This window comes from Rutilus rutilus (genome assembly GCF_951802725.1).
Source record: "Rutilus rutilus genome assembly, chromosome: 20".
Classification (NCBI taxonomy): Eukaryota; Metazoa; Chordata; class Actinopteri; order Cypriniformes; family Leuciscidae; genus Rutilus; species Rutilus rutilus.
Genome location: NC_140225.1, coordinates 23,630,886 through 23,775,064, shown reverse-complemented (window position 1 = coordinate 23,775,064; position 144,179 = coordinate 23,630,886). Strand labels below are relative to the sequence as shown.

The following is a 144,179-nucleotide window of genomic DNA, read 5'->3' as shown; positions in this document are numbered from 1 at the left end:
GGCTTTCTTGGATAACTAACAACTAAGTGTTCAGTAAAAAATACTGCCCTGGTATTCAGACCCAAACAATTAGTGTTGAACTGAGGCAGCTGTATTGGTCTGGATGGATCCCAAACAGGACTGCTGGAGAAATGTTTGCTCCTCTTGGAAAGGATAAGAAGTGTGTAAACGTGAATGCGTGACACCTGTAAACAGGCGACGAGTGCAGTGTCATGTTGTTGTTTTTTGTGTGTGTAAATGCTCCATGCATTATTTCCATAATTGACATGCTCAATATTATGAGATATGTAAATGCAATAGCTTTCTTAATCACAATGAGCAACTGGTATTGAATGTCACGTTGCTCTCAGAATCCACTGCAAAGCTCAATAAAGCAGCTTTATTATTCATAAACCCCCAAAAATGAGCTATACGGTTCTCATATATATGGTTTCCATTAAAATGTCCAGGATGCTTGTGGTGCACAAGTAAGAAGCTGAAAACCACTTAGCAGAGCAAAACAAATCAAACATTTTTTTACCCAGACAGAGTTACTGGCAGCTGAGAGACCATCAGTGGCATATTAGTAATTACCCTTCAACAGAACGGAGTGCGTCAGGTGACCACACATCAGAATTCTGTTCGCTCAGCTGTTGGACGATTACAGGAGCAAACCACGACTTTCACACCTCTGAACTCGCAGATTATTCCGTCTATTTCAGTGTATGCGAAAAACTTAACAGTGGCCCAAATAAGTACTGAAGCCACTCTTTATATTAATGTATGTATACACTAACATTCAAAAGTTTGAGGTCAGTAAGATTTTTGTTTTTGAAAGAAATGAATACTTTTATAATACTTAAGTTGATAAAAGGTGACGTTTATAATTTTCTATTTCAAATAAATGCTGTTCTTTTGAACTTTCTATTCATCAAATATCTGTCACTGGTTTCATAAAAATGATTAAGCAGCACAACTGTTTTCAACATTGATATTAATAAGAAATGTTTCTTGAGCAGCAAATCAGCATTATTATGATTTCTGAAGGATCGTGTGACACTGAAGACTGGAGTAATGATGCTGAAAATTCAGCTTTGCATCACATGAATAAATATGTCCGGGGGGGTCCGAAAACCAGTCAGTATCTGGTGTGACCAGTGACCACCATTTGCCTCACACAGTGACATCAATGATGATGATGATGATGATGATGATGTACTGGTGAAGAAAGTGAACTAAGAACAAGATTGAGATCTGATCTAGATATGTATGATGATCCGACTACTTCGTACTTCTGTTGTGTTTCACTCCTTCATCCCATTTTACTACGAGCTTCTTCACAGCGTGTTCTGCTGAAAAGACCTTATGGGAATGCGGGCCTTTTCCCCAAAGTCTTGGACCTTCTTATATATATTTATTAGGGTGACTCTTATATGGGAGTTATTTTTTTTGGGAAATGTTACCTCTCACCCCCTCATTTGTTGTATATGTGTATATACACTCACGTAAAGGATTATTAGGAACACCATACTAATACTGTGTTTGACCCCCTTTCGCCTTCAGAACTGCCTTAATTCTACGTGGCATTGATTCAACAAGGTGCTGAAAGCATTCTTTAGAAATGTTGGCCCATATTGATAGGATAGCATCTTGCAGTTGATGGAGATTTGTGGGATGCACATCCAGGGCACGAAGCTCCCGTTCCACCACATCCCAAAGATGCTCTATTGGGTTGAGATCTGGTGACTGTGGGGGCCATTTTAGTACAGTGAACTCATTGTCATGTTCAAGAAACCAATTTGAAATGATTCGAGCTTTGTGACATGGTGCATTATCCTGCTGGAAGTAGCCATCAGAGGATGGCTACATGGTGGTCATAAAGGGATGGACATGGTCAGAAACAATGCTCAGGTAGGCCGTGGCATTTAAACGATGCCCAATTGGCACTAAGGGGCCTAAAGTGTGCCAAGAAAACATCCCCCACACCATTACACCACCACCACCAGCCTGCACAGTGGTAACAAGGCATGATGGATCCATGTTCTCATTCTGTTTACGCCAAATTCTGACTCTACCATCTGAATGTCTCAACAGAAATCGAGACTCATCAGACCAGGCAACATTTTTCCAGTCTTCAACTGTCTTAAAATTGTAGCCTCTTTTTCCTATTTGTAGTGGAGATGAGTGGTACCCGGTGGTGTCTTCTGCTGTTGTAGCCCATCCGCCTCAAGGTTGTGCGTGTTGTGGCTTCACAAATGCTTTGCTGCATACCTCGGTTGTAACGAGTGGTTATTTCAGTCAAAGTTGCTCTTCTATCAGCTTGAATCAGTCGGCCCATTCTCCTCTGACCTCTAGCATCAACAAGGCATTTTCGCCCACAGGACTGCCGCATACTGGATGTTTTTCCCTTTTTCCCTTTTTACACCATTCTTTGTAAACCCTAGAAATGGTTGTGCGTGAAAATCCCAGTAACTGAGCAGATTGTGAAATACTCAGACCGGATCGTCTGGCACCAACAACCATGCCACGCTCAAAATTGCTTAAATCACCTTTCTTTCCCATTCTGACATTCAGTTTGGAGTTCAGGAGATTGTCTTGACCAGGCCCACACCCCTAAATGCATTGAAGCAACTGCCATGTGATTGGTTGATTAGATAATTGCATTAATGGGAAATTGAACAGGTGTTCCTAATAATCCTTTAGGCGAGTGTACAACCCTGGCCATTGAGCTCCAGCCTTGCTCAAGCTCACCTGCCTGTAACTTTTAATAATCCTTTGATTATGTTTCGAACTGAACTCTGCAGAACAAAAGTGGGCCTTGAGGGCCTGAGTTGAGAGCCCCTATTATGTTTAACTAATTGGTCACAAGGTGATTTTTAATCTACTGTATGTGAAGTCAGTTTCCCTAAATTATATATAGTTTTTCAGATTTATTTTAACTAACATACACCTGAATAAACACATTAAAGTCCTAAATTAAATCTGTTCATTATATAAAGTGATCAAGTCTCTTCAGAAAATTTGAAGACACCTTTACGATCTCTTTATCAACTTTTTGAAGCGTCAAAGTGGTAGTAGCATAGCTGTCAATGGAGGGACAGAAAGCTCTCAGATTTCATCAAAAAGTCCTAATTTGTGTTCCAAAGATGAACGAAAGTCTTAAGGGTTTGTAACGACATGAGGGTGAGTAATTAATCAAGCAGGTTCAGTTGAGCTTCTGTTCATGTTCGCTGAGTGTTTCCAGGATTTTTGATTAATAGAAAGTTCAAAAGAACCACATTTTTTTGAAGTATAAATCTTTTATGACCGTATAAATGTCTTAAATGCCACATTTGATCAATTTAATAAATACTTGTTTTGCTTTCTTTTTTTTTCTTTTTTATACTGACCCCAAATGTTTCAACAGGACTGTATAATTTTTTATTTTATTAAACACAAATTTTAGGTAACAATTTACATTGTTCAAGGGAATGTGTATAAATATATATATTTAATTGCCCTTGTTCCTTCACTAGTTCATTTTAAATGGTCCTGCGGTGTGACAAGTTATGAAAGTATAAAACTTCCATGCAATCTATTTATGTTAGGTCATTAAAACTGCACATGCTAACAATTATATAATAACTTTTAAAATGTAGGCTAGTTTTAATCATTTATAGCATGTCACTGTAGGATACTGCTACCTTAAACAGCTTGAAATATCATGTTCATAATTAAGATGAAAAATTATTTAAATATCGCCCTGGCTTGAAAGCACTGCTGGGATTTTATGTAAACATTAAACATTAATCTGGCCTTTTATCTTAATTCAAGTCCTGTTCAGCATTGGAAGGGCAGGAAGCTCTCAGATTTCATCAAAAAGTCCTAATTTGTGTTCCAAAGATGAACGAAAGTCTTAAGGGTTTGTAACGACATGAGGGTGAGTAATTAATGACAGAATTTTCATGATTGGGTGAACTATCCCTTAAAACTAGTAGCTTGTTTTGGTGAAAAATCGTATTTTGTATCTGTCAGTGTGCCACTGCCATGCAAAAAAATAAAATAAATTTTATCTATTTTTTTTCTGTTTTCTGGAGGTACTTGGTTTAAACAGTTTTCCAAGGGTAACCAAGTAGCCAGTGTTTAACTTTAGATTTTGTAAGATGTTTTTGGGTGTCTTGAAAGGCATGAATTTTTTTACTAATCCCCTCTAAAACCATCCAACATACCATCCTGAACGGGCTGGAACACCAGCTAAGACAATCAAACCTGTGTAGTTTGGTTTAAGGTGTATCGTCATTTTGTGTTATTTTAACGATTTTTTTCAAAAAGTGTGTTCTATTTGCTTATCGCTCTCTTTCCCCCTCCAAATTTCACTCTATTTTGGACATGTACAACATGATCAGTCGTGTCTGATGCTCTAGGGAAGAGCAAAAAACAGAACCAATCTGTCTGGCAAGTGTTTCCATATGGACACTGAGAGGGGCACATTCCTGTGGAAATGAAGGCAGTTCCTTTCATCACAAAGACATGATCATTTCATGATAAGGATGCCAGGAGCACTACAAAGTGAGGGAAGAGAGCGAGAGATAAAGAAATAGAGGAAGGGAGGGATGAGGAAAGATTAAAAAAGGGGGCTTGAAGTATGTAGACAGAGGGACAGTGAAAGCGAATAAGTGGAGGATTGAGGAGATACTTGAGGGAAGGATGCAGAGAGCGAGAGAACAGGAAAACAGAAATTGGCAGTGTAAAGAGAGGGCACACAGATGTGAATTAAAACATTATGCAGCAAGTTTCCCTCTAATCAGGAGATGCCATCAGGCCCTGAGGTCACTTCCTTTGAGGCCAGATTCTCTCTGTCGAGTGATCATCACTTTATCAGGAAGGAATGCAAATTGCAGTAAAGATCTACAATGGCACTGCTGTGGTATGGTAATCACGGACAGCAGCGTGTCATGAGCGTTCCTCGGGATCAAGAGAGCTTTTCACGACCACTCCAAACACCACAGCCTCACTGATGGAAATGAGTAAATTCATGGCTGAATAAGCTTAGAGTTCACCCAAAAATGAAAATTCTGTCATTGCTCGCGCTCATGTCGTTCCAAACCCGTAAGACTTACGTTCATCTTCGGAACACAAATGAAGATCTTTTTAAAGAACTGAGAGCTTTCTGTCCCTCCATTGACAGCTACGCAACTGAAACTTTGACGCTTCAAAAAGTTCATAAAGAGATCGTAAAACTAATCCATATGAATTGAGCGGTTTAGTCCATTGCTTTATATGATGAACAGATTGAATTTAGGCTTTTATTCACATACAAACATTAATCAACTCTCACAACAGTTGTGGTAAACGGAAGTTCAAGCATGTACACTTGACGTGCGAGACCCAGTGAGGTTAATTCTTGTTACGCAGTATGTTTGAGCTTCCTCTAGAACCAATGCTGTTCATTCTCGAGTTACAGAGCAGGTTTGAGCTTCCACAAGAGGTTTGTTCTCGCACATCAAGCAGGTTCAGTTGAGCTTCTGTTCATGTTTGCTGAGTGTTTCCAGGATTTTTGATTAATAGAAAGTTCAAAAGAACCACATTTTTTGAAGTATAAATCTTTTATAACCCTATAAATGTCTTAAATGTTACGTTTGATCAGTTTAATAAATGCTTGTTTTGCTTTCTTTTTTATACTGACCCCAAATGTTTCAACAGGACTGTATAATGTCTCCATTTAATTTTTATTTTATTTTATTAAACAAACTTTTTAGGAAACAATTTACATTATGTTCAAGGGAATGTGTATAAAAATATATATTTTAATTGCCCTTTTTCCTTCACTAGTTCATTTTAAATGGTCCTGCGGTGTGACAAGTTATGAAAGTATAAAACTTCCATGTAATCTATTTATGTTAGGTCATTAAAACTGCACATTGCTAACAATTATATAATAACTTTTCAAATGTAGGCTAGTTTTAATCATTTATAGCATGTCACTGTAGGATACTGCTACCTTAAACAGCTTGAAATATCATGTTCATAATTAAGATGAAATATTATTTAAATATCGCCCTGGCTTGAAAGCACTGCTGGGATTTTATGTAAACATTAAACATTAATCTGGCCTTTTATCTTAATTCTAGTCCTGTTCACAGCTGAATTACAGTCAGAAGGTACATGTCAGCAGAAAAGTCTTTTCATTTTCATTTATATCGAACATGATGAGATATTAGCATGCTAACGTGCATAGCCAGAAAATATTCCTCAATATTTCATGATCCTATTGTCAGCCTAGAACTTTCCTAAAGAGTGAGATTTAGTCTATATGACATTTTGAAGCGAGAAAGATTTGGGATCGATACAGCACCTTAATTGGGGCCAAACGGCTGCTCTGATTTGTGTGTTTGTCGTTCTGAAATTGTATGGGCCACACTTAACACGTTACGGGAGATATATAATTCAGCCACCCAGGATGACAGAACACACACAGGCAACAAAACCTCAACACGGAGGGACACACACAGACCTCCGCCTCAACCCCCACATAGCATTAGACATTTACTCATCACATCCAGTTATAAGACACAGCCAGACAACAGCTGGTGCTCCTGGATCTCTGGGAATTTTCTCAAAGCATGTTCAGCCACATTTCTGCATTATTTACTGGGTCTCATCTTGAGGCCAGTTCTGGGAATAAACATCCAATTGTACTTTCTGGGAAGTCATATTTCTGTGTTTTCTTGGTTGAATACCTCAAGTGTTTGTCTTCAGGACAGGAAGCACGTCTTTTCGGCTGGCATTTCTCGCTATCTGACCCATATTTAATGAAGTGAAATGCCCTCTTGCTGTTGAAAGTGTCTCCAGACTCATATGAACTTGTGGTGCCTTCTAATAGTCTCTGATCATGTATGACAGGGGCTGTTAGCCAGGTATTTCTGAAGCAGGTGTGAATGAGCAAATGTTTTTACAGCATGATGAGATGGCGATAGCCTCTCAGCAGATAAATGCTTTTGATTTAACCTTTGGCTTCACCCCGTGGATGAGTGAAAGAAATCCAATCGGCTCCTTGTGGAGATCAAAGCCGGCTTGTGCCTGTCTTCTTGCTGCTCAGACTTGCCAAACAAGTGAGAAAACTGATGCTCGCCAAATAAGAAGGCTCAAAGCTTTATGCAATTTATTAGATAAGTATTAGATTATATAATATCGCCGCCCGCAGCCTACTGTCGCACACACGCTCAGTTTATCTAGCAACAGCTTTGGAATGAACGATGTCCACAAACAAGGTAGAGTATGTTGCATGATTTCATGAAAGTATGATGTATTGCGACATCAGAAACGAAGAAAAACTAAATAATGACTATTGTAACGCTTGACGTAAAGCAAGTCAAATTTTCTTATGTCTCATTCGAGCTACAGAAACGCGACCCGGTGTGGTTATAGCAGATATAGGGCTGCAAAGCAAATCCAGAAGTGCCATTCACCCTGTTACGACTTGATGAACTACTGATACGATTTTGGAAACATTATTTTAAGGTAAAAACTGTTCCTTAGTGTTGCTTATTATTTCCTATATCAAACTTAAAACCGAATCCATTTGAAAAGATGCAGCAAACTGTTGCTTTTACATTATGAATGCATTTTGCCCCCCTTTTACCTAGTGAAAAACCTTTTTGTGCTTGAAGATCTCAATCCCTATCACTGATGACGCATGGAATTTGAAGACAGATGAATTCCATAATCAACCGCTTGCGCTCCTCGCTCAGTTAAATGTCTGGATGAAGTTTTGGATCAAATGTAAATTTTTGACATTTTTGCAATTGCTGAAATGAATACACATTTCAGCACATAAACCAACAGCACCATGAGTCACATTGTAGATTTATGTCCGATTTTATGTCAAAATCAGAGTAGACGGAGCTTTGGAGGGAATTCACTGTAATTGAAATGGATTTAGTTTTTTTTTATATATATATATGTAAGCAACATGATGCATATATACACGCGCACACACACACAGATTTATTCATAGACATAGCAGTTTAATCATGTCCATGCGTCCAATGCAAAGAATATTCCAAAAGGACAACAGCAATATTATACTGGCTTATTGTTTTTGCCAAATTCTAAGGCAACATGGTATTTATCATTTGCAGGTAAAGTAATCCCGAATGCATTACAACAAGTAGAAAAAAATCAGATAAGTCAAAAGAAATGTTGATTATAACCCTGCAGGAACATGTCAGCTGATCTCCAGCTTATATTGAGCTGCATGAGCAGCAAGCTTTATGTCATAAATGACGTAAAGTTCGGACAAAAATTTGACTGAGAGCTGACACATCTCCATTGAGACACTTTGGAAGTTTTCTGTATTGCTGCTATCCCATTGGCCACAAACATCTGGAATCTGCTTTTCTCATTGGCGAGGTACTAAAGCACTGCTGTGCTGTCAATCCAAAACCTTGATTCTTTTAATGGCAACTGCAGCTCCCTTTTTAACATCTGATCCATACGCACAGCTAAAGTTGCTTCTGTCAATTCCAAGCGTGGAATTGTTGTTGGTTTGAGTGGTGCAACTCTAAGCGTTTCCGAAGGCCAAAGCACAATGAGTTTAATTGTTGGAATTCTGCTGCACTATGTAAGTGACTCTGCCATACTTGCATCAGAAAAATTGTGCATCTGACAATTTCGAATTCATTGAGCTGAGGCAGATCTGCTAGCCATTTAGACCATTGCTCAGCAATATACTCTGATACTGTCTCATTCCAACTAGGGATGTCACAATACCAAAACTGTAGTAGTCGGTACCGAGACCACCAAAAGCACACAATACTCGATACCCAAGTCGATACCACAGAAAAAAAAAGAACAATAATACTTAAACATTAACTCCTTTATTTAAACCTTTTAACATTTCAAGAACACAACTTAGTGGCACTTGGCCTTCAAATAATAAATAAGATGAAACTGTTTAGCATTTAAAACAATAATGCTTAGAATTGGGAAAAGTAAATTAAAAAAGTAAACGTATTGCTTAGTATGAAATCCACTGACTGGGCTCCAACTATTAAGTCAAGAACTGGTACAGTATATAGCCTTAACATAAGAAAAGCACCCGAGAAGTCAAGAAACTGTATTGGTGTCCACTAGGGATGCAACGATTATAGATTTTGTTGGTACGATTATAGTCTGAGGAATAATCAGTTTCACGATTATCAGGATTATTATGCATTCATTAATTTCACAGCAATGTATAAAATCACATGAACACTCTTTAGATTTTAAAGTGTTATTTCTGTATCAAAAGGCAGCAATAAATAACAAAGTAACCAAATAGTACAGCACAAAATAATAATAAAGACAAAAGTCCATCTCTCACTTTGGAATTATATAAAGTTGACCTCTGCTCTGTAAACAAAACATCCATGTCAATATTAGGGGAATAAACTAAAATGTTATTGTCATCAACTATCATTATTACATATTCATTTTAATAATAGTTTTATTATAATATTTTATTAATAATATAATTAATACAATTTTATGTGGGATGTGGCCTGAGAAAATCATGTCTATTATTTTGGTTTGTTTGTTTGGTTTTAGTAAAAATGATAGAAAGAAATTGAGAACAGCTCTTGTGCAGTGTTATTAACAGGGCTGGCGCCATGACGGCATTGCCCCTTCAGATCCGAGCGGCAACCCTCTCTGTCGTGAAGCCAACACGGAAGTGACTTAAACTGCAATTCATCGACTGGCCTCTAGAGACAGGCTTCAAAAGGGAGTCATTTCCATATATCCCCCATGTTAAAATGCTCAACCTTACAGCAGAAAATAATTTTTACAACCTGGTACAAAAATTGGTTTTGGTCTATATAGCTAATTTTGCCCTCCATGACAACTGTGAGGGGGGTGATTTTTATTTTATTTTTTTGATATTTTTTTATTTGTATAACTCATCCGTTTAAATTATATTAAGCCTTAAAGTTCTGCATAATTAAGTGGCCACCTGAGTGACAGGTGGCAGTTTGTCTGATGTCTGTTAGCCATCACATCACCTCTGCTAATTCCAGCTGCTGAATTTGCCATCTCTGCCGTGTTTGTGCTTTTTTCGGGATTATTTCATATAATTTAATACAGGCATTATACCTTAGCCCATGCCTTTTGGATTCCGTCGTTGTTGAGTATTGAGAGAACCAGTGCTGTTTTTCTCAGTTGTTTTCCTCTGTGAACATGCACTCATGGATGTCTGACAATTTCGTTGCTTTTTGGAGTTTTCAGATATAGAGGCGGTACTGTTGCTCTCCCGGAACAGTCAGATGAAATCCTGCAAGTGTCAGTGCTTTCTCCGTCCATGCAATAAATTCACATCCTTGAATAGCGCGTTTACTTGAACTTCTTAGGCAAAATCCATGGTTTAATAATAGCTGCAATAATAATCCTTTCAATTATAATTTGACGATGTGTTTTATTCCTATCAGATGCGCATTGTGTATGAAACAAAGTTTAGTCTTCTCCCATGTTCACTGGCCACTTACTTAAACTTACGCTGGGGGCTCAGTTAGAATATAGACTGCCGACTTCAGGCGTTTCTTTGGTGAAAATAAAGCTTCTCTGTTTGGTCCTTCTGCCATAGTTAATCTAGTGTGTACAGTAGAAGCCTCCGTGTCTCTGATAAGCATGACACTTTAAGCTGGTGTAACTTTGTTTTCGTTTTGTTCATGTTCCAACAGTTCCGTGCTGTGCGACAGAAACACACAGTAGTAGAGCCTTTACAATTAATTAACCGTGACGTTTTAAATCGCGGTTAATAGTGAAATCGGTTAATCACTGCATCCCTAGTGTCCACTAAACCAGAAACAGGACAGAGTACTAGTATGGCTGGTGTGCAACCATTTGTGTAGATGCCAGATTCAAACAAGAATGTCATCACTTTTCATGGCTTCTTAAACTTCTTGACCAGTTCAAGATTTCTGGAAAGGAACACCAACATATGTTGTCTTGGGTCATTCTTGAACGCTTTGGACTGACAATCATCCCTGAAGTACTGAATACTCTCTCAGAAGCACAGCTTGACGCAGCAATGCCAAGATGCTTCTGGCAAACTCTGATAGCTTTGGTAATGTGCTCACATTAGTTTCAACCAGGAAAGTGGATCCTTCTCAGCACTGAGTTCTGGCATTTTGCTGTATACCAGAAACTCTTCATTTTAAACGGTCACTTGTGAAAATCTCTTAAGTAACTGTGGCATCATGGACTTTCTTTTCTCATTGGATACTTGAAAGGAGATGTTTAAAATCAGACTTCTTAGATGGCCTGTCTTGGCTTGAAGCCTCTGCTCCTCTTGGCACATGGGCTCCACCTCCATCATCATCATCCCTTACTTGATCCAGAAGCCTTTGTTTCACCTCAAGTGTCACAAAGATATCTTTAAACCTAGGGTCCAGGTAGGTAGGTAACTTTAATTCCTCATCATCATAACGCTGCCTGAGATTTTCTTTGATTGAACGTTTCATTTCCCTAGCAAGTACAGAATCACTGTCTTCAGCATTGAAACAAGACCGTATCTTCTGCATCAGTGGTAAGACAGATGAGAGGGTTGTGTGTTTCTCACCACTGAGTGCATCTGTAAATGGACTCAGTCAGGGCCGGCTCTAGCCCTTTGGTTGCCCTAGGCAAGATTGAGTTTTTGCCAGGATATTTACCAAATTGGATTAATTTAAGCAAATTATGACCATTAAACTGGTTTAACTATACCTTCTACAAACAAATGTGCTATTATGGATAATGTAGCCTATGTACTATGTACCACTACAAAATTAAAATATTTAAGTTCTTTTAGTTCTATCTCAAATAATAAAATTTTTAACAGTTGTTTCTGCCATTTCTATTCACCTTCAAAGTAACTATAGCTAGCAAACTATAGCTTAGTGACAGCAATGAAACGTCCAATATTAGGTGATGTAGGCTACAATACTAAGTACATTTATTTCATTGGACACCTTAATAGCTAAGATGAGAAGACTTACTCTATACTGAGCTAAGTGAGCTTTATTTTTTATCTTCTTCCTTTCTCCGTTTTCGTCCCTGTGCACCAGAGGTTTAGACCGCTTCATTTTCGATCAACGCGCCAGCAGCTGAGCACTTCCCTAACGTAACGTAACGCAACCCTCCCGCCCCCCGCCAATCCAGAAATGGTCGACAAAAATCATAAATTCAATCTAATAATCAGGTTGACAAGTAATTAAACGTGTGGTTGAGGGGGCGCCCTTTGCCCTTTGATCATGTTTAATAAACATGTTTTATTTCACGTTTCGTTCTAATTTTATGATTAATATGGGAAGTAGATAGGGCGACACTAGAGTGCGTCCGCGCCCCCAACACATTTGTCGCCCTAGGCAACCGCCTAGTTCGCCTATAGCAATCGCCGGCCCTGGACTCAGTGGTCCAAGGACTTCTTTTAAAATCTCTAAACTTGTAATGTCTGTATCTTTAGGCATCAGGTGCCATTTCTTTCTGTCCTCTGCCAGCACTGCACACACAGTTTGCTGCTGCTCCAAAAACCTTTCGACCATATCATACAATGAATTCCAGCGGGTGGGTTCATCATGAGTTTGTGTGATCTAGTGAATGCATACTGTTTTGCGAAGCCTTGACAGTGCTGCAGATACCCTGTCTATGGTAACTGCTTTATTTACTGCGAGATGTAAATCGTGACCGAAACATGGGATCCATTTGTATTGATATTTGAAGGCCTTTTGTTTATTGGACGCATTGTCTATTGTGCTGCCTGTCATTTTAGAAGTGTCCAATTTCCATTCTTCCTGTATTTTCTCTTCAAAGGCATCCCCCCTGTGTGTTTGGTGTTCAGGCCACTACAGCCCAAGCACCAGGAGTGCATCTCCCAGGACTTGGTTATGTACTGCATAGGAATGGACATGAATGTGTCTGATGCAGCTCTGCTTGTCCACAGATCCGTTGTCCTGGCATAAACTGTTAAGACTAGTCTTACAAGTTAGTCATCCAATTTGATTCTTTAAGACTGTTAATAACTTTTTAAAGTCAGTAACATAAAAACGTAGATTGGTCTAATTTGACACCGAACAGTAAGACTGATTACCCCTAACTAACTTCTAGTTGATCATACTTGTTCTTAAGACACAGTCTTAACATAATGGCTATGTTTATGCAACTGGCCCCTGGTCTTTCTTTGAGATGCTGTGAAATGAGGTCTTTGGTTTCATTGTGTATTTTGGGGATCTCTGTACAGTATTTATTTATTAAAACTAATTAACTAAAACTATTAACATAAAGAACAATTAGGCTATTTTAAGCCAGTAACATTAGCCTACATTTTGTTGACCGGATGCGTGGATCGTAGTTATATCAGATAACCGAGTGCAAGTAATAAAAAATAGCGTTCCAAAAATTGCAGGTGGATGAGAGAGAAATCATTAATCTGTTGATTTTAATAAAGACACGGAACTGTCATTTCATGGTAAAACGCAATGAACGTGAACAAGCTGTTAGCTGTCAGTCTGTAACTTTTGTGTGTGCTTGATGCGCAGCGCTCATGCTTTCAGAGCTGTACGCTTTCATTGTCTTGCGTAATTTCAATCTCACACAGATCATATTTATAGCTCCTAATTTAATAAAAACAAGCTGTGTTACTATGATTAATGATTACCTCAAAATGTAGATCTGTATGTGCATGCAATGTACTTTTTTTAATTAAATAGCCTACACACTCATCTCTCGCTTTTGTGCAGTTACACTCCGTGCCATACATAGGGCTGGGTATCATTTCAAAAATGTTCAATACCGATACCATGACTTCGATACCGGTTCCTGAATGATACTTTTTTCGATACCAATTCTATAACAAGAAAGCTAAACTGTTAATGCAGCTGACCTTGAGTATAAGCACACTTTAAAAGATGCTTTTAAAATGATGGTTAAATTAAATTGGATTAATCAAAAAGCATGTGTAATTAATTTAAATCGATTAATGTTAAATCAATTTAACAGCAATTTATGGTAACAGTTAAACAAAAATTACATTCTTAATGTTTTTTTTTGTTTGTTTTTTTTACCCAGTTCTGTGCTTTCCATTTAATTTTGTCAATATTCCTTTTTAATGGTTTAATCAAAAACATATTCAATTAATTGAATTCATAAAAACAACTTAATTTATTAATTTCAGGGCCCTATGAAATGTTGTTGTTGTTTTTTTGGTTTTTTGGTAATCAAATGAAGGCATAAAACATTCATTTATATTTTATTAAAATTAAACAAGCTCTTAAATTTTTTGGCAAACAAGTGCTACACAACAGAGGTTTACTGTTAAAATTATAACATGGAAGAAAATTTGTTTTAATAATATTTGTATTATTATTAGTAGTAGAAGTAATAGTAGTAGTACATTAAGATGAACATTATACAGTAGATTAATATATTTCTATCGCAGTTTATTTAAGTTAAACCAAACCATTTAAGTTAAGTTTTATTTTGACGGGTTGCCGTCTAGACCTTCTTCTGTGATGTGATGATAGTTTCTCTCAAATGAAATGTTGTTAAAATGAGAATATTAAACCGCAAAGGGACTATTTAAATATGAATCCTCGATGTTCTGCGCAATGAATGGCCCAGACACGCGGATCCCTTTACTACACTGTACGTGCGACGCACGCGGTGCTTGTCTGCGCCATTCATTGAATCATGGTGATCTTTTTGATTTGAATAAATGTTCAGCAGCCTTTAAAAGCATTTTTAAAAGCAAATTTAAAAACAGCCTTCTTTGTATCTGATGTTAATATGACTTGAAATTAACCTTAAATGCTTTGAAAAGATCGGCGGTGCCTGTCTTTTAGGTGCTTCGCCAAATTTGTTGTGTTACCTCCCATAGTTTGAAAAGTATGATGGCATCGTTTGGCTTAAGATCATCAATAATAGCTGTGGTCATCGGCCTCGAATGCAAAATACTGCCATATACGACTCTTAGCACCTTTCTCGCCAATGAGTCGGGGCGGAGCTTAACTAGTGTTTCAGTGAACTAGTGAACTCTGCCGAGTGTTTGTAGGCGTGTGCTTGTTCCGGAAGAATTTCAGCCACTCTACCTTCTGTACCATTGGTAGCATCGATTCTTAAGCTACTGTAGAAAAATTAGTACCCTCAGGATTTAAAAATGTTGATACTGAATTGGTACCGAAGTATCGGTTCTCATGACATCCCTAATCCCAACTGAGTCTCAGTCTGCAGAGTTCCTGGAATTTGTTTTTCACAGGCAGACTCACTGTAGATATGATCCCCAATGGGTCGTACACTGAGCTGATCATAGACATAATTCCTCTTCTTATTGGGGATGACAACTCTAAATTTGAAGCAGTTGGACTTGATGCACCATTGTACCCCTAATGCTCTTTCAGTGGGAAGTGAATCTTGATCCAGATCAAGGTCTTGCACTTTTTTGGCCCTTTCTTCTTTAGGAAATTGTGCCAATGTAGCAGTACTGTTGCTGATCCGTTTTGTTAATTTGAAGCCCCCTGCTTGGCTTATGGCTGTTAGATCATGGTACAGAGAAATGGCTTAATCATCAGAACTGACAGATTTCAGGCAGTCGTCAACATAAAAGTTGTGTATTATGGTACGTACTTGTTGTTAACCATTGTCATCTGTAAATCGTCTCAGGGCATAGTTTGCACAGCTTGGTGATGTTGCGCCAAACAGATAAACTCTAAAACTTGGCTAAGGTCACCATCGGCCCACCACAAGAATTTGAGCAAGAACATCGCTTACTCATCTGTCATAATTGTCACAGGCTCTTTGCGAAATCTCATGATAACTCCAGTTAGAGTCCTGGTCATGCCTGGTCCTTGAAGAGGTTGCTCTTTTAGGGTAGTTCCCTGGAACAAAGCCTCACAGTCAAATACCACATTAATTTTATGCTTGGTGGGATGGTACACTCAATAGTGTGGAAGGTACCATACTTTCCATCATTACGACAGGTTTGTAACCTTCACTGCATTGCCCTTGGTGATTACATCATTCATTAAATCAACATAGTCATGACGAAACAATGGATTCTTGAGGAATTATTTTCTCAGGTTTAACGCATGCTGCTTCAAGTCTACAGGTGGATTATATTGGATATTAACATTTACCATATTCAATAACATGCTAAAACTATTTCAAGAGGTGTCGCGATTGAACCGTAGTTAAGTAACACAATCCTTCTTTGATTCAGTCATCACGAACAGAACAATTCTGATCAAGATATTTCAGAATACAAAGTCATTTTGACTACGTCATAAAACTTAGTTTCCTGTCGTACAATTGTATATATTCTCATGAATACATATCGCAATTTCTCTTCATTACTTCTGCTTCGCATCACAACTCAGACAGCATCTATGGCAGCAGACAGCAAGCCAGCTCACTAGGTTTTGGAACAGAGCTGCTGTGTGAAATTAAGCTGAATTTTGTGGGTTTTCTAAAGCTGGGATGGGCTCTTAAAGCACTAAATGTTGCCCTGGTCTTGGCCAAGCCAAAACAAATGTGAAAGCGTGCTAATTCACAACAGGCCTGGTAGCAGCGGACCCCGGGAGTTCTTCATTTGTTCTGTTTAGTCTGGCAGCCACTCCAGACGCAGAATATTGTTTTATTATTTCGGTAAACAATGGGCAGATTGTTGCAGGGAATAAAGATGCCAACACAACCGTAGGCCGTGCACCAGACTCACCTGAGGACAGCAGGTGGGTCAGCGGCTATGTTGGAGCCCTGGGAATAAATCCTGGATGGATGCAGCGGCTCCAGAAAGTAATTGGACACTTAAGACGCACTATAATTTTTGAGTATACGTAATATTGATACATTTTGAAGTCTGGCTGGGGTGTCTAAACGCTTTTTGTGGCCATGTAAATCTTACAATCTCCTGCTTGTGGAAAATGTCTCCTAGTTTTAATATTCATGATTACACATAAAAAGAAGAAAGTGTTGTTTTGTTTTATGGTACATGACAGGGAAAATGAATAAATGTGTTTGTGTGTGTGGATGCATCAGATAGGGACACCGGCATGGATCAAACCAGCAGTCGGCTGTCATCCCACCAAGAGCTCTGCTGTCTGTCTGTCTGCCTCCTGGATGCCATATGAGGGTCTCGTATCTCAGACGCCCTCCAGACTGACATTCCACCATGATGTCTGCTCAGTGTGGAGGGAGAGTTGCAAGGGATGATCTGTAATAATGACTTACAGTACAATAACCAGTGTGCTCACATTCTAAGGATAGAAAAAGATAACATCGCAATTGTTTGCAGTGAGATCCAACGAGGGCAATTGGTAAATCGCCCACTTTTTAGATGTTTTTCCAGAAAGATATATTCATTATAATATAATGTATTCTCTGACATCTTTAAGATCTGCCAAAGTCTGCGATCAAAAGACAGAGATCTCAATTTCAACTCAAACATTTCAAATTCTTCCAAGACCGAATAATCTGAGCTTTTCCATATATATATATATATATATATATATACATACATACATACATACAAACATACATACATATATACATACATACATACATATATCTCACCAAGGGGGCAAATAATTCTGACCAGCACCATAGTATAGTATAGTATTTTAGTAGTCAATATTTGAAGTGGATAAAAAAAGTTGTCATAAGACAAGAACGGGTATTCATGTATAACATTGCAAGGTTTTGATCCATTTCAAATGTTGACTACTGAATATATATATATACACACATATTATATAAACAAAAATATTTTACCACTATTTCTTACACTTTAAAGTAAATTGAACTGGATATTTTTTACATAACTGGATTTTTTTTTTTTCTTACAGAAATTCACTGTACTTTGACAATGTTTTGGGTAGTACTGTATGGCATTTTGGCACCTGTGTATTATACAACTTACAATCACATTTCATTAATTGGTATAATGTTAAAATAATAATGTACTTGAACTGCTAAAATCTGCTTTTTATCTTAAAACGTACTGAAAACCACCATGATAATACAGGTGGTAAACAAGAAAGCCACATGATGAATCAGAGATTATAGTAAGTCGCCTGTCATTAAAACATGACCAATACTGCAGACATGTATATGGTAAGGTAACTTATTAAAGGTGCCCTAGAATTTGAAACTGAGTTTATCTTGGCATAGTTAAATAACAAGAGTTCAGTACATGGACATGACATACAGTGAGTCTCAAACACCATTGGTTTCTCCTTCTTATTTAAATCTGGTTTTTGAAAAACACTCCTGAAAAATAGGCGAATCTCCACATAACACCGACTGTGACGCAACAGTCGGGATCATTAATATGTACGCCTCCAAAAATTTGCATATGCCAGCCCATGTTCAAGGCCAGGCTGAACTGCGCAGCCGAATCATCGTCCGAATCATTTTTCTTCGGGAGACATCATGGCTTGCAAATGAGCGAAGCATGGCAGTTGCTCAGTGTTTGGATGTACAAATGAACACAAAGGTATTTTTTTAGTTCCTTCATCCGAGCCTCTGAAGAACCAGTGGGTTATGTGAATGTCTGATGTGTAATTGTTCAAGTTCAGACAGATAATCTTTCTCTCAAAGTCATTCAATACTGTTTATGCATCAGTAAATCAAGCCAGTGACTAAACGATCAACTTCACGTCATTTCTCTTAATAGGATGAAAATAATCTTACTTAAACTGTGATTAATATACAGATAGCGATCAAAGAACAATCCCTTTCCAGTCGCCCAAGCTGTCAATCACACAGCGCGAGTTTATCTGGACACTTGCCAAAACTCGTTATGAAATCAATGACGCTGTTACACTGCACAACAAAGCTCTTACATCATGTACATCATGTTTGCATTGGTGAAATCATTAGTGAGAGTGCAGAAACTGCCTTGCAATGATAAGATCTTCATTCACGTGATCAACAGGCTTACACTGAAGTCTCACAGCAGCCAATCACAGCAGTGGGCGTTTACACTGAAGTCTCACAGCAGCCAATCACAGCAGTGGGCGTTTACACTGAAGTCTCACAGCAGCCAATCACAGCAGAGCCAATCAAACAGAGTGTTCAAATCAGAGGCTAAAACAAATTTTGATCTAAAAAACATACTAACATTATAAGGGCACCCCAGGAAACATTCTAAAATAATAAAATAACCCATGCAATGGCACCTTTAACATTTAATCAATTAACAGGTTTTTTTTTTTTTTACGTCGACACGTTTTTTTGTAGGTCTTTACTCCGATGTTGTGTCAGATTTATTGTCCAACCTAAAGAGCTGTCTGAGGTCATCAGAGGACCAATCTTACTGTACATGCACCTCTTACACATGTAGTGTTGATTTATTTAAATCTAGAAATTAAATTTAAAAAAGTGCATATATAAGACCTAAATGAATGTTAGATAAATAACATGAAAACATAGCAATAGTGTATATATATATATATATATATATATATATATATATACAGTATATAACAACACATGAATTATACTATTATTTTTGTTTCTAATATTTTCTTTGCTGTTTATGTAAAATTAATTATATATAGTATTTTTATTTTTATTATGTAATTTATATTTAACTAAAGCAACGCTACATAGCCTATATGAATGGATGGATGGATACTAGACATTCTACATTACTCTGTGTTCCATTAAAAAAGGCAGTGAGTTTGGAAAACCATGATGGTGAATAAATAATAAATTAAGAAGCAGTTTTAGTTAAACAAATAAATAAATAAGTCCATAGACTCAGTAGTATTATGATCTTTGTCTTCCTAAAGTCTCAAACTGTGCTAAGATACTAAAGTCAAAGTTCTTGTTGTGGTCTCAAACATTTCTCATCAAATTCCTCTAAGACCAGAATCTGAGCTATTCAATGCACATGGACTTTATATCTCTTTATTCTTACTGAATGCCAGCAGTAGTTTAATTCTGTTTTAATATATTCTAATGAATTTTAGGAGAAACAGCTGAGACAATGTTGATGCTTAAATTTGGTATGCAATTGAAGTTGTGATAGTCTTTTCTTCCCAATTGTGACGTTTATCCGAGTAAAACGGCTTCTCGAACAAGAAAAGATGTAGGGTAGGAATTGACTGGAACATTGGATGGTCGTGGTTGCTATTGGTCGATCTGACGAGTGATAGGTTGTCCCGCTCCCACGGCAGTAAACACGTCATCAGAGAAGAAATGTCACCCTAAGATGGAGGGGAAGCTATTTTGATTAAAGACTATAATACTGCAATATTCCATAAAATGTTTTGATTTAATGTTAACTTTAACCGAAACAACTCTATTATAAGTGATATAATTTTGCTCTGGGAACGCATCTTTCCCAGGTTACTCAAGAGTACACCTGAGGCTCTGATGTTTTTACTTGTTTGTTTTGATAGTTTAGCTCAGCTAGATGCAGAATGAAAGGGTTTCATTAGTGATGCCAGTTCTCACTTTGCGCAACTGCTTTCCTTGTCCTCCTCTGACCGTCACCGAGTGCGCTGCACAAAGATGAATGGAGCATATTGTTTACGAGCAGATATACTGGGTGTAAGGATTGACACCCATTCTGAGACTGTTTAGATAAGCCGCTTTGAAGTCTCTAATGAACACCGACATTCCCACTGAGAACAAGGCCCGCTTCTTCTGTCGTGCATTGTTTGTGTGCTGCAACCAATCACAGTGAATTGCCATGCACCTGTGCCAAAGAAATCAACCGTGAAATCAGTTATTCAGAGATATGCGAGACGTTTGTTGCAACATTATCTCTAAAATCAACCATTATCTTCGTAATTTCAGCAGCACTGTATGTAGGTGACACAAACAACCCCGCCGTGTTTCGCGGTCAGAGAGGTGACGACCTGTTTTGCTCTCCGACGTTTGTGTAAAACATGTGCTGCGTACATGAATGAGATAATTGTCGGCACGCAGACGTTGAGTATGATTTCGTTGTCAGTCAGATCTCCGCTTCAGCTCTGTTGTGTTCTGGCATATTTGGAAGCAGATCCATCCCCCCCCTACGCCATCACCACAAACACACACTCACACACATGCCTGTGGCCACCAGAGGTTTGTGGTCAGCCCAATAACGAGCGGTTCAGCGTAAACACGGTTTCTAGACTGCCCCAAACCCCAGAACCCTCTGCTGCTGAAATATTACTCACAAAGCTGTCACTGCCAGTGTGTGTGCGTGTGTTTGTGTTTGTACAAAACACTAGACTTACTAATGGACACATGAAAATATTTAAAACACACAACGTTGAGCAAAACCAGATTTCTTCAAACGGCAGTTTTGTTTGTCGTCTTTTTCTTAAACAGTCTTGACTCAGATGTTGTGCGTCTGATTTATTTGTAGTCAAAACTAAAGAGAGAACTGTAATTTTATACAAGATGCTTACTGTACTTGCATCTCTTAGATGTAGTGTTAATTTATTTAAAGGTAAAATAAAAAGTAGTGTGTGTGTGTATCACATGCACACATACATACATACACCTTGGCAAAAATAAAGAGCCAAAGAGGTTTTTTAATGGTCTTTTTAATCATAAATCACTGGTTAGGAAATTTGCATGAATTGACAGGAAGAAGAGTCAGTGTTGATCCACTCAATGTTCTTGGCTTCAAACAGTTCATGAGTGGTCGAAAAATATGAGACCAAATATTCACGATAGGGTTGAAATCTGGACCCTGACCAGGCCAAAACATGAGCCTGATGGACTTGTCCTCAAGCCACTTCTTGGTTGTCTTTGCACTTTTGGCAGGAGCATTGTCTTGTTGAAACATAACATCTCATCATTCCTCTGTAGATGATAACTTTTCTTTTGTGGGAAGCAAGCCATCCTGCGATATTGCAATATTCTCCTGTACTCCAAAGTATTAAATGTCTTTTCACAGTGAAGTAGCTCACCAACACCAGCAGCTAAAAGACACACAATGGCACTCTTGCTTCACTGTGGTAGAGATGCATTTATTATATTTCTCACCAGATTTTGAGACACCAATCTAGAGCATCACCCACATAACTCGCATTTCATTGTGATTCATCACTCCACACAACTCTGCTGAACCACTCTGAATCAGACTTCCCATATTCTGCCCAAAACCTCATTCTGTCTTTAATGGTTTTCTGAGACGGCAATGGCTTTTTAAATAATAGTGCATTTGCTTACAATTTAGCTAATTCCCTGACCAATAATTTGTGGTTAAAACAATTAAAAGCTTTGTGTTTAGCCATTTTGGGCTTTTTTGGGTGAACTGTCCCTTTAAAAGGAGCGTATCCAAACAGTAAAAAATCTATCTTACATGAAACGGCACACAAAAATGTTCACACATGCACACACAATTGGCAAGCTGAACTGCAGTGTAAAAAATGCCTTTCTGCGGTATTGTTTGGACTTGTTTCTGAGTAATTTGCTCATTTGGCTGAGATAGGAGGTGAGCAACTTTGACAGTTCCTCAGAAGAACAGCTCAGAAAACCAAAACTACACATTGAGAGAGTGGACACGATTTGTGTGTGTGTGAGAAGGCCGTCGTCTCTAGTCTCCACGCGCACAGTTAAAATAGTCCGTTTTTGTGAGCCCTCGAATCTGTGACGCCTGACATCATTAAACAGATCTGCCTGTCTGTAATTTTCAGCCACAGTGTCTGTCACCAGAGAGAGACAGACTGAAGGAGAGCGAGACAGGAGGGTCAAGGGACGGAGAGAAAGGTTACGTTTTGCCGTAAGAGCGTGAAGGAGTGGAAAATTCACTCTTTTATGACCCTACTAATGAAGAGTCTTGTTCTGACATTTGCCAGCTGCTGCAGAGATGTGAACAGCCCTGATCTTGTGATTTGATTTGTTAAAAGCGGTCCCAAAATAACACTTACAGTATGAGGCACCTAAAAAAATGAATGTTGTTGCATTATATAACAACATATAAATGACTTGAAATTGGCAAACAAATTATTTTTCATTTCCTGGATGTTAGTTCACTCAAAAAATTTTTAGATTCATATTTTGTAATTAAAGTGGTCAAATAATTTTTTTGCGCAAAGAAAGCACTTCATAAAATTTCGATTTAACCACTGGAGTCACATGGATTACTTTAATGATGTCTTCACTAACTTTCTTGGGCTTAAAAATGGTAGTTGCGTAGACTGTCAATGGAGGGATAGAAAGCTCTCAGATTCCATTAAAAAGATCTTCATTTGTGTTCCGAAGATGAGCGAAAGTCTTATGGGTTTGGAACGAGTAATTACTGCCAGAATTTTCGTTTTTGGGAAGTGTTTCAGACAAACATTTCATCATTGCTGCGTCCCAATTCGCATACCATCCGTCCTAAATAGTATTCAAAATTAGAATTAGTGTACCCCAAATCCAACCCCAGACCCAGATGGTCTCCTTTTTCTGGTCAGAATCTGAAGTGCAGATCCATGCACACTCTAAGGTGTTGGACGAGGATTCGATTAGAACTACAAACACAAATAAAGTGTTAAACTACAAACATGGCAGATGTGAGTCCGATGGTTAGGCCTATGTAGAAACGTTTGGATAAAGGGGTTTGAATGATTAAAGGTGAACTAAGTAACTTTTTTTACCTTAACTGAACAGCTTCGGAGTCATTGGAATGGTTATATTACTTATTTCGGGTTGAATGGTGGTCGTTTCGCACCCCCCTGGTGCCCGTGAGCGGAAAATACGCACTTGCAACTTTGGGGTATCGCGTGATATCAGGTCTCGCAATGTAAACAATTGCTTTACGGCCAAAAGAAATCTGCTAAAAAGCTGTCATTATTGCGCTCCCTCACGCTGTTCGAACCCGAATGAAGAAGACGTTTTAAAGAATGTCCCATCTGCTTTGATGTCGTTGATCTACTAGCCTCTGGTGTCTGAGAATCACCAAAGAGTTTTTACAACAGTGTTGTCAAATATCTATTCCGAAGCTGTGGGGGGAGCTCTAGAGAGAAACCTGCGAGCAAAAAGCGAGAATACAGCGAAGAAATCCCGAAGTTACTGAATTCAGCTTTAACCATCAGTATCCAACCTGACAAAAATGTTTATTCAATGTTATCCACATTATTTTTAATCTGCAACAGCATTGTGAACTTTTGTAATAGGTTTGGTCATTAACTTTTAAATGCATCATTATGCAAACACATAATCTCTGCATGAAACATCCACAACTGGCAGATCAACGTGCTTCACATTCAATTGAATTTCATTTCCTAACTTTTCGGAGAGAAATGTTGGAGGATTTTAACTGTGACAAGATTGACAGGGCAGTTTAAACGGTGACCGGATGCACGTAACCAAAGTTTCACTCGGCGGCCATCTTTGAAACGCCTCACGGGCAAGCGAGTGCAGCTCCTATCTCTTTGAATGGGGAAACATCAAAATCTCCAAAACAAGCTTACGATTAAATTTCATATTTGAAATCACCAATGAAATCTGACAACAACTGTCAGACAATAAATGGTGTTTCTAAACGCTCGAATCATGACAGAAAAATACCTTTTTCAGGATGGATCAAGCAGTGGAAGCGTGCGTCTGACTGTTACTATGGGAACCTGAGCTTCTAACAGCAGCTTTACCAATCGCCAATTGGCTCTTATTTAGAAGGCGGGACTTATTCCTCTATATTGAGCGTTGCACTTTTCCCCATTCAAAATAATACGAGTGACACATCTTGTTATTCTATAATCTTTGACGTAACTATGCGACAGACCTGTCCGTTAGAGACACAATTATGACAAAGTATGTCCCAAAGCTGTGCACTTTTTCTTCACAAAAACAGTACATGCTTATGCTATGCCCTAAAAGTAGGCGAAAGTCTTGGCATGACTATACCTTCCTAAATAGCTTCAGATCAAGCAAATATATTGATCATATGCAAACCATTAATGAAATCAACTACAGACTGCACAATTAAAGTTTCTTATCTATGTGAACACAGAACTCTCTCTAAACTGCACTATATGCTGTGTGCGTGCCAAATAGGCTGCATAATAAAGTAATTAAAGGGTCAGATATCTCTATGATTAACCTGCAATTCAGGCCTGACTGCAGGACTAATTAGAAGTTAGCCAGACACACCAAAGGTTTGTTGCTGCTGATCCTCTTGTACTTCCTCGGGATTCTTCACGTTTGATATCCTCCTGTCGGCTTTGTACTTCCCTGCTGTTTGGGCCCATTCAGGCTTTCATGTGGTCAGGTGTTTTTCTACAGACAGGGATACGGCTACAAAAAGGATTACGGCTCTTCAGCAGAGATCCGAGCTTGTTTATTCGCCATGATAACTTCAGCTATGAGGTCACAAAGCAGGCAAGTGCATCAGGAACATGTGGTAGAGTATATTTTATGTTAAAGGCCACTGAAATCAAAAAGTAAGGTGTTTTTTTTATTTTAATTTTTTTTAGCTTTTAGTATGAATATGTTAGTCTTGCCCTTAAGGTTATGAATAAGCTGGTGTGTTCCAAAGAAATGACAAAATTCACATTTGGGAGATATAAGCATTCAAAACTTAGTCTCTCACTTCCGCTAAAATGGATCACGGATTTTTATGACATCACCGCGGACTTCAGCTTCTCATCACATCTTCTGTCCAATCAAATGCTCTCTAGAATCTAAAGCTCCGCCCCCTATGCTATAAATACCACATGACCAAAGCGACCGTTGACACGTCACAGAGCAATATGGGTTGGAGATGTGTGTTCGGTTGCTCAAACGCTCAAGATTTATTCCGTTTTCTGTACGTTGGTTAAGAATGAAATGGCTAGAATTTATTCACACCTCTACTATTGAATCCAACGTATTGGCTATTTGAAAAGGGGGAGGAGCCATTCAATATGTCCCGCCTTAACTTCCTGTTTCAGTGGAAATTACGTCAACGCATCATACAAAGCTGCGCGCTTCAAGGCACTTCAGTGGGCCTTTAAGAGTAATGTTTGTTTTTCTCTTCATATTCTGTCCACCTGACCTTACAATTGTTAAAAAAAATTACAATATGCAGAAGTGCACTTGTTTTTTTGTAATACAAGTTGAAATGATATTCTGCGGTGATCAATGATCAAGCAGACATGGACAGCTTTTGCTTTTACCTAAGCTATATGCATGAAATTAGGACACTCTTTCACATTTACGTTTACATTTATTAATTTAGAAAACGTGTTTTATCCCAAGCAACTTTGCTACACACAATATAAAGCATTTTTTGCTAAATCAAAGTTTTTGGATGCTGCTGGAAGCGTAACCTGCTGAATAAAGCAAGCAGTGTATGCCATTATGAAAACATCCCTAAGTGGTTTCTTTAGGTCTCAGTATGAATTGTAAAAAGTCCATTATTGTTCCATTTATAGATTTTAATCAGACAAATATCTATACACTTTGCTTAAAATAGTACTGTTAACCATCTAAATCATATGACTGGCACATTTACAATATCGTGTGAATCATAAAATGCTACTTTTACAGGATCCATATGCTCAGTGTTAAGTGCAATTTCTGACTACGTATTTACAATACAGTAATTTACTGCAAGAAGAATAAGAAGTTCCTTATAAAGGGAAACAAAAGCAATCTGCCTTTTGTGATGACCCAGGGGAAAAAGTCTTAAATAGCAGAGTGTACAACAGAAACATCTGTACGGTGCAGTTTCTTTGCATCCGTCCAGGAAATACGATCAGTCCTTTTAAATGGCGCATCCTTCCGTGCAATCAGTTTTCCTTTGCCGCCGCTGCATGTGTGTCTGCATGCGTGCGTGTGCTGTGTGTGTGTGTGTGGAGCCGAGAGCGGTTCTGCGGGGTCAGCGCGGTTGGCAGGTGTGGAGGTTTCGGCTTTCTGCTCCGGGTTTCTCTCTCTGGCCTCGGCAGGACAGGCCGGAGCCGCAGTCGCAGCGCTGGAAGATCTCCAGACCGTGAGCCCCTTTCCTCCGGTGGCGCGTGCACACCTGTCCCTCCGTCAGCACGGGCTTACAGATCCGGGACCAGAAGTGTCGGGCGCAGCACAGCCCTTCCAAACAGTCCGAAGACCTCAGACACGTCTCGCCCTCGCCACCTGACAAGATTATACATCACATCAGCGTTCACTCCTCCAGAGTCATGTGATAGCAGCATGTAGAAGAGGTGGAGGTTTTAAAATCAGATCTAGTTGCAGAGACGAGACGAAATGAAAAGCGAGTTTTGATATGAAGAGACTAGATGAGATTAAAAAAAGAGACGAGATGAGAAGAGACCAGTTTTCTGGTCTCATCCATTCTTTTCTGGTCTCTTTTCTGAAATAAAATCCCTAATTCATCTGCCTTGCCTTTTTTATCTCGTCTTGTCTCTTGTCTCCAGGTTTCTCATCTCACCTGTTCTTTTCTGGAGACAAGAGACAAGAAAAAAGGCCTTTTTAAGGCACATCAGTGAATGGGAATTTATTTCAGAGGCAAGGATAAAAGATGAGGAGAGGCAAGGTGAAAAGAGAAAACAGAGTCTGAGAAGAGAAGAGATGAGCTAAGATGAGAAAAGAAAAGACGAGACAAATATCCAACAAGATTAAAAAGTCAGACCAATAAAGGAGAATTTCATGAGAAGAGGGAAGAGGAAAAGAAACTAAAAGAGAAGATGAGAACAGGAGGAGAGAAGAGATGAGAAGAGAGGAGACAGATGTGATACCTTTCAGTGGCTGCTGTTGTTTTGGTAGGACGTTGGTTCTTTTGGGATGTGTGGAGTTCTGCCCACGTGTTACAGTTACACTTTGCACCTCCGTTTTGCCAACCGGTTGATCGGCGTCTACCGTGACGACAGCTTCTGCATCCGCAGGTTGACACACACCTGAGAGAGAAACACGATATGGGAAAATGAGTCTTCATACAAACCATGATGAAACCATAAGACGCTGTCTGGTTTGTTTGTACCGTTGATGCATCGGTTTCCAGCGCAGCACATCCCGTCACGAGCGCACCGCTTTCTCCGCCTGCGGCACGAGAGACAAACTCCCCGAGAGCCGTTACAAAACTCACCGGGCCCGCACTCGGCATCAGCGGCGCAGTTCGGCGACTGTGGAAGAGCAAATCATAATGATACACTTTATTTAAAGCGCTCCTTTAAAAGCACACATATGCCACACAACTCCAAAAGAATTTTAAAAAAGAATCTCAAAGTCTAAATGTAAACTGAGTCCTGTTAAATCCTCTGTGGGTTTCAGCATCCTGTGAACACGTACCGCCGGAGCGTGGCTGTCTGCGGCGCCGGTCACGCGCGGGCTCGCGCTCACCGCGTCACTCGGACTGGATGCTGCGGGAAGATGCCTGATGGAGTTCCGTAACACAGGTCCGACTTGAGCATCTGCAGTGATTCCTCCCCAAACCGCGAGATAAACAGTCACAACGGTGAGTAGTGAGAGCATGTTCCTCGTGTTCTTCTCTGCCAGTATGTCACGCATAATGTCCAAACTCCACAGCCCTTCATGTGTCTCCAAGAGTTTTATACATGCGGGACTGTTTGTATATTCCCGCCCCTTTTAAATTACTGTACTATAAGTGCATCAAACACGCTCTCCACCTCCCCTCTCATCGTCTGCGCAGACGCGCTGTGTGAACTCATGTCTGCGCAGGCGATCGGAGTACTTCTGCCGAGAGGCGCGCAGCATCCCCGGCTCATGAATATTAATGACCCTTGCAGACGCTGCTTAGCACCGACCGATTGCGTAACCTAATGAATATTCAAAAGCCACGCCCTTGTCGTAATAGGGATTGGTGAAATTTCGCTACGTCTTTCGCAATAGTTGTGCGTAATTACCGTCGCGCCCCCTCAGAAACAGACTGACAACTTGAAGTGCTTAAAGTGGAATTTGAGGGATATCATTATACAGACAGTACCTGTCAGCAGACCTCTGTTAACTAGGGCTAGAGCCTTAACCTTATCATTTTTCTGTCAGCACATAAAAATATGCACGTTAATGTTTCGCACGTTTATCTAACTTACGGCAATAAAAACAGATCTTCCTCTTCATTGAAACTAAGTGCATCTTCTGTGGGTACAAAATACAGGGTTTAACTGAGTTCAGGATTCACTTAACTTACATGCAGTGCTTATATTGTCTACATTAGTTCAGGACATATCACAGTTCAACTATTATCATAACAATTATGTTAAATAATGTACATTTAAAATAGACCTATACCAGTTTGAATTGAAAGTGGAGAAGAAATCAAGAGGATAACTTTTCATTGAAATAAATTAGTGGAATAATTTAATATAGCATTAATAAAGACTCTATATTTGCCAAGCAATCAGATTTTGGTGTCAAATACATTGTAGAAAACACATACAAATACTTTTCTGATCTATTTATTAATATTAAAGATACAAATCTTCATTCTATTTTTTTTTTTTTTCAGCAGTTTGTTGATCTTAACGCTTCTTTTTTTCTGTCATTTAGTAATTAGATATTACAGAGAACATTAAGTGTCACTCTGTTCAGTTACATATTTTTCATAGTTTCATAGAAATTGACTGTGAGTCGGTGTAAGATTATAACAGACTGATAGTGGTCTTCAAATGAATGTTTAGTATTGCTGGCGTTTTTTTCCTGAAATCAAATGGTGAACTGGTGCCCCCTACAGATTAGAAGACTTCATTGAGGAAATCATTAAAAATCTTGTAGGGGATTTAAAAAATATATATTTATTAATATAGAAATGAGGTTCAGAGTTTTTAAAGAGGTTTCTCTGTATTTCAGCAGCATATGTTTAGTAGAGGAACTCTGCATGTGACCTTACACATGGAATATAGGAATATACATGGCACATGAATGAACAAGGCAAGTGTATCACCATAGGGGAAAAAATATATAAATAAATAAAACGGCAAAAAAAGTATTTTTGCAAAGCATAATACCAGACTTTTTACCTCCACTTCATTTCAGGAAAAATGCTCCTCATTATTTTAAAGTGAAGAAATCAAGTTTTTCTCAGACACAATAGTGATGTCCGTTTTGTGAGCAAATCTTTTGAGCCGATAAACATTTGATGTGTCTTGTCCCGCTCAAATGAGCCAAGATCCGAGAGTAATATGATATTCTCAGATCACGTGTGCTCCTAAAGTCTACGGTCTATTTTATTTGTTGCATTAGAAACCTCTCTTTTACTGGAGTAATACTGTATTAGTGTTTCTCTACTTTAACTTAAGTACAGGGTTTGTGTACACTGTCCACCATGGATAAATATTTCATAATTAATTTATCTTGTCAGTGTGGGATGTACTGTAGGCTAATGTTGTATTGTCTGTGCATTAAGTGAAGACAACTAACACATTTCCTGCCATGTATGCCAAGGAAAGGTGACCGAGCCAATCAAAATAAGTATGAGGCGGAGCGACACGTGTAACCCAGGTGCAGCCAGGTGTACTTGAGCCAAATAGAGTACGTATGATTGAGTATGAGCTTGAGCTTGCTGTGCTGGTACAGTATTTGCTCTGCTGGTCTTTTAGCGTGTCCCATCTCTGGCTTGTGTTAAAGTGATAGTTCACCTAAAAATGTAAATTCTGTTATCATTTATTTTATCACTCAAGTTGTTCCAAACCTGTATGAATTTCTTTCTTCTGCTGAGCATAAAATAATTTGAATAATATGGGTAACCAAACAGTTATTAGGCCCAATTGACATAATATGGGGAAAAAAATATTATGGAAGTCAATGGGATCCATCAACCATCCACATTCTTCAAAATTTTGTGTTCAGCAGAAAAAAGAAATTCATAACATATAGGTTTAGAACAACATTTTTTTGTGTGTGAACTATCCCTGTTATGTCCTGTTTGTAGACTTTGAAATAATTTCCCAAAATTTCATTTGTGTGGAAATATTACTATGCATTTTGTGTGCAAGTCCAGAATAGAGATCAGCAAAAATAAAACTAACCGGTTACGATTTATGGCCGGTCGACCTGTGCATCTCTAATGGCCTTTTCTGTGAGAAAACAGCAGATCACCACATCCACCACACCACACCGTCATTTAATCAAGGTAAATGTATCAGCTTTGAGGTCCTTCATGTATTATTTCAACACGGATGTGTTTAGAGAGGACAAGCAAAGGGAAATAAGTGAATCTCATGAAACATGACAACATGTTTTGATCATATTTCATTCCAAAAGAAAATAAATAATATTATAAAGCATTTAATACATTTAAAATAGTTTTTTCCTCCCAAATTCTCATTAAAGGTACAATATGTAAGAAATTTGCATTAAAATATCCCATAATCTCAAGGCCAGTGTTATATATTTTGTTAAGTTGATTACTTACAATATCCCAAATGTTTCCAACTATTTTTAAATCGCGAGAAAATTGCGATTTTAACCAAGGAAACGGGGCGTTAGACCAGGGGGGAGCTGGGAGTCGCCAGTCAGTTGCGTCATATCCGCGTTACCCTCGGTTTCCGCAATTATTCTTTACCGATTGCAGCTGGTTCTGTCGACAAAGCATGCTTAATTTTATATTTTCCAAATGTAGCATTCGGTAATAGTTATGTTTATGCAAGGGAAGTATTATTGCTTTAGGTTTGTGTTTAGTTTATTGACATTGTTTATCACGTCTGGTTTTTATGACCATGTAAATAAATATAGCATGTCTTATACATAAAGATTAATCAGTATTTTGGCAAATGATGTGGGTATGTTCGAATGTACTTTTACAACAATTGTTTAGAACACGTAAAACTGCGCCGCGTTATCACAACAATGAATTCGACATACAGTAACATCTATGATAACCAATGTAGTATTAAACCTTACTTTTCTTGCTGTTAATTCATTTTAATGAAATAAAAGTGTGATGAGGTTCCAGAGTCAGGAAGGAAGAAGACAGGGGTCGGCGTGACTGGGACTCGTACTTTATTAAAATAAAGCAAAACAAACAAAAGTCGTGCACAACGCGCATTCACCGTGGCAACCGCGATGGCACAAAACAGTTCAAAAATGAGAGCTCGGATCCACCGGTTTTCTTTCTCCGCGTCCAATTCTCTCCAGTCTCTCTCTCGTTCCAGCCCGCGGCTTATAAGCGGTCTCTCCACGCCGATCACTGCAATAAGACACAGGTGTTCGTCATTTGCACTTGACCTACTTGCGGGACGCTCGTCTCTTCTCTCTGCCATTACAGACCGCGCTGAACCACGCCCCCCTCGCCACAAAAAGCATGTCATTATAAAAATAAAACTTAACCTCATCCATGAACATGATTTTTCGATTCCCGTCTGACTGATTTACATCCACGGTGGAGTTTAAAACGACAGTTCCCATCATTCCACGCTCCTTCACATCGTCATCAAGCTACGCCGTTGTTGTTGTTTGGAATGTAGCGCCCTCTAGCGGCAAAAAATTGTTGCATATTGTACCTTTAATATAATGTAAAAAAAATATATATATATTTCAATCATTTGTAGATCATAGAATGTGTTGTTCTTCCTTTATCATGCAGATTCCTTTATCAATCTGTAATACAACATAATCTAAGTTAATGGAGAATAATTAGAATTATAATGCATATGCATGCTTGGTTATGAACAAAAAAAATAGTAAAAAATCTTAATGGTCCTAAAAGGAGGCTAAAATGTTGAGTAGAAACCGTCCTACATTTGAGCCAGGGAAAAGTGTGTACACCTGCTTAGAACCTGACGTGGTGCTAAGCACTTTTCCACGTCAAAGACTGATTTATCTTATAAATCTGAACGTTGGAGTACGCACACTCAAAAGATTAAATCTGTGTACGTACGTTTTATAGATGAGGTCGCTGAACTTTAGTCACTACAATCATGCACCTCTAAAAGTGCAGACAGAATGAAGCACACTGCATGTTTTTTAGAACAAATGAACGGCTTGAAGTAGTGTGGTGGTGTTGTTGAGAATGAATTTGACCGAGCTGAATTGTTCTGCCACCGAGGGCATCATAACACACCGCTTTACAGAACACTTCACCCAAAAGTTAAAATATCATTTACTCACCCTCACGTCACTTCAACTCATCTATGAAAAGGTGATTTGGGCGAACGAGGTTGAGTAAATAGGACAGAATTTCTAACAGAAATTGAACAGAACAAACATTTCAGATGTATAAAAGACAGCTGAAGATCATGTGAGGATACAGGGAGTGTCTAAAACAGTCGCTTTATTGTGTAAAAAAAAGAACTAGACAGATGGACAGCAGCGGGCTGAAGGGATCGTATTCTGACATGCAGCATGAGGAGCGTAGCAGAATGCCATTGATTTAAGGCACTAATACTGTTCATGATCTGACACGGCTGAATCTCTGGACAAATCAGGATTATGTTGTACCTGCAGTCGAATTAGTCAGGGTTAAGAAGAAATGGCCATAAAAGGAAAACCAATCCCAGGTCCGTTCCTGTTTAAAATCTGGCCGTTCACAGTGGTCAGTACTTACCTCATCATTATTATAAATCTGAGACAATAAATACAGTACACCATCAATGGAGCTATGAATTTGAGGCACATCATTTCATGGGATACAGTTTGAGAAAACCAGCGCTGGGCTCTGAATATCATAACCTGTAATGGCCGACTGGCACAACAATAAATTAACAGCAAAGAGAGGCGAGAAGATGCGTCTATAATGTCTGTGTGTTTGAAGAGGGTGAAACTGAGTCTTATGATTGACGTATTATGATACACATTAGCGATAAACCGATAAATGTGAGGACCGCCAGCGTACGCGTGAGTTTTTCGGGGTAGTGATACTATGCTGTTATGTACATGTGCTAAAAGGAATGAGTATTACTTTAAGAGCAACATTCAGGTCTGACGGGACTCCTGCGACATACAGTGTGGTCTTCTTTAGAGTAGTCTGCACACGGATTGATGAGTTTACAGCCAATCAGGGAGAAGAACAAATCACTGAGGTCACAGCCTTTTCCCTAAATGGACTGTGTCCTCAGTTATCTCACAGTAAAGGTGGTTATTAAGGGTCAAAGGTGAACACGCACACAGACACGCTCACGTTTTTGTCTCCGGGTCTTGACAGTCACTTCATTTCATGATGGAATAAAATCCATCTTCCTCTTCTCCCTCAGTCCATTTGGTAGGTCAGCATGTGTATCCCAGGCTGACGTTGTGTGTCTGTGTATGTGTGCACGTGTTTGGGCCTGTTTAGAAGTCTGTATCCCAGCCTGAATTATCATCAGGTGGTGGGTCTTCATTGTCCTCTGGGAAGCTGTCAAAGTTACTGGTGTCCGTGGATGATGTTAGCTGCATGTGCACAAAAAATGGGAGAACAGGTTAGCTTGTGAGTTATACAGAACATCATAGTCCACATGGACCAAAACAATAGAGTACAATTGCCTTTAGATTGTTTTTGAAAAGTCTCATGCTCACCAAGGCTGGATTTATTTGATCAAAACTACATTAAAACAGCAATATTGTGAAACATTAATAACAAACGTTTTTATGATGTTAAAATATATTAAATGTTAAAGGGCTTATGACTTATGAAAATTTACCAGCGATACATATTTTTTTTACCAGCCATGAAAGTTATGACACCAAAATGTTAGATACAAGTGAAAATTCACAATTCTCTATTCCAATTTCGATACCACAGCTAAAACTACCATCCTAATATAAATGTAAAACATTAAGACAAGTAAACGGAACTAATAATCAAATTACAAGTAATAGCACAAATAAATACAGTAGAACAAAGACACAAATGAAATAAACAGTGCTTTTAGGTTTTAGGTAGATCTAACAGTAGTTTTCAGGTACAGAAATTAACATTTTATCTAAATGTAAAATAATACTGCATATAATCTTCACTGTATACATTTACAAAAGTTGTATAAACGTTATTAATACAAGAGCAGTGAGTTTTCATTAAAAACACAGACAGCAGGAATATTGGTCATTAAGTGCTTTAAACCAACCTTTATTGGACATTAATTGCATTCATATCAAGTGTTCCTTTTAATGTTTACAAATACATTAAGTGCACACTCACTTTTTGTATGTTTCTACCTCACAAATGTTTACTTATATTTGCATAGATTAAAAAAAATACAGTATTGACAAATTGACAGCATTTTTTACTTAATATTTTTAACAGTGGTTATGTTTAGCTTTATGGGTAAGGTTATGGGATCATATATATTGTGTATGTTAATGACTATGTTAATATGTTTGGTCTTGGCGGAATAGATCTGCTACGCTGCTGTTGGTTATTGCTGCTTCTGCTGCAGAGCAAGTACAGAACTTGCTACTGCCAATACATACACAACAACACGCTGCTGTGAGCAAGCAAGACTATATAGTATACATGAATTACCCCCCAACAGAGCAGGTGACAATGATATTTGAACAATACAAGCCAAGTGTATGTCAGAAAATCCCCCATCATGGACATACCTGTCAACACTCCCGTTTTTCCCGGGTTTCTCCTGTTTTTTAGCCCTATCTCCCGGACCCCTCCAGGTTTGTTATTTCTCCCGGGAAACTCCCGTAATTTGCATGGCCCAAACTCCTTTATGAATAATCGGACCAATATGTTTGTCTAATGTTGACCAGTTGCCAGATCTTATATTAAATGCATTATATTCACACAATCCACACACCATATGCAATTTCAACCCGTTTGTCACCTCAACCTGGCAACCTATAACCCAGTTGCGCAGTCGGGGAAAGTTTAACCCGAAAGCGAGCCGATAGACATGGCAGGTGAAGGCGGTGTCCCCGCAAAGAAACCGAAGTACAGTTGTAAATTTCAACAATGTTGGACGCAACAATTTACGTGCATCTTACCATTTATGGGTATTGCAATGTAAATAATACACTTAACACGTGCAGTACACTTAACAGCATGAGCCTACCTCTTGCTATTCTCCAACAACCCCCCCGAATCGATCAGAATCGATCCAGAATCGTTGGAGAGAGAATCTTTTACTATTGTATAGTATGACCGAAACAAATATTGCATAAAGTAAACATAAACTGTTCTTTCCTGTATGCTAGGCCTATATGCGTAGCGTGCCAAATTGCAGACTGCTTTACTCACGTGTCACGTGACCAGTGTAATCGCAGCCTTTGCGGTTAAAAAATCGCATTTTGTCATATGCGTGATAAAAATAAATGATGGGCACCAGAAAAAGTGGAAGGAAGTGCTTTTGCGTACCGACATTTTTGGCATTTTGTGTGAAACAGGGACAGGTTTACTTATAGGAGTAAGATTATCCTCCATCTCTGGTATAATTGCAATCATGATGATAAGCATGTTCATTCATTATTAGGGGTGCAACGGATCGCAGTTGATCCGTACGGACCAGGCCGTCTAGTTCGGCACGCATGTGATTCGCGGATTAGCTGCTAAGTTTAACCATCATAGAGTGAAAGTTTATTTGGACGTGTTCTGTCTTGGAAGTGTCCTGTGTCGCTCTTCTCTCCTCGTCTCGTCATCACTAACATGCCAGTGGGCGGTGGCCAAAGATGCAATGATGAAGTAGGTAGGCATTGATCTTCTTCTGCAGAGGCGGTCTTTTGCCTATTTGTCATATATAGGCACATTCCATGAGTCGTAATCTGGGCTTGGTTACAATAAAAGCTGTTTTTGGACTAACGAGGAAGTTTTAAGTTCTGAAACTTACGGGATATTCTTATGTCAAAAGCTCAAGGAAAATTTGATTTCTCAATTGTTTTAGAGAGTTCGATTACTTTTAATGCTATAAAAACACTCTATTCTGCTGATTAGTAAATGGCATTATCAGTAATGAATGAATGGGGGCATAACTCTGATAGCCACCACATTCAACTTCAAGGATCAACAAACATGTCTGTGATTTGGCCACTCTGCCCACCGCTGCAAAAACACAGCACAAATAGAAACATTTGACGTTCTCCAGAGCGCAAACAAAAATATGCACTGGAGCATTTGCCAAATCTGTTTCGCCAATAGGATATTACAGTATCAACTGAGACTGCTCTTGCTTTCGTTTGAGGATGCCTGGAAAACTGCCTTGACATGCTCTAGGTAAGTGGAATGTCAAGTCAAGTCACCATCATTTATATAGGCTAGCGCTTTATACAATACAGATTGTTTCAAAGCAGCTTTACAGTGATAACAGGAAAATTCTGCATTTCAGCTGTTGTACAGTCAGCAGCGTCAGTACAGATAGATCAATAAAATTGTCCCCAACAAAGCAGGCCAGAGGCAACAGTGGCACGAAACGCAAACTCCATTAGGTGACAGAATGGCGGAAAATACCACGGGAGAAACCAGGCTCAAATTCATTATCATTCTATCCGTGACACCGTGGATGATCTACTTATCTTTAGTCTACTAATATGCTGATGATGAAAGCATCCGACATTAGCATAAATCGTTATTCGTCCTGTAGTTGTGAGATCTAAAACTGCCAGAAATGCAGCTGCTTGCATTCTATTGTAATTAAAGTGAATACATTTGTTTGCATATTAAATGATAATGTTCACATTGCATGATCAACGTTAGCCAGCTGATGATGACTCTCACTCAATTCAAGCTTTTTTTTTACTTGTTTTATACTTCACTGCAACATCTGCTAGCGCCCTGTTGCTGATGATAATATATTTACTAACAATGTTCAGCATGTACAGCAAATTCAAGTCCAAAATACTAAGAGCTGCTGTAAGCTCCATTGATGCGATACGAAACAGAATGCCTATTTCACTTCAACGAATTCACGTGCCAGCAAAGCTCTGTCACTGTATCCTCGAAGCAACTACACTGCCTGCTTGCTGCTGCTGTATAAACGCAATATTACATATACACTAGCTGCTAATGTGTGTATTAATTCACTCTAAGCATTAAAACAGGACTGTTAACATGACACATGATTTTAAGCCTTGTGTTTGGTTACTTCATAGGGAATTAATAAGGCAGACCACGCAATAATGCATAGTGATATAGCATAAGAAAGACCGTTCACTTATCTTAGATGTTGAATTTCAGAGGAATTCTGAAAGTGCACTGCAACTGCTACAGCAAATACTGACCAAGTATTTGAGGGTTGAGCAGCAAACTCATTGGCTACTGATACAGCAAGAACCAATCAGCTGTGCCCTATAGAGAATGATGTGATTGCAAGCAGATTGAATTGAGGACCTATCAGCCTGCACCATCTAGTGGTTCATGACAGAACTTTGTATATAATGTCAGGAGTATGTTTAGTTTCATTGTGTTTTTATTTGATTTGATTTTTATTTATTTTTCCCTGTTCCCATTTTGCCTGTGTCCTGGTCGTTATTAGTTTCTAATCTATCACGCACCTGTTTCTTTTCCAGTTAATAACCTCACTCTATTTAAGATCTGTATTCAAGCCCTTAGATCCTCTCAGTTCTTTGTTCAGTCTTGTTTTGTCTACACATGACATATATGCTTAATGTATTTTGTAAACATTTTAATGAACACTTAATACTAATGCAATTAATGTCCAATAAAGGTTGATGTAAAGCGCATTTTCCGAGACCTGATCTAAAGTGAGAACTATTTACGGTTAAGTTGGTAAAGCATTAAAAAACTTTTTCAATATTTTGTTAATTACAGTGACAATTAATGAAGAACTCACTGTTTGTATATAGCCTATTAATATATTAACAATGTAGAAACTACAATATATAAACTATAAATTAACTATAGTTTGCAAATGATTTGTAAAGTATTATATTACTGTATACTTAAGTTAGTATAAAGTGTTACCATGCTAGCTATGTAATTTATTCCTATAATGTCAAAGCTGAATTTTCAGCATCATTAATTCAGTCTTCTGTCACATGATCCTTCAGAAATCAGTCTAATATGCTGCTCAAGACACATTTCTTATTATTTTCAATGTTTAAATTGCTTAATATTTCAGTAAAAACCGTGATATATTTTTTAAAGGATTCCTTTATATTCCTTTGTTTATATTCCTTTGCCAGTTTAATGCATCCATGCTGAATAAAAGTATGTATTCTATTAATGGTAAAAAAAAATCTATTTTAAACAGTAATGTACGATAGCATAGTTTTTCAACCATGTGTCTATGTGTAGCATGTTTATCAGTGCAAATTTTCTGAGCAGTATGCGTAACCAAACGCTAGCTTGTTTTCACACACTGAAGCTTTTCAAAATGAGTCCGAACAATTCAAATGTCATTTTTCAATGCTATTGTGGGCTGCCTATTTTCTCTTTCAGAACAACTATTGTCATGACAAAGCAATGTTCGAAGAGAGCAAAGCAAGTTTGCTAAAGTTAGACATGTTTATAGTTAGCTATCTGAATAACATTTTCAGTTAAATGTCAGAGATATTTTAAGATTTGTAAGCAGCACAATAAGAATGCACTTAAGCATACAGTACACTCTTAAAAAAATATATAGAACCCTTTGGCTCTTGACTCCATATAAGGAGAAATTGTTTAAATGATTGCTTAATACTTTCATGTGTTTTATAGTGATAAAGTATGTTTACAAGCTGCTTAATTCATAAAATTTTATTACAATTAAAAATGTATTAAAATAAATTATATATATGAAGCACCTGACAGAACCCTTTAAGGTTCTATATACAACCTTTTTTCTAAGAGTGTACTTGCATAGAATATGTTTCTGGCCTTACATTTGTGTAAAATATATCTTGCATGAGCGTAAGCACTTACATTAGGAATGATAGGGGGCGTCAGTGTCCCCTTCCTCAATCCGTCCCAGTTAAACCCTTCAAACCATCTGTGGACACATTCATTACATGAAATTATTCATAAAAGTGTATCAGCTCATTCTTCAAGTTCATGTTTTAAAGCGAATGTCAAACTTACTTGTGCTTCTGGATGTCTTTAACACCGTTTTTCAAGTTTCCTAGTCTTTCAGAAGGTGTGTCTCTGAGAAGGAAAAAAAAATCTGCATTGGAAAACATAGCTGATCGACAGCGAATGTGTTTTTATAGTCTGATGGATACACACCTGCATAGCTTTTTGATTAGATTGGCAGCATTTTTGGTTATTTTTTTGGGGAATTCTATCATGTCAATGCCTCTTAGAATGATGTTGTATGTTTTCATTGGATCTGGTCCTGAAAAAGGAGGACTGAAAAATAGAGGAAATGAAAAGATTTAAAGAAAACATTACTTTTGAATGTGTAGTATGAATTAAAAATCGTAATATTAAAAAAATAATAATAATAATTGTTTAAATGAACCAGTGTTTTCAAACACGTGGAGATGTGTCTCACCTGCCGGTCAGTAGCTCGTACATGAGGATGCCGAGGGACCAGTAATCTGCGGAGATGTCATGTCCTTTATTCAAGATGATCTCTGGTGCCACATACTCTGGAGTACCACAGAACGTCCATGTCTTCTTCCCAAAGCCGATCTTCTTAGCAAAGCCAAAATCCACCTTTAAAAGATTTACACAAGATTTTAGGTTTCATGCTTGAGTCTTCTTTAACAGAAGCAACGTCTGAACTCTTTAAAGGGATACTTCATCCAAAAATGAAAGTCCTCTCGTAACTTACCCTCAAAACTGTATGACTTCCTTTCTTTTGCAGAAGACAAAAGCAAATATTTTGAAGAGTGCTGACATTTCTCAAAATATTTTTTTTATATTCCGCAGAAGAAAGCAGTTTGGGACGACATGAGGGAGAGTAAATGATGACATCATTTCAATTTTTGGTTGAACTATACCTTAAGTGGACCAAAAAGTGAACGGAGAAAAAGTATCCAGTAGACTTTGTATTCACCCTGGCCTTGCTTGTCCACTTTGAGTGTGTGCAGTTGACATTTTTTTTTACTATGCCTCTGATTCTGTCATATCTTTTATTCAAAGATTACAAAGTGAATGTGGAGCATTTTGTGTTCAAAATGCAAATTGATAAACTTCCAAATTACTTTTTGTCTTAATTTTAAACGGTGTATCTGTTCTCCTAAAACTTCTGATTTTTTTTTTTAAATGCAAGTGGTGCTCACTGCAGAGCCAAATGACGTCCAGACCTAATTGGTGGAGTTATGTTAAGTGATCGGGTTATAGGTGGACCATTGGCTCTGCAGTAAGCAGCCTCTTGGAAAATGTGTTTTATCTTTCTTTTTTTTCTTTTTTTAAATACCAATTGGTTTGATATTGTGATTTCTAATGCAATGACATTAAAACACTGTTTACAGTTTACAAAAATATTTTTTTAATTACTGTACTTTAAAGAAGCGCAATGTTCTAGATGGTTATTATTGTCCTTTCATCCTCAAAAAACTACTAGAAGGTGAATACTGGGTGTCTTTATGGCATCCTATATTCACCAGTTTGGCGTAGCCTCTGTGGTCTAGTATCAGGTTCTCTGGTTTGAGGTCTCTGTATATGATGCCTTTGGAATGCAGGTAAGCGAACGCCTCCACCACACATGCCGTGTAAAACCGTGTGGTTGAATCATCAAAGTTTCCTCTGTGATTAGGAAAGAAACAGGATTGTTTTGTTGTTGAAATCCAGACAGCAACCATACAAGAAAACAAAAAGTGAATAGATAAGTGTCACCTGTCTCGGAGGATAGTCCACAGTTCTCCACCTAAACACGCCTCCATTAACATATAGAGGTATTTACTGTCCTTAAATGTCCTATAGAGTCTGCGAAAACAAGAGGAACAGTGTCAAAATGTGATTTTACAAATGCAAGTGTTGAAATACATCTACATTGTTGTCACATGTCTGATGTCAAAGCAAAAACTACCAACATTATATTTGATTATATTATTGTTAATTATAACTAAAACCATAAAAAAATATTTTCATTACTTGAAATAAACAAGCCAATGCAACATTTCAAATTTTTGCTTAAAGTTGAGGTACTAAAATAAACTAAAACTTAATTAAAACTATATATTGACATTCACAAAAAAATTTAAACTAATAAAATCACAAGAACGCACAACAAAAATGACTAAAATTAAAACTAAATGATACTAAAATATAGCACTGCATATAAACCACTTTAGTCATTAAAAACTGCAGTTTAATGTAGTATGTGCCTGGCCACCGGAGGTACCTGACTATAAAATCTGAATGCGCCTCTTGCATAATTAGCTTCTCTGATCGGATGTGCTCCTGCTGTCTCGTGTCCACGATGTGGCGCTTCTTTAGGATCTTCATTGCAAATGTCTTCACCTCATCACTCTTGAGCTGCACCTAAGATTAAAACAAGCGGAGATAGTGTTTTGTCACACACACACACACATGACTATGATGAACTATTATAATGAAATACTCTATATGATCAAAAAACATTTGGAGAAAAAAGTGCACATTTTGACATAATAAACATAAATATTGCATTGAAAACATAATGTTCTGTTACCAGTTCAACACGCCCAAATCCTCCAACTCCAAGAGTGTCGATGATGTTGAAGTCAGACAGGTTGAGGTTGGAGAAGAAAGCGTTCTCTACCTCATATCTGCATTTCAAAATCAGAAAAAGGAGGATGAATGGAAGAAAATGTGTACAGTTATTCCCTCTGTCAGTCTAGCAGGACAACCTGCAAATCAAAATTTGAATCATTTTCATCTTCAAAGTCGTCATCCTCTGTCTGGAAACAGCTAAGATCATGATCAATGTTTCAATAACATGTATAAGGGAGGGTGAAAATTAATTGTGACTTTCCAGTGCAAATGCAACCAACAGGGTTTTAACTGGTAAGAGATCAAGGATGAGTTTGCATCAGTTCACTTTCATAAAAATGTTTTTGTGCACCACTGATATTTGCATTTTAATTCCTTAGATGTCCAAATGGCATACGGATACTGTAACATTGCAAATAAAACTGTGATACGGTAATATTTTCCTCCTTACGATCAGTGCTTATGATACAGAACTGGCCAATCAAATCCCTTTGCTTGAGTCTTGGCCATTGACACGACTGTGCTGCAATTTGGCTTGGCAAAAACTGCTTTGTAATGTCACAGAGAGGTTAAGACTTTCCATGCAGACTGCCAGGGGTCCTAAAAACCAGCCTGTGCAAACGAAGTGTGCTTCAGTTATTATTCAATCCCTTTCACATGATCAGTTATTAGGCTGGCAGGGTCAGAGATGTGCATACAGGCTGCAGAACACTGGCATGGATCAATGCACAAACAAGAGTAACGCATTGAGAGTGCAGTTTGGGAAAGAGGCATGGATACAAGCCAAAAATCCTTGCTAAAACTGTAAACAGAAGAAATTCATTCCTAAGCTGAAAGCTAGAGATGTTAAATGTCTCACACCACTTTCATAGAGAGAACAGCAGGATAATCAAAGACATGGCCTGTAAAATATAAAATAAAGAAATAAAATATGCCAATTTTTTTTTTTTTTCATAATATTAAATATTATTAGATAACATTTAGATAACAACAAATATTTTAATAAATCTAACCTGCATAATGTCTAATTCAGCCCTCAGTCTAAAATAAATGTGTAGGGAATGGAAAGAAGTTTCTAAAGTTAATTGATGAAACAGGTTTTGCTCTAAAGATAGAGAATCAGATTCATTTAAATCATATCTACTGATCTGAAGTCTACTATGGCCAAATCATCTCGTCATACACAAAAGCTTGCCCTCTGAAAGTGACGTTTGTGACATTGGTGCTAGTTTCCAGTCATCTTTTTGCTCATACACACTGATAAAAGCAACATTGTCATGGATTTCACATTTTCTGCTGGACAATTTACTGATATTTTATGCCCCAGGAATCAACAAAATCAATTTTAAAATGTCTTCGATTAAAATATAAACCTTGGAGGCATTGCTGATTAAGCACTTGTGATGCTGCTCCTGGCTCCTGGTTTCTGGAATTCATTACAGGTCAACTACAGAGTGGATTGTGGATTGACAACAAGGTGGCAATATGGAGCTTTATGGGTTCTCTATGGTCAGCATCTATTTTGCAATGCCTTGATTTCCAGTGAACATGCATTACTGAAACATTTAAATGAAAATGTATTTTTTTTTTGCTGAGGGATAAGTACAAATTATTTGTATTATGGTTAATAATAATAATAATAATGTTCCTGTGTGTGTTTGTGTATTTATGTATATTATTTATGTATACAAAAGTTCATTCGAGTTTTTATTCTGATTGGCTAAGAGCCTTTTCCAGCCATACGATATTCTACCAGTATCACTACAAGAACCGTTTCACCGTTTTTATCAATCCGATTGCAGCATTTCTCTCACAGCGAGTGTCATGGCGGATGAGCAAACACTTGTACCTATGGCCGAATCATAGCCGTGCTGATATGAGATATCGCATGGTTACAGTTGTAATCAAAATTATTCAACCCCATTGCAAATCAGGTTTACTAGCTAAATTTACAGACTTTCAGCTCTTTGCAATGAACAAATCAAACAAAAGTCATTGAAATATCTCAACACAACAAATGTGGTTTCCGCAAATTCAACTGAAAATGCAACTTTTAATAACTTATGCATTCTCAAAATTATTCAACCCCTTTTTGTATCCTGCTCCTCGTTTGTGAAGGGCGTTGATATCTGCTCTTAACTTTTTGGACCATTCTTTTGACTAATGAAGCCCTTGATTAGTTGCATCAGGTGTGCTTGAGACAAAACCTGTTTTGCAGATTTGTGCGGGTGTGAGGGATTCTATTCAGGGGGTTGAATAATTTTGAGACTCCAGAAGTCGATACAAGTGCCATTTTCAGTTGAATTTGCAGAAACCACTTGAAACATTTGTTGTGTTGAGTTATTTCAATTACCTTTGTTTGATTTGTTCATTGCAAACAGCTGAAAGTCTGTAAATGTTGCCAACAAACCTGATTTGCAATGGGGTTTTAATCATTTTGATTAAAACTGTATATACAGGGGTTGGACAATGAAACTGAAACACTGGCCAGTATAGTTTTAAGGTTTCACACCTATATATGCACAGCCTGGTGGCCAATCCTCACTGATTTTACATTCCATCAGAAAGAGTGAGGGTTGAATTAGCTGAGCAATAACACAGTTGTGCATACAATATTGCAATCCACACAACATATTGGGAGACATATCAGAGTTCAAAAGGTGACAATTTGTTGGTGTGTGTCTCACTGGCTCATCTGTGACCAGGACAGCAAACCTCTGTGGTGTATCGAGAGCTATGGGATCGGACAGTGGTCAGGAGTAACTGTTGATGCAAGAGGAAGCTATCTGAAAAGGATGTCCAGGTACTAACCCGGATTGTATCCAAAAAAACTAAAACCACAGCTGCCCAACTCACTGCAGAACTAAATGTGCACCTCGACTCTGGTTTCCACAAAACCTGCTCGTCGGGAGCACCACAGAATCAATATTTATGGTCGGGCTGCTACAGCCAAACCTTTGGTCACTCATGCCAATGCCAAATGTCGGCTTTATTGGTACCAACGATGCACATCTGTGGGAGATAGAGTGTGATAAAGCCCCAAAGAGGCTTAACACCTGGATTGTGCCCAGAGTAAAGCACTGGGGTTTATCAGTGATGGTTTGGGCTGCAATATCATGGCATTCCCTACTGTGCTTGATGTGTATGTCACTGCCAAGGACTACCGAGCCATTCTGGAGGACCATGTGCACTTAATAGTTCAAACATTGTACCCTGAAGGGGGTGCCGTGTATCGGCATGATAATGCACCAATACACAGAACAAGACTTTTGACAGAATGGTTTGATGAACATGCAAGTGAAGTTGAACATCTCCCGGTGACAGCGTGTGTTACGAGTTTCAAATGGTGTAAGTGACCGCGGCGCGCCGGCGCCTCCATGTCATGATTATATTGTCTGCTATATTGCTTTTTATGTATTAAATCCAGGCAATTGGTTGATGAAAAATTTATTAAAATTAAGATACAATTTATACTAAACGAAATTCACTTTCTTCAAAACAAAACTTAACAAACTTGAAACTAAATGTGCTTATTTAATGGCTAAAACACGAAGGCTACTACAGACTCTCTTTTTGTACAAATTGCAGCACATTCATTTAATTCTGAATTTTGCACATGTAAGTTGAAAGGCATTTGTTTGTGCATAGTAAAACATATCTGTAACATTTATCAAGTTCATAATTGTGCGTGCATTTATTAATTATTATCTTAATGAATAATGCGACAAGGAAGAAGCATGTAAACTGCGTTGTTTGTTTATTCAGAAATAATTGAATGGATCGGAAAAGTAACAAAAGAGGACATCGAGGGCTGAGGCTGACTACTATCATAATTTCTGTCATGGCAAGACTGCTTCATGTGTCTGTTCATCGTCGAAGTCCCCGTTTTGCTGTCATAGGCGAGCAGCGTGCCGCATTTAATGCACGAGACAAAGCCAACACATATGTTGTCACTCCCCACGACTAGTTTAAAATGTTTCCATACCTCCGATTTTCCTCCAAACTTGCTCAAAGTTAATTCTCCTGTTTTAATTTATTTCTTTGCTTCTTCAAGCTCCATGTTGCACTTAAGCTACAGAATAGTACAGCACGCACAGCAGGTGTGATGCGTCACGTGTGTGAGACTGCGACTGCGAGTGGACGAGACGCTGCGCATGACACGTGACGTGCTTTATCAAGGGCCCGACCCGACCCGGCCCGAGGACAGTGGCGGGAAATATCGGCCTGACCCGGCCAGCGGGTCGGGTCGAGTCCGGGCTCGGGCTCGGGCAGAGAATCTAAGCTCTACTCCACATACAGCTGAGTTGTTAATACAATAAAAATCTAAAAATAAATAAAATGTAAAACTACATAGCCTAAAATGTAACTGAAATTAGGCCAACATAAAAGCATGTAAAATACTGAAACAGCTGCTGTACCTAAATATGCCTCAAACATTGCAGAAGACCATTAAAAAGTATTAATCAATGCAAGTATAATGGTTTCTATGCCACCAAATGGCATTCTTCAAACAAGCATCCCCTTTATGGAACATGAACATATATATCCTCAAGTTAGATATTTCCCTTTTTTTTTTTTTTTTTGTATGATTAAAGTGAGTGAATGTGTGTGCATATGTATGAGTGAATAGTGTATTGTTTGCATGTGCATGGTTGAGTTTGAATTATTTTATTTCTTTTCGTATGTGTGTGTGTGTGTGTGTGTGTGTGAGAGAGAGAGAGAGAGAGAGAGAGAGAGAGAGAGAGAGAGAGAGAGAGAGAGAGAGAGAGAGAGAGAGAGAGAGAGTGTGTGTGTGTGTGTGTCTGTGGAGAGAGAGAGAGAAAGAGAGAGGTGACTTGAGTGTGATTAATATTTGTGAGTGAATGTGTGTGCATCTGTATGAGTGAAGAGTGTATTGTTTGTTTGCATGTGCATGGTTGTGCTTGCAAGTTCGAGGTTTTTATTATTTTTTTGTTTGTTTTGTTTTGCTTATTTGTGGATGCATGGTTGGGTTCGCAAGTCTGTATGATTTTTTTATTTGTGTGTGTGAAGGTGTATACAATCTTTTATGTGCATCCCCAAAAACTATCCATAGGCTTTTCACTCAAAGTCTAACACTGACGACCAATTATTAGACAGTGTACGATTGCAAAAAAATGTTTACAGTTTGACAAAAGCACAAGGTTGTGTTTTATTGCGAGTGTACACAAATATAAGTAAACACTTTGCAGTTTGAATGATGTCCTGTACTATGTTTCCACTGTTCGATCGTGCCCACGCCTCTCTCTCACACACACCCACACACACACGCAACATATTTCAGCATTGCAATCTTGACATCGCACTCGCAGCCTGTTCATTATAGCCACAGAGCTAAGGCGGGACAGATTAGGTGACCGTTAAGAACCCGCGTATCTAACAGTAGTTCCGCATTGCATTCATTAATTTGCACGTGAGTGTTATTTATTTTTATACCGTGTAAATTCATGCACCAACCGTGACGCCCGTACCGTTTCGGTTCAATACAAATACATGTACCGTTTCACCCCTAGTCTGTACAGCGCCAGTTCCAAGTCGAACAAGCCTGTTAGCACTCTCTGCTTGCCGGCTGCGTCACGTGGTTAGGTTGCGGTGCGTTCAAAAACAGATATTTATTAAACAGAATACAAGTTATTTCGAGTCATTTAACTCAAGTCAAGTCTCAAGTCATGAATATAAAGTCAAGTCTTTTATAAATATATGTCAAGCAAGTCTCAAGTCCTAAAATTTGCGACTTAAAGGGATAGTTCACTTTGAAATTAATTTTTGATATGTTTTAGCTTACCTCAAGGGCATCCAAGATGTAGGTGTCTTTGTTTCCGTAGTAGTTTCAATTTTGATATTTTTAGGTCAAACCGTTCTTGTCTGTCAGTCATATAATGCAGGTCTATGGTCACTGGCTCAAAACACAAGCACAGAGTCCAATTTAAAACAATTCCCCATCGTCCAAATGAAACAATTCCCCATCATAAGTACACATTGATGGCCTAAAACACGAAACGAGCGGTTTGTGTGAGAAAACGAACAGTATTTATATCGTTGTTATCTCTTGAAAACAGCACACGTCCAAATGATCTGACGGCGCGGGCGGGTATAGATATATACATAGATGTCGCCTTGGCTACTGCAGTTCATTGGAACGAAACCGTAGCCAAGCGACATCTAGTGTATATATCTATACCCGCCAGCGGGTATACATGTATACACTAGATGTCGCCTTCGCTACTGCAGTTCATTGGAACGAAACCGTAGCCAAGGCGACATCTATGTATATATCTATACCCGCCCGCGCCGTCAGATCATTTGGACGTGTGCTGTTTTCAAGAGATAACAACGATATAAATACTGTTCGTTTTCTCACACAAACCGCTCGTTTCGTGTCTTAGGCCATCAATGTGTACTTATGATGGGGAATTGTTTCATTTGGACGATGGGGAATTGTTTTAATTTGGACTCTGTGCTTGTGTTTTGAGCCAGTGACCATAGACCTGCATTATATGACTGACAGACAAGAACGGTTTGACCTAAAAATATCAAAATTGAAACTACTGCGGAAACAAAGACACCTACATCTTGGATGCCCTTGAGGTAAGCTAAAACATACCAAAAATTAATTTCAAAGTGAACTATCCCTTTAAGTCCGACTCGAGTCATGTGACTCGAGTCCCCCACCTCTGGTTAACAGTCATCATTTTCGCAATTCTGTTTGGTGCCACTAGTGCTGCAGAAATGACACATGTATAAGAGAGTTGAATGCACTCGTCTCATTAGAGTGTTCTCTATCTGTCAGTGTGGCAGCTGGAGATTTATTTACAGGTTTGTAGTTTAGATCATTGGGGACGCAGTGCAGGAGGTGACAGTTGTAGATGTGTCTTAATAAACTTGAATCTATGAGTCACACAGACTACAGGCACCTCTTCATTATTCATCAGCAATCATTTACATTGCAGATGAGCAGATAAGAGGAAGAAAAGTTTCTATTTCGGCTCAGATGACACTGAATGAATTTTTCAAGTGGGAAATTAGTTTCTGAGCTATCCCAGAATCCCTCTTTCTCTCTCTGTATGATATTCTCTCTGAAATGTGATGAGGTTTCACATTTTTCTGAGCAGATTATTTTCTCATCGCCACACAATGATTGCATCACTTTCTCACCATGTTTCTTCTGTTTATGAACAGTTGCTGGTTCTTATACAACATGTCTTCTAGCACAGTGTAGTCAACAGCACATTCCAGGGCCCAGTTTACAGCTGAGACCCTCTCTGTCCGTAACAGTGGACACAGGTTTGCTACATTTTGAATGTTTCTTGGTGGACTAACACAAACAAACTGTCCAACGCCATCAGATAAAGATCCTAGGACAACAGCCAGACAAGTAAATCACTACAACAGACTTCTTATTTACAGGTCTAGAGTTACAGTAAATATCCTTGAGCTGCCCTTTGACAATTGCATTGTAATGGTTGCCATACTTCACTCACTTAGAGAAGGGTGACTCACATGTGATGTGAAGTGACCTACCACTTTTCACTGTTCAATGTTGTTTGAAATGAATGCTGCTTTTTTAAATTTCCTATTCATCAAATATTAGGAAGTTAGATATTTTACTTTGTGTACATTCCTTTTTCCAGAATTATTTTGTAAAATGCAATACAATCAACAATATGCGATTTGTTCATTCTCTTGAACCTTTAAGTAAATGTAGAAACATTATTATTTTGATGGCTGCAACACACTCCAAAAGAAACTTGATACAGAGGCATGTTTACCACTGTGTCACATCACCTTTCCTTTTAATTAAACCTTTTAATCAGTTGGGAGTTTTGCCCAATCTCGCCTGACACAAGACTTCAGATGCTCAGCAGTCTGTGGTCATTATTGTCTGATTCTCCTTTTCATGAAGGGCCACACATTCTGAATAAGAGACAGATTTGGACTGCAGGTGTAGAGTGTCTTCGAAACCACTCTGTTGTAGCACATGCAGAATGAGGCTTGGCATTGTCTTGCTTCCCAGGCAAGATGTAATCTTATAATAAGTCTGTACAATCCCAATATTTGCCTCCACTTCAATGGTACATTCACACGTATCCAAGTCACCCATGCCGTTTGCACGGATGCACTCTCATACCATTACAGATGTTTGCTTTTGTACCTGTCACTGATGAAAGTCTGGATCGTCCCTTTCGTCTTTGGCACTGAGAACTCTATGTTGAAATGTGAGCTCATTTGACCATACACACATTTACACTGTTTTTTGGATCATCTGAGATGAGCTCGGGCCCAGAGAACTCTGTGGCATCTGTGCATAGAACTGATGTATAGATTTCTCCTTGCATAGCAGAGATTTGCGTTTCATTTTTATTGATGCAGCGTCAGACTGTGTTAAGTGATAACAATTTTCCAAAGTTCTCCTGAGCCCATGTAGCAATATTTTTACACAGTAGCATTATGGTTACTCATGCAGTGCCATCTGAGAGCTCAAAGGTCAAGCACATTCATCAGAGGTTTCCAGCCTTGCCCTCTGGAATCCCTGAATCTTTCCACAATATTATGTACGTTAGATGATGAAAAACCTAATTTCTTTGCAATCTTGCATTGAGAACTGTGATTTTTGAATTGTTTGACACTTCTTTCATGATATTTGGCACAAAATGGTAAGCCATGGCCCATCTTTGCTACCAAAGACTGAGTTGCTCCTTCTATACCCAATCATGATACCTTCGCCTATTACCAATTCACCTACTTATTGTGGACTGTTTCAAAACAGTTTAATTTAGATATTCTGTAATCTTTTCACTTTTATTTAACATCTCTCGCAACGTTTCTGGAGAGTTTTGCAGCCATCAAAAATTGGTTCATAATTACAAAAAAACATTAAGTTGGTCAGTGAAAACACTTTGTAGACATCATTTTCTAAACCATAGTGTTGATCAAAAACAGGATTGCTAATGTTTTACATGCAAGAAACCTTAATTAATATTATAAACTGACCTCAGAAAAGAAGATATATAAAAAGGTCTACACTTCAGAGTTGATTTCACCTACTTTGCTTTTGCCTCTGCATCTTCACAGCCTTTGTTGGATACGTCTTCCAGACCTCCAATCAGGTGTTTGTATGAGCTGGAAAGATTGGTAACAACAACATACTTTGAAAAATTTCATCTTTATGACAAATGTAATAACGTTCAATTGTTTGAGGTTGGTATGATTTTTTTTATGTTTCTGAAAGAAGTCTCATGCTCACCAAGGCTGTGTTTATTGGATTAAAAATACAGAATATACAGTAATATTGAGAAATATTATTACAATTTAAAATTAAAATGTAATTAATTCCTGTGATGTAAAGCTGAATTTTCAGCATCATTACTCCAGTCTTCAGTGTCACGATACGTCAGAAATAATTTTAATATGCTAATTTGGTGCTCAAGAAACATTTCTAAATATGATCAATGTTGAAAACAGTTGTGCTGCTTAATCACTTTTGTGGAAACCGTGATTTTCAGGATTCTTTGATCAAAGTTCAAAAGAACAGCATTTATTTAAAATAGAAATCTTTCCTAACATTATAAATGTCTTTACTGCCAATTTAATGTGTCCTTGCTGAATAAAAGTATTAAATTCTTTTTAAAAGAAGAAATGGCCCCAAATTTATGAGCGGTAAAGTAGATTTATCAAAGGCTGTTCCCTGTGAGGTTTACAGCAGTCTGTATGAGAATAAGTTAATCTAAATACTTTTCTCCAGTCAAAAAGCAGTGCGACAGTTGCATGATGTCCTTATTGGGCTGTCTTACAACTGACAGCACTTTTATTAAATGTCTACATATCACCCCAATAAATCTTTCAAAAATTAACACATTTTAAGTTGAAGAGTGACTCTAATGACTCTGAATAATTTCATGTCTCTTTCATTATTTAGAAAGTCAATCCTAAATTATAGTGAAAAATGTATATTTAAATAAAATACTGCTCATTAAAATGTAACAATCACCTGTCACACAGATGGCTGATGATTTGAGTCTCAATCAGACAGGAATGAGAGTTTTCCCAGCCGGAGGGCACATACTGTATGTACTATATTTTCTCTCTCTCTCTCTCTCTCTCTGACTGTCTGTCTCACTCTTTCCAGCTTATTGACACATGTGACACTTCAGCTATTTAGGCTGAGCTTAATTTATTGACTTTAAGGCAGTAGATAAGCACTTCAAACCCATAGACTCTGTGTCCCTCACACACACAAATAGAACAATCAGTGTAAAATCCACAGATGTTCAACGAACTCGAAAACTTGGAGTGAATTTCTGCTGACTGCTGGAATGGCACGTGTGAAGGTTTAAGCAGCGTATATAAAGAAACACTTTTTCCACAGGATAAACGTTGCATATACTCACTCTCTGTCAATCACAAGGCAGGTGACTGTCTCTGCTGCGATGACATTAGCTGTTCTGATGTCCTCCCTGTTCAAAAGACACAGACGCAATACAGAGAAACGTCATTTTATAATGCTCCGATACGTTTAAAATCAGTATAAGTATTATAAATGTAAACTAGATGAGTAAAGGAAACAAACTTTGATGTTGGCTTGACAAAGCCTTGTTTGAAAGTTTGAAATAACTGTGAACATTTTTACTTGAAGTCAATAAAAAGTTATTAACGTTTTAAAATGAATTAGCATGTTGTTAGCAGAATTAGCACATTGCTAGCATGATCATGATCTAACACATTGATAGTAGGTTAAGCGGCATGTGATATCACCGGCGGGGGCTTTTAAATCGCTAATTTGAAAACGAAAGTAAAATGCGCACATCCGCACTGGCATTCAGAACGGTGTGGAGCAGAGCGAGCATTTTCAATTAATTCATATGGAAGTTGAGCTTCCATAGGAATGAACTGAAAACGGAATCATAATCCCATTTTAAACATTGCTAGCATGAATTAGCATTCTGCTAACATATTTTAGGATGTTGCTAGCATGAATTAACACATTGCTAACGTGCAGGTAATTAGCAGGTTGCCATGTTTTAACACATTGTTAGCATGATTTAACATGTTGTTAACATGAAATAGCATGTTGCTAGCATCTCCTAAGCTAGTTGCTAGGCTTGGCTAGTAGAGATGCGCGGATGGGCTATTATTTCATCCGCAACCGCATCACAAAAATCATCATCCGTCCGCCATCCAGCCGCACCAACGTTTTTTACCAATTTTCAAAACCGCACCCGCCCGCCATCCGTTGATTTGTGTATACATATATTTTTCATTTGATTGGTTCAACCGCCCGCCACCCGCCCGAATTTAATTAAAATATTATTTTTCGTCACGTCATCTGCCCAATCCGCGGTTTATCCGCGGAGTCCGCGGCTGTAACCGCCAACCGCGCATCTCTATTGGCTAGTGATAGATACTTGGTGGACAAAGCTTAAATACTCTATTGAAGTTATTGTATTAAATGTTTTGACCCCCTCAATCAAAGTCTATGGAACTTTTTGTAGTTTTGATTGTCCGTTTAACGAAAATCGCGAGTCTGATCAGTTAGAAAAGAGATAGCAACCTGAGACAGAACAGCCTGTAGGTCTGACACGAGTTTGGTGGTTGTGGAGGAGGAGATACTGTTTAAAATTATTCTCAGAAGAAGAAGAGGAAGAAAAAGCTTAAATAGTAGATCAGTATGTGCCAACGAAATAATGAAAAATATATTATTAAATAAAAATAATATATAAATATTAAAATAAACTATTTATTGTAATAAAACTGCACAAATAATAACCCAAATGAAAGTATTTATGTGGTGAATTATGCAGTGACCAAATTAACGACGAGTAAGGCGAAATTCACATGTATGCTGGACAATCTGGTAAAAATAATACATTTATAAATAATTATAATAATAATAATAACAATTAATAATAATAATAATCGTGTGTATATCTCAAAAGCATAAACCAGTAGATTACTAGAATTACTTGCTATTTCAACTCTGTTAAAGAATTAAGCCAGCGTGCCTCAGAGTTTGCTGATTGTCCTCTTCCTCACTGTCGCTCCAGTCGCAGTCATCAGAGTCTGAATCCCACTCTGACCTCATGATGCTTTGCATTATTCACTTACTGTCTGATCTGAGCACAGCTATACGTGCACATATACCACTACAGTACAGCACACTTCTATTGAGACAAAAACAATCACTGTGTGACATCTGTCCCATCATTGGCAGTTCTGAGCCGAAGAAGAGCTCTCACACACGACTCTGAAAGCAAGAAGGGCTGGACACTAAACGCTAAACACACATACGTCTGCTTCTGGATCCAACTGCAAAAATTGCCGGACACCGCACACACACGCTGCTGGATCCATTTCCAGTGAAGCACGCTTGCGGAAGGTGAGAATTCTTTACAACATATCGGCTCTAAAGCTGTCACAGCACAAATACACAATAACGCTACTGCAAAGGTCACAGCTGCTGCACGATATTACTGAACACAGAGGGAAATCTGTCATCGTTTACTCACCCTAAATGACGTTCTGAACCCTTATGAATTTTGTTCTTCCGTGGAACACACACATAAAAAAAAAAAAGCAGAATGCTGAAATTGCATTTTTTCTTAACTGCTACACAACGGGACAGAAAGTACCATTCAGAAGAACAATGAGACTTATGGAAGGATTTTATATTGTTTTTTGTCAAGGAATCAGACTGTCCAGATCCCTATTCATGTTTGCTGTATGGAAAAGAGAAGTTTGGAAACTGCTAAATCATGAAAAATCATACTGGTTTGGAATGACTTGAGAGTTTAAATAATGACAGAATTTCCATTCCTATAATTGTAAGGCATTTTGCCTTAAGTGGGACGCATCCGCCTGCTTAAGGAAACACAGCATGAAAAACAGACAAATCATAGCTGCCAAATGTGTTTGTGAACCAATCAGGTGTCAAATGCTTCAGAATGCACATACACACACGCATGAATTTAATCCCGGCTCCAAGAGATTCCTTTATCAAATTCTGGACGCTGTCAAGTAACCCCGTAAAGTTACCCACCCACATGCTGTATACAAGGGCGCTGTGAGCTCTAACAGAAGAGCATTTAATTGATCTCTAAGGGATCATATCATAGTGACCGCGTGCAATGTTCTGATTTCCAAAACCGTGGCCTAAATTTCACCTCCGTTCACACACTTGCAGCAGGACACCTGATACACAGCGGAGCAATATCAACACACTCTCAGGATCACTGTTTCCTAGTAACACAACCAAACGCAGGATTATAAGCAGGAGTAAACATTCCCCTTAAAATAGACACCAGAATAGAATAGAATAGAATAGAGCACAATAGAATAGAACAGGATTTTGTATGATTAGCATAAATAGAATAAACAACACAGCATGAATAGAATGGAAAATATTATAGATAATACGCATGTTAAACCAGAAAAGAACAGAATTGAATAAACTGGAGCATAATAGAATAAAACTGATCTCAGAATGATTAGTAGGAACAGAGTAGAACAAAAAACAGCATGAATAGAATAGAATGGAAAATAATAGAGATAATAAGCATGTTAAACCAGAAGAGAATAAAATAAAATTGAAACTCCAAGAATGCATAAGAACAACTGATGATATCTCACTGGTCTATAGTCGCATACCTCCTATATTCTTTCCTTGTGTACTTTTGACCCTTATTCCCTGTTCTAACCCGTGTTCCACTATTGTTGGCAGCTAGTAGGATTTCCTGCTGTGGGATGCTCTAATGCATAATTGGTCATAACCTTTAAAAAACTGATAAGTAAGATCAAAAAGATTTATATAATGTTTAGATTCATATACATTGACGGTTGCTCATATTGCCAAGCCCACCATAACAGGAAATCGAAATCTGGAGAAGGTCATTTTTTTTCACATTAAGCAGTTCAATTAGGAACATGGTAAAGGAACTAGAAAAATCCCTGGCAGAAAACACTAGATTCTGTGTAATATAATTCCTGAATTAGCCTGTTCTTACTCAGTCGTAAGAGTGTGAGAAAACAGTGCTTTTAAATAATCTGTAAATGTAATGTCATGTTTGCTAGTGCAGCAACTCAAAACAGTATATGAATCAAAGATTTTTTCAATTCCATTAATGCTTCTTGTCAGCCGCCACAAGATGTCACCACATCCTTTCAAAACTAATGGGGTGAATGAATCTCACAAGAACCTGTCCAAGTCACATTTCACTGAATGATCAAAATAAATAAATAAAACCATTAAGATTTTTGTAATTACCCTTATTCTTAATAGTGATTTTTATCCAGTTCTCAACACTGTAATTATTTATTATCTATAAATAGAATAGAAACTCATATCTTGTTTTATTAAAGAGAATGAGATTTTCTGCATTACAGTGATGAGAATTTGAAGGGTATAAATGTTCATTTAAGCAATATATATTTCTCATGATTTTGGGTGAACACTGAACATGTTGTTTGCAGGTTTTGAGAGATTCAAGTAATGACCTTCCTCTGTTTTGAGTTTAAGCTTTGTATTAAATCCGACAATAGTGTACAGTACAATCTCACCCTTGTAGGGCTTTTTCCCCAAATGAGTCTCCTTTCCCCATTGAGCGCAAGTAGACGGGCTCCTGACCCGGACATTCCTCTCGAGTCATCGTCACCTGGACAGGAGTGAAAAGAAGAGGAAGAGATTAACATGGGTTCATCTTCACAGCATGACTGCTTGCACGGAAATAGACTTGCCTTTCCTTTACTGATAATGAAGAATGTGTCTCCTCTTGCCCCCTGGCGAATGATGTAGTCGCCATCCCCATAGTGCGTCTATAAGACAAAGAAAATTGGTTTGAGGATGTGGAAAAAGATGATGGAAAAAAGCACAGCTATTTTCTATGAAGAGGGTAAGAATAAAGGATGTGCAGACATTAGACCCAAAAGATTTCTAAACAGAAAAGAGGCAACAGAACATCTCTCTGACCCTCTGTGTGCTCTCTAAGACCTTGACCTCCAGACACATCAGTCTGAAATCAGATATGACCAGCAGAAAGCAAACCGAAGCCCAGAATGACTGACACAAGCAAACACTTTGTTCCAGTATTACCTAGAGTCTGACCTCCAACAAAACACCCACATATACACTGGCAGTGATAAGAGACAGGTTTGTGACTTATTACCCAGATTAAAATCCAAAAGTAAACAAATACTAATATATATATATATATATATGTATATGTATGTATGTGTGTGTGTGTGTGTGTGTATATATATATGTGTATATATGTATATGTGTGTGTGTGTATATATATATATATATGTGTGTGTATATATATATATGTGTGTGTATATATATATATGTGTGTGTATATATATATATATATATATATATATATATATATATATATATATATACACACATATATATATATATATATATATATATATATATATATATATATATATATACTATCATGATTTATACTTAAGACTGCAAATATACTACAATAATGTAATGTGATTATGTGTATATATAGATTTTTTTTTTAAATTCTTTCCAGCAGATTCCTTTTCATGAATTATGTTGAAACTAGCAGATTTTGCTGCATTAATGCAGTTCTGGCTCTTTTTCTCCATGTTTTAAATTACAGTGGTCCTAAAAGTATTGCATAACATAACATTCCACTAGCATTAGAGAACCAGAAAGATTTTTTTTTTTTTTGTCTTCAAATATATAATTTTATCATTTAATAACTTTTTGCTTGAGTGTGCCTTTATTTGATGCAACTAGGTTTGATGTTCATACATTTTGAGTGTAGCTTAAGTGCCACTGTAGCTATACCGTTTGAGATGAGTGCTTTCCATTGAGAAGTATTCACTCAAGTCAGTGTGAATATTCAGTAAGATGCAGATATGGCTGGACTCTAAATTGAGGCAGCTACACTATATGTGCAATTAAAGTAGGAATTGCATCAAATATAAATGACACAAATACCAAGGAATGAGGACAGATTCCATCCATGTGGCCAGACTTTCATTCCCCAGAGCATTTAAGTTAAAAAACCTTCAACAAATTTCAGTTTCTCATTTAAGGTCAATCATTAGATAAAGAGACTCCCTCCACTCTTGCTGACATTTATTTAACAAATCACGCCACAAAAGGACTGGAATGAGAGCTTAACCTGCTGATACAAACTGAGATACCATGATTGACAGGTGAGTCATTTTAATGACACAGAGCTCACAGTGCAATAGATACTTTCATTGTTTGATGCTACTTCCACACATTTGCTCTTCTGTTGTTGTTTTGTTAATGAACATAACAGATTAACATTATGAACATTAGTCTAAACAAATGGGCCCTGCTGGTAGATGCTGTAAATACACATTTCCTTTGCCAAAAATACATCTTTTGCCAATGAAGGCCATTTAAAAGTTATGTAAGCTTGTTTGCGCCACTGAATGCAAAATTGAAAAATGTAATTGCAAATTTTTATCTCAGAATTCTGATTTTTTTTTCTCGCAATTGCAAGTTTACATTTCACAATTCAGAATTGCAAGATATAAACTTGCAACTGCGAGTCACAATGCAAGTCAGAATTGCGCAAAATAACAATTGCAAGTTATAAAGTTAGAATCGTAAGATATATAACCTCGCAATTGTAAGAAAAAGTCGCAATTATCTTAAAAAACAAAACAAATTATGCCGTGGTGGAAATAAGCTTCCATAAGTAGCTGTGTTTTGATAGAAATAAAAACATTAGCAAGGAGTGTTGTTATCGGTAACTGAAATAAAGCTGAAATAAATAAAATCAAATATAAATATCAGTTGAAAAACTTAAACTTCAATGAAAAAGTGTTGCCTTGACAAACTAACTGAAATAAATGTTTAATTTGAAGTAACATTACTAAAACTGGAATAAAAATATAAAACTATAATAAAAATTACAAAATCAAAGAATTACTAACACGTAAACAAAAAGTAAAATGATGACTAGAAATATAAAAATAAAATCTAATTAAACATACTAATATTAATAGGCCTACTATAATAGTAAAGTAATACTAAAATTGGCAAGTAACAATGAATATTCCATAATAGTACAAAAATAGTATAATATTGTATAGTATAATTAATAATATAATGGTATACTAAAATAATACATATGGCAAGCAACATAAAAACAGTGAATATTCCCTTTTATTAGATGTTTCACCAGTGACATTATAATGTGTAAGTCTGAAAATAAGTTTTGTCCACTCCTTTGTTTATCCTGCTGCAGATGTATCATGGTTGCTGTCTAAATATTAGACCTATTACACATATATGTAATTAATTATATGAGCCAAACCAATTTATATGTGTTGTTGTGTTATTGTTGTGCTTTGTGTAACCATGTATTATCACAAAGGCAGACCACAGCGACTGCAAGATTATCAACAAATCCACACAGAATGGAAAACGACAACCTTTCACCCCTAAACAAAGGGAACTCTGGGTCTCCATCACTCACTCTCCAGTGATAAATGTTGTATGCTGAAAAGGTGATGTGGACCTTTATGTCTGTGAATGACAAGACTGACTGATGACTAAGACATTCACAATGTTTACGGCTCATCTTTTCATACTATTATTGGATAAAAACAGTGATTTTTCTCTTTTGATGCTTAGTGCAAAGTCATTGAGTATGACCTCAGAGAATAAGTTATTCTCCATCTTATACACACTGAAAAAAGTGCATTTTTTATACTCACTTTTCTGCATTGTCATTGGTTGTAAAAGTAAGTGAAGTAAACCTAAGTTTTTTGGGTGTAATTTAAACTAATTGCTTTAAATCAAATTACAATTTTAAGTCCACGTTCAAACCACGCGACTACTGACGTCATCGAGTTTGGGTCGAGAATTTTCTGTTCGGCCGCCATCTTGTTTTGCTGTATGAATACCACATTGCGGATACAAATTTCCACAGTATTGGTGAGTAATCCTACAAATACGTTTTCATTAAGTTTTATCTCTGTTGATATAGACGTGTATGATATTAAAGTAGAATTAAATGAATTAATGCATGTGTTTAGTTTAATAATATTTAAGGGCTGGTCAGAGTCATCGGATATTTCAAGTGTAGTTATAGGCCTAAGTAAACGATGGAGAGCCATTAATAAATACTTTAGTAATAGATAATTTGTGGAATTTTAATTGCATGATTTATTTGGGTTTTCCTGCATCGAGAATTACGAGGCTCAATGGTCGTGCCCCATCCGGCTGTCCACAAAACTCAGACAGGCAGTCACGACTCACATGCACATGATAATTAAATAATCAGAAATATATATATATTACTATATATATATATATTATATATTTACTACCTCCACCTCATTTTGAGCCAGGAAAAACCCTAAAATAGTATATAACTGTTACTATTGGTAGAGATTGTATATAATACATTGCGTGTATATCTGCATTGCGTTCATTGAGTGGATTGCATAAAGTTTCTGACATTTGATTGATGAAGAAACATTGGTGAATGAGAAAAATAAAGTAGGAAGAGTGGTTTATACTTTAAAATTAGTCAAGTAACAGTTTAGTTGGTGTGATGTAACCAAAGTTATTATGCTTCAAATCAAATGACAAGTTTGTTCCGTTTAAGCCACGTGACCACTGACGACATCGGTTTGGCTTGTGAAAATTCTTATCGACCACCATCTTCTTTTGCCGCAGGATAACCTCGTGGTGGACACAAAATTACATATGGTGAGTAATCTTACAAATCATGTTGAGTTTGTTACTACCGTACATTTATAATCACGCAAGGATCAGTTAACAGATTAATGCAAGTGTTTTATCAAATAATTGTGGACATCGGAGAAGTTACACTTTATCAATAAATGATGGATAAAGTAATTAATTGACACATTATACATTTGTAGTATTTAAAAGTTCAAAGTTTAATTAAATCTTTGTGACTATATACTGTTTTGATATAGATCATGTTATATTGCTTATATCGCGGCATAAAAATATATCCGAACAGCTTTCAGTGTGCGGGATATTTAAAGTTACTGATAAGTTACAGTAAAAAACAAACATGAATCAATGTGAAAATAAGAGCGCTATGTGATAAGACTCTAAAGAAAACACATAGGTACTTGCTCAATGCCTTGTAGATGCACAGCACTGAATTGAGCTCTTTTTAGTGTCATATGGCGTTCGAATGGTCATAGACTTTTTATTTTAATCGAAAATGTCTACCTTGCCAAGTGTTCACTTGAACGCATTTGGTTGTGTCTTAAACATTTGGCAAAAAATCGAGTTTGTTGATATGTGTGTTAATTCTTAAAGTGACAGTAGCCTCATATTGACTGTATAACCTTAAAAGAATAAATATATGGTAAATACTTGATTAATCAAATACGTTGTTGACGTTTTAACTCAATGCAGTAGGTTCCAATTGCGTCATAAAAGTTGAAACACACATGCATGCAATGACCTATTACATAATGCATAACAAATTAGATTATTTTATGAAATCTGTATGACATGACATCTTTGCAACTTTGAAAATAATTATTGATAAATGTTCAAACTACACCAATTTATTTAATCAATGTATTATTTATAAATAACTAAACTTATGCATATCCATGCATTTTAATTTTCTTTATGAAAGTTGGTGATTACTGTGTTTGTCTTTTTTTAAGATACAGATGTTAAATGACAACAGTTTGGAGACATTGTAGTCCAGTCAGAAGATAACAGTAAGTAATTGGTCTCTTTTTGGTTAGAGCAGTTGAATTAATGAATTAGCTCTCTGTGTAAGAATTGTTTTGTTTTTTTTGCTTTGTGTGTCTTTCAGATTGGCCAGAAAGATGAAGCACAGAGAGAACTTGGACAGGCCACCATGGCCATTTTTGTGCTCTGTGAAAGTGATGGTCTAAGCTCTCCCCTGGACATCAGCATTGTCATTGAATGGTATTGAGGTTTTACATGAGTTGTCCTCAGTTGCATCTGCTTGTGCCATGATGTTTGGCATCACTTACGTACTGAGAACTTGAGGTAACCTGAAGTACTTAAATATACCTTTGAGGCCTTTCAAAAAAATCGTCATGGACATACAGTAGCGAAGATGCGAATGGATGTTAAAGGGTTGGTTCACCCAAAAATTACAATTCTGTCAGTAATCACTTTTTGCGCACAAAAAGTATTCTCATCGCTTGATAAAGTTAAGGTTGAGGCACTGAAGTCACTTGGACTATTTTAACGATATCTTTACTAACTTTTTCTGGGATGGCATATCGATTACCTATAGCAGCCTATGAAGGAGTGAGACAGCTCTCAGATTTCATCAAAAAGATCTTAATTTGTGGTCCAAAGATGAACGAAAGTTTTACGGGGTTGGAACGTCATGAGGGTGAGTAAATACTGACAAAATTTTCATTTTTGGGTGAACTAACCCTTTAAATGTTCCTGCATGTCATGTCTTTTAAGGAGCTTTCAATGTTGATGTTAAACTTTTTTTTTTTCAATGAATTGATGTTACACTGGATGATTTATCAATGCCATACTAAGGGCTTTTCAATGTTTTCTGTTACATTCCTAAATTTAAAGCAAGATAATCTGAAATGTCCGAGTGACAATTTTACTGTAGCAAATGGCATTGATGTATACATTTATTGATGGATGTGTTTTTTTTTTTTACAAAATGACATTGTTGACTGTTTTATTATTGAATGTTTTTTATTATTATTAAGTCATGCACTAAATCGGTTTCAGTATTGACTTTTGTAAATCAAATGAATTCTTCCTCAAATGTTTTTAGAACAAGTGGAAATTCTGGTTTCTGTGAGGTTGTTGGAAGATTGCACTAAATAAACAGTTAAATGTTTGATTCCAGAGTGTAAAAGGCTTATTTTTTCAGACAAAAATTCTGTGATATTTCATGTTGTGTGTGATTTTGTTTTGTATTTATTTTGATATTTAAAGGAACACTGTGTAGCTTTTCAACCTTCATAATATATTTCCAAGACCCTTGTGATGGTACATCGACTTACAATAGGTTGAATGACACGTCTGCCATAGCCTGACGGGGTCTGTATCGCTTTTACTGGCACTGCGTAACTTCGGGGTTCGGATAGTAACCTGAGCACAAAAAGAACTACAAAATTCATCTGCTTTACGGCATACGTCACTTCCCCCACCACTTCCTCAAATTTGGACGTGAGAGGCCAACCAGCGTTTGTTTTCGGCTTTCGTGCATATGTTTTTGTCATGGGGGCTGTTTACACCTGGCCACTTCATGCGTTTTCTCAGATCAGATAGCTATCCAATCGTGAAAAGACCAGGTGTAAATGCCCTCCGAAACGCATTCGAGACGGATTTGAATCCGATCGCTCAACCACTTCAGGAGGAGGTCTGTGCCGCATTCCAGACGAATTTTACGACAGTGCAAGTATTCTACAGCGACTCTAGGGGTCGCTGTTTGACAAAAACACAATTGTTACACAGTGTGCCTTTAATATCTAAAAGTTTGAAAAATGTTAATCCAAATAATAATCTATAATTTAATGCTAAGTAAACAACTCTCTTTGGTTGAAAGAGTATTTTTACTTTCAATTGACTATAGAAATGTGATTTGTGTAAATAAAAATTTTTAAGTTGAGAAAAAGTAAACCGATTACAAGTTGAAGTATTTTTTTTTTACCATCTCGATGCTCAAAATTGATCGGATGAATGCATGCTTTAAATAGCTTATTGTACACGCAAGTGAAGCACTGTTCTAAACTAATGTGCTGCTGCATTGGAGGATGTGGTTCGTCTGATGGTGCTCGGAACCCTAAAAATAAAAGTTTATTAAATAAAACTATAATAGTAATACTAACAAATGTATACTATAATACTAAAATTACACTGGAAATCAACATAATTATGGTAGATATTGGATCATTTCTGGGAAGGAAATTACACACTTTTTAAGGCAACTTGCAAAGAAAGAACACTGTGTGGAGACAGTGACTTTGCTAACACAGACATGAATCCAACGGTTGCTAATAAGAACAAGGTGTCCAAAAGATCATACTGCAGAAAAATGGAAGGTGCTTGCTTGTCCATTCAAATGATCAAAATGAGAAGGTTTGTGATTTAAAGTCTATCTCAAGTGCCCGTGTGTGTGTGCGTGCGTGTGTGTGTGTGTGTGTGTGTGTTTCTTAAAGATCTCTTACCTCCTCGAGGACATCAGCCAGCTTGCTCAATATTTCTTCTGAAAGACCCCGGAACGTCAGGACACTGTCAGTGAGAGACAACTTACGTCATTACGTTGTAAAAAAAGAAACAATCATCTGTAAATGTGAGATGGAAGAGATCCTTATCTAAGGCTGAAGGGTCTTTTGGTCTTTGTTAATGTTATGTAACTTCAGTGTTTATTTCCTCAAAATAACAAATATTTCATATACTGAATATCACTGTGCACCGGGTACATTTCTTATCTGCCCTGAGATGGTTCAAACAGGTGGTCACAATCACACATTGACATAAAACCAGAGTTGCTCTCTGCCACGGAAACAACAATAATATCCCTCAATCATTATAATACAACATTTCTAAACATATCTGGTCATGTGTTGCGTAATGGAGGAAAAGGTTTGTGTCTGGCTAATTTGTATACGCTGAGCTCATTAGCCAAAAAGCCAAGGCATTATCTAGATTATGTAATAAAAGCTGTAATTTATCTAAATCTAAATGAATCATGTTTAGCATGAGATGGCAGGAGAGGCCGTCTGATCGTAGATTGTCCCTGATGAGATCTGCGCATCTTTGTCTTGTTGCATTAGCAAACGCACACACTTTACAGGGACGGGCTCCATGTTTCACTGCTGTGTGTCATGAGATGATCATACATCAATAACAGCTCCTGCATAAATATTTCACATGCCATAAAAAATTCAACGGGCCATTAAAGTCTCCTATTACAGTTTAGCATAAGACTGCAGCAGAGAAATCTAAAGGTTTTATGGACAGGCCATTCTGAGCAAACATTTGTGTCTGAAAATGTTATATTCTTTGTCATTTCATTTAAAAAGGTTGCTGATGAACTTTCAAGAAATCCTATTTTCCCATCTGAGATTCAAAGTATCATGGCTGTAACCATCATAAGACATTTGGGAAGCAGCATATGGGGACATATCTGCCTAATATTCAACAAATGTGAATAAGCCTTGCAAAATACCAACAGTTATTAAATTGTACTAATATTTAGACTTTATATATGTTATATATGTTATTTAAATACTGTAATATGAATAGATTCTGACAGTATTCACTTTGTAAAAAATCAACAACAACTATCTTCTATCTTCAATAGAAGAGAAACTTAGTGCTATTTGAAAAATGGGGTCATTCACTTAAATATTATGTCAGAAACAACACATTATTATTTTTAAAATAACTGTTTGAGGGTGTGTTCACACTTGTAATTCACTTCTCTTGGTTCTTTTGTTCTGGACCAAAATAAAAAGTGATGCATCTAGTCCTGGCTCGCTTAGCATTCACACTGTCATTTTTTACACCAAACCTAAATATACAAAACAAGCAAACAAACAAAACAGCTTTTATGACGTATTTTGCGACTGACCTTACAGAACATACCAAACAATGTTGTGTGTTGGGATAAATGCGCTCGTTGTATGTCCGTACATATGATGGTATTTTTACCAGCTGAGAACTCACAAGGAGTTTATAAAATGTGTGAAGGAGTCAAAACAGCGGCACAAATTCCTCTGTTGCACACAAACGAAGATCTGGTGCAAGACGACATGGTTCCGATCTCTGTGCTGAACTGCAATGGGCAATATCACGACTATGATGAGACAAACCAGGGCTGCGTCCGGAATCACATACTCTCTTAACTTATTTTGAACAAGTACTTCCTTTGCGACCTCCTTTGGCCTCATGGGAGAAGTATCCATTGTATTCACACTTCAGAATCTCTACCAGAAAAAGTAGGACATCCGGGTACTTTTTGACTACTCTTTTATGAATATTGTGAACTCAACACTGCATCTTGGATTGAAGCTATGGGGAACGCCATCAGCATGACTGGTGTCTGAAGCACATGTAAACACACCATTAGACCAATGGCAGACTGGCATATATCCCCTTTTGATGGCCCCAAGGGTGGATACTAGGTGAACGAACTAGATGGACAGTATTTTCCCTCCCTTTGTTCACTTCCCTCCCCAACTGTGGTTGGGTCTTTGGATAGCACTCCCCTTAAAATGGCCCTGGTTTGACAATGCTAATAAGTAGAGGAAGTTCGCCTGCGGGCTGTCCCTCCTTGTTATCTGTCTCTCACGATGGTCATCACGACGGCCATTACTCAGGTACCCTCTTTGGGGTTAATACAAAACGAACTAAGAACAGTAGGGCATTACATCCCCTCTATTTTGTTTGCTTCCCCTTCCCAACTACTGTTGGGTCTGTAAGCAGGGGCGGTCATTCCATTAGAGGAGTGGGTCTTTAGACACATCTAGCTGACCTTATTTTTCCAAAATGGCAATGCTAACGAATTGAGGAAGTTCACCTAGAAAACAAAAAAAAAGTACTAAATAAATAACTAGGCGCTGGCTAAAGCAGGTCCTAGACCTAGAGGAATGTTCTACCTATAAGGGTAAGGTAGCGTCCCTTGCTCCCCTCGAAAAGCAGGGTTCCTCCCCAAGACTTCAGGGGTCTTTAAGTAAGGCTAGGCTGTGGCTGCTCCTTGGAGAGGCAGCAACATCAGAAATGGTAGCCGTTGAGGTTTTTTTAACATCACGGGTTCCCTTTTGTAAGTTGCCCTTTGAGCCGTAGATTTGAGTTAGGTGTTTTACTCCCTCCCCACTACCTTGAGTATTACCAGCTGCTTTGACACGATTATTAGGTTAAATGACTTGTAACGTGTGCAAAAGCGCACAACCTCCCGAGTGTCCAAACTCGCACAGTGTACGCCCACCTTTAGTAGAGCTACAGCTCCCCTCCAATTTCCAGAGGGGTTGAGTTTATTGCACGAATCTGTTGCATCTAGGGCTGGGACGGTATGGATTTTTTCTTACCGCGGTTGAAAAGCAAGAAATTCCCGCGGTATTGCGGTAAACCGCTTTAAACCTCAACCACCCCCCCCCCCCCCCCCCTCCCCCAGTTTTTTTTTCTGCGACGTCGCGGCTGGAACAACAAACAAAGTGTGTCAATGATAATCTCTGGTAGTGTTTATGTGCTTTATTTAATGTTAAAAGCATGCAATGTGACTTTGAATATTGTTTAGTGCTCCAGCTTTGTAGCTGTAAAAGCAACAATGGATAATTCACCTCAGATCTTGAAATTAAACAAATGGAAACTAGAACGTTCAAACTGTGAACATACAAGTGTATTCTTTGACAAATATTGTTTTAGTAACTCAGTAGCCTATGTATTTTTAATAATGTTTAAACGGTGTAATATTTGTGAATTTGATTATGTAGCCTACTTATCCATTTTCTTGCAAGTGCCGTCAATATTACTCTCTGGTGCTGTGAGTGTGCACTTGCCGCGACTCCGCGAGGGTTGACAAATGCGGTCTTCACGTGAGAGAATTCTGTTAAATAAGCACGTGCAATTAAAAGCTGAGGTCCTGCTTTTACTTTTTTTATTTATTTACGGTGTGGCTTGGACGCGGCGTCCGTCGAAAATAGACTAGGCGCCTATCTTTATCGAAGCAGCGCTGAGAGACGCTTCTCATGGCTGTTGTAAACACAAGCATTGACTAGAGTGGGCGCGATCAGCTCCGGTAGCCGCGTCTCAGCGTAACACGCCACAGAGTGTAAATAAGGGGTTATAGTCAGTAGCCTACGAATGGAATGTTATTATGTGTCATGAAACAACTTGCGAACTTGCGAAAGGTCGGATTTGTTCCATCTTTTGATGATAAGTTTTGTTTAGAAAACCTTGAATCCATGTAAGACACAATGTTATTAGACACAATCCATGTCATTAGAATCAATGAATCCATGTCATTAGACACAACGTGAACACATGTGAAGGCCAGTGTGTAAAAAAATATATATATATTTTTTTTTTTTGCGGTGATGATGGTGACGAGCTCAGACCCGCAGTAGGCATCACGTGACCGCGGTATTGCGGTAATGCGGTAACCGTCCCAGCCCTAGTTGCATCTAAGAATATGTGCCATTCTTATACTACAGCCTTTTGTATGAGAATCTCACTCCCCCAGAGGTAGTGTTAATGGCCAAGGTCGCAGTTAAAAAATTAATTTCAGATCTTAGGAAATGTCAATCATTCCCTGATTCCTGACGTCAATGGTGATAATTCAGGACATGCAAATTAGCTGGCATTCAGTTGAAAAACAAATTACAAATATATATATATATATATATATATATATATATATATATATATATATATATTTTTTTTTTATATAGGCTACATTTTGCATTCCGAACTAAACAGAGATAAATCTATCAAACAATCCAAGTATTTAGTATCAGGTTAAGTAGCCAATAGTAAATAGCCAAGTAGTAAATCATGGGATCACACACACAATGTTTCTTAGTAGACATGAGCCTGGATTAGCTCAGAACTAAATATGAAACCTGAATTTCATATTGGCCTATAAACCAGAACCATAAATTGCATAAAAGTTCTGCTCAGCATCTAATGCATTCACATGTACTCTGCTTTTGTGTGTTAATGGCTGTGGGTTCAAAGCATAATTGACAAAATTAGGTCTAATTATTCAAATAATAAATACAGCTGGAGGGATGGGGTAATATCATTAACATTAGATGAAACCACATTAGATGATTCATTAAAAACCATTGCATTACTATTCGTTTTTCACATGTTAATACATAAGACGGAGAGAGCGGGAGATTGGGAGCTATAGAGAGTTTCTGTGGCAGTGAATTCTGTGGCTTCCAAGAAACTTCTCTGTTCTGCCTCAGTGCCTTTAAAGTCTTTGATGAAGACTTCTTTCATCCAGTTTGGCTCAGGAGCCCAACAATGCAGAATTGATAATTCTGTCTTTAATATGTAAAATATGCCCCATGCTCTCTTCTCTGGGTGCCATTATGCAAATTAAGATGTCAGATGATAAAGAAAGAGATGCACTTCCATGACAAGACAGCTGCTCACCTTTTCAATAACTCCATGTACTCTGCATGTTTGATGAGTCCTGTCCTCATCATGATGGTCTGGAAGCACTGTCTGTCGATGGCCCATAACTTCACACTGGTCACAGCTGAAACACACATCAGAAAACACGGCATCAGTTTGTGAACGTAATCGTAATCAGCACCCAAAGCTTTTCTTACAATATGAACATGAAATTTAGACGTTTAAAGGTCCCGTTCTATGTGATCCCATGTTTCAAACTTTAGTTAGTGTGTAATGTTGTTGTTAGAGTATAAATAATATCTGTAAAATTATAAAGCTCAAAGTTCAATGCCAAGCGAGATATTTTATTTAACAGAAGTTGACTACAAAAAACGGCTGGATTGGACTACACCCCTCTACATCCTGCTTTAATGATGTCACTAGAACCGTAACCTCCGCCCACAGGAACACAGGCGTATTGATGGCGAAATGTCAACAGACGTGGTTGATGTTTATCTATAATCGGATACCGCAAAAGTTTAATTCGAAGTTGTTAGTTTGCTCTGTCCATTTCACCACGGACTGTTTTTCTAACCTGGAATAATATCAAGCAGACTTCTCTCAGCGTTTCATACTGACGAAGGGGACTATTTCAACTATATTCCAGCAAGCGGTAAGTAGTGATTTAATATGGAAGTAGCGATCACTCTTCACATCGTTCGTTTCTCTTAGTAGGATGAAAATAATCTTACTTAAACTGTGATTAATATACAGAAAGCGATCAAAGAACAATCCCTTTCCAATCGCCCAAGCTATCAATCACACAGCGCGAGTTTATCTGGACACTTGCCAAAACTCGTTATGAAATCAATGACGCTGTTACACTGCACAACGAAGCTCTTACTGTATTTATATGCCTCATGTTTGCATTGGTGAAATCATTAGTGATAGTGCAGAAACTGCGTTGCAATGATAAGATCTTTCACGCGATCAACAGGCTGTCATCTGCTCAGTGCTCATCACTGCAACCTTTTATGTGATGGTAATAGATCTAAATACTTAAAAAACTTCTCATGATTCGTTAATCCAGATAGCTGTAATAGTAAAAACGTATAATAGCTGTAATAGTAAAAGTTTTCCAGATAGTTCCACATGTAATGCCAGATATTTAATATGCAAGCATGTCAGCCAATCACAGCAGAGGGCGTTTACACTGAAGTCTCACAGCAGACACGCCCCTTCAAACAGAGTGTTCAAACCAGGGAATGAAATCAGGCTAGGAAATATGCCTTTTATTTCTAAATTATAACCATTTTTGATCTAAAAAACATACTAACATTATAAGGGCACCCCTGGAAACATTATAAAATAATAAAAATAATCCATGGAATGGGACCTTTAATTGTCATTGCCAGTGTACGCTTAATATAAACAGAGCTTCAGAAGAAGTCTTTATGTAAGGAATAATTGATGACGAGCCATTGAATTATTAGAAAAAAACAGTAGTATTACCATATTTAACTTTCATACACAGTATAATTTAAGGCACAATGAGAATTACATGAATACTAATATTTAAGCACTAAAATATTTATCAATTATTTAAAAAAAAATTGTCCATTTTAAAATCATTATGCAATTTGATTTTATTATTATTATATTCTACAAAAATGAATAAGTAAATAAATAAAGTTAAACTTATTCACAATGCATGGGTAAGTAAACTGTGCAGTATTTATTTGGCTCAAAATCAGTGACGACCTCAAACTTCAACACATAAATTACACAAAATACAACAAACATTATATAACTGCTGAATCCAAACCATAATGATAAACAGCATTAAATGACTAAATATTTAGAAATAGTGCAGCACAGACTGTTGGATATTTCGTCATCAAAGTGTGGACTCAAAGGAGGAATGCTGGGGCTGAAGGGATTGATTATTGCCTCTTGGTCTACTGAACTCTGACTCCTGCAGGAATGTGCACTTCTTTAAGACACTCATGTGAGATATGATGGATCAACAGCTGTCAGTGAAACAGAAACTACTGTATGATGTTAGAAAACTTCAATGATATATTGAACCCATGTTGTTTTTCTGAGAGGGCCAGACTGAGTATTGACTGAGACAGAACAAGTAACAAACAGGTTTTGTGCATATTATAGACATTGCTAAAGCAATAAAAACAAGGTGACATTGATGTATGTGAAATTGACTTTTTTGGAAAATTATGCCTTTTGTTAGAATGTGTTTATTATTGATTTTCACACAATAACATACATTTAAAGCATTGCAGTGCTTCAAACTGCAATGACAGTAAAAATTTCCAGTGGTGATGAAGAATAAACAGAAAACACTGAAGCATAAATAAACAGTGAGCTGTCACATCTGAATACAGCCACTGACTCATGCAGAGGAATTCATCTGAATTTATGATAGGCTCAAATCTTTTAATAGTCTCTGATAACAACAGGAAATAAACAGCCTTTCGAAATATACCTACTCGGCACATGTTTTTTTTTTGTTTTTTTTTTATCGTGTGAAGAGCATTTATTATTTTCACACCAAGACACACATCCAAGTATAATAACAACAGCATCTAGAGGAACAGTTTTTTATTAGATATAGAGCATGAATGTAGATTCCAGATTTCTTTTTAAAGTTGCCATGAAATTAAAATTCACCATCTAATTTGTAAATGCAATGGCAGAGAACATGAAGTTCTGAGATTAAGTTATAGATTAATTCTACAGCTTAAAAGCTACAATTTTCAGCTTTGAAAAAATAAATAATATAATAATTGTTAAATACAAATAGTCAAATTTCCAGTGAAGAACTACTTTACCCATAGTACTTCAGAGGATTAATTAGATGAGTTGTTGCTGTTACCATAAAAACAAAAACTACACCAAATGAGCTCAGCAACAACCTACTACTTCCTAAGTATTACAGATCATGTATATATTTGCAATTTAATATAGGCCTATCTGAATACTTTTAAATAAAAAAGTATAAAAAATTAAATGCAAAAAATATATACTGTATGATAAGAATCAGTGACTGCAAATCAATAATTTATATTGTACCAAGTTCTCTGTTCATAAAAAAAAAAAGTAAGAAAAAAACTAAACTTAAAAGTACAGTAACCTGAACAAGCACAAAGGATTTTGGAAATGCTACAACTGTATTCAACTGTTGTCCAGGGTGAGTGTGTTTATTACATTTGCACATTGATATGCTGCCTGATACGTTGTAAACGTGACAGGAATCAGTGAGAAATGTCACCGGCATTACATTTGCAATGAATGTTACAGACCCACCTACCGTTATCAAGGTGTTTAAGTGGATGAGATTTCTGAAGAGCTTGCTAGAATACATGCGTTCACATTGACAGCACAATTGACCAGCATCGGTTGAAAAATATTCGTTTAAAAACACATGACAGGAAACAACTAATACAAAGTAAATAAAAAGCCAAAAAAACATCTGATTTTGTGAACATTAAACTGCTTTGTGCGTTTAAAGGTTCTGGTGTGACCTTGTTTATGTAAATTTAATGCATTCATATAGCAAAAAAAAAAAAAAAAAGCAGGGATCTAGCAATGCCAAGGTCATAGGTTCCATTCTCAGGGCATACCTAGTTCAGGCATGAAACTCTAGATGGTGCGGGCTGATAGGTCTGACTCATTTGGTAGCGATCACATCATTATCTACATAGCACAGCTGATTGGTTGTTGTTGCATCAGCAGCCAATGGGCTATAGTGTTGCTGTTAGCAGTCTGCAGCGCTCTTTCAGAAACCCTCCACCTTCCCCAGCTCCACCTGTATAGATCTGCTATGGGGGTTTATTCATGTATGTTACATGTGCAGCAGCGGCAGCAGCTGATGGGTTAGATTTGCAGATGGGTTAGATCTATGTGCATCAGACAGATGAAGTATAAACAGATTTCTGTCTAAAACATCTATCACAAGAGGCACTGCTAAAATTGAGTTCAGTTTTGTGCCTGACTGACTTCATCGGGTCTAAGCTAAATACTTCAGACTTTCATCTGACACCTATTTTTTTTTTCTGCCTGGAAGGAGAGAAAGAGAATAAGAGTGAGAGCAAGTAACAAAAAGAGAGGTATGAGCTACTCAACAGAGAGACAGACAGTCCTGGCAGATTTATGAAGTGCAAAACAGCCGTTATGCAGGCAGTGACTTTACTGTTTTAAACACCCACTCTCTGCTGTGTATTAAAGAGAGAGAGCAAAATCAGCTCCTGTTCGGATCCATAATGACATTCAGCCCTGTGGCAGATCAGAATTCATCAGATACACACAACAATTTAACAGCATCCACCTACACAACTGCCAACATATGTTCATGAACACAAACATTACTTGCGCTGCATTTCAAATTTACTCCATATTTACCTGAATCTAAATCACTCCTTTAAGCTAGATCAAATGACCATTTAACAAAACCCAGCACAGCTTCCATCCTCTGATTTATGCGGTCATTTCAGACACCAGAGCAAATGGTGATGGCTACACATGGACGCAGATCTCATTTCTGATCATGTCTGTATGGGTCTGCACAACATATGGAATATTCCCAATATCCACCTTTTTCCTGAGTAAATGATGAGCGGCACCATGATGGATTCTAACTTCTATTTGGATGATGTCCTGTTACGGTCTCCATAGGAACCCATTGGTAAAACGGGGTAAAAATAGCGACTGAATCAAAATTAAAATGAGCACAGGTAAGCTGCGCTGTTGTTGACTGCCACAACAACAGCAATAAACTGAAGAAATTGCTGGAAAGTATTTGCATATTATTATAATTATTATTACTATTATATGTAGTCATATAAATATTATTATTAAATAAAATAGCTGAAACTTTAAGTACCCATTAAACAACATGCAATAGATTACAACAATAAAACATTAAAATAATCAGACCAATAACCAATAACAGACCAATAACTGATGAGAATGTAAATGTGGACCTTGAAATGCAATGTAAGTTGCTTTGGATAAAAGCATTTGCCAAATGCATAAATGTAAAATGTAAAAAAAAAAAAAAAGCTTTAAGAATATATTCATAAATAGTAGTGTATGTATTAGTATTAGTATTAGTATTATTGTTATTATTACATTATTATTTAAGTTGTTTTTCAAGCAAATTTCCATCTTTGTTTTGGGCTATATCTAACAGGTTAATTTACACATTTCTGAGTTGAGAATGAATGGCTGTTATTCAAAAAGTGAAGTACCAAAAATAAACATTATATAAATGTGCATGCCGTTATTGGGTGGTATTATAGAGAATCTCCAATGGGTGCATACATACATCATTTATGCACATATGATAATATTTTTTACCTGAATCACCTATGATATAGCAAAAAATATAGATATATGAGCAGGTTGATATGAGAAGGTTTTGAGCAGAACAGTTTCCCTGCAGGCCATCAACACCCAGAGATTCTTCCCAGCAGCGCTGATAAAAATGATGTTCTAAATTAACATGTAGATAGAAGCTGTGTGGTCAGAGGCAACGCACGTCCCAGCATGCTCTCTGATAGCACATGAGTTAATATTATTCATGAGGGAGAGGAAACGTGTCACTACCAAACTTGCCCTGACACGACCTGTTCTCTTTTAACCCCACACTAACAGATTCATCTCCCCATAAAACCAGATTTAGTAGCATGATTTACAGCCATATTTTAAAAGTGACAAACATTACATACACAAATACTTTTTCATTTACAGAGAAAACAAGACATATCAGACATGCGAAAGTGCAAAAACAATATACACAGTTGAGCCAAAACATTATGACCACCTGCCTGATATGCTGTTGGTCCTCAGCGGCGACCTGCCGAGGCCTGGAGACCCCTGAAGGTGTTCTGAGGTATCTGGCACCAAGACGTTAGCAAGCGATCAACTTGTTGGTCTGGCACATCTTTCAGATGCTCAATTGGGTTGAGATCTGAGGCCATGGCAACACCTTTAACTCTTCATTATGTTCCTCAAACCATTCCTGAACAATGTAGACATTATCCTGCTGAAAGAGGCCATGAATGGCCAAAGTGACCCAGGGTTTCCCAGCAGAACATTGCTCAGAGCATCACACTCCCTCCACCGGCTTGTAGTCGTCCCACAGTGCATCCTGGTGCCATCACTTTCCAAGGTAATACACAGCCGTCCACATGTTGTAAAAGATAACAGGACTCATCAGACCAGGTGACCTTTTTCCACTGCTCCAAGGTCCAGTTTTGACGCTCGCATGCCCATTGTAGGCGCTTTCAATGGCACTCTGATTAGTCTGCGGCTACACAGTCCCATATTCAGCAGAGTGCGATGCACAGTGTGTTGTGATACATTCCTCCCATTACCATCATTAAAATTGTGTATGACCTTTGCCACGTAGACCTTCTGTTGACTTGGACCAGACGGAATAGCTTTCGTTGCCCTCATGCATCGATGAGCCTTGGGTGCCCAACACCCGGTTTGTGATTCCCTCCTCAGACCACTGTTGGTGAATTCTCGCCACTGCTGACCGGGAGCAGCACACAAGCCTTGCTGTTTCAGAGATACTCTAACCCAGTCGCCTTGCCATAAAAATGTGGTCCTTGTTAAAGTCGCTCAGCTCTTTATTCCTGCCCATTTCTCCTGCATCCAACACATTGATTATGAGAACTGACTGTTGACTCACCATCTAATCTACCCAGACCTTAATATGTGGCCTTGCTAGGAGATGAACAATAATATTCACTTCACCCGAGACTGGTTATAATGCTTTGGCTCATCAGTGTAATTTGACTACTTTAGCAATTCCTGAAGGAGATGCCAGCGTTTGGAAGGTAGCAAAAAAATAGCCTTAAAATGTAATGTTAAATTAAATGACTGATTGTGAGAAACTTTGAGACTGATATTGTGTTCTCTCACATCTTGCCTCTATCCACTTTTCAGATTTCCACACCAACTTTTTTTTAAAGCTGTAGTAAGAACTGATCTGTGCCATTTTGTTTTTGTTTTTGTTGTTGTTTTTTGTTTTTGTTTCACGAGTTCACACTTACATATAACTAAATAGAGTAAAGGTTATGCATATTTGGCGTTATCCAAAGAGAGGGCTCCGAGCTCAGAATTTGGCCCGAACCCAGAGTACTCCCCCGATCCCAGGTTGGTTTAGAATTAATTAGAATTGAGGAGATGGGGTGGTGGAGGGATGCTGGAAAACTGTCATGGAACAGAGGTAAGACTGCTGTATATATATGCACTGCAACTAATATAAACAGCAGTATCCAGGAAACAGAGCAGAGATTTCCATTTCTGCTATTTCTCTAGAGAAATGGTGCCATCTTATTTCATTTTTTCTCAATGACAATTCCTATTTATTTCAACGATAAGAACAACAAATATATGCAGTCTGAAAATGAAAATGAAATGGCGTCAGTGGGAATTGAAAAAAAGTACAAATAAAAAGTCACGACAGTCAATTTTCAGAAAGATAAGTAGGTGGCAGGTGAACACACACTAAAGGCTGTTTTGCTTTTTTGTGGCCTCTACAGTTTTCAGTTCCTTGACAAAGAACATTATGTACTATTATTATCATCATCTCAAACATGTTCTTTTCAAAAACAAAAAGGATAAAATATAGCTGCAAGCAGCAATTATGGGCCAGTCAACCCAATGGCACAATGCAAGACTGAGCAGTGTCATTAGATTTGTTCAACACCACCAGTGGCAAATTTATGAAAATAAATTAGTGCATTCATCATATGTTAAAGGTAGGGTTGGCATTTTTTTTAATAAACACTTTTTGTTATACTGGTTTATTGTTTATTGTTAAAAGGATCCCCATTAGCTGTCACCAAAGTGAAACGAGCTAGTCTTCCTGGGGTCCACAAATTATAAAAAAATAAATAAATCACATAACAATGATAATCTAAAAGCAGTAAAACATTGTAGACATTTATACAGAATAAATTATTACAGTATTACATTCATTATTACATTCATACAGTAAATATGTCCATTCCCTACTCACAAATTTAAATAGTGCGTTCTCCAGATGGTACTTCAAAGAGACTTTACCATTCATTTTATTTGGGGCGTGGTAACATCATCTGACCATCATGAGCTGACCTAGTCAAATGAGAATGAACCTGATCACTCCTAACAATATGGTTATATAAGAAAGCGGGTTGAGAAGAAAAGACAGTGTTTCTAAAAAATTCTGTTGTATTGAAAACCAGCCTGTTCTCCACCGTTAACCATGAAAGTCGACGGTGCATACTGATAGTGTTTGTTCTGATGGGACAAAGTAATACTAACTTGGCAGCTCTGTTTTGGGCAGTTTGTAATTTCTTTAGTTGACCTTTAGATGTAGATGACCATACAGGGGCACAATAATCCAGGTGACATAAAATTAAAGATTTAGCCACCTGTCCCACGATCTGTGTAGGGACATAAGAAAGACATTTACTCACTATACCATAACCCATCTTCTTCACTATGATATCAATATGTTCTGCCCATGACAGCTGACTATCTATTATTGGGCCCAGTAATTTTACTTTATCTACCTGTTCTATAGGTTCCCCAGACAAGTTCAAACTCATCTTTGGTGTAGATCAGTGGCGTGCACAGACCTCCAGGGGCAGGGGCGGAAGGACCAAAAAGGGCACTTTTGTTAAAAAACATTTATTTTTTAAATAAATCACCTGTATTTAAAGCAGTACCCGTCTGTCTGTTGTGTATTTATATATTTTAATGACTTCCTCACAATTATTTGGAATATCTCGCTCGATGGAGAGCAGCAGTAGGTCAGAGAGCCTCTCTTCATTACCAATGAAAAGATGTTGATACAATTGAAATGCATAACACATCAAACAAAAATAGGGAAATGATGATAATATTACTAAATATTATTTACTTTACCAAACAAAACAGAGAATCAAGTAGGTAATTATGAGGAATTCATGTTTAGTTATGTTGATGTTATACATTTTATGTATGTATTCATTAAAGTGTTAGCTATCATGAAATCAGTAACACTTTACAATAAGGTTTTATTAGTTAAATTTGTTAACATGAACTATGTGGACTGCACATCTACACCATTTATTAATCTTAGTTAATATTAATTTCAGCATTTACCAAAACATTATTAAAATCAAAAGTTGTATTTGTTAACATTAGTTAATGCACTGACTGTGACATAACATGAACAAACACTTAAAAGTTGTATTATTATTAACTAAGATGAACAAATAGGCCTACAGTAGCCTAACAAATGTTTTGCTCATGATTAGTTAATGTTAGTTAATATGAATAATAAACAAATGAACCTTGTTGTAAAGTGTACTATGAAATCAAAGATATAAATTCCTTACAATTTAGAGCTGGACATGGACTTAAAATTTCCTTTCACTAGATGTATTTCCCCAAGCTAATAACACTTGCTATGGCCTTGGATAAAAACGAATGACATTGTCAGACTCAGAATGCGGCTGAAATGGAGTTATACTTTTATGATTGTTAAGCATAACTCACATGCTGCCGCAACTTTTACAGTAGCATGGTAGGATAAATGTAACTTTTCCGTATTAGCTTAATGTTACCTGCTGCCTGTGCAGTGTGAAGACTAGCGGCGAACTGCTGCGTACATAGCTCTGCAAAGGAAACTCCACCTACCACTTAACCTCCGCCAAAAATGCTTTTTTTTTCTTTTCTTTTTTTCATATTTGTTTGTATTATTATTGTTAGTGGCAATGGTGTATAAGTGCATTGTTATTTATTATAATATTTATTTTAATAATTATTATTATTTACATTTATCAGAGAGGGGCACAATACATTTTGAGACAAAAGGGGCAGGGGCTTGTGCCATTTCCTTGAGCCAGTCATCTGTCATTACTGTAAGGGCGGAACAAGTTGAATGGTTATGTCTATAAGCATGTTGGAAATCTGTGTTCAAGCCATTACATTCAAAGTATTCCAGTATTTGTGAGTGAACTATTCTCTCCATCAGTTTACTAAGAACTGGGAGAATAGTAGCCTAATAGGTCTACTGTTCTTCCCAGTGAGTGCTAGTCTGCCATTTTAGGTAAGGGAATCATTTTACCTTCTTTCCAGATAGTGGGAAAAACACCTTTCATTAAGCATGCATTTAATATTTGACATAACGGACCGCAAACATAGTCAGCTGCCAGGCCAAGTACTTTACTGTCCAGTATGTCAGTACCCACTGAGCTGTGTTCGGGCAGGGACTTCAACAACTTCCTTACTTCCCGCTCCTCCACACTATTAACCCGTTTAATCCCACATTTTTTCTTGCAATTTGAGTACATTTTACTCCTTAGACCTCCCTAACACACAAACGTTATGCCCTTATGGACCACCATTTGCCTCACGCAGTGCAACACATCTCCTTCGCATAGATTGATCAGGTTGTTGATTGTGGCCTGTGGAATGTTGGTCCACTCCTCTTCAATTGCTTTGCGAATTTGCTGGATATTGGCTGGACTTGGAACACGCTGTCATATACGCCGATCCAGAGCATCCCAAACATGCTCAATGGGTCACATGTCCGGTGAGTATGCCGGCCATGCAAGAACTGGAATGTTTTCAGCTTCCAGGAATTGTGTACAGATCCTTGCAACATGGGGCCGTGCATTATCATGCTGCAACATGAGGTGATGGTCTTGGATGAATGACACAACAATGGGCCTCAGGATCTCGTCACGGTATCTCTGTGCATTCAAAATGCCATCAATAAAATGCACCTGTGTTCGTTGTCCATAAAATACGCCTGCCCATACCATAACCCCACCGCCACCATGGGCCACTCGATCCACAACTTTGACATCAGCAAATCCATTCTGCATGATCCTCTTGTTCGTTAACATTGTCAGGGTCTGAATCAGGCTCGAAATGGTTTGAAATTGACGCAATCTTTAATATTTACATCTGAATAGAGCTCGCAATTATGAAGGTGCATGACATTTCCCGAACAAGCGCTAAAGCACTGCCAATCACAACAGACTGGGCCAGCTAACCAATCACAGCACCTGCATGACATCATTTACCAACTTAGTTGAACAATAAATTAGCGACAATACAGTTTTGAGAAACAGTCATGAGTGGCTGACTAGTTGATTTCTTCAAAGATGCATTGTACTATGGTAGTTAAGCAGCAAGTTAAGTCGTTGTAAACACCTCACAAATAGAACTGGTGATTTGTGTGCAGTATGCATTAGGTAGTGAATCGAGATGGCACTACAGTGCTGTTGGCTTATTAGGTAAAAGTTTTATGAGCAAACAAAACAGCGTTTTTATCTCAGTTGGATGGCTGCACAGAAAATACCTCAGAAAGTAAATTTAATTTTTGTTCCTCACTGCTAAATTTGTGTGGGCCAAAGCAAGCAGTGTCTGAAATGCAAACTTCTCGCTACTGGGTATGTTTTCCACAATCAAAACATGTAACAGAGCAAAAATTCCTGCTGTTTTATCGAATTTTCGTCAGACTGCTGGAGGGCCACAGTTTGACAACTAATGCCTACACATCAAGGTTTTGTGCAGAAACTCATCCTTCAAATTTGCATCATGATTTTCAAGCTTCTTGAAAGGAAGTAAATCGACTTCAAATATATTCTAGCTAAATAGCAAGTGGGGTTCTCAACTGCCTGCCTGACTTCCTCCTGATGTGGAACAGAGATGATTCTGCTACATACACAAACATACACACTACTATATTACCATTCAGAAAGACTAGAAAAAGATATCAGCTTTTGTTTCATACTTTTAAATGGGTCATTTTTGCCCATCTTCTCCATTCTCTTGCTCTCTTGTACCCACTGAAAATATTCCTTCATTCTAAATTATGATGATAAGCAGCCTGATCATCACAATCTTGCTATATCTCTAACTATATATATAATTTATTTGGTCAAAAAACAGTAACAATTTGTAGTAATATTGTGAAATATTACAAGTTGTTAAAATAACGGTTCACTATCTGTCAGTCACTATGACGTTATGTTGACTGACAAATGGAGTCTCACTTGTCACCAATCAGTTTTTAAAAAAACGGCCAATGGAAATTCAGAGTGGAATTTGCATGCCAGGCCATTCCCCTACACATACGGGTATATTAGATGGCGGCATGCATCCACTCATTAGGTTTTTCTTCAGAGCCGAGTGGTTGTCTGTGCTACAGAAATCACTCTTCAATTCACCTCTAAAAGAGCTGATAAAAAGAGCAATGCACTGAGGAGCTCCCTCTGGCTGGAACTGAATGGCGCATTCAGCAGTGTTTCGCCAGTCACTGTTTGCACAGTTAAGTGCAGCAATTCCCACCCAGGGCGCTTCGGCATAAAAGAGCCTATTTCCCTAAAAGAGCAAGCACTGGCAGTGAACATCTTTTTAAAGATGCCTTTCCGTCCATTTGTTTCTGGATGCGGTCATTTCTTGGCTTTGTCTGACAACCACAATCTCTGTCCCAATCAGGATGATTGGTTCCTGGGTGCACCGCACAGTTCACAGCCACATCCTGCCACAGTGCCTTTCTTCCTGGGGGGGTGCATGAGGAGACCCAGAAGTCATGGACAGCACCTTTTTCTGCCCGACGCCGCTTCACAGCTTCCTCCACTTTCACTACCCTCGGTGGCCCGTTTGCCGGGCAGCCTGTTTTCAATGTTACACAGTGTCTGCCTGAGTGGATTGCGTTTGTAGCTCTGTATAACTCTCTATTTTCTAAATTTCCTTGCAGTTTATATTGTTTAATATAACTTAATCATCACAATATATCTGATATTATGTAATATTGTCTGTCACATTAATCTGACATCACTAGCACAACACGTTAGCATTCCTCTAGCCTGTTAACCTGCCATCCCGTGCTTACCATCTTTTTTCTCTCTCTCACGCCTTTTACAAGTCCATCAAACAACTGTGGTGAGTCGGATCAGTCAACAAACAAGGTGAGTCATGTCATCTCCTGTTATCTTCACTTGCACTGCCTGCCACATGTATAGCATAACCTTCTCAGTCAGTGGTGAGGGATTCACATTTCATAAATGCAAGTGCTTTAGCCACTGCTTTGGCTGCGACTAGCTTAGCTAACCCTGTACATTGTTGTTGTAGAGCCTCCGCAGCAGGGCAACTGGGTGAATATGAGACGGCATAGTTGAGGGACAAAAACTGCTGTTACGTTCCGATTAGAACATCAACAGGTTTCCTCCACTCAGTGATGCACCCACTAAGAATCCTGTTGAAAGTACCTTAGTTAATGGCAATTCTATTACACGGAATGTGAAAATAGAGACACCAGCCACCATAGTCACATGTTTGCCAGGAGCCAGAGTGTCTGACATCAAAGCAAATTTAAAAGTGCTGGTTAATGCTAAATCGATGGTGGGGCCACCATTCCACAGGAGGAGCATGCGATTGCGGTGCACTTGTGCCCGCAAAGTGCCAGCACCTAGAGGAACCGCGGCTCCCATCCAAAGCTGCTAAGGCTTACAGTGACGCTGGACAGGCCGCCTCCGCCCTGCATGCAATGGCCATCTTGCAAGTACATCAGGCCAAAGCACTCAAAGAACTGCACGAGGGATTGATGCAGTAACTGCATACAGTGACTGACTTCGCCCTCTGGGTGACCAAGGTCACGGCGTGGGCCCTCGACCAGATGATGTCCAGGAACACCATCTCTGGCTGAACCTTGCTGAGATTGCTGACAAATTGAGCTTTCTCAACGCCCACATCTCGCAATGTGTCCTCTTAGGCGACACTGTCGAGGATTTTGCCCAGCAGTTCTCTGCAGTCCAAAAGCAGACAGAGGCCATTAAGCACATCTTGCCCAAGTTTGATACCACTGCTACCAGGACTGGACCCCAGTCTGCTCATCGCAGAGGGTGTCCCCCTGCAGCTTCTACACCTGCCCTGGCACGGTCAGAGATAACATCCCCACCGCAATGTCAAGACCTCACAAGGGAAGGCGACGCAGCCCGTCCCTCAGGTCGCCGCTAACCTCTCCAAACATTCATCAAACGGCCTTGAGGTGGGCGACCCAGAGATGGAGGGAGCTGCTCTGAACCAGGAGGTGGTGATCGCACCACTCCTTCCCCTGGAGGAAGGCAGAGAATCTTTTGTTTTCATTGAAAAAAGTATTTTTTTTGGTACCCAAGCTTTCAATAAAAGAGCAGTTTCCTCAGTCTCTGGCACTTCCACTCATAGAAAAGCAATGTCTGACCAAGGGCTAAAGTTTGGCGAGAGTTCGGTGTGATGGTCACACAAAGTGTGCCACAGCGCCATGCCCATCTCATGACTCAGCTTTATAGCCAGTGCTGAAGCAGTCTCATCAATCCGAGCGGCGTAACCGCGAATGTGGATGCCATATGCCCCAGGAACCTCTAAAATTGTTTCAGTGGAACCGCTGTCTTCCCCCTGAATGTATTCATGTAGTTCAGAACTGACTGTGCATGCTCATTTGTGAGATGTGCCATCAAATTGACCGAATCCAACTCTGCCCTGTCTCTGTGCCTGTAGTAGTTCCATCCCTCTCTAGCTAGAGGCTATCGCAGAGATTATTACATATGTAGCACTGCACCACGGGTCAGTCCATGTGTGTGTTCTACATGTTCCTTCCTACGGGTAGGATGTGGCCTCCGTAGTGTAAAACTCAGTGATAGGGGGATTGAAACCCCTTTTGTCAATTGAAATAACATCTGTTCCTTCCATCAGGGAACAAGGGTTACCACAGTAACCAAGATGTTTTAACATATTTTAAAAGTACTTTCAGTACTCTCGTCTTCAGTGCCTTCAATGCCTTCAGGAACCATTATACTCACGGAGAAGTTCTTTTTGGTTCTTTGCTTTGAAGTAAAAAGAAGTTGTAAATACCTTGCTGTAAATAATTGCTGTGATATACTGTTAACGAATATCCCGTCACAGTCCACGGTGCTGAGAGCAACGTTTAGATGAATATGTAAATATGTGCTGTGCGCATTCTTCTCAAAAAACAAAATAAACGCACAAATGACAGTGGAGAGAAAACAGCAGTTAAGAAAGAATCTGATCATAGCAATGTGGATATGTTTGCACAAGCTCTGCAATTCACCTGCATCATGTCAACAGATGAGGTATTCAAATTGCATTATGATGATATTATAAAGTAGCCTATATTTGAGAGACCATATAGATCTTACTTGTGAGGCTAGTTTTAATTAATCCCTTTTCTTTCCCTGGCACATTGACATTACAGTATATAATGGCTCTTTCGCCATTATGTTAAACATTGTATTTGTAAGTATTTGTTTCATGTGTCATAGAACGGAAGAGAGGCTAGGAATGCACGTAAACTTCACATCCTTTGGATTTTCCCAGAAACGTCACATAAAAATCAGTATACAGGCTTTAGACACCCTAGGAAGTCGGGGAAGGTGTTTTGTTACAAGCTGTTCACACAGGCAATAAATGTGATTAATACATGAAAATTCTTACATATAGCCCCTTTAATCTTGTATTCTATAAACCAACAAACAGGGATGTCATATTAAACACTTACTTTAATAATGTTGTTGGCTTTCCTACATTGGCTATGCCAGTGCTTTTCACATAATATCTGTAGAGCATCCACTATGGTTCAATAATTACATCAGAGTATTGTGATAAAGAGCCTTCATCTTATGTGTCCTGTGAAGCACTGGGCCTGCTCTCTCTTGCTCTGCTCTGTTGTTTATAGCTGTGAAAGGACAGGGCAGCTGTAGGATGGGTAAGATCACACCAGGTCAAAACCACTTTAAGCGCTGACATATCTATGCTGTTTCCCCTGTGCATTCTAATGCTCTAAGCCATGACTTCTCCTGAGGACTCATTTACATGCAGACACCACTGGAAACCAGCCACAACAAAAGGTGTGTGTTTGAAAGAAAGAGACAGGGAGAGAGAGATGAATAACCATACACGCAGCTATGCAAACACTAAGATGGCAACTACTTCTGAGGAAAAGTGGTGTCTGCCAGCATACGATTTGTAGTAGCAAAAGGTTTTAAAACTGTCAGATCGCTAAGAAAACAAATAGTGCAGCTCTCCTCAAAAGCCACAGAATTTGAGGTATCATTCATGTCTGTAGCACAAACAATGTGGGGAAACATTCTGACATTTAATCAAACTCTAAGGATGCAATTGTACATGTACAGTCTGAGGGTTTAAAAACAGAAATGAAAAGCCTATGTTTTTGTTAAAGCTTAAACAAAATTTAAGCTCTATCATGCAATGATGTTGATTATCACAGAAAATAATAATGGCTTGTCCATCAGATTTTTGTGCATGTACGGTATGAGGGTTTAAAAACAGTAATGAAAAGCTTTTTGTTTCATTGCATTGCAGTAATTAAATTTTTTGTTAAAGTTAATATATTTGAGATGCAACATTGTCTAAATTATCCTTTTGTGGTGGAAAAACCAATCTATGAGAATGACCTTTTGGTTATGGTTACAACTCCATGTAAAAAGTGCTTTAAATCACGTCCCTTTTTGGTATGCTTGTGCGCATTGCGTAAAAAATTACCTGGTTTACATGTTCAAGGTGCACAAGGATGCAAAAAATGCACAATCATTTCAAAACATAATTGCATATTTTTTAAATATTTATCTGCAGTGCTGTACAATTTCCCAATAGGCTACCATAAAATTGCATTACAGGAATTGACGGACAATTAGGTAATCAACAACATGCAACAGGCGCTTAAAATGTGGAAAATTTAAATTTACATGAACTGAAGTAAAAATAACTGTTGCATTTTGACATGCATGGATAGATCAGACACATGCATGTCCCTTAATCCCAGTTCAGCTCACTTCCTGTCCCAGACGCTATCCAGAGAACCAGAGACAGAGAGCAGAGGAGTGCAGGAACACCATAAACAGCCGGGGGAGGAGAGATAGAGTGGAGGGAAAGCGAATGGAGAAACAGAGCCAAGCAGAGGCAATAAGAAAATATGCATAAAGGAGAACAATAGTTCAGAGGAAAAAGAAAATGAAGAGAAGAATGGAATTATAAATGAGAAAAAGGCTTGCAAAAAAAAAAAATCACAGCACACAAGGCTGTGCATATGAGATGATCTGGTTAAAGGGAGAAAAAAAACAATTATGGGACAAATGTGGACATTAATTACGGCTGTGTAAACTGGCTGCTAATTACAGAATAAAATCTAGATTTTAAATTAACTCAGGGCTTTTTATAAATATGGAAAAGCCTAATGAAAATGTAAGTGGTGAGTTGAAGAGAGACAAGTTATGTGTGCCAAAGTTTACTTAAAACTTAAAAAAAAGACCTTCCCTGACATAGGTTATCTATGAAAGCCTGTATACTGATTTTTATGTGAAGGATCGGGGACATTTTTGCTGGGAAAATCAAAAGTGTGAGGTGTTTAAGCGTTCCTGAGAGTCACTCTACCATTCTATGACATGTGAAATGAATACTTATACAATATTCAACATAATGCTGAAAGAGCCATTCTATACTGTAATGTTAATGTGTCATGCAAAGAAAAGGGATTAATTCAAACTATAGTCTCACATAGCCAGATCTACATAGTCTCTATAGTCTCAAATATACTTTATAACAGTGCTTAATTTGAGCCGGATCCTGTTCCGGGAAATTTCTGATTTTGGATTTTTGCATTCCGGCATTTGTTTTTAAACAATCAGGCATAAATAAGTGCATTACATGGTGACAGTGTGTGCTTGTGAGAAATATATTTGGAGGTTATGTTTTACTATTGGCCCTCAGCATATAGCCTATATTTCTGATCAGCTTTTTTAGGTTCATGATCACTCTCATTGGTTGGTGTTTCCTGCTTATTGTTTTACACGCAGTAAAATGTAACGTTTGGAGAGAGTGTATACCTGATGAATTATTCTAATAAAAATAAGTTAATATTGCCAAAATGGTCACCAAGCATATTTTCATTTTCCATATCCACGAGAAAAGCTGATGGTGTATCTGATCAAAAGATATCCCGAATATGGAACTGCTAATACTAATTAGGATAGAGGGAGACACGAGCAATGGGAGTTAGATCAGTCAGAATCAGAAATCCATGTAATGGAAAAGGCAATGGCGTCCTCGTTGAGAGAACATCAGTGATCAACTGAATGATTTTTGGCTCTCAGCAATGCCATTTTTATTGTGTTTATTTTGTGAGAGGAAAGCATGCATATTTACATATTCATCTAAACGTCACTTTCAACAGCATGGACGGCATCTGGATGTTTGTTAACAGTATATCGCTGCAAAGGTATTTTCAACTTCTTTTTACTTCTAAGCAAAGAAGGAAAAATAACTTTGCCATGAGTATTTCGGAGCATCGAATCGCATGTAGTCTCTTGTTTGCTACAATTGCACGAGTGCGAGCACAAGCAATAAGTTACTGACTGCAGTTCACTACATGGCCACTGGTGTCACTAATAACAACAGTTTCTAAATTCTACATAAAGCCCCTTTAATACAGGTTAGGGGTATGTTCAAATCACAAAATAAACAATAACATCCTAGAATATCTGAGCACAATTCATTTGTTGTCTCCTAATATTAATTCATCCCTCACATCTATCTCAATCTGGCCTCCTGTCTATTGATGAAATAACATATGATCACAGATGGAGTGATTGGTTGTCTTCAGTCATACTGAGAATTATAATCTCACGCTGGCAGACTGGGAAATGTGGCCTAGAATAAACTCAAGCTGTGTTCATGTATGTATGTAGTGGGGGAAAAAATCCAAAATGTCCTTTGCTTAATCAGAATCAAAATCAGGATCATTTTATTTATTACTGTGGTCTGTGTGAACTCACTTCTCACAGTGGCCGTCCTGGTGCAGTTATAAAGGATGGCGAGCTCTCCAAACACCTTTCCTGGTCCCATAGTGCACAGCTTCAATCCTTCTTTTGTCACTTCAACCTTTCCCTCTGAAATAAAACACACACAAGCTGTAAATAATACAAGAAACACTTTCAAGACATATTTAATCGTTGAGTTCAGTCTTATAACCAGAACATAACAGTTTGTGAACAGAGCAGAGATTAGAGACCCCTGGGAAAAGCATGACCCCGTCATTTCAATCCCAAAAATCCCAAATAAATAAATAAGGAAAAGAACAGACAGAAACGATTGGCTGGATATGAAATATGCTGTGCCGACTGGTGCGGTATCATGATACATGAAAGAGCACACATCACAGCCTTCAACACACCTTTATTGTGATTGCACAGTAAAATACACCTGTTGTGCTCTCTCTCTCTCTCTCTCTCTGTCTCTGAGGTGTCAACTGTAGATTGGCTGATATGATACATTATGAGCAGAATAACAGGAAGTCAAGCACCTTTTCTCACTTTTCAACAGCTGATATTCACTTTTCACAGTTGATTGGTGAAAGACCCTGAAAAGACCGTGAGTATGTTAGATGCACGTTCTAAAACCACTTAAAAAGCACCAACAACATGTGTGGTCATGTAAATGCGTTAAACCGTTTTTATTCTTTTTTCCCATTGACATTTTCAAAATACTTTGAGGTTTATAATGCTTTATTTAACATCTCAACTCACATAATAAATAGAATTCTCTAAGTGAAACACTGTACATGGATGCTTATGTTTTGACATCACCGCCAATAACTTTTTTTGTAAATACAGTCTTGTAAATGCGGTTTACTTGCATTGCCAGGCAGGGCTGTAGTACTCGAGTCCGGACTCGAGACCGTTTTTCTATGGTCTCGGAATTGTTTCGTTTAAATAAATTTCAAGCTTTATTTATATATATTTGTCATGTCTGTGAGGCATAGCCTACACTGAGTTTCGGTTAATTTATGAGATTTCAATGCAAGTGACCGCGGCATGCCCATCATGTCATGATTATCCAGGCAATTGGTTGATGAAAAATGTATTAAAATTAAGAAACATGTTATGTTTTGACATCACCGCCAAATATGGCTTTTGGTCTCGACCGAGTCCAGGTTTCTTTATTACGTTCCCAGTAATAACGTATTATTGTAGTATGCTTCCCGCAGACTTCCGCAGAAACCTCCGTAGATGACGACCTGCGCATGTGTTATTTATTTTCTACTATTTGCAACTGCAATACCGGCGCATAGCTGAACTAACAGATCCGTCTATTCACTGCCGATCATAATATCAAATTGCTATATGGACTAGTGACTGTGAATATTAAAGACTGCTATCAAAGTCTGATTGTTCAGCGAGTCTCTGCAAATGAGTGCAGGTTCATGTACTACACATACTCAAGTAGCCTACACGTTCATCTTCAGCATTTCATCGTCAGATACGCTCAGAAACCCGTCAAAATAAAATAAATTATCACAGATATATTTTACTGGAGTGAAGCTATATTGTCATTTAGTTGCTCAAATGCTCAGTACTAGTACCTAGCAGTGGTAATAGTAGTGGGTTGGTGTTTGTATATCAGTTTTAACACTGCTAGGGTTGGGCGGTATTACGGTAATATCGGATACCGCGGGATCTTAAAATAGTACCGGTATCAGTTTCAATACCGTCATTACCGGCACTTATATAGCTTATAATATATATAATTTATTTATTGCCTAAAAAATGCTTATGTGTGGTTGCTGTTTGGCAATATTTCTGGTTCCAACCGAATGAGAAGGGAGAGGCGGTAAATACAAGAGATGTAAACACCTCTAACCTAATGTCGCATCTCTGAAACAACCGCCCACTCACTGCTGCCAGGATGCATTTTGTTGTCGAGTTCATTAAATAAGCGCATTAAGTTTCGTATTTGTTAAAATATTATAATGTTATTTTTTCCATCTTTGTTGATTATGAAAAGTGAACGGCACAAATAAGATGGGATGCATCGGGAGTCAGACGATTTGACCACTTCAATAAATTTCGTTTTGTAAAAGGCCTCTTTAAAACGAATTTCGTTTTGTATATATTGTTTCTTAATTTTAATACATTTTTCATCAACCAATTGCCTGGATAATCATGACATGATGGGCATGCTGCGGTCACTTGCATTGAAATCTCATAAATTAACCGAAACTCAGTGTAGGCTATGCCTCACAGACATGACAAATATATATAAATAAAGCTTGAAATTTATTTAAACGAAACAATTAAAAACGAAAGAAATAGGCTACTCACTGATTAGGCTAAGTAATCCATGATGTGCATTTCTCTCTAGGCGCGTTCATACGGAGATGCGATCATCAATTTCATTAAACGAAACCATTCAAAACGAAAATAAATAGACTAGCCTACTCTCTGTAATCCATGATGTGCATTTCTCTCTATAGCGTTCACTACAGAGATGCCGATCGTCAATTTCTTTAAACGAAACAATTCAAAACGAAAAGAAAAAGGCCACTCTCTGATTGTGTAATGATGTGCATTTCTCTCTATAGGCGCAGAGATGCGATCGTCAACTTCCATCTTTGCAGAAAAGTTTTATTAATAAAAATGAATGGACACACGTCACCGGATTACAATTGCTTGTTGCACGCACACAGATATTATGTTGAATAATGGTGGGCTCGGGCTCATAATAACAGTTAATGCCGTCGGCCGGACTCAGACACAACGTGCACGGGTTGGGCTTGATTTTTTTTTTTTTTTTTTGCCCGATCTGGCATTCAGTTTCTGAACGGTGTAGGCACAAGCCAACAGTTTGGTGACGCCGTCTGAGCCCATTATGTCATAATTTTTAATTAGTCACGGTAATACCGTATACCCCGGTAAAATAGGGAGGAGGTTTGACGGTATCAAAATTCGAATACCGCCCAAGCCTACACTGCTATTATGAGGTATCACCATATCGTTAGCCTCATAGCATAAATATTACTTAGGCAATTATGCTATGAGGCTAACGATATGTCATCATTCTGTTTTCTTTAGATTAGAAGATTATATGATATCAAGGGGAATATCTATACTTAAAAATCCTGGGTGCTGTGACACTGTTTTTGCTTTTAGATCAACAAATAATAACCCAAAATGATTGTCTTGATAATGTCATGCATAAGACTTTTTTTTTCCTGTCCTGTCCTGTCCTGGACTCGGTCTTGACTTGGACTCGAACCTTTTTGGACTTGGTTTTGACTTGGACTCGACTAGTACTGGTCTTGGACTTGTCTTGGACTCGACAAAGGTGGTCTTGACTACAGCCCTATTGCCAGGTAATCACTCCGCATGTAAACCGGTAAATTGGGTTATTTCAATAAACTGATTTTTTGGTAGTTATCAGCATATTGGTGTGCATATAAACATGCTCAGTGAGATATGAGAATTTTAGAGAGTAAGAGAAAAGAGAGAGAGCTGATGACTGATGGACTATTTAACTTCTTAATATTCAGCTCTGGCTGAACGGAACTATAGGGAAGAATGACTTTCACCTGGCCTTAACCTAAAAATGTGATCTGCATTCAGTTCAAAATTAACTTTTTGCCACAATCTCCAATGGCGAAACAATTGAGAAAATCACAGGCAATAAAAAAATGGATTTAACATCTGTGGACAATGGAATTATTTCGATGTTTTAGTCATTTTGTATACTTGCGTCAAACAGCTCAGATCATTGTGTGACTCGATGAGATGAGCCAGTCTCTGTCTGTCTGTAACAGATTTCTGTTTCAGTGGCTTAATGCGAAAAATATTCCACATATGGAGTTCTTGAGAAAACAGAAATTCTAGATGAACTTCTGATAATAACATTTCCATTGAGGTAAAAGATGCAACAGATTTGAATAATGCGCATCACTTATATCAGAAGAGTTCATAAGGCAAGTCATTCTGTTTTATTTACTCACCAAAGCCAAATTTGACTAATTTATGCATTCTGCGCTTGGCTGAGTTTAAATTTTGTCCTCTGATTATGACTTCTCAGATGATTAATCAAATGAGAACAAATACCACCTTGTCACCAAAATGTTTCCTCATTTTTTTCAGCCCTGAGCAAATTGACATCTTTTTGAGCACAACTAAGAACTATAAACAACACAATGTAATATATAGAATATATATTCTATATATATAGCTGCGCCGCTGCTGAATACATTGTAGGGGAAACACTGTATGGTGTGGGAGTGGCAGAGGTTAATTGTCACAACGAGCTAGAAAGGTTGACATGCATGGAGCACGAACCTCCGGGGAATCGCCCGCTTAAAAAAAAAAAAAAAAAAAAAAGAGTCAAACAGAGGAGAGTCAAAAAGAGAATGCGACAGAGCTTGTAATAAAACAAGAATCAACAGTAGCTTCCCTTTTCGAAGATGGCGAGAACTGAGGATTATAAAAAAAATTAAAAGCGACACGGAGATGGTGTTTTTATTACTTAACAGGCGAGTAAGGTATTTTATTGAACAGATCAATTGTCATATTTAGTTTTCTAACAGAGTTCATTGTAAAGCATTAGCCTATCTCTGGAATTTATTTTCAAGGAAGCACCATGTCTATTAAAGTGTATAGCTACAGTAATGTATTCAGCTAGTCAGCTTGAGATCCTTTCCATTTAAGGCAAGACACGGCAGGCAAAAACATCAGGGTTTTTTTACTGGTCAATTTTGAGATTTTGGGATATTTGTCTTCAATAACATGTCTTCTTTCAGACTTGTGGTGAAAAAAAGTCTGAAATACACATTTAGGTCTTTATTTTATTACACTTTGTCTGTTTGCGTCTGTAGATTTCTCATAAATTCAACAAAAGTTCGCGTTCTTAATCCTCCCGCTGCTCCGCGATCGCTGCTGTCACCCTTTCATCACATACACCGTTAGGAAGCTCTCTCTCTTCTGTACAATCCTGTCGGATCCAAATATGGTCATTTCCTTTTTATCAGCAACCAATCGTGAAAGTAAAAGGGCTGAATGCGCAATCTCATTGGCTGATGAAAAATCTTTAAAGCCCATTTTCTCAAAATGACTTTTCTCTCATACCCCAAGTCCGAAATCTCCACTTCAGTAGCACCTATATACACCAAACTCTCCAGTCTTGTACCTAGTTATATTATGAAGACATTTACAGAGGGATTTGTAAATACATTATTCCTAGCCTGATTTATATAACATTTTATTCAAAAAAACATGGTGAAAATCATTTTTTTAAGGCTATTGACAGTATTTTCTGATTTACAGGATAACAAAAGTAGATATTTTCCCATCTAATATGTGAACACAATGAAAAAATAATTTTTAACCTGGCTTTATCCAATACTCAGAAATATATTTTTTTAATATATATGCAAATTAGTGCATATTTGATTAGATATTGCCTGATTTGCATATTTAAACATTAAATTACAGAAAACTTGTAATACATTTTTTTCTCATCTTAATGTAAGTAATCAACTGGGAAAGTTTCATGGTGATATCTGCTAGTTAACATTTTTACCCTATTCACCTGTAGTGTCTCGCCTTAAGCTGGTTATATCTATTAAGCTAGTGAATATTTTATGAGCAGTAGGATAACCGTATTCATCCACATAGTCAAGCACAGCCGAAGCACAACCAAAACCCAGTTTTCAACATTGATAAAGTTACATTTAAAATTATATCAAAATAGAAAACAGTTATTTAAAATTGTAATAATTTTTCACAGTATTGCTGTTTTTACTGTATTTTTGATCAAGTAAATGCAGCCTTGGTGAGCATAAGAGACTTCTTACAAAAAAATAAAAAACAAAAAAATAATGTACCGACACCAAACCTTTGAAAGGTAGTGTAAGCTAAAATAATCATTACACCATATGCTTTAAGATCACATTAAAATGAAAGGTTAGAACATGCAAATAACTTCTCAGGTAAAGTCAGAGTGTGAGATAAAATTCAAAACAGGCTAAGAATTGATTAAGAAGTGACCGACAACAAGCCATAAAAGTCCAACATAAAATTATACTCCCAATTATACTTAAATATTAAATATGAACAAAGTTTATCAGCACCGCAAGACATAGTCAAATAGGACATTCATAAAATCATCAAAGTTATTAAGCTTAAATATCTACAGCATCCCTTACAAAAAAGAAGTTTATTCAAGTGTGCTATTACTATAGGCTACTTCTTTTAAACAAAACAAAAAAGTACAGACTACTTTCTTATTTTAGTCTATTTTTTATGTACTTCTCAGAAATATACGTAAAATTGCACTTCAGTATACTTGACTTATACTGACAGAAAAGTCTAAATATTTTTGGTCTATACTTGTACTCAATATTTTGATCGAGATATACTTAAAAGTATAATTAGGTATTCTAAGTATACTTGGCTTGTAGTTGTGTTTCTTCTCTTGATTGTGTAGCCCATTAAATACACGGACAAAGTTGTAAAGTTTAGCCCAGGGTTTAATCACACTGAAAAGTTGTAGTCATTTTAAGTGTCTCAAATGTTTTTCCCAAAGCTAATTCACACACCACCACAACAGGAAGTAATAATGTCCAATAGCATGACCTCCAGTTCCTCCTCTGACAGACAGGAAGCTATGACCCTCGGGGTCAAGGACATTGTTGTGAACAACTGATTACATTTCCCAACACACACTAATGTGCTTCTTTGGCAAAGAAAGGAAAATCTCTTGTGATGCCACACAGCAACATGTTAAGGGCTGGCATTGTAAGATGACAGGTAAGCCTCCTTCTGGCTTGCTCAAATTAATGTTTACTCTGTCATGGTTATTAAGCACTATTGTTCAGAGCAGCTCAACTACTATTTATGCCCAACAGCCAAACATCTATTACCTATGATTCACAGAGATAAGAGGAAGAGGAAGAGAGAGAGAGAAAGATGTTCCCCTGACATGAGCTCTACTAAACAAACATTAATAACACAGAGACAGATGCTAAGTGATCAAACGGACAGGAATGAAATAATGCATGAAATGAAAAAAAGAGAGCGGACTGTAGATAAGGCCGCTGAAGACAGATATTAAATGATGGGAGATTGTCTTGTGTTTACTCTGCAGGCTGAAATGAACTCTCCATGCTGTACGTACATCTGAGTAAAACAAAAACATTAAGCAGGAAATTCAGAGCGGGACTTAATTTTATCCATTGGGATTTGATTGGACTGGGAAAAGTGACACATATTTTTGTATTTTTATATTGGTATTTTTCCCTGCTCATGTGGCTCTGGTTACATCAGCAGAAAAGTAAAAGCCATTTCAGAGCAGTAATAGACACAGACCAATATATTGGATAGGCTGATATATATATATATCCAGTGCCCTCCACAATTAATGGCACCCCTGGTAAATATGATCAAAACTGGCTGTAAAAAATAAATCTGCATCGTTTATCCTTTTGATCTTTCATTCAAAAAATTTGCTAAATTCTAACCTTTCATTGAAGTAAAAGAATTGAATGTGGGGGGGAAATCACATTATGAAATAAATGTTTTTCTCCAAAACACGTTGGCCACAATTATTGGCACCCTTTTATTAAATACTTTTTGCAATCTCCTTTTGACAAGATACCAGCTCTGAGTCTTCTCCTATAATGCCTGATGAGTTTGGAAAACACCTGACAAGAGATCAGAGACCATTCCTCCATACAGAATCTCTCCAGGTCCTTCAGATTCCCAGATCCATGTTTGTGCTTCTTCTCTTCAGTTCAGCCCACTCATCAGGTCAGGGGACTGGGACGGTCATGGCAGAAGCTTCATTTTGTGCTCCGCAACAAATTTTTGTGTTGATTTTGATGTTTGTTTTGGATCGTTGTCCTGATGGAAGATCCAACCACGGCCCATTATAAGATTTCTAGCAGAAGGCGTCAGGTTTTGATTTTTTATCTGTTGATATTTGATAGAATCCACGATGCCATGTATCTGAACAAGAAGTCCAGGACCTCCAGCAGAAAAATATGCCCACAACATTAAAGATCCAACAGTATATTAAATTGTACACATGGGGTACTTTTTATCCTTGTGTTCACCAAACCCATCTAGTGTGTTTGCTGCCAAAAAGCAACTTTTTTTGTCTCATCTGACCACAGAACCCTGTGCCGTTTGAAGTTCCAGTCATGTCTGACAATTAAATTTGCTGGAGTGTGTTTCTGGAGGAGCGAGGAGGATTTTTCTTGAAATCCTCCCAAACAACATGTGGGGATGTAGGTTTTTTTTTGTTTGTTTTTTGTGGCTTTCTGACCCCAAGACTCAACTAATCTCTGCAATTCTCCATCTGTGATCCTTGAAGAGTCTTTGGCCACTCAAACTTTCATCCTCGCCGTGCATTAAGACAGTATAGACACACGTCCTCTTCCAGGCAGATTTGTAACATCTTTAGTTGATTGGAACTTCTTAATTATTGCCCTGATGGTCAAAATGGGGATTTTCAATTCTTTAGCTATTGTCTTACAGCCACTTTCTATTTTGTGAAGTTCAACAATCTTTTGCTACGCATCAGAACTATATTCTGTGGTTTTACTCATTGTGATGGATGATTAAGGGGATTTGGCCTTTGTGTTTCCTCATATTTAAACTCCTGTGAAACACGAAGTCATAGCTGGACAGTTTCATGTTCCTAGTCCCCCTGGTGTACTAAAAAAGGTAAATATTAATGGGAATATACTTCAGAGATATTTTACTCGTAAAAAATTCTAGGGGTGCCAATAATTGTGGCCAACGTGTTTTGGAGAAAAACATTTATTTCATAATGTGATTTCCCCCCACTTTCAATTCTTTTACTTCAATGAAAGGTTACAATTTTGCAAATTTTTTGAATGAAAGATCAAAAGAATAAACGATGCAGATTTATTTTTTACAGCCAGTTTTGATCATATTTACCAGGGGTGCCATTAATTGTGGAGGGCACTGTATATATATATATATATATATATATATATATATATATATATAAGCATTGTTTACGTTTGTTCAAGTTCATGTTCTCACAACATTGCATTGTTAGCATTCATAAAAATTCTACCGGCAACTAGCAATTGGCACTGTTTCATATACTCGCTAACAACGTTTTTTTAACTCGCATTTGGCGTTTGAGTGTCTTAAGTACTAGTATGACAAACTAGCGGTTAGTCAAGGGGCAATCAGTCTTATGTTTTAGTATCAAATTAGACCAATCTACATTTATAAGTAACTGACTTAAAACAGTAATGAACAGTTTAAAAGTAAAAAAAAAAAAAAAAAAACATGTATGACTAACTTTTAAGACTAGTCTTAGCAGTTTATGCAACCGTTTCAAAGTTTGGGGTAAGAATTATTTTTGGGGGGGATTGGGATCAAACGTGACTGTAAAGACAATTGCTGCTGAAAATTCATGAGTAAATATTGCATAAAATACTTTTACAAATTAGAAACATCAATAGAGAAACACTGTTTTTACACACTTACTGAAAAATTCACTTAAAGGGGTCATATAATGGTACATGCACTTTTACAAGTTGATTGTACTGAAATGTGTGTAGGCAGTGCCTGTACACAACCATCATAAAATGATAAAAATCCATCCAGTGTTTTTTTTTTATCTTCTTATATGTTTTCCCCTGTCTCAAATCAAGCCACCATGATTATTGATTGACAGCAGCGTTTCAACACAGACCCGCCCTCGCTCGTGAGCGAGCTGTCATCATAGTCCGCCATTGTTGATACGCTGGAGCACTGTCTATGAGCAGAATGGCGTCTAAGCAATTGTGGTGTTCTGTTCTTGGGTGTAATAAGGAACACAGCATCATTTTGATGTTCCTAAATCCGAACCGCTGAAGACGCAGTGGCTGAGTTTGTTTTCGAAGGGAATATTCCCCACGATCAACGTCAATGCTTTCGTGTTTGCGCGAATCATTTCACACACCAGACTGCTTTACAAACGATCAGTATAAAGCTGGTTTTGCTAATAAGCTGCTCCTGACAAAAGGATCGGTACCAACTATTCGTGTTCCTGCTGCACCTCCAGAAGAAGAAGTGAGTGTAACGTTTTATTAACCTTTATATTAATATTTATATTAATCTTTGCAAATCACTTGCTGCTCATTATCATTTAAAGACACATGCACTTAAACGGCGTGCTGAAAACAGAGCTGTTTTTGACTAGGTAAAATTAGTGTTTTCTTACAATACTAATGAGAATTTTTAATTAAAGTATATTACAGACTTTTAATTTAGACCCTAAAGAATCATATTAGCTTGTACAAAAATGGCATTATATGACCCCTTTAAAACATTGAAAATATTCTGTATTTATTAATTAATTTATATGTATTTAATACGTTTAATTAAAAAATAAAATATAGAATTAAAAAAACAAGGTCTGTTGACTGTCTGTACTTCAGACATATTCCCACACTAAACGATGCTAAAATGGATTAAAAGTAAAGAAAATAAAGTTTTAAAGTAAAATAAGCAAATGGAAAACCATTAAACACGCAACATAGCACCTGGTAAGAGTAAAAGCAACAGAAGGTCTTGTGATATCAATGTCTTATAAAAAATACCAAGTGTTACAATATTTACTTACAGATAAAAGAGAAGATGATGGTGAATTTACAACCCAGTCTGTCAAAGTGACAGATAATGATTATTTGTAGCACCACCTCTGCACTCCTTTCACGCTGATTAACCATGGTTCTGACGGTTATAAAGTGATTGCAAACTAACAACATTGAAGAACAGAACATTTTTCAATCAGTGAATTCTATTCAAGTTTTTTTTTTTTTTTTGCTTTATAAACCTGGACAAATCTATTCAGCAGGAAGCGATGAAGTGGTTTGGAATGAGTCATTGTTGGAAAAACTGGTTACAGATTGAGGCCCCAAGCTTGAACTTAGAGGACTATGGGCCCTCTAGTCAATCTGTGCTTGCACATTTGTCATCATTAATGTCAGCCTGAAGTCAAAAGTGTCATATTGTGCTCAATTCATCAGTGCATGTTATTCTATATATATAGATACACACACACACCTTGCTCAGCCTCTGAAATGGCTTTTCTTTCCTGCTGAATCATGAATCACTCTTACCTTGCTCCTACAAACCAACCAGCTGTGTAATGGCTACTATTTTTCAAACTCCAAAATCCCACCATAAATTTTTTTCTCATTGAATATCACATAAAAAAAAATTATGTATCTCAGATTACAGAAAGTAAAATATAAAGGATACATCATCGGTGTCTCATAATTATTCATGAGACTGCGTGTCCTTATCCTATGAGAAGACGCTTTGCTTAAATATTCACGACAGCACGCATTCATTTCCTATGACAGATGCTTCAAACTGTAAGATCGCAGAGTAAGTGAGAGATGCATTAATGAATCAAAAATTATTTTGTTTTTGCTTTGTAAGAGTTTCTGCGTCACATAAGTTCCATTCAATAGAGTCTTCCGCAGTGTGAGTTACCAGTCCTTACGGTCCAATAACCGATCAAACGGCTTATAAAAAAAAAAATTTGACGATACATTATTTATTATATATACTTATTAAAGATACATAAGTGCATTCATTTATATTTTCAATGCAAAGTACAAGTGTGATTGGCTGTGCATTTATTTGTGCATTAAATTATAGCTGTCACAGGATATGGTGAACGTGATTTTACCAAGTACACCAGGTTCCTTCACCATTGTTGTTGATCCTGGTACAACATTCCAGTCAATCAATCAGATCTGAGGGACAAGTTTACAGTTTATGTCAAGTTCAGGCTTACAACCATGGGTTAGGTGCTTCTACATCAGGGCTATTCACCTATCATTTCCCTGTGATTTTAGTGATAAGTTATGGGTAAGGTTAGGTTTAGGGGTAGGGATATGGTTAGGACTAGGAATGTTGTTCCAGGATCAACAAAATCACGACGCCCACTTTTGTAGCATTTTTAAAAAAAACGGTGATAAAAACAAACTGGTGCTGAAACAGGGGGTTTAATGGGGGGTTTAAAGATTATATGCCCTGACGAGTCGTGCTTGGGGTCAATTTTGATTTCATGTCTTTAAATAGTAACACTTTATTCTCTTTTTCAGGATTTTTGTGGTTGGCTTCTTCTCTTGGTAACTGGTAAATGACTTTTGGGTGGTATGAAATCATGCATCAGATATACACAAGCTGCAATACTGTATTAGAGCTGACATTATTATCTACAGTCCTTAAGCATGTCTTTATTTATTCAGATTGGGGCTAATTAGCAAGGCAACTTCAGCACACAGGCTAATATGACATTCAATGCACAATAATGGCATGCAGGGCATCATTTCCTGTCTAGGTTCTCAAATCGTAAGGCCAAACTAATTATCACAGCTGAAACATCCCTCTTGTGTGACTGAGAACTTAAATACTCTATCCACCCGCTTATATATCTCATCAACATGAGCTTTAATTGGACCAAAAAATACAGGACTCGCTTAATGTGATTTTGGGCATCAAATGGTAATGCTGGTCAGTTTAGCTTGGATCACTATTATTGATCCTCTAACCTCCATCACTGACCTTTTACTCTGGAATGAAGACCTCGGTTTTAATGAGATGACCTGAATGGAGGATCATTGAATAGAAGTAATTTTGTATCTCACAAGCGCTTTACTGCTTTGCCTTTGCAGTCTGTATTGTCCATTTCAGCCAGTCTCACATGTAAACAATTACATCTGGAAGACAGAACCCCTGCTATGAAAAGTTTGTTTCTCTTTCTAATAGAAACTCTCAAAGGAATAGTCCTCATTCTCCCTCTCTCCCATCTCAGTTCTCTCTGAATCTTTTGCTCTTCCTGATTAGCTGCTGTTTTCTATGGCAGTAACTTAATGTGGCAGAGCTAATGCTGAGAGAATAGATTTAATTGATTAAAAATAGGTTTTTGCCTATGTTGTATTCTATTTTTTGTATTATTACGGAGAAAAAAAAAACATATTGTGATGTGTTCTGGGTGTTTATGCAGCCAATATCCACTCTGTCACTTACTAATTGGCTTGTGCCAGGATATGGTGTGTTGGGCATGTGCCCAATTTGTACCACAAAAGCATTGAATCTCTGGAGCATGACTAACGAAATCTCTTAATTCAAACCAAGTGTTCCTCCTTTCCCTCCGGAACACAAAGAGGAAAGACGGAGCAAATCCTGTGATCCTAAGAAAACACAAAAGCTCTTTTATCTAATGAAACCACAGAAACTGAAAGATGTATTGAAAGATGTAATGACATCAGAGACAGGTGGCTGACACAATCCTAACCTGCCTTTTGCAGGTGTCACCAAAACAAGATTAAATATTTAATCAAAATTGTAAATGAGTATCAAATAACACTGATGTTAAAAAAATATATATCTAAAAATAAGTGATCGGCCATGTTCGCAAAGAAAATCACCTGGACAGAAAAGTAGGCTCATATTTTCCTGCTTCAAGTGTTACACGAATGTACTGTATCACAGTCAGAGACTGTTGTTGTACTTGCAAAAAGTGTTTTCATACATCTAATAATATACAGCATTTTGACTAGGACATATTCTCATTCATAACATTGCTTAAATGCACTAACTAATAATTGTGAAAACATGAATCATAATTAAACGTGCATAATATTAGAATATTAGAATTTTTATGTTTATTTTTTCTAATTTGAAAACAACTGCCACAAAGAGTCTGGCCAATACATATCAGCATTAGTTTTAACTGTTTTAACTGTAAAAGCCCATATCAATAGAAGTCTAACAGCTCTCAGAGGGTTTGGTTGCTCTGACTGGATCAATTTAACAGGCACCTATCATCTCTAATCACAGGGTCAATATTCTGGATCCACTCAGAGGATCTACAGCAGAAACACCAAATGCGACTTGAGTTTGACCTCAAATAGACACTTCTTAAAAGTGGTTTTATTTCACCTAGGAAATTCAGGTTTGGTCTTTTCCTTACACAAAAATATCATATGGCTTTAGATTCTTTGGAAGACAGATCATAAGTGGTACAGAAAACCACTTTTTTTTTGGCAGCCTGGCAGTTACTTGCCATCAAGGTTAATTGAATTAAACCGAATTACTCAGACATTGTGCAAAATTTCTCCTTTTGTTATTCATAAATCTATTCAAGATTCAAAGACATGGCAGTGAGTAGGCCTAAATGATGACAAAATTTTCATTTTAGGTGAACTATGCCTTGCTAAACATATTTAAAGGACAAATTCTCTCTCTCTTTCTCTTTCTCTCTCTCTCTCTCTAAGGAACTGTTCCATTCCCGTCTCTCACCTTCCATGACATAGACGAGGGAGCCCACGTCCCCTTCTTTAATAATACAGCTGTTCTTGTCATAGTCCACTGGATACATACAGTCCACTATCTCCTGGATCTGAGACATCTCCAGATTCTTCATGAAGTCATTGTCCAGGATAGCTGACTTAATCAGTTCCTTTGACCTGTACAGTGCAGAAAAGCAGTGTTAGGTAGGGCTGTAACAATACTTTAACATAGCAAAGACAATGACTAAAAAGAATACTAACTTACTGCTTACTACAAACTGCTAATACTGCCTACAATTTAAGAAAAATTGTTTGTAAAACAATGCATTAAGCAACAATACACATTTCAAGCAGTACCATGCTACATTATGGTCATATGACCTCATGCAAATTTACTTTGTGATGTCTACTAACTCTAAATTTATTATCTATACATGGGTGAGTTTCATTCACCATATGGAACTGCAAGGTAATGCAGAACACTTTGCATTGTTGAATATAGAATACAATGCAGTGTGCTAATATGTTGTATAGATTTTGGCAAATGTAGTGCAAAATCCAGGTATTATAATTTGCAAACTATGCATACATACAATGTAGAAATAGTAAGAGCTGCATGATAGTAATCTGAACATTGCCAATGAGATGCTTCAGGAATTAATCAACAGGGAATGTGGGTTATAAAAAGAGATGAAATGAAGAGGATATTTCAGAAGATGAAAGTAAACAGACAAAGTCTCTTAGTCGGTGCTGGACGTCACAGCAAACAAATATCAGTAGACTGGCAGAAAATGAGGATTTCAAAGGTTTGCATCACAGACACACACAGATACAAATACACTCATTTCAACCAAAAGTCAATGTAACCTTAACCTCCCACACAAGGACTGAACACAATGAGCAAAATATTTCCAAAGATATGAAATATCAGATGCAAAACTCTGTTTGTCCCCATGATGAAATACTTCACTAATATGCAGAAACTGACTTATGAAGAGTGTAAACACTGTGGCTCTGTTGCACTATAAAAACATTGCTCTTTTTTTGTTTGTTTTTTTGAGCAGCCAGAGAGAACCTCTTGCACGACCCTTTTGAAGCGGGATCTGTTTGAATGAAAAATGGCAGACGGGGCTGAGTGTTCTGGAAACCTGTTTGGAAATGAAACTCAAGTCATTATTTATGCAAATCCATTTAATTCTGCAAAATGACATTTGCTTGCTCATGTGATGGTGGATGAAAAAACCTGGTTTGATATGGTGGAGTGTGTTCTTCAAATCTCATTATGGTTGTTTATACGCCACTTCCGGGCACTTCTTGTGGACAATTCTCTGTTTTTGTAGACCTGGACTCACGCCAGACGTCTGATTTAGTTACTAAAACCCACAAACGCTCACCTATGAACCACACTGTGTTTACATTCAACAGACACACTCCGCTGTGAGCAGAAATAGGACTTTTTTTAAGATCTCTGCAGTAGTTTACGTACAACTTTCACTTTCACACATGGATAGTCTCACCCTGAGGAAAATTGTATTGACTTTAACTTGGGAGAAAAGTAGAAACAAATTTGACAACTGCTGACGTGCAATAAAATGAATTTGAATGCCATTGCTCAGTTCATGTGTTGTTGGAGGATATGTGAGATCATTTTGAGATTAGTAGGTTCTTCATGAGAAATATCCTGGGAAGCAAAAGTCTTATAAATATAACTGGTTTAATTTGCTGCATAAAAACAAAGTGACCATAAAATGCATTTAATATATCTCTGCTTTAACGTTTGTGCTCTGTTTTGCTCTATGTTTGCATGGCAGTCTGTATTCTAGATGACATTGGCTCTCTGGAGGAACAGTCTGAAGAGATGTTTTACATCCAGTAAAAGCACAGAGATCACTGGCCTCATTTAAGACAACCTCTGGATCATCCATAGCCTCTGTTTGTTTGACTTGAATTTTTACTCACTGCCTTTTTCAGGAGGATCATTCACGTCACACAGGTCGACAGACTGTCTCCCTTAAAAGGACAAAGTATGCCAAGCAAAGAAAATTAGGAGAAAGCTGTGGACGTGGAACTGAACGTCTTGTACAAAGACACTGAATAGATCTTGCACATAAAAATTCCTACAAGAAAGTTGTGCATTGGTAGGTATTTTGTTTGTCTTACAACATTTTTCGTCAAGGGAATAGTATTAAAAAATACTGGAAGACAAAAAACTGAAGAATGAATTCTCTATTCCCGGTGCAGAGGACTGTCCGGAGGGTCTGTATTGATTCACATATTCTGCCCTCTCTGCATGACTGCTGTGTTCTGTGGTCATCAGATGTGTATGCTAATGAGTTAATGGCCATATCTTCCTCTGTTCATTATGCCCATTTTCTAGACAGAATGCTAAAACAGGAAACAAAGTCTCATGGCAGATAACAGCTCATGCTGCACATGACATAGCATAATAACCTGAGACAAATGAATGTCAAGTTGATTTATTTCTAGATTTAAGCTGCAGAATTAAGGGACAAATAATCTGTCCTTTTGAATGAAAACTGTACTGTTGATGCTTATGACTATAAATGCCAAAGGCATTGCTGTGATGTACAGTATATTGATTTTAGCCATATTCTGACTCAGTGGAATAGAATCTTATTTTAATTTTATACCTGCACAACTGGAAAAAAAAGTTTCTGCAATTTCCAAAGAACAGCGGCATGAACTTAAAGGTATAATGGAGGATTTTTTACTTCCGGGTGGATCACCTAGACTATTGGTCCTCCTAATTGTCAATCATTCTGGTGAATCAATCAAACTTATTCAAAAAGTGGAGAGGGCGGGTCTTATCTAAAATTCGGAAAGATCCTCCACTATACCTTTAATACAAGGACAATCCAACTGCATAAATCTGGTTAAAGGGATACTTCAGGATTTAGCAATTACCATGCTTTCCTCCCTCATATCCCCCTGAGATGAGAGATTTCTGTATTTTTTGTCTGGAAAAAATCCTCCGATGACGCAAAAATCGTCATTTTGCGTCATCGGAGGATTTTTTGGGCAGAGGCTAAAGACTACAGCCAGTAGTAGGGGCTGTCCCGCATGTTTTCAACCCGCCCATAGAGGGTGGGATCTCACTCACAGAATGTACACACAGTGTCAGCCGTCTTTCTATGGAAGCTAAGCTAGCAGGCTCTTGTTCTGTGGAGAAAGCTGAGTAGTAGGGGTTACCATGCTCTTTTTCCCGGACATGTCCGGCCGTCGAGATCGTCCAAAATGTCCGGGATTCGGCTTTTGCTTTCTGCGGTCGCCATTCATTGTTTACATGCACACCTTTTGTTTCAATCTAACTGAATTCTTTACATGAACACTAAACAAGTGATCGGTTGATGTGCGTTTTAACATTGCTAAGAAAATTCCCGCTCCTCCGTGAGAGATACGAGACCGTTCTCCCGCGCCCCTCAGCCTCGTCCTGCTCGCCACAGTAAACATAATGAATGCCGACTGTAGAACGCAAAAGCCGAATCCAGGACATTTTGGGCGATCTCGAAATAGACTCACTAGTAGCCTAGCCTTTTTGTTTAACTGCGCGCTCTAACTGGTAGGCGTGGCTTGGGAGTGGCCTCGTAGAGCAGCGAAGCAAGTGCATTCTGGGAGTTGTTGTCTTTCATCCACATAAGCCAAAAATACATTTTCTGGCTTTTTTCAGTCTAGAAAGCTCCAAATTCAAAAATAATTTCACATTTCTTCTATGACCTATTTTAAATACACATTCATCTTTCCAGAGGTGAAGTATCCCTTTAAGAAGTCCCAAGTTAGTCCAGCCATACTGGCATTTCATTTTCTATTCCTGTAGTATACAAGTACAGGTCAGTGTTGTTAACTAAAACTAAAAGAAACTATAAAAAAAAATCTGTTTCAGTTATTGAATAAAATAAAATATAAATATATTAGATAAAAAATTAAAAAAACGTAATCCAAATCCAATCCAAAGGAGCCAAAATCTGCTAAGGAGTAATTAAATGTAACAAATCACGTAATAATTGACCATCTTTTATTGGAAACCTTTGATAATTGCCTTAATCTTTCAAACAACTGATAAGTGATCAAACTACATTTTATAAAAATCACCTGTCAAGTTTATAATATATATATTACATCAGTATGAGAGTCAAATTGGACGACTAGGGACTCATCTCAAGATCATTCATTTATCTATTTCCCAAATTAGGAAAAAAAGAACAACTGGTCAAGAATAGAAAATTATTGAAAATATTCAAATCGTAAATGTCAGATTGCATAGTTCCGATGTGCGATGTGCACTAACCCGGAGAAGTTTTTCAATTAGACTGGCATTTATTATCTTAGCATGCAGGGTGGAGTATTTCAATCAGTTCCCTGATTATTCCCATTCAATTTCAGCAAGTAAAGAACGCATTTATATTCATGTGCGTTATGTATTATTATGCACGTTATCTTCTCTGATAAACAGCAGGTTGGAGCCGCTCAGGCAGACATTTTCTCCCTCTTCTCGGCGTGATTGATGCCCATTAGAGTGTTATGTCAAAACTTTAACTAAACCGCTCAATTCATAGAGTATAGATTAGTTTTACGATCTCTTTAAGAACTTTTTGAAGCATCAAAGTGGTAGAGTAGCTGTCAATGGAGGGACAGAAAGCTCTCAGATTTCATCAAAAGATCTTCATTTGTGTTCCGAACACGAACGAAAGTCTTACGGGTTTGGAACGACATGACGGTGAGTAATTACTTACTGACAAAATTTTCATTTTTGGGAGAACTAACCCTTTAAAAATAACAAGTGTTACGTTATTCTCCTGACGTCTGAAAATAAAACTTGAAGGGCATTTTACAGCTCATTCAGTCAAACTGATAAGGATTATTTATAGCACAACATTATGATTTTAAATTATTTGTTTTAATCTTTCTGACTGGAGCGTCCCCAAACCGGAAGTGCCTCCTATAGGCCTAATCTAAAATGCAGGCTAGTTAGGAAAAAGGTGGATATAGAGAGGTCAAAGAGTCCAATTCAGACATTCCTATATCGGTACAGGACTTCAGATCTCTGATATTTCAAAAGACCTCAGACAGTGCAAATGTCAGAGGCCAGTTCAGAAGAGACATTTCAATCAAGACTTCAAAAAATACTTCTGGTCTTTCATCATTACAGCCCATCAAGTGCCACTGCTGAGGAAAATGCAAAAAAGAAACAGAAACAGGAAGAAAGAAGATGCAATTATGAGACAAAGACACTGCGAATGACATTCAAATGGCAAAAACACTGATTCTACCGAAGGAAAGAAAGGGGTACGTCACTCAGTATCGTGACATTTGAAATAATTTGCCTTTACTTCTAAAAGAAAGCAGCAGGACATTTGATGCATTATGTATGCATTAACAAAGGACAAGCGAAATAAAAAGAAGTCTTCTCCCTGACCACACACAAAGATATAGAATCCTCTTCAAAAACATTATGATCATTCAAAAGACTAAAGCAATATTGATGCCAGTTCGTTCCCATCTGGCAGCGCAACGCAAGCTGATATGGAAGATTTTTCTTTTAAACCTTCATAATCATTCCTCGAGGTGCTCATTAGCTCAAGATACAAGCAGAATAGAAGAAGAAAAGGCAGGACAAGCTCCGCTGTGGTGGGGTTGAAAGGGTTTTTCTGTACAAAACAAGGTAACATTGTAAATTAGTAGCGTTGAGCTGTCAAATGTCAGTTGCAGAGAAGATGGAGGAGGCCACAATGATCAGAAACAGAAGAATGATGTTCCTCTGCTGCCAAACCACTGGATGCAAATGAATTAAGGGTATGCGTGTTCATGACAGCAGGTTGAAACACAAAGATCCTTCACGTTCAGGCGAACTGTTTAGTCTGGTTAGGCCCTCGGGTCGTGGCAGTGTCTATTTCGATTGAAACATGACACACTACTGTGTGCATAATAACAGATGATCATGTAAATGGTGTTCGTGATCCACCTGCTGCACGATATCATGCTGCTTTGATAAGCAAATGATCAGTCCGTAAAACAAAGCAGTTATTAAATGGCAGACTTTGGGTATGTCCCACGTCCCTGCTCTTATAACTACTCAGTGCAGACACAATATTCCTGGTTTAGATTTTTCCTTGGGGAAAATCAAACTTTCTTGGAGCGTCATCATTAAGATGCTTCTGCAAATGTCAATGAATGGCATTTTGAACAGAACATAATAAGGTTTTTTTTTTTCGGATTTACACCAGACATCAGAATGATTTCAACAAGTTACCATGGTAACCAAAGCCCAAAAAAACAATCAACACCATTTATTGCTGCTTCAGTAAAACTATGGTAATTTGGTACACACTGTCATACAAAAAATGGCACGAATGAAAGATTGTGTACAAATAACTGTTGTTACTATGTTATTTTAGCAATGACTATGATAATGTTTAGGTAATGCACTAAAGAACAACAGGTGAGTTCAGTGAAAAGCATACTTCCCCATGTAGCAGATATGCAAAAATCAGTAAGTCAAATCAGTATAGGGTTGTCTGAATATACAATATGACACACTAGGCAAATATTTGGTTTATGGAAACTGAAGCTTCTTGTTTCCTTGTAGGGATCCTGCATGTTAGGTTTAAGCTATATAAAGCTAGCGTTAGCTATATATAGCCTATCTAATCTGATTCATACAAACCTAGAGAACCTTGAGCTGGGCAGCTTTTATTAAAGTGTAAATACAGAAACCAAGAAAGTTGTTCTTGTTACACTGCAGCTTTTTGTTTTCTTTGTGGTTGTTGTTATGGCTACTTCATAGGTCCTATAGATTAATGTTGTATTTGTAGAGCTGCATGTAGTGTTTAAAGTCATTAAACAGTGTTTAACTCTAAATTCAACATTTAAGTCATCAAATGACACAAAGTAAACTGACCCTTTTCATATTTCCATGTTTCTCAGAAGCGGAAGTCGTCATAGGTGGGTACATTTCTATTAGTGGTAAATGAGAGACTAAATACAGTATATGTTTAGTGCTCCCATTTGCTCAAATAACAAAAGAAAAACTATATTTTTCACAACTTTCAAAAAGATGTTCATGTTGATCAGAAGACAGAAAGATGTAAATTTGTCTGCAGCTGCTGTAGCCTATTAGAAACACACTCACAGCAGTGTTAAAATGCACATGTATAGTACATTTACAATAAATGTATAGTACATTTACAATCAAATTTAATATAAAAAACTTTGCAGGATTTACAATGCTGATGGCCGTTAAAACGCGTCATCACAGTCTTCTGTGAAAATGGTCCATACCAATGTGCTATGATGACTCTAGTGTTGTGTTACAGTTAAAATTGGACTTCAATATAAGTTTTATTTGGTATTTGATGCTGTTAGCCTATTGACGGTCGACGGTAAATGTAGTATATACTTTTATATCTTAGTGAATGGCTTTTTTAATGATCAAATTAACCTACTTGGCACTCTTGGGGACGTTGGGCAGAGTCACGTGACTCAGCTGCTGGACGTTGGCTGGTTCGGCGCTGATCGCCTGTCGTTTGGTGCGCTGGTGCTCCTGAAGCTCCGAGCGGCCCTGGACCTGTTGGGTCGCCGGGCGAATTACGGAGCGGTACTTATCCAGTTCGGTCTGCAGTTTCTGAATCAGTTCGTCTTTCTGGTCCAGTTCGAGCTCCAGTTCGTCAATGAGAGCATCTCTCTGTCTCAGTTCTTCAATTTTCTCCTGCAGCGCGTATTGGAGGTCGCGTAAAGTCCCCATCATCATCCCTTCTGAACCAAATAAAACCGAACAGAACCGAATAAAACCGAACAGAACAGCACTTTTAGTAACTTTACTGAGAGGAAGGAAACACTGAGCACTAAACCAGCTTCTCTGAAAGGAACTAGGCTACAACTACAAACGAGAAGAACCTGTGGGGGAAAAGTATCTCAGTGTTTCCGTGTACAAAAAAAAAAAAAAAAAAAAAAGAAAGAAAAGAAAAGGGAAATAATCAGCGCACAATACAACAGAGCCGCACAAATCCTCAGCACTGTAAGAAGCGTAGCCGTGTGAGCGGAGCGCGCGTCGCTCGTGGGCAGTGACGTGATAAATGAGTTGAGCACGAGAGTGCACAGAACGCTCGCGCGCGTCACGAGCGCGGGATTCTTAGACAGTCAGTATTGATGTTCAGCTCTGTACAGCTGATAGTAACAAAAACTTTAGCCTACAGTGTACAATAATACTGCAAAGGTATATAAAAATAAGTTTAGAAATTTGTGAGACCCAAACACAGAGAACACCAGGGTTAGCTGAAGGTGTAATTAAAACTATAATAACTATTTTAGCCTATTTTTTTTATTTATTTTTAGAATCAAAATGTTTTTTATAATTATTTTCGAATCGTGGATCATGCTCTTGGAAAACCTGCAGATATGAGCTCAATGAAGTTATAGAAATTCCAAATTATAATATTTATGGTGCTATATATTTATTTATATATTTTATATTATTTTCATAATATTACTATAACTGTTGGTTGAAAAAGTGAATACATAAAAAACAACACATTTAGGCTATATGAAGAGAAAGAAAAAAAATCTGATTTTCAGGACAAGATCGGGCAAGTTGTCACGTGTTTTATGTTTTCATTTAACATAATGAATTGATAAAAATGTATATTGGCCAAAGAATGGTTACCACCAGAGACACCTTGTTTAAGAGCCCTAGTTTTACTTTTTACAAAAGTCCTCTTGGAGGGCATAATTTAGTTCCAACACACACCTGTAGTTTGCATATAAGCCTATATGGCTTGATTGGCTGGAGCAGGTGTGTTTAATTATGGCAGGTTTCTGTTGTGACAACCCCAGCTAATGTGATTACATTCTCTGCTATTGGGACATTTACATGTTAAATGAACTGTCTTGTTCTTGGAAAAACACTCACTGGAAATTATCAATGCCAAGATTTGTGGAATGTGTCTAAACAGACAGTGCCTTCGCATTTAAACTTAACCTGAGAAATATTCACTGGAATAAAATGTGGGACATAGCCCCAGTCACCTCTATTCATAGTTACTGACATTGCTTAAATAGCTTGACTCACCTCAACTTTGAAGAGCTAGTAGAGATGCACAATGTTTGAGTTTATAAAGGACATAAGGCGCCCTCTGGTGTCAGACTATGAAAGACACATGCCAAATTATGCTTATTGTGAGAGGTGTTAAACTTCAGAGCCCAGTCTAAGCAAAATTATCTGTTTGCATAGGCTATATATTCACACATGAACAAAACAGCAAAGTACATTAAAAATGTTGCGGATCGAATTTAAAGGGATAGGTCACCCAAAAATGATGTCATCATTTACTCACTCTCAAGTTGTATCCAAACCTGTATGCTAATTTCTTTCTTGAATTGAACACAAAATAATATATTTTGAATAATATGGGTAACCAAACAGTTGATGGATCCCATTGACTTCCATAGTATGGCTAAAAAAAAAAAATTGTATGGAAGTCAATGGGGCCCATCAACTGTTTGGTTACTTCTTCAAAATATCTTCTTTTGTGTTCAACAGAAGAAAGAAATTCATACAGGTTTGAAAAAAAACTTGAGAGTGAGTAAATGTTGACAGAATTTTCATTTTTGGGTGAACTATCCCTTTAAAGAGACACAAAGGCAGTGTGAGCAAACGAACAACACAGTGAAACACAGTGAGTGAAACAAGCCCTCATCTTTGGTATCTGAAACTGAAACCGCTTGACAAAGGATCCCAGGGGCCCACAACAGCACCCAGATGTCTAACATTCTTTGGATAGTTATTGTAGTCAAAAATAGCACACAAAGAACAATTAAATCTAAAGAATATCTAAAAATAACAAATGAGGAATACTTCTTTCTGCCACTCATTTTTGTCCCTTCATCTCTTTCTCACTGTCACTGCCCTTGAAAGGACCTCTCCCAGAAAAACAGGCTTTAAATTTCACCTTAATAAACTCTTCCTGCAGGGTTCTTCCTTTGTGGATCGATGGAAAGAGGATCTGTTGTAACATGACTAGTGTGGCTGCTCTTTTCTGCCACAGACTCACATCTGCCGCCATTTTGTCTCTTTGGGACCCTTACAAGTGCACCAGCTTTTTTTTTTTAGATGACACCAAGATCTCACTATTAACGATAATTCCAGCTCAGATCTTGAGGAGACAAAGTCTTGACAACTCCTTAAGTTTACTGTAAATCAAATGTACTGAACTAAACATTGTTTTATGAAACGTTAAAAATGCTTTAATTTATTATATATATAATATATACACACAAACATATACATATATATATATATATATATATATATATATATATATATATACACACTCACCTAAAGGATTATTAGGAACACCATACTAATACTGTGTTTGACCCCCTTTCGCCTTGATGGCATTGATTCAACAAGGTGCTGAAAGCATTCTTTAGAAATGTTGGCCCATATTGATAGGATAGCATCTTGCAGTTGATGGAGATTTGTGGGATGCACATCCAGGGCTCGAAGCTCCCGTTCCACCACATCCCAAATATGCTCTATTGGGTTGAGATCTGGTGACTGTGGGGGCCATTTTAGTACAGTGAACTCATTGTCATGTTCAAGAAACCAATTTGAAATGATTCGAGCTTTGTGACATGGTGCATTATCCTGCTGGAAGTAGCATTCAGAGGATGGGTACATGGTGGTCATAAAGGGATGGACATGGTCAGAAACAATGCTCAGGTAGGCCGTGGCATTTAAACGATGCCCAATTGGCACTAAGGGGCCTAAAGTGTGCCAAGAAAACATCCCCCACACCATTACACCACCACCACCAGCCTGCACAGTGGTAACAAGGCATGATGGATCCATGTTCTCATTCTGTTCACGCCAAATTCTGACTCTACCATCTGAATGTCTCAACAGAAATCGAGACTCATCAGACCAGGCAACATTTTTCCAGTCTTCAACTGTCCAATTTTGGTGAGCTCGTGCAAATTGTAGCCTCTTTTTCCTATTTGTAGTGGAGATGAGTGGTACCCGGTGGGGTCTTCTGCTGTTGTAGCCCATCCGCCTCAAGGTTGTGCATGTTGTGGCTTCACAAATGCTTTGCTGCATACCTCGGTTATAACGAGTGGTTATTAGTGATGTTACATATGACACTGAAGCTTCGATGCGCGTATCACATAAGCGACACAATTTCTAGTGAAGCCCCGTATCGAGGCGTGTGTTGGTTTACTAGAGTCACGTGACCGATAACAAACGAAGCCTCACTTTCTGTCCAGTCACGTGCGTGTTTCGCTTCGGGTGTCATAAGGCTCGAACTTCAGATCGTATTTAACGAGTCATTGTTGCCTCAGTCTGGTTGATATTTTCAATTATTGATATTGACATTTAATAACGGATGATCCTATCAGACAATGTCCTTATTCATTGTGTATGTGTGTGTGTGTGTGTGTGTGTGTGTAGAAAGAAAGAGAGAGAGAGAGAGAGAGAGAGAGAGAGAGAGTAGGCCTACATTAAATTTTATTGAATCATATAAGCTTATAAGCTATTATATTTTATTGTCACACTTTAATGGGAAAATGATTTTTTTTTAATGAACAAATCAAACACAAACATGTAAGGCTTTTATTTGTACACATGACATTGAAACTATGGAGTGTGTTGTGGTTGCTTCATCTGCCAGAGCTTCTAAAACAGGCTTCTAGAAGGCTGCTTTATTTTAAATAAGCGCCAGATGGCGCTGTTCTCAGCGCTGTTCTCGACACTCTCGAAGCTTTGAATCTTTTCCCGGAACAGTCAGGGGAAAGCCTCAGTGATTCATGAGGCTTCATTTCCCCATCCCTAGTGGTTATTTCAGTCAAAGTTGCTCTTCTATCAGCTTGAATCAGTCGGCCCATTCTCCTCTGACCTCTAGCATCAACAAGGCATTTTCGCCCACAGGACTGCCGCATACTGGATGTTTTTCCCTTTTCACACCATTCTTTGTAAACCCTAGAAATGATTGTGTGTGAAAATCCCAGTAACTGAGCAGATTGTGAAATACTCAGACCAGCCCGTCTGGCACCAACAACCGTGCCACGCTCAAAATTGCTTAAATCACCTTTCTTTCCCATTCTGACATTCAGTTTGGAGTTCAGGAGATTGATGCATTGAAGCAACTGCCATGTGATTGGTTGATTAGATAATTGCATTAATGAGAAATTGAATAGGTGTTCCTAATAATCCTTTAGGTGAGTGTATATATATATATATATATATATATATATATATATATATACATACATAGACATATTTTCTAGCAGTCCATATAAAGTATATACAGTGGGTACGGAAAGTATTCAGACCCCCTTAAATTTTTCACTCTTTGTTATATTGCAGCCATTTGCTAAAATCATTTAAGGTCATTTTTTTCCTCATTATTGTACACACAGCACCCCACATTGACAGAAAAACACAGAATTGTTGACATTTTTGCACATTTATTAAAAAAGAAATACTGAAATATCACATGGTCCTAAGTATTCAGACCCTTTGCTGTGACACTCATATATTTAACTCAGGTGCTGTCCATTTCTTCTGATCATCCTTGAGATAGTTCTACACCTTCATTTGAGTCCAGCTGTGTTTGATTATACTGATTGGACTTGATTAGGAAAGCCACACACCTGTCTATATAAGACCTTACAGCTCACAGTGCATGTCAGAGCAAATGAGAATCATGAGGTCAAAGGAACTGCCTGAAGAGCTCAGAGACAGAATTGTGGCAAGGCACAGATCTGGCCAAGGTTACAAAAAAAATTCTGCTGCACTTAAGGTTCCTAAGAGCACAGTGGCCTCCATAATCCTTAAATGGAAGACGTTTGGGACGACCAGAACCCTTCCTAGAGCTGGCCGTCCGGCCAAACTGAGCTATCGCGGGAGAAGAGCCTTGGTGAGAGAGGTAAAGAAGAACCCAAAGATCACTGTGGCTGAGCTCCAGAGATGCAGTCGGGAGATGGGAGAAAGTTGTAGTAAGTCAACCATCACTGCAGCCATCCACCAGTCGGGGCTTTATGGCAGAGTGGCCAGAGGGAAGCCTCTCCTCAGTGCAAGACACATGAAAGCACACCTGAAGGACTCCAAGATGGTGATAAATAAGATTCTCTGAAATCATAAAATAGAACTTTTTGGCCTTAATTCTAAACAGTATGTGTGGAGAAAACCAGGCACTGCTCATCACCTGTCCAATACAGTCTCAACAGTGAAGCATGGTGGTGGCAGCATCATGCTGTGGGGGTGTTTTTCAGCTGCAGGGACAGGACGACTGGTTGCAACTGAGGGAAAGATGAATGCGGCCAAGTACAGGGATATCCTGGACGAAAACCTTCTCCAGAGTGCTCTGGACCTCAGACTGGGCCCAAGGTTCACCTTCCAACAAGACAATGACCCTAAGCACACAGCTAAAATAACGAAGGAGTGGCTTCACAACAACTCCGTGACTGTTCTTGAATGGCCCAGCCAGAGCCCTGACTTAAACCCAATTGAGCATCTCTGGAGAGACCTGAAAATGGCTGTCCACCAACGTTTACCATCCAACCTGACAGAACTGGAGAGGATCTGCAAGGAGGAATGGCAGAGGATACCCAAATCCAGGTGTGAAAAACTTGCTGCATCTTTCCCAAAAAGACTTATGGCTGTATTAGATCAAAAGGGTGCTTCTACTAAATACTGAGCAAAGGGTCTGAATACTTAGGACCATGTGATATTTCAGTTTTTCTTTTTTAATAAATGTGCAAAAATGTCAACAATTCTGTGTTTTTCTGTCAATATGGGGTGCTCCGTGTACAATAATGAGGAAAAAAAATGAACTTAAATGATTTTAGCAAATGGCTGCAATATAACAAAGAGTGAAAAATGTAAGGGGGTCTGAATACTTTCCATACCCACTGTATGTATATATGTATAACCAAGTTTTGTAAAAATTTTAAGTAGATATCAAGATATTAAAGTGAAATGGAAAAATTATGACCAATTTCAAAACAATTACTTTAAAATATTACCTTTCGTGTAATATAGCTGTTGGTGAATGAAAAAGGTCTGCAACGTTTTAAAGATAAAAGTCCACGACAAATAGCCTAAAGTTATTGTCTCCTAAAAGAAAGAATCGATTCTGAACTGCTGAAACGAGTTGTCAGCAATTCCAGTCTGACTTCCTGTTACAAACCTAAGTAACAATGTAACAAATTTGCATAATGCCAGCCGATGGTTTTAATTGGCTACTTGCGAATAACTTCTACTTTGCCCCGTCCTCAAACACTAGTTGTAGCTTAGACTGGAAGAGTTTGTGTTGTCGACATTAGTCAAGAAAACGTTTCAATAACAAGCTAGCTTTGAAAGCATGAGATCCCATCCTCCCTTCAGAGCGCTCTTCAAAGACAAACCTTCTTCAAAACACATGGACGGTGTGAAATTACCTCATGTTTTAAAAGGCACACTATGCAGTTTCCATTTTTCTCAAACAGCGCCCCCTAGAGTCGCTGTGAAGTACATGTATTTAACGTTACTGTCGTAAATAGCACTCACGCGGAGCCGTCGTTTTCTTTTCCTTGACACTTCCGACCGCGCTTTCTTCGTTTTCTTCGTCGACACTGCCATGATTCACGTCTGAAATGCGTGCTAGTGTCTCCGATAGAGACTGCTTCATATGTTGTTGATGTATGTGAAGTCGTGCCGTAAAGCAAGTCGTGATTCTCGCGAGGTTTGTCGGGACGCCACCTCTCAAACTTGCATTGCTGGTTTCTCCCATCACCCCCGCCCCGCTCCGCTTTTCTTTGCTATCGGGATGATTCGCCCTACTACGAGTTTGTTTACCATCGAAATTATTTCGAAGCTGTTATATTAAGGTACAAATCCTGCATAGTGTGCCTTTAAAGCACTTAACACTACTATAATAATGAATCTAAACAACTTACACAGCTCTTGTAAGATTTCGCTGTTGATTAAGTTGACATAGAAACGCATAAATCTGAGTCTGAGGACGTGAACAGCTCCAGGTAGAACGTCACGGGTTGCTATTTTGTAATTACAGTTACAACATGGCGTGAACACTGCATAAGCTCGTTGTTTTGGTTCAGGGTGAACTGTAAAAGGGGGCTGCTGTTTGTTTGCGGCGCTCAGTGACTGTCTACAACTCTGTCTCAACTGATGATGTTTGATGTCTGTGTGAGCAGGTGCGCGGAGGTATGGAAATACATATTTTAAAAGGCAGGTAGGACATCGGGCCGAATGCAATGATTGGACGAAAATGTTTTTGGTCCTGAGTCTTCCACAGAAGAAATATGTATGTTTAAATATTTAGACCGCTTCTTTTATTGATTGCTATCAGGATGTGAAGAGTTTCAACCAGTAAAACAGAAAAAGTGATTATGAAAAAAATTGCCTATTAAAATAGCATAATAGGGGCCCTTTAACACTATAAATAACACTGAATTCTGCTCTGAAAATACACATTAAGCATAATTTCAATTCAGAGAAAAGTCATTAACTGTAACTGTTAATTGTGTTAACAATAAATTGTTATGCTGTTTTCTTATATTGATAACATACAATATTGTGGACCATAAGGAACTGTATAAGAGCACTTCTCTATTACTGACAAGTTGCTAAAAGTAGTATTGTAATTTTCATCATTAATTAAAAATCGAGGGTCAGATGATGCATCATAAGGCAAAGTTTGTTTATCAGCATATGGTCTCAGTGCTCATTAAGCTACAAACAGCTTTATCCCTCTGCTTCTTCCATAATGAAATCATTAAGGTAGAAGTGATTAGGCCAGCGCATCTGTCTTCATAGTAACTTCACACGGTCACAAACACATAAATGCACATACTGTGAAATCCCAAAAATTCAATTATAAAAACTATTAGGTTTGTTATTATCATAGGTTATTAGTGATGTGATGGCCCTTAAAGTGAAGGGGGAAAACAACAACAGAAGAGCTTCTGCCCTCTTGTGGGCTTCGCTGCATGCAAATCAAATGTTAGGTGATGCTGATCCAATCGGTCTTTTGAGCTGATTCAACAAAATTGTAACTTGGAAACTTACGGATTTCCAAATCTGGGGTGGGATTTGGCTCATGCAAATTCGCTGGATAATTATATGCAAATACTATGCATTCAAGATTAAGCCAAAAAAAAGACAGTTGTAAGCATATTTGAGATCATTTAAAATATTGTAATTTTAATTTATAAAATCAAATCATGAAAAGCCAAAAGCACTAAGTCACAATGTCCTAAACTTCTGAATAATATGTTGCCATCCTTAGAAAGTTCGGCTAAATCTTACACAAAGATGCTCAAAGAATCAGATGGATAGGGCTGATGGGAGGGGAAGCATATGGTCAAACAAAGCACTTTCTAATGGCGTATTAAATATCCTCAGACAGGCTCTTGGGCGCTACACGTTCAAACCCTAAAAGCCGATAATGCACGAAGCTTCCTGTGCTCAGAGCCCATGGGATCTGATGATGATGATGATGATGGTTTAGATCAATGATACACTCTATCTCCCCCACCTCCTCTCTATCTCTCTAAAGCTTCACAAAGATGCTCTGTCATCATGACTTTCTTCATTCATGTCCTGAATCCTCAACCTCAATTACTCTTAATGATGCACTGATGGAATCAAATCAAATAATACCAACAAAGTGGTCTATTAAAAGTCATGACCCAAACCATGTGTAAAACCATCAAGCATTAGTTGCATGTGTGAAATCATCTCACCTGTCCGATTTGGCAACTCTCCTAAAGCTTTGGTTTGATAAATCCTGGTGCGTTTGCGGTTCTGCTGATATTCCCTGCGCGCGGTGCGTTCGCGGACCGATTTGCGCGCTAGGTAAAACAGACTGACATTTGTGCAGCTTTCTCTTCAGCTCGTGGATTTCCTCTTCTCGCTCCAACAAGCGCCTTTCCAAATCTCGTATCCTCTCCTCCTTGAGCATTAAAATCTTGGCAAAGTCTTCCTCTAGGTCACTCATTCTGAGGTAGTAAAAAAAAACTTTAATCCCCTTGAAATCAACCAGGCGCGCTCTCAAACTGTATCACGCGCCCAGACAAGCTCTGGTTGTGAAGCTCCAGTGTAAAACAGCTGATCTATCCACGTGTTTACAGTTGGAAACGGGAGTCGGCGTCGGTCCCGCGGACGGTTACTTGTGTCCCAAACATCCCCGTCCAAAAACACACACCATCCACTGGGTCTTCATAGGCATAGGCGGAGTTTCACTTTTGTGCTTGGTGGGCTAAAATGGGGAGGAAAGAAGCCGCATCGGAAACTGAATTCTATATAAACCACGATATGGTGCGATTACACGGACATTTTAAAGCACAGAGGCGGTGTAAATGCGCTTACACTGGAGTCCCAATGCTCAATATGTGAACTGTAAGGTCGGACACTAGACGCGCACTGATCGATATGACAAGTCTGACAACTTGCCGTGTCCGATTTGTGAATGAATCATTCTTCAGAAGAGTCGGATCATATCAACGGTTAAACATGATTTGGATCTCTTGAATGAAACGGTTGAACAATCTTTTTCATTACAGCTGAATCGGGCCAAGCAGTTATCCACTCACTGAACTGAAAAACGAAACTTATTTTTCTAACAAGCCCAATTCGTTATGGACCCAAAACCGATGTGTGAACTACTGATTTGGATCGTACCAAGGATTTGACTGAGGGCGGGGCGAAAAGTTAGTCACGCCTACTTTAATAAATAAAATAAATGTTACAGAATAACTTGTCTATTCAACACACATACGGAAAAAAAGTTGTTTTAAAATATAGCATAAAATATTTTCATCCAGGAGATTAACATTTTTAATTCAAAGGCTATTTTATAGTCTAGCCAATACTTTATGAAGTGAATCATGGCAGCAACAAACTGAACTAGGACACAATAAATAACAGTAAAAATACATCTTAATTGTTTTTAAAAAGCAAATCATTTTGTGGTTTTAAAGTATTAAATGCCACGACGTGATGATGTAAAGAAATGCTGAATCGTTTTGTATTGAACCTCTAAAGTTTAAACGAGTCTAAACGAAGCGATTAGCTAAAATGAATTAGCCTATAGACTTCCCATCGTTAATGCCAAATGAAGAAGACATATAATGCGGTGTTTTAAGACTGATATGATATCACATATTAATAAACTACATAATTATAGGTTACCTGTAATATATGCCTATAGTTAGGCTATTAAAAAAAAAAAAAAAAAAAAAAAAAAAAAACTAATAATGTCCAAATAATATCCACACGTGCAAACAATGATAAAACAATTTCGGCTCCAAAATCAATTCGACTCATCATCCCCGTCATGTGATGAATGGGTGACGTAATCTCGTGAAACATGACACTTTAATTAGCCTACATGCTGTAATATTTAGGCATCTTTGATCAGAGAAAAACTCTGTTTTGTATTGATTAGCTGAAATAATTTGCCTATATTTGGTATTATGGCAATGGCAGCATTATGTCTTTCTATAACCACTCTGAGGGACATACAGAAGACTATTGTGCATTCATGACCATCCAGCCATGATATGAAAGCATCATCCCTCTTCACATTCATGAGAGAGCGGCTGTAATTCAAACGAGGGATAGAGAGAGAACAAGAGAACAGAGAGACTAAACATATAGGTTTTCTTTGAAAGGCACCCATGCTCTGAAAACCTATTTTAATAATATATTTTTAATCATTAAAAAACAGCACAGTACACCTATTATAAAAAAAACAGTTCAGACTCTAAATTTTGATTTAGTTTTGTTATGCAAGCATTGAAAAATGCACACTAATGCTATAAAGTCATGTTAACAGCCAATAAAACAATAAGCCACACAAAGCTGTATGTTACAGGGATAGTTCACCCCCCAAAAAAATCTTTCATCATTTACTCACCCTCAAGTTGTTCCAAAACGGTATGAATTTCTTTCTTTTAACGAGCAGAAAAGAAGATATTTTGAAGAATGGGTAACCAAACAGTTGACTTCCATAGTATGGAAAACAGGCTATACTATGGAAGTCAATGGGCCCCATCAACTGTTTAGTTGTAGTAAATTATAACAAATGTTACATTTTTGGATGAACTATCCCTATAACAGTGCTTTTATAGTTATGGTTAAACCATAAAACAGAGCCTAAATTGGCTTATTGTTTGTATAGCCTGTTAGACAGAACATCAAACTGGGATCATAATAAGAAAACATTTGTATGGCTGTGCATTCACCATATGCACCATATACACATTATGTATGTATTTTTATCACAGTTATATATTTTTATTGTTTTATGATAGTTTATCATTTTTACGTGAGCAGGATTCAAAATACGTTGTCTTTGGTGTGATCACAGGGATGTGATAGGAGCTAATTCTCTGGCTGTCCTGCTGTGCGAATGATGACACAGTGATTAGCACAGGACTGCTGTGCACCTGAGGGACTGATTGGATTACAGGCTGGGGTGGGGTGGTGCTGGCGCAGACATTACTCATCCCATTCCTGTTATACAGTCTCTCTCTCCAACTCTCTCAGTGAAACCCAATCGGATGTCTCTGAGCACCAGGATCAGAGGACGTTCTGTCAGTCATTGATCAGTTCTGCCTCTATGCCCTGCAATCTGGGATACAGGAAGTCAGTGAGGTCAATACGCCAGACTTGATCAAGGGTTCAGTGATCATTTATTATTGGTGATGCTTGCTAAGTCATGCAACACTATTATTATTATTATTGTTCATAATGGTACATACATGCTACAGACTTGAATGATACCTATTCATGCAGCTTAGTCAAGTCTGGATGGATGGGCTAAACATGATTTCACCAAGTAGCCTACAACATGTTCCTGGATCAACATCTTTGTTGATCCTGGAACAACTTTCCAATCAACCAGTCAGATTTGAGGGACAAGTTTAAAGTTTATGTCAAGTTTAGATTTACAACCAGGGTTAGGTGCTTCTACATGGTGTTATTCACTTATCATCTCCCTCTGATTTTACGGATAAGTTATGGGTAAAGTTGGGTTTAGGGGTATATGGATAGGACATAACAAAATATGTTTATCCAGGAGCATGTCTTACTTTGTAAAACCGTGTGGATGGATGGACAGTTTTAGGGTGCTTTCACACTAGCACTTTTGGTGCGCACCCGGGTTCGAATGGCGTCATAGTTCGGTTCGTTTGGATGATGTGAACGCTGTTTTCCGAACTCGGGTGCGCACCCGCGAACCGTACTCGAGTCCGCTTAAAAAGGTGGTCTGGGGTACGGTTCATGTGAACTCGGGTACGATTCGCTGCTGATATGAACGCAATCGTACCAAATCGCGGAAGTGAACCGCTATTGATGACGTATGTGGTGCGTGCCTGCGTGCGTGTGTGTTTAACAACTGTAAAAGGGTCTATACGCTTACCTTGACGAAAACAGGGATTGACGCATGCAAGCAGAGAGATGATTTCTGCTTGCCTCCACAAAAATTGTCTTCGGCGGACATCCCGCTGTCTTTGGAACGGTTTTAATACTTTTGCGGCAGACAGACGCAAGTGTGTTTCTGTATATTTTCTTTGAAAACAAAACCAAAGGTTAAAAAAAAGAAAAAGAAATGTGAAGCGAGCAATTCTATCCATTTTGACGCCTTTTCATAGCAGTTACCAAGCAACACGAGTACGCGCCAGCTGCAGCTTAATGATGCAAGCGTACCACGGTTCGGATGCAAATAATATAATGTGAACACAGTCCATCGGGGGCAGGGGGAGGGGGGAGCAATCGAACTCGGGTTCGGAACAGACAATCGAACCAAGTGTGAAAGCACCCTTAGACAGGCAGGCAGGCAGACAGATACTGTAGAATGATAGAAAGATAGATTCAAGGCTGTAAAAGCGGATTGACTTCACTGATTATCTGTCCACACAGGCCAGTGCATTCCGCTCTGCTGTAGTATGTGCAGGGCAATTTATGAGTCAGCTGTTAGTAAATACAGTTGTCACTCATTGACACTAACTGTGTGAATGTATAGATGAGACCTTGGCCAACAGCCCAGCAACTACCCTAGAAACCCCATGAAAACCATTCAGAACACATGGCAATGGATTAGCAAACACTCCAGCATCAAGAAGGCAATAAAGCAATATTCACATTTTCTTCAGAGAATGTAAAAATAGATTGATTATATCAGTTTCCAGTGCTTATTTAAATAGGTAAACATTTCTGTTTCTAAACTGAGGAGTCAATTGTCTGAGCTCAGAGGTAGGGTTGCCCCTCTCAGCAGTTTCCAGATGCATCATTACAAAACAAGGCTTGAGAAATGTCACAACGTAGAAGTCAGCTCAGAGCCCACGAGAGAGAGTCGTGCTCATGCTAATTACCGTCTCTCTGTCTGCTTATATTTTATCGACTGTCAGTTCACACGGTCTGTGCTCGCATTCTCTAAATGAGGAGATTCAGGTTGATATAAACTGAACTGACTCCTGCTTTCATCTCTCTCTGTCGACTTATCCTCTCTGTTTCTCATGCTGTTGTCTCCCCTCAGCTTAGGCATGTTATATTTTTAGAGGATTTTCACCGTTCTCAAAGGGGGAAGGGGAGGGGGGGGTATTTTCACTTACTCGGGTGTCTTGTAGAGGCATCTTATTAGACCTTATTCTTCTAAGGAAAATAGTTGATGACAGGACGCCATCCAATGGACAATTCAAATGGCTGATTATCTCTTCTCTCTCTCTCTCTCTGATGTTTTCATTTCATGGACTTCCATTTAAAGGGCTGTTTATAACTTTAAGTATCAAGCTATTCCCCCACTTTTATTGTGTACCTTTTAGGGGAACAGTTTGTACACCGTATTTAATGTAAACAACCAGATCTTTGACCGACTCACTCACTATCTGACTCAGTGCTGTCATGGTCATCAGCACGCAGAGACATTGCCAAAATATCTTCTGCAATGTAGGACCGTCAGCGCTCCTCTTCCAGACTGCCCACATCTGGTGGAATTTATGGGTCTCAGCTTTGGAGTTATGTCCCTGTGTCAAACATGGCCTTTCATTCTTAAACTGTTCCTCAAGAGTTGAGCAAAAAGCTTCTCGGATGGTAGCCAGACAGTCTATGCTGGTGCTACTTTGTCATCTCAGGTCATGCCCGGTTTAATCCCGATGTCTTCTCACTAGACTGGGTCACTTTATCGGATCCAGATAGATAGATAGATAGATAGATATGTACCATGTGGCTGTGTCAACATTGGTATTTTATTTGTGCTCTAAAAGCCAGTGTATGAAGTATGTGGTGCAGAGTGATGGTGTGTGACTGGAGCATAACAGACCTTAAATGGTGCGGCTGTGCACTATAACACAGCGGTGGGACCCTCTTCCTGGCAAGAACATAAAGACAGCAAACAGATACCCCTACCTCAGCGACAGAGCAGCATAGCAAGAGCACAGTCACAACCCTTCCTCAGATAACCTGATCTAATTGTAGCTGCAGTGGAAAAACAGAATATCTGTCTACATCGCTGCCCCTTCCTGTGTGTGGGCGCTCCGGTGTTTACGGTGGTGAATGTCTGTGTGTGTGTGTGTGTGTGTGTGTACTTACATGTTTTTCGAACCCGGTGGGGACTTCAACCTGAATGCATACTGACTCATGGGGACTCGTGTCACCGTGGGGACCTAAATTGAGGTCCCCATGAGGAAACAAGCTTATAAATCATTGTTTTTTGAAAATGTAAAAATGCAGAACATTTTATGTGATGGTAGGTTTAGGGGTAGGGTTAGTGTAAGGGGATAGCATATACAGTTTGTACAGTATAAAAACCATTACGTCTACTGTATGGAGAGTCCCCGGAAAGATAGTAAACCAGACGTGTGTGTGGGGGGGAGGTGGTGTGGGTGTGTGTCTATCACTCAAGTGGGAAAGGAGTCGCTGGAGAAAGGTCAGCATGCAGATGTCTAGTTAGCAGACAGAAACAGGGAAGCTGTCAGAGAACATAAGCTGCTGTGTATTTTTCAGAAGCGGAAAAACATGTGGAAGTTAAGAAAGGCTCAATACTTACCGAGCACATCCTGCACAGGCACTGGAATGGATAAGGCCTGGTTTTTATCACAAACTCTACTCATTTTTGTGTAGATTAAAGGAAGCACTCTCTAGATTATAACTAATGCTAGTTAATGCACATTTTTCAAACATTTAGAGCTTTTGGCTTGTTAGAAATCAAATGTTTGGGATAATATGCTAATTTGCTAAAATGCTAATAATATGATTTATCCTTTGTATGTTTCTTTTTTGTTCATGTACATCTATCTCAAGCTGTAGATGTTGCAGGTACTGTATCAGTTACATTTTCAGCAATTGCTCAGATTAGCATCATGTGCTGCAATGAGAGATAGATGTGCATGACACACTTTGTTATTCAATTCAACACATAATTAACATAGAAAATAATTTGAACTCATGATGTTTTATTAACAAAGTTCAGGAAGAGCATGTTTAGATAATCTACCCAATCAGCGCGAGAGAAGGCTTATGTATATATATATATATATAGCCGACTTAACTCTGTTTCACGACAGATTTCCAGCATCCCTCCTCCACCCCAACTCCTCACTCTCAATTATTCCTATCCCACCCAGGGATATAGGGGGGAGTGCTCTGGGTTCAGGCCAAATTCCAAGCGCGGAGTCCTCTCATCGGACAGCTGCTGGGTTGTTTCAACCCAACTTTGGGTCAAATTTGGACAAACCCAGCCGTTGGGTTAAATTTTTGAATTACATTTTTAACCCAACGTTTGGGTTTGTCCATATTTTACCCAAATTGGGTTAAAACAACCCAGCATTTTTTAGAGTATACTATATCATGAACTAGTGAAGTATACCTAACTTGTAAAAACAAACAAATTGGGTTTGCATTAAAGCAAAAATGTGTAGCTTGTATTTTTTTTTTTTATATACAGTATATCTTTGCTATATAAATTTTTCTGTAAAAATGTGTTATTTGAACTTTAAAGCTATCCTTTTAGCGCCTAAAGGGCAGATAAACGTATGTGCATTACCAGCACAAGTCCTGTAAGTGGATTTTGGTTCATGTAAAAAGTTAAGGATAGTTACATCATGCCCCTTTTATTTATTTCAGGGCAATTGCGCCATAGATTTTTGGTTGTTTTTGCTAACTGTGGGAAATGTCTAAACAGTCAATAAAACAAGAATTGAATGGAAGTTTTTATTTTAAAGTCTGTCTGGTATAATAAAAATACTGTACATTTCATTCAAGTCATTGAACAAAAACTGTGAAAGAACTAGAAACATTTTGTTTTGTGAGGAAGCTAAAGATAAACTTTGCTGATTCTTCACTATTTTTTGTGGTATTATCATCTGCAGTAAATCAATGTAAAGGCTGAGACCAGCAGTGTCGAAACATTCTGTTTAACTCAGATTTGTTTTTATCATATATTCCTAGAGGAGGCAAGTTCAAGTTTAGGAATCAGATGATATTTTCTTAAGCGTTTATGTTCTGAACAGTGTCCCTCCACAGTGTGAGTTCTCAAATGGATAGGGCTCTTGGGTACATTTCAGCTGGACTCGACTTGTACCAGCATGTTTTTCTGGAAATTCTTGCATCAGTATATATTCTTTTTTGTGATAGGAGTGAATAGGGGTGAATTCAGGGTGATTGGACACTTTTTGCCATTGAGATTAACTGGAGAAGTTTCCCAATCAACCTGAATTCACCCTATATATGGGCCATTCTACAGAATTGGTTCAAAGTCAGAGTTGGAAACGTCTTGAAAAAAAGTGTCTTTTTCCACAAATTTTGTTTGTATGCAAATTGTATAATATTCAAAGTACACATTTCTAGTAATTGTGCAGTTAATTATCTTATTGTATTTTCAGAATGGTTTGGAATATTTTTCCTCTCCCCAAATTTGTCACTACCGAAACACAATAATAAATTATTTAATAAGAAGGCTTATACTGACCTATTAATATTTTGTTTACATCTACCTTTGCTATTTAAAAAAAAAAAGTTTTCACTGGTAAATCAATAACAATTACAATTTTAACAATATTTCAAGTGTAATTTATAAGATTTGTTATATTTTGAACCCAATCTTTCTCTGTAAAAGGCATTAAGTTAATCATACTGATTTCAAAGTTAAGGATTCATTAGTTAAACACTATAAGAACATCTTAGTTGATAATTCAGTATACTTTATTTTAGACTAAACATTCGGTCGTAACGGCACATTTTCTGTTAGTGACAGTAATGTTTTGGTAGCGACCACATCACATTACAGAATTTGAACTTGCATATTAAAACACTTCTAAAACATACTAAGATACTAATGATGTACAAAATTGTACAACATTTTTGTTTATTTCCCCCAAAGAAATGATTATGTGTCACTACCAAAAAAATTATGGCATGTTTCGGTCATGACTGTTTCGGTAGTGAAAATTTAAGATACTTTTGAGCCTAGTTCAAAGATGCTAATCAGCACATGGTTACCTAGCACAGTTTTGAACAGTTGTACACACACAAATGCATTTGATCAAATAACACTAAAAAAAAAACAAGATGTCACAACCGAAACTTCACCACGTTTCGATATTGATTGTTTCGGTAGTGACAATTTAAGATACTTTTGAGCCTAGTTCAAAAGTTTTTTGGTTGCCGGACTGCAGTTTGCACCAATTCTGTAGAATGGCCCATATATAAGTCAATGGTATTCATTTAAATAGCCAAGTAAACATGTGTGTGTAGACCTCAGGCAGGTATGTCAGGCATGACACTGTGGTATTATGGAGAGCAAGCGTGTGAGCAGTAAGTCAGCAGCGCTCAGCTGTCCCACCAAAATACTGATTCCCTCACACAAAATTGTCCTTGTAAATTTCCAGCTTCCTAAAGATAGATGTAGACTGCTACAGGGGCTTCCATAAATCATTGTCGTGTTAAAACAAGGCTTAAACTTTGGCTCACAAACAACATCACCTCTGAAAATCAAGGCCACATGACAACAAACCTACCTTATTTCCAAACAGTTCCAACATGCCCAGTATAGCTCTGTTATGTCATGTGAAGGAAATGGTATGGTGGAATTTCCAATGGAACTGAGTCCTGCTGGTCTGCTGTTCACTGCAATGCTGACCCCTGAGTAAACGCAGAAGAGCTGTGCCTTAGGTGTTTTAGTGCTCAGGAGGGCCCTCTGACCTCTGACCACTGCTGAGCTTGATCTAGTACAGCCTCAAGATCTACTGCAGCTTCCGGCAACACATTCCAGACACTCAACACCTGTTGAACATGCTGAGAGAAATAGACAGGGGAAAACACAGATGACTAGGGAGAGATTAAAGACATTATGCAGAAACCATGAAAGAAGGACAAAAAGTTGAGGTACTGAAATTAATGGATTAATCTGACCAGTTTGTGCATTTATTCATTGTTGAACTTTATGTATATGAAAGTGTATTTAGTTGTTAGGGTATTCTAGGATGGGATGATCTTGATTTTATTCCCTGAGGGCTTGTTGACAGTCACTAAAAAGGAAAGTTGTTTCAGAGCAAGCAAGTTATTTTATATTAATGAAATGAAGAAAACAACAATTATTTTCTGTAGAATAACATGCACCGATAAATTGTGCGTTTTCACCATTTTGAATGTCCTTCTGGCTGTTTTGCAGTTAATTTGAATGGTCTATTTAAAAGACCTCTCAATTAATATGAGGTCAGAAACTGCATTCATGATTATTTATAAATAATTATAAAATAAAAGTTCTGGATGAAGCGTAGCACTACACACTGCAGGACACTACAATAACAAAATCCATACAATGCATGAAGTGGATCAAAAACACTCAGTGGAGACCCTGCTGGCAGAAGTTTGCAATAACATCCAATGCTTGTGTAACCGGTCCCACTCGATCGCTTCGAGCGAGATTCAAACCGGGATCTCGGGTTGTGGACAAGGACGCTAAAGACCGCAGTCGCTAACGCATCTCTTGAGGTCAGGGGAGTGAGGTTTACACACACAGCTCTTACTGGCCTACGTCCATTACACTCACCCCATAAACCTCACTCCCATCCGTGTGACGTCACCACATTTAACCGGTTCTACTCGACCCGCTCCGAGTGGGATTCAAATCGAGGCGCGTGCGCTAACAAGGACGCTAAAGACAACAGCAGCTAGCATCAGTCGCTAGCTCTAACTGGCCTATGTCCGTTACACTTGCAGGGCAGAAGGACTATGATAATAAAAAAAAATTAAAAGGACCAGACGTGCTGCAAAATATACCTGACTATAAGATATAGTTCATTTTGTGGTTCATCTGGAGTGTAATACACAATTCGGTCCATGAAAACATGTCAATCTCATTGTAATCCTCTAGATAATGCAGCGCATTGCCGAAAAGATTGCTCTATCAATCAAATAAACACAGATAAAATAATTTCCAAACATTTCCATAAATCTTTCCTTCCCACATTCTGCCTTTCTTAGGAACACTGTGAAACCCTCGTTAGTGGTAATAGTAACGTGTCTCACATCGTTTGTGCTACAGACATGAATGATGCGCTATAACTTGCAATTACTTATTACTTGTACAATTACTTCTAAAATATTAACTTTATAGCCACTAAAGGGATAGTTTACCCAAAAATTAAAATGGTCATCATTTACTCACCCTCAAGTTGTTTCAAACCTGTATGAATTTCTTTCCTCTGTTGAACACAAACAAAGATATTTTGAAGAATGTCTGTAACCAAACAGTTGATGGGCCCCATTGACTTCCATAGTATTTTTTTCCCCCATAATAAGGAGGTCAATGAGGCCCATCAACTGTTTGGTTATGCTTCAAAATATCTTCTTTTATGTTCAGCAAGAAAAAAAAAATCATACAGGTTTGGAACAACTTGAGGGTGAGTAAATGATGACAGATTAGGTGAACTATCCCTTTAAAATGGGCATTCAAATCTCTCTGACTTGCACTGGGGGACTCAAGTAATATCCTAGAAATTGGAATACTATATATTTGTTGTGGATGACCTCTTTTGACTTCGACCTGTAAGCAACCACCCAGTGTTACATGGACAAGCACAGGTTATATTTTCTGCAAAATGTAATATATTTACCCTTTTCCTGTTAATTACAAATGAAAGATTGAATATTAAAAGAGGTGAACATTATACAGTACGTACCATTATTCAAACAAACACGTGCAGTTCTTTTGCCTTCCATTCTCTCTCAGCTGCCACATCAAGCAGTGTCGTGTTGCGTAACAAGACACGGGCCCAATCAAGCACACTGACTCTCAGTGTGATTCCCAAAAGTACGAGATTTTCAATCAGGGTTCGTTCAGAGAAGCATCAGCACAGCATCGGGGCACACGAGGAAGAATAATTTACTACAGAGATATCTTGCGCAGGATCAGTTAATCTCATACAAAGTTAATTTAAGGAAAGGCAATTCATGAGATTTCAAGACAAGAGGCCTCATCAATGTGAAGGATCCTAGAGCGTTTCTTTCATCGTAGGGGCAGAATCAGCACTCTCTCCAACGGCGAATAATTGCATTTATATGTTGAATCTTAGCCTGCAACAAAAACACTGATAGCATCAGATATTTTGGGTCACTGGCTGCTCCTACAACAGACATCTAATAATATACCGTATTTGCTTACGTGAACCAATTTTTCTAAGCCAATAACCTGTAAACCTTGTATACGTTTATTTAGCATTACTTTTATATTATGATCAAGCAAATCAAAATGACCTCAAGTTTGAGACTGCAACCTCTTTTGCCCAGCCATGATAGACTTCATAAGCTCTGAATTGTTGGCCTGACTAATATTCTCAACATTAGGCCTTGCTAATAATCAAAAAAAATCCCGTTTTAGCGCTTAAAGGCCAGATAAACTCACACACTGCCGGTTATGCATTACCAGCATAGATTTTGCTCCATGAAGTTCTTTATAGATAGTTACATAACATCTTTATTCAACATTTATTCCAGTGCAATTCCCCTATAGACTTACTGTATACTGCATTTGTCCAGGATCATTTCAATTTTGCATATATTTTAGGATGTCAGGACTTTAAATGTCTAATCAAGATGAATAATCGCAAATTCTGACAAAAGACAGTTGATGTAGCACAGTCTGCCTTGGCTTTTACCCAAGACGCCACTGTGGTCACGTCATACAATCTGAAAAGCAACAATAAAAAACACCCAGCTTACGTTTTTATTGAGGTGAGTAAAAACAGAATGAGAAGGAAGACAGAAGCTAAAATCAGAAGAGAAACACACACGTAGAGGGAGAATTTTATTAAGGTCCTCTTACTTATTGTTCCCCGCTGTGTATTTGTTCACATTGAGAAACAAGAACACTAGATGTGCGAGTCAGACACGAGAGTAAACATTGCCCCAGGACAGAAGACCAAAATAAAAGCGTGATTTAATGTACGAAGATCTCTTCAGACAAAACAAAAAGAGTCTGGGTCTCATCTCGGTCTGCACATGTTTGTGTAAGAGCCTCCACATAAAGTAGTCCTCCTTGTGTTTAAAGATGGCCACAAATGGAAGGTACTGCACACTCAGAACTCACATTTTAGGGAAATAGCTATCGGAAGGCGTTGCTTCAGATTTCTGTGCATGACTGAACTGCCCCTCATTAGGCCACATGTATCCCAGCATTCCAGGAAACAATGGGAGAGGAACAGGGTGACTAGAGAAGCCCTTGGCATAAACTCACAAGCTATTCCTTGACCAAAACACTTCACTGTTTTCCCAGCTGCCCCAAAATAGAGCACACTGTAAATCTCCCACCGCACCATCTCTCTCACACACTGCTCACAGTATTCACTATATACACACTCTCAACAGAATAGACTAGTTCTTAAAGTGTATCATTTGTTACCACTATAAACAAAAATGCAGAAATAATGACTGTTGTCAAACAGTTTCTAACACTTTCCCCATTCATTATAGCATCCAATTAATATAGCCAGAGAGAGAGAGAGGGAGAGAGAGGGAAAGAGAGAGAGAGAGAGTTATCTTTTAGTATCCTCATTCATCTCAGTAGAGTTCAGCTGCCAGTCATGTGACTGATATTTTTCATGTGATCTGACTATATTTGATCGACTTATTTGAAAACTTTACAGTTTTAAAAGGATGCATTTATTTGGTCAAAATACATTAAAACAGTAATACTGTGAAATATTATTATGAAATAACTTTTTTTCTATTTTAAAATTGTTTACATTTAAAAGAATGATTTCTGAAGGATCCTGTGATACTGAAGACTAGAGTAATGACAGCATTCAGCTTTGCCATCGCATGAATCATTTACATTTTAAAATACATTCAAATGAAAAACAGCTTTCACAATATTACTGTTTTTACTGTATTTTTGAGCGTCTTTCAAAAACATATAGGCTAGCTTATCTACAGTTATCTACCAGCTAACAAGCCAAACCTTGATCTTCTGATAGAACACAACACCTATTGACCAATCAACACTCGGGGCCATAAATAGTTATTAACATAAACATTCAAATTTGCATTAGAAGGTTTTGTTGAGCATCTCACCACTTTTATGAGAAAACTTTAGGAGTATCACAATCAAAATTGACTGCAGGCGGTAGATCCTTTTCCTGTTTAGCACCCAAACTCTGGAATAGTCTTCCTAGCGTTGTTCGGGAGGCTTATACACTCTGTCAGACTGAAAACACATCTCTTTAACCTGGCATACACATAACACGCTATCACATTTCTATTCACCTTATTCCGGAAGTAGCACTGGGTGGCGCCATCCGCGTAATCTCACTTCCTGGTTTAGCTACTTAGCGCTTTGTTTGCCCTGGTCCAATCTGTTTTCTGTCTTGATATAAGTAGATAGACTATAATATTATAGCCAAATGCGTTGGCCTATGGTTATTAACAACTGCTGCAACGTACTAAAGTACATTTCACTTGAAGCTTTTGAAACAATGCCACAATCAAATTATTTAATAGCTGTGTCTTTCTAATAGCTATTACTTAGTTATGAAGATGTGCACAAACACTACTACATGTAAAGTTTGAAACATTATTACACCACAGTTTGTTTGCTTAATCACCAGATACATTTGCAGTGTATAGCCAACAGATCAGAAAAAAATAGCCACGATCTGGTGTAGAAAGAAAGTAGAGCCTCAACTAGATGAACAAGAGGGTAACGTTAGCTTAGCTAACTGCTAGCTGCAATTTCTTATAGTTTGATCTCTAACACAAGTAATGGCTGTAAAATAAATCCAGCGACTGAATTCTAGAGGACCATAGCTTTCAAACAAGGTATAGCATGTGTATGTGTCCTGTAGTGAGACCATTACAACATTAGATGTTTGTGGCTAATGTAGGCTAAACACTACACATCGGCCGGGCTGCGATCAGACAGGCAGACGGGTCATATAAACACCTAAAAGTCGTTTAAAAATTACCCCGAGAAACAGTGCATTGCTGTGCTGTTGGTACACACGTACATAGCACATTTGGCACAAATTAGCTTATCTTATGTGACATTTTATCAGTGAGACTTCTCTGCAGTTCTCCTCGAAATTGAATGAGGGTCCGCTAAACCGGAAGTTGGTTTACAACGGAAGTACTGGACAGAAGTAAAAGTGGGCGGGGCGGAATAAGGTGAATAAATTAAAATCTGTTAAATGATTGTTAGGCTGCATTAAGTAGGTCAACCGGAACCAGGAGCACTTCCCACAAACATCCGATGTAGTTACATTGTAAGAAGAATGGCATCTACGCTAATTTTAGTCTGTCTGTCTCATCCTTATCCCGAGGTTACCGGTTCATATCCAGATCAGATGAAGGGCCTGCACCTAGACACGACCACAACACAGCCCTGAATGTCAGCAGAGACCGTGTCAACTAGACTATCTCCTGCGAAGGCCTCATCGACATCGACACGACGGCCATCGGCACAGATCCTCAGCAAAGACCATGAGAACCACACAAGACCTCTGCACGGACCTATAACCAGCTTTGTCTCCATACTGGATCGTCAAGCAGAAGGAACTGGATGAAATATTTTGAATGATATCAATCCACAATCTGTTTTCTGACTTGTGATGCAGCCAATTGAACCACATCATGTTCATTCATTCGTTTGTTCGACTGAGCTTTGTTTCTCCAACGTTTTTTTTTTCTCCATTCTGTCACCTGATGGAGTTTGGGTTCCTTGCCACTGTCGCCTCAGGCTTGCTTAGTTGGGGACACTTAATATTCAACAATATTATTGATCTGACTATACTGACGCTGTTGTATGAGAACTGACTGAGCTGGACGATGACATCACTGTTTTCTGCAGAGCTGCTTTACAGCAGAATTGAACTAATTTAATAATTGATGATCTTTATAATGGAACTGAATCAACACTGAACTGACTTCAGCTGAACAATGACACTTTTTATTCTTTTTAAAGCTGCTTTACATTGAATCACTGATCACTGTAAAGCTGCTTTGAAACAATCTGTAAGCACTTGACTTGTCAATTTTGTCTTAACTTCTTATGTAAAAAAATACTAACAAATCAACCAAACACTATCCACACTGTGTCCAGAAAATTTCTTCTGGTTCATCATTGAAAATAATTTTTAAGCCATGTGCTATACGTAATTGTAAAAGAATGTAAAATAACTGAAGTGATGGACTGTCTCATGAAATCTCAGGAGGTCGTGAAAATCCACTGGGTTCTAGATTGGAAAACAGGCTGAAGAAACAAGAGCCACAACTGCACACTCAGAAAACATGAACTTGGAAAACAAGTTGTAGTGCGTGCAACAATCACTTCCAATGTCCGATCACACTTTTATCTCATCTCTGCTGAGAAAACACATGATTTGAAGGGTGAACTGAAGGAAGTTTGGAACAACTCACATTACTAAACATCCAATAATTTTATCTTAGTTTTTCTCAAACGCTTTGGCTCAATTCTCGAATGAGATTTTTTTTCTCTCTCAAAACAATAAGTTCAGATGTCTGAACAATTAGTTTCTTGTTCACAACAGATTTGAATTTCTTATTGATTTAAGCAAATTGCATGTGTGTAAAAGAGTAAGTACAATTGTACTTCTACTATTTGCACAATAACTAAATGCACATGGCTTGTTGATCAAAACTGATGAGATGATTCTCAGTGAAAAATTGATCAGTGAACATCTGAAGATTCTTTCATCATGTGAGCCATCACATGCAAAATTATCCATTCAGTGATCAAAATCTGTCAGGCATTCATGTATATTCTATAAATATGTGACAGGGGATGTTTGTAATGTCTATTAAGTTGGCAAATGGCTAATTTGGTTCTAATTTGGTTCTGGTTCTAATGAAATAGGAATCACAATCTCAAGTTTGGAAACTTATGGAGTTTTCCCAGCACAATCATACCATTCTTGAACATGAAGGAACTTCACAACCCTAAACAGTAGCAGCTATACAGCAGAATATACATATATTTTTGTAGAAATGTGTTACATGTCAACTGAAAATTCACAGCTTGTCGTGGATGAGCAATATGAAGATATGGAAGAATGCGTGGTGGTGTTAGTGGAAGACATAAGAGAGTAGCCTATCTAAAAATGAAAAAGCAACTGTGAATTTTTAGTTGACATGTAACACATTTCTACAAAAATAAATGTACTGTAAAAACAAAAATGCAATTTTTTGTGTACTACAGTATTGACTTCCCATTAAATGTTAACCTACTGTTGAAATATGTAAGCTCAGTGTGATACACACATTATTGTAGCCTATAAAAAGCAGCCAGTGTCAACAAAAAATTAGGAAAAACTGTGACAATATTTCTAATAACTAATATTTCCATGTTGAAAAAACATTAAACATTTTTAACAGCGTTGCTCACACAATGTTTGAAGCATGAAATAAATGTTTTGGGTGAGTTAGGCTACATGTTGCAGACATGCAATAGAGTTTTGATGTTCCAGCAAACAGTTGTGACAACTGCACTTACAGTTTAGAGAATGTTAAGACTGTTTCGAAAAATGAGCCAAAACTGTAATTGTAAGTGTTTAACTGTGTTACACAATGATATTCATTCTAAATTAACCGTCACGTCAATCTAATGAGATCTGGTTCAGCACTGGCCTCTAGTGGTCATATTGTGTTATAGTATTGTGTAATGTAGGCTGTAGTTGTCTGCAGTGCCACTCAGATCAATATTTCCCAGGCTCTCTTGATCTTGCTCATACACTTTAAAGCTGTTATTCGTGCTGCTCCATTGATCTAGACATAAAATATGCAAACCGTTCACAATATACACACTACTGAATTTCAACACAAATACAAACAAAATACTGCTGCAAGTAAGAATAATACATATGCTATTTCTAGCGTGCTAGATCTCCAGGGGGTTATACATATTTTATATATTTTACTATTTTATTTAAGTCATATAGCTATTTACTTTTTATTTTACGCACCATCATTTAAGCAAACAATTTCAGAAATGTCTCAAATAATGGACTCAATCTCTTCTATAAGGGTTCAGGTGACGCCATCTAGTGTTTAGGAAGAGAATACATAATGTAACCTGGTATTATGTATTGGTGTAGACAAAATAAATAATTACATATATTCATGGTGATCAATACACTGTTACCCCTTGTCTATTTCTGATTGATACAAAAAACAAATGACCTTCAGATTTTATTGTTACAGATGACATCATCAACATGTTTCTACATTGTAATAAACGTCAATGTCTTTAAATAAGTTCTTTAAAGTCCCCCTGTAGTAAATATAGGCTATTTGTATCACTTAAAACTCATCTTTAATAACCAAAATGACATTATTAAACACTTTTCCCTTGAAAAAAAAAAATCCATGCCTTAAAATAGCTTGAACGTATTTATGCGGTTCTATGAATATACAAATTAGCCCCGCCTCCACTCACTCGCACCAGCTCAGAGATCCACTCCTTGACGATCACACGTTGACCTGATTGGTTACAAGGTAGTTTGTGACGTCAGAAACACCAGCGATTTCAAACCGCGTTTTGAAAATACTCAGCAATGGTGTTGACTTATGAATTTGTGGTTTAGCATAACCATATTACAAACACCACATAGACATATAAACAACATTAAAAGCTTGGGTTTCACCACAAGGGGGACTTTAAAGAATTTAATGCTATAATCTACAGTGATGTATCAAACTGCTAACACGAATAATAGAAGATACCCATATATACAATCCAAGTCTAAGTTTTAAAGTGGGTGGTTGTCAGGGTGGACCATGATTAGATTATCAGATCATCTGTTCTTAAAATTGCATTTGTGAGAGCGTATCTTTCAGATTTATCACTCTTGAGGCCCAGGGTTTGGTCCATCTTATCTATATTTCTGCTCACAACTGAAAACAGTTTATCTAAACTCATGTTAGGCCTAATCAATTATTACATCAAGCCAAGAACAATCCAATCCTGTTGAGGATCACTGAACAAGTAATCCACTTTATAAATTCACATTAACACGTAGTCTATGATCATTCCTTCTTTCAGACTTCATAAGTGGGGAAAGAATGCTGGCTGAAGGAAGCCATCAGGCAAAAACGGATGCAAGAGCCCACCGGAAGATGCCAGGTGCACCGGGCCAGAATGAAAGATCACGTTCCCGGAGCTAAATGTAGGGTGGAGGGCAGATGTGGCCCCACAGGTCGAGCTGATGTTGGGCAGAGAGTTCGTGCCGGGTTGCAGGGAACTCTCGGCACCAGGGTTCTGCTTCTTCCACTTGGTTCTTCGGTTCTGGAACCAAATCTTGACTTGGGTTTCAGTCAGGCTCAGGGACAGCGCGAGATTTAGTCGCTCGCATACGGATAAATAACGCGTGGCACGGAATTTGTTCTCCAAAGCCACCAGCTGTTCGTAGGTGAACGCGGTCCTGGCGCGCCGCGGCTTCGCGCAGCTGTGATCTGAGCGCCGCCGCCGCTGACGCGACACATCATCCGGCACTGGAGTGATTCTCTCTTCAACCGCTTCATCCGGATCTTCACAAGGAGAAAAGCCCGATCTTAAGCTTCTCAGAGAGGTGGTTGAGTCCAAGTCAACATCGGGATCAGGAGGATGCAGTCTGACGCAGCTTTGATGGTCATCAGCTGATTGATCTCCTGCCAGTGAAAATCCATATGTCAAGTGTCTTTCTGGTAGGTTATGTTTTTAGTAAACGTATTAGCCAACATTTTAGTAAAACCGAAGAGGAACCCCAGTCAAGAGTGCAAATGAATTTATCTATTAGGCCTATTATTAGTAGCCTATTATCAATAACAAAACTATCACATTTGACCTTGCCTTATCTGAAAGTTTCAATCCGTTTTAAAAGCTTGAAATTTAATCACAGGCCTTAAAGTGATAGTTCACCCAAAAATGAAAATCATCCCATAATGTAGGCTACCAACCCTCAAGCCAGTTGTACATGACTTTCTTCTTTCAGCCAAACACAATCAGAGTTATATTAAAAAATACCATGGCTAAGTTATGGAAGTGAACAGTAACTGATATTTTTAAAACCCCAAAAGTGCATCCATCCATAATAAAAGTAAGCCATTAGACTCCAGCAGGTTAATAAAAGCCTTCTGAAGCAGAGCGAGTTTTTTTCTTTTTTTTAAACATTAACATTTTTAAGTTTATAAACTATGATCATTAGCTTCCGATTACGGCCGTACACGAGTCTAGTTCCGGCTGAAGAGTGACCTCTGACCCGACGTATGACGTAGGATGTAATAGCGTAAGCTTAGGTGAGATAGACCCCTCTTGCGGTTCAAAGAAATAAGCTAACAAACTCAAGCTCCTCTTTACAAATTCTCTCTTCAGACTTGCAAATCATGACCGGTATTTGGCTTTGCTCTATCCTCTGTGTTTCCGGGTTCATCAAAACGTCATGCGTCGTGTCAGAGGTCACTCTTACGCCGGAGCTTGATTCGCGTACGGCCGTTACCTGAAGCCTGTGATTATAGTTTATATAGTTATAAATATGGATATTTTTCTTACAAAAACACATTGCTTCGCTTCAGAAGGCCTTTATTAACCCCCTAGAGCCGTGTGGAGCACTTTTATCATGGAGAGATCCACTTTTTTGGGAATTCAAAATCTCAGTTACTATTCACTCCCATTATAAAGCTTGGAAGAGCCAGGATATTTTTTAATATAACTCCAATTAAGTTTAGCTGAAAGAGGAGAGTCAAAAACACATAGGATGGCTTGATCATTTTCATTTTCAACCCTTTAAAGTCAGACAGAAAGACAGAGTGTTGCTATGGTGTTCTGTTTGGTATTTTGGCTGGCATTAATGAGCTATTATTTAAGAGTAAAATCATAAATCCGAGACGTTTTATACAGCGCATAGGCTATGGATACAATTATTAAGCTTTTTTATATAAATTATTGTTTTTAATTGGTCTAATAATTAGAATAATTTCCAATTATTAGTAGGCTAATGTAGGGCCTTTAAGTACAGACAAGAATATAGAATTCAGATAGCCTAGAATTCAACTGATGTATAGCCTATAATTCGAATGTGGTCAAAAATGAACAGTTTACAATAAGCCCTATAATAAAAATAACAGTAGATAAGAAATTACTTATCAAAATAAATCTTATGCATGTAATGAGCTGAAGAAAGTCTTGGGTAACTGGCAGCTATAAATGTGCTGACTATTAAACGAATGAATGAGGAGCGCTGTAGCTAAAAGTCCTGTAGAGGAATAGGGGGAGGCTGTACTGTGCGCTGATTTCCAGGAAAGACTGGCATGGAATGGACCATAATCCCCCAACAATTTCTAAATCACAAATCGCCTCAAATGTCATGTTGCGGAAAGAAACCCTAGTTAAATCCAGCTCTGCCATCCAGCCATGACGCGCTAATGGAGTTTCATATTTGTCGGCAGATCAATAAATGTCATCTATTTAAAGGGAAGTTTTAATCGAACGATATTTGGGATCAGACATGGCAGGGGTTTGAAGTTTGGAGCCGCAAGCTGCTGGAGGGAGATATGCAGCATCCAGTAATGGGATATCGATCAAAGTGAGCGCAGGCATCCTCAATGGGACGATTTAAACAATTATCTGCCCTGACTGTCCCAATGGCAATCACTTACTCAGCTGCGGCTGCTTAAAGAAAACGCGGTCTTGGAAATGAGGGGATTCAGGGGAAGGTCAAATTCTACCATGATAAGCTACATTACACAAAAGATGAGGAGATCTACAGTGAAAACCGTCATGTTTAAGCGTTTTTACCATGTAGCCTATGGAAAAATAATTCATACAAATCTAGGCGTAAGATTATAAGGAGGCTATATAATAATAAGATCAGACCTCTATTATTTATTATTCAAAATAAGAAGAATTTACTGTTTTGTTTGTTTTTTCATTCACAATTAGCCTATGGGATATTGCATCTCTAAGGTGACCCAAAAGACAAGGTTGTTTATGTCTCAAAAATGTATTAGGCTTTTTAAACATGTAAGAATAGCTATAGGCTATAAGTTACGTTTCAACAGCGTTTCAGAACAATGTTTTGGTAAAAGTTGGATTAAGTTAGCGAGAGTGCGCGAACACACGTCATAAGTAACAGCTGCTCGATCTGTATCACGTAAGAATTATTTGTTACATAATTATAGTTACACATAAGTGTTTTGTTTAAAATGCGAGATGAAGCTCAACCAATTGCGGCCAAAAAAAAAAAAGCAGATTTTTTTTTTTTTTTTAATCAGAAGTTAACCCGCTTTAAAGTCACCTTCTGATTTTATTATGAATCGTACTTCATTCTCACCTATATCATTGCAGATGGAAAGCGATCCTTTCCCGTTGCGCTGTTCCTCCAAACTTCCAAATTCTGTATTTTCGGAAGATGATGTCCGCTCTTCCTCTGATACTGCTACTGTCCTTTTACTTGTAAACTTTTTGGGATCCAGTATGTCAATAATCGAAAAGGAAATCCGATGACCTGATGTTGTTTTCATCCCGGACTCCTGATATTCAAGCATTTCGCAGTTCCAGTAGTAGGCTATTTCTGATCTCGTATTTGTGTATTCTCGTACTAAGCAGGCATGCAGCTCCTCGTCGCATGTCAGTGGATGAAGGTGTGCTCGAGCTCTTTAACAGGTCCATTAGAGGAGACGCGTGAACACGAGCGTTTAACGGGATCCCTTTCGATTGGCTGAGAGCATTCAGTACTTAAACCTGCGCTCATTTCAATCAATACAATATGGACAAGTTCCCAGGATGACAAGTGGCATGAAACTGTTGCATCTAAACCTTACAGCCTACACTCTTCAATGCTCGTTTGCACTGCATGTTTACATACTGTACGAGAACATTTTTACACAGTATAATGTTCTTGGGTGAGCTGTAGCCTATAATACCAAAGTGTATTTATCAGAGATTTGTATTGTGATTTCTGTCAAAAATTATTCAAAAACTAACAGTTTCAGTAAGAATGAGAAATATTATCATTGCATCCCTCAATAAAACAGCCAATATTGCTGTGAAATATTGTTTTTCTGGCAAATATATTATGTATTATATGGAGTCAGTGCAGTGTGTTGGCTTATTTCATAGAGTCAATAGCTTAAGCCATTCAGTATCTTCACGTTCACTACGTGGCATCAATCAGCCAAAGCTTGTGATAGATCAATAAATGTGTGTCCGGCACTGATAAATGAGGCGCTACTGTTACTGCTAGTGATTTATACTTCTCTTATTCAGTTCCCCAAAATACATACATAAAAATAAAGCTACTGGTTCCGTACAATATATAAAAGCCTGAGATATTTACAAGGGCCACACTTAAAGGGATAATTTACATAAAAATGACAAGTCTGCCATCAAAAGACATTTTGAAAATGGCTTAGTGTTTTTCTTGTTCAAACAATGAAAGTCAATGGAGTTAAATCTTGTTTGGACCACACTATTGTTCAAAATATCTCCTTTTGTGTCCCACAGAAGAAAGAAAATCATACAGTTTTACATAAGTTTTTTTTCTGTTTTGGTTGTACTAACTCTTTCTAATTGCTTTAGATAACAAAGCATCCAACCAAATTTCATTTATTTCAAAGGAAGATGAAGATTAACTACACTGTGTGAATCTGAGGTGAACTAACTTCATACGTCCAAAAAAGGTAATAACAAAAATGCCAATCTCCACAAGTTAGTTATAAAAAAAAAAAAAATGTAAGCAGCTTTAAATGTGCAAATACTCACTGTAGATCAAAAAGACAAGTAAATTTGCACACATGCACCATATCTAAACCCTGTCCACACCTCAGATCACAGATGTGTATTCCTCTCCTCTCCTTTATGAAACAGAGCGACTCCACCTCCCCTGCTGCCATTCAGTGCATTTCTGCTTGTTTGCTGGCAGCCTGCAGTGTATATTTAGTGGCTGTAACATGGTCAAACTTCAGACGATCGCTGTCCGAACAGGGACTGTTTGCTTGCATTAGCATGTCTAAGCCCCGGTGGCTTGCACTGACCGAGCTCCATAAGAAAGGAGGCTGAAGTCTTTCCTGCAAGTTTACAACTTCCTCTCTGTAGGCCTGACACTGTGCACATCTGTTTACACAGGACCAAAGCACAAAAGTGTGGCCCAGGGGGCACAGCACAGACTCAGGTACTGGAGATAAAGAACACACACGAGGTAAGGTGGAGAGATTGGGGACTATGGGTGCACTGTTTGGGGAGAGGAGCACACTTACGGGCAAACTTCCCCACTGTTCCAGCGTCCCCACCTCCTGACCAATAAACTCATCAGAGCACTGCGAAGGTCTGCTAAATGTCGAATCATTCATGTAGTCGCGTCTCGAGGTGGAGCTCTGTTTACGGATGGGCATGTACTCTTTGTTTGACTTTGTCTCTTTATCCTATCCAGAGTGCAGACGGACAATAGAATGGGAAACTGTTGAAACGTCACTCTTTTGAAGATTACAACTTCAAGGCACTAAAATCCTGTGGATTCGCCTCTTTAAGAGGGGAAAAGAGACTTTAAAAATCTTACAAGGGGTGTAAAGAGTTTAATCTGTCTCTGAAAAGTGATGCTTGTTACAGTGCTTTAAAGCAGCATTGCTTTGATTTTCCTAGAGCGTTCTGTTCAGGTAAATTCCTAGTTAATTTATCCCGAACCACTTGCAGATTTTCCATTAAAAAATATATAATTTCAGCCTTAAATGTGCTATTTTGGTTTTGTAAATTATTATTTTTAGTAAATCTGAAATTAAAGTTGACGGTGATGGAGTCATCTTAATATTTGCATACATAATTGTGATTATTCTGATCATTGTTGCATATACTGAACTATTTATAGCTGCCTTTGTTGATTCTTGTGTAGTCATTTCATTCATACAGAACCAAAGCCTAAAACTTGACCTAATCTAAAATTGTATGAATTATTTTGCCGCCTCACGCTGCTGCCCGTTTCCTTCAGAAAATTCAAATCATAGTCGACAAAAATGTTTAAGAATACAGTAAAAGAGCACTAATTGCATGGAATTTTAAAGCATTAAATTTGCAGATTTGTTC

General features: G+C 38.0%; 3 protein-coding genes across 5 annotated transcripts; all 3 read right to left on the bottom strand.

Annotated features, from left to right (window-relative positions):
* Nucleotides 1-26,078: 26,078 nt before the first annotated feature.
* Nucleotides 26,079-28,569, bottom strand: dkk1a (dickkopf WNT signaling pathway inhibitor 1a). Its single transcript, XM_084392000.1, has 4 exons — nt 28,153-28,569; nt 27,845-27,986; nt 27,603-27,761; nt 26,079-27,000 (listed from the first exon to the last, which is right to left on the bottom strand). Exons 1-4 carry the CDS (start codon nt 28,369-28,371, stop codon nt 26,750-26,752), a joined length of 771 nt encoding a protein of 256 aa, XP_084248126.1. The 5' UTR covers nt 28,372-28,569; the 3' UTR covers nt 26,079-26,749.
* Nucleotides 28,570-33,074: 4,505 nt separating this feature from the next.
* On the bottom strand, nt 33,075-120,077 carry prkg1a (protein kinase cGMP-dependent 1a). 3 transcript variants are annotated; one of them, XM_084390644.1, is made up of 18 exons: nt 119,362-120,077; nt 102,614-102,780; nt 88,289-88,402; nt 69,465-69,570; nt 64,526-64,589; nt 57,059-57,136; nt 56,882-56,976; nt 52,720-52,785; nt 51,377-51,451; nt 42,273-42,369; nt 41,964-42,103; nt 41,456-41,545; nt 41,224-41,365; nt 40,167-40,330; nt 39,899-40,021; nt 39,755-39,817; nt 39,599-39,665; nt 33,075-34,185 (listed from the first exon to the last, which is right to left on the bottom strand). In XM_084390644.1, the coding sequence occupies exons 1-18, from the start codon at nt 119,613-119,615 to the stop codon at nt 34,087-34,089; spliced, it is 2,004 nt and encodes a 667-aa protein (XP_084246770.1). In that variant the 5' UTR covers nt 119,616-120,077; the 3' UTR covers nt 33,075-34,086. The 3 variants fall into 3 exon arrangements, with proteins under 3 accessions (XP_084246770.1, XP_084246769.1, XP_084246771.1); XM_084390643.1 differs by lacking the exon at nt 119,362-120,077 and adding an exon at nt 110,064-110,683; XM_084390645.1 differs by lacking the exons at nt 33,075-34,185; nt 119,362-120,077 and adding exons at nt 37,895-38,023; nt 110,064-110,492.
* Nucleotides 120,078-138,173: 18,096 nt separating this feature from the next.
* Nucleotides 138,174-141,649, bottom strand: nkx1.2la (NK1 transcription factor related 2-like,a; the record flags this gene model as incomplete). The annotated part of the gene is made up of 2 exons (XM_084392152.1): nt 138,174-138,775; nt 141,436-141,649. 2 exons carry the CDS (start codon nt 141,647-141,649, stop codon nt 138,174-138,176), a joined length of 816 nt encoding a protein of 271 aa, XP_084248278.1.
* Nucleotides 141,650-144,179: the final 2,530 nt, after the last annotated feature.

Bases quoted from the DNA above. Each gene is read 5' to 3' on its own strand.
- dkk1a (XM_084392000.1), bottom strand. From the start codon at position 28,371: ATGCGTGACATACTGGCAGAGAAGAACACGAGGAACATGCTCTCACTA. The intron at 27,987-28,152 runs GTACGTGTTCAC...GCTCTTCCACAG, and splicing joins CAGACAGCCACGCTCCGGCG to TCGCCGAACTGCGCCGCTGA. The intron at 27,762-27,844 runs GTACAAACAAAC...TTTCTCTCTCAG, and splicing joins TGGAAACCGATGCATCAACG to GTGTGTGTCAACCTGCGGAT.
- prkg1a (XM_084390643.1), bottom strand. From the start codon at position 110,368: ATGATGATGGGGACTTTACGCGACCTCCAATACGCGCTGCAGGAGAAA. The intron at 56,977-57,058 runs GCAAGTCTATTT...ACTCCTGTCCAG, and splicing joins TCATTATCAGTAAAGGAAAG to GTGACGATGACTCGAGAGGA. The intron at 41,546-41,963 runs GTACCTCCGGTG...TTGTTTTCGCAG, and splicing joins CATTCAGATTTTATAGTCAG to ACTCTATAGGACATTTAAGG.